This window comes from Mangifera indica, chromosome 8 (genome assembly GCF_011075055.1).
Source record: "Mangifera indica cultivar Alphonso chromosome 8, CATAS_Mindica_2.1, whole genome shotgun sequence".
In the NCBI taxonomy this organism is placed as follows: Eukaryota; Viridiplantae; Streptophyta; class Magnoliopsida; order Sapindales; family Anacardiaceae; genus Mangifera; species Mangifera indica.
The window spans coordinates 17,137,967-17,282,145 of NC_058144.1; the positions used below are offsets into that span (position 1 = coordinate 17,137,967).

Genomic DNA, 144,179 nt, shown 5'->3' on the forward strand with positions numbered 1-144,179 from the left:
CCAATACAGAACAGCTGATGTGGTAGCAGTCAAAGTTCAAAAGTTCATTTCTTTACAGCAGGGAGAGGGTTCAGTAAAGGATTACTCTACCCGTTTTGATGTCTTAGCCAGTTTTGATCCAGGTATGGTGAGTACCCCTAGTCTCCGATTGGACAGATTTCTTCAGGGCCTTAGACCGGAGATAGCCTTGCATGTGCTAGCTGGACCACAACCTCCTCAAACTTATGAAGAGGCATTGGAGAGAGCATTGAGGTTGGAGGTATATGTTAATAAGCTACCCAAGAATGCACCTTCCATGTTAACACCTCCATCAGTGACAGTACCCTAGACAGTGATGCCAAGTCGGTCAGTTTTACCTGCTTCATTGACTATTTCAGCACCTACTACAACATCAAGGGGTAGTTCAATTGGCTCCAGCTTCAGAAAGAATAGGGGAAAAAGAAAATTCCAGTCAAAAGCAAGTAGAAAAGGCTGGAAGAGTGACAAAAAGCCTAGAAAAGAAAATATTCCCCAATGTCAGATCTGTGGGAGATGTCATAGTGGGGAATGTTGGTACCAGTAGAAACAGGTGATTTGTTATAGATGCCGACAGCCAGGGCATATAGCAAAGGATTGCCAAAGTACCGAAGTGCCAGTTCAAATACAGCCACAACAAAGCCTAATTCCGCCAATGCAACCAGGTAGAGGTACTAATGCACGGGTCTATACAGCTATCCATAGTCAGGCGGAGGCTAGTCCATATGTAGTTATTGGTCAGCTCTTTTTCCACTCTATTTCCTTATATACATTGATTGATTCAGGAGCTACACACTCCTTTATTGCACCAAGGGTTATTGAAAGGGTAGGTTTAGTGCCTGTTAGAGCTACCCATTCCATTAGAATTGAGATGCCAGATGGGGGGAGTGTGATTACAGATAAAATGCTAAAAGACCAGAAGGTAGTGATACATGGGAGAGAGTTAAAGGTGGACTTGATTGTCTTTGATATGCCTGATTTTGATGTTATTTTAGGCATGGATTTCTTAGAAAGATATGGAATCGAGATTGACTGTAGAAAGAAAAAGGCTCGATTCCAACTCGATAATGGAGATCACTTTAATTTCGAAGAGGGCCATCAGCCTAGTATGATGATCAGTAGTGTAAAGGTGAAAAAATTATTGAAAAAGGGGTGTACGGGATATTTAGCTCATGTGGTGCATGAGCATGATGTTCAAAGATTGAGTGTTCAGGATGTTCCTATAGTACGAGATTTCCCAGATGTCTTTCCTGATGAGCTACCAGGTTTACCTCCAGAGAGAGAGTTAGAGTTTAGTATCGAGTTAGAACCTGGCTCAGCCCCAATTTCAAAAGCCCCTTACCGAATGGCTCTAGCTGAATTACAAGAATTACAGAAACAGTTGCAAGAACTTTTAGATAAGGGTTTTATTAGACCTAGCCACACTCCTTGGGGAGCACCCATAATATTTGTCAAAAAGAAAGATGGGTCGCTCCGTATGTGCATAGATTACAGAGAGTTGAATAAACTGACGGTGAAGAATAAATACCCGTTGCCTCGAATTGATGGTTTATTTGATCAATTGAAAGGAGCTTTTGTGTTCTCCAAAATTGACTTGAGGTCGGGTTATCACCAGGTGAGGATTGCAGAGCAAGATATTCCAAAGACAGCTTTTCGAACTCGCTACGGGCACTACGAGTTTGTGGTGATGCCCTTTGGATTGACTAATGCTCCAGCAATCTTTATGGATTTAATGAATCGAGTATTTCATGATTGCCTTGACAAATTCTTGGTGGTATTTATTGATGATATCTTGATATATTCTAAATCAGAAGAAGAACATGTCGAACACTTGAGATTTGTGCTACAAAGATTGAGAGAAAAGAAATTGTTTGCCAAATTCTCTAAGTGTGAATTCTGGTTGGATCAAGTAGTATTTTTGGGACATGTGGTTACTAAGGAAGGTATAGCTGTAGACCCCAGTAAAGTGGAAACAATACTTGAATGGGTGAGGCCAAAGACTGTGAAAGAGATCAGAAGCTTTTTAGGGCTAGCCGACTATTACAGAAGATTTGTTCAAGGTTTTGCCCGGTTGGCCAAGCCACTTACAGCTCTTACTAGACAAGGAACTCCTTTTATATGGACTGATGATTGTGAGAAAAGTTTCCAAGAGCTAAAAACACGGTTGACTACAGCTCCTATTTTAGTATTACCAGAGGAAGGTGTAGATTATGATATTTATTGTGATGCCTCGCATAATGGCTTGGGAGCCGTGCTGATGCAAAAGGGTAAGGTGATAGCGTATGCCTCTCGGCAGTTAAAAGATTATGAAACACGCTACCCTACCCATGATTTAGAGTTAACAGCAGTGATTTTTGCTTTAAAAATTTGGAGACATTATTTATATGGAGTTAAATGTAATATCTACACTGACCATAAAAGTCTAAAATATTTTTTCACTCAGAAAGACTTGAATATGAGACAAAGGAGATGGTTGGAGCTAGTCAAAGATTATGAATGTGATATTAAATATCAACCGGGTAAAACAAATGTGGTAGCCGATGCCTTGAGTAGAAAGATTGCCATAGCTCACCTCACCATTCAGATAGAGTTACAAAAAGAGTTTCAGAGGGAACAGATTGAGGTGATAAGAAGTCAAGTGGCCAGATTGGAAATTTAACCTAATCTCTTCAATGAAATAAAAGAGAAGCAAATAGAAGATTTGTGGTGCCAGAAAATAAGTCAACAGATATGTGAAGGGAAAGCAACTGAGTTTCAGATGATAGATGGAGTGCTCAAGTTCAGAAACAAGGTATGTATTCCCCAAGATCTGGAGTTGAGAAAGAAAATCCTAAGTGAAGCACATGATACACTTTACACTGCTCATCCTGGGGGAGTAAAGATGTATCAGGATTTAAAGAAAACTTATTGGTGGATAGGTATGAAGAAAGATATTGGTGACTATGTAGCTAAGTGCTTGGTATGTCAACAGGTCAAGGCCGAGCATTAGAGACCTTCCGGTTTACTTCACCCACTTAGTGTTCCTGAATAGAAGTGGGAAGATATTTCAATGGATTTCATCATTGGCCTACCTCGAGTACAAAAAGGCTATAATGCATTATGGGTGATTGTAGATAGATTGACTAAATCGGCCCATTTTATTCCAGTGAAAGATAGTTTTGCTTCAGATCAACTGGCCCAGATTTATATACAGGAGATTGTGAGATTACATGGCGTACCCAAAACTATTGTGTCGGATAGAGACCCCAGATTTGTTTCAGCTTTTTGGGGTAGCTTACAAAGAGCATTGGATACTAGGCTGGTATTTAGCACAACATATCATCCTCAAACAGATGGCCAAACAGAAAGGGTGAATCAAATACTAGAGGATATGTTGAGGGCCTGTTGTTTAGATTATAAACTGACCTGGCATGAAATAGTTCCATTGATAGAATTTGCATATAATAATAGTTACCAGTCCACCATTAAAATGGCCCCATATGAGGCTCTTTATGGAAGAAAGTGTAGATCCCCATTACATTGGGATGACATAGGAGAGCGAGATGATTTGAGTCAAGTTCTTGGGCCTGAGTTAACCCAGAGGATGGTGGAAGATATAAAGATTATCAAGACTAGATTGAAGCAAGCTCAGGACAGACAAAAGAGCTATGCAGATTTGAAAAGGAAAGAAGTAGAGTTTTAACCGGGTGACAAAGTTTTTGTGAAAGTAGCCCCTTATAAGCACGTGATGAGATTTGGAAGAAAAGGAAAACTTGCTCCAAGATTTATTGGCCCATTTCAAATTTTAGAAAGAGTGGGCAAGGTGGCTTATAGACTTGCACTTCCACCTAGTATGGATCGAGTTCATAATGTATTTCATATTTCTTTATTGAGAAAGTACATTAGCGATCCTTCACATGTCTTGAAATCAGATGATGTGGAATTAAAAGAAGATTTAGCTTATGAGGAGCAACCAGTGCAGATACTAGACAGAAAAATAAAAGAGCTCCGAAATAAAACAATTCCATTAGTGAAAGTATTATGGAGGAATCATAAGGTGGAAGAAGCCACATGGGAGGTTGAGCAACAAATGAGAGAGAGATTTTCCAACTTATTTGTTTAAATTTCGAGGACGAAATTCTTTTAAGGGGGGAAGAAATGTAACATCTGAATTCAGGTGTGTCAGTAAACTCCACTTCCAAAATTACCTCTAAAGTTGATTTTATAACTTGTTGTGTAAAGAAATTGCAAAAGAATTATAGAAAACTACTAAAGGAGCAATATTTTTCAAAGGGGGTAAAATGGTCATTTTATAAAGATTCAAGGGAAAAGTAGAAATTAAAATTGAAGGGCACACTTGAAATTATATGGTGGTGCTAAGGGTTTTTGGTAATTGGCTAAGGATAAAATAGTAATTTGTGGAAAAGGTTAAGGGCAAAATGGTCCAAAAGGCTTATAAACTTATGCTATTCATTTTCTCTTTCATTTTTTTGCCGAGAACTCCATGGTTTTAGCTAAGCTTTTTCCCTTAACCAAAATTCGTCCAAAAACCTAGCTAAACCACCTAATTTTCAGTGCCTCCAGTTATAAAAAGTGTAGATCTGTCGATTCTGATCAGTTCTAAGGCAAGAAATTTAATTTTTAAGATATATGAAATTTGGGAGTTTGATGGATGATTATATTTTTGGTTGATTAAGGTTGCCAAGAAGAAGAAAAGAAGGTGAATAACCTTAAATCACCTATTTGGCAAAGAAAAGGTAAGAATTTCATACTTTACATACTTGAAGTAAATTTGAGTTAGGTTATTTAAATAACCTTTACTTATATAAGTGTGTAAGGTATTAGAATTAAGGTGATTTATGCTTAAAAGGATAAAGAAATTCATTGGGATTCATGATGTAATTTTTGGACATAAGGGTAAAAAGGTAAATTTTTGCCATAAGGGCAAAAATGTCATTTTATGCGATATAGGTTAATGTTGCTTAATTATGTGCATGTTATGTGAAATAACCCTTATAATAAGCCTATATTGTATAATTGAAATTAATTTGAGACATGATATATATTTATATATAAATGCATGAGAAAATAACATGATGTTTGAGAAGGAATGAAAAGAATAAGGGAAAATAACAAATGCGCATATTTTATATTATGGTTATATATGCATACATGAGGAATCATAACATATGCATGATTTAGAAAAAAATAAAGAAAGAGGAAAAATATTTTCTAAGTCATGCATGCTTTTAGAAAATGGAAAACAAGTATTTTTGGTTTTATAATGACTCATATGATACAGAAAAACAGAAAACATACTAAAAATCCTTACACGCCAGCTGTATTGTGTGGACAGCAAATAAAATAATCAGTTGTACTGTGTGGATAGCAAAGAAAAATATCAGTTATACTGTGTGGACAGTAAAAAGAAAAACATCAGCTGTACTGTGTGGACAGCAAAAGAAAAACATCAGCTGTACTGTGTGGACAGCAAAAGAAAAACATCAGCTGTACTGTGTGGACAGCAAAGAAAAAAAAAATATGCGTGTAAGAGAGAATTATACTTTGTATGGTGACTGCAAGTACTGTCATATGTAGTCTAGACCAGTCAATGAGAAAGAGAGAGAAACAAATTAGTAAATATTTTATGGAAGTCATTTGCATTAGAATTATGCATACAAGCCTTTGTGGCTGATAAAGAGTTGAGAAAGATGTACGATCAGAAAATAGAAATGTCATGACACTTATACATGCATAAATCATAATGAGTGAATCATATCTATATAATAAGGAAAGAAATAAATGTGTGAAAGAAAAGAATTATGATATGTGTTAAATGCGTGTTCTGTGTCAATTATTTTGTTGTAAATAGTTCAGACACGCTGAGTATGGAAAAGATTATAAAAGATTAGTACTGGTATAAAATGCTTTAAGTGTTTAGTATGATTTTCTTACTGAGCCATAGTCGCTCACTCCGTTTAATTTAATATTTTACAGGTAAAGAAATGCAGCAAAGGTTCTCGGGGAGCACTAATGAGACATGAGGCTAAGGGAGGAAGGCACCATAATTTTGTTGACTTAAATGTTATGATGTATATATATATATATATATATATATATATATATATATATATATATATATATATATGCCTAGTTTTGAAAATTGGTTATAAAGTTTCTGTGGGTGATAATTTTTATAATTGTTATTATTATATATTTATTTTACTAGTTGTGATTAAGTTGATAAAAAAAAAATCCAGTTGGTTGGTAGGACTGGTTTGTGTGAATTACAAATTGGGAGTGTTACAGGGCATAATGAAAAAGAGAAAAATATTCCCTGGGCCCTCTAAAATAGGGGAACTCATGCTGTTTTTCTGTAACACACCCAATGGTTAGGAGAGGTTACATTTCATTCCTGGTCTAGGCTTCAAGCTAATCCCTCCAAAAGCAACATGTTCTTTTCAGGGGTTAATAGGGAAGAAAAAGGATAACTCCTTGGCATTCTAGGCTTTGATGAGGGCACCCTCTTTTCAAATACTTAATAGTGCCTTTATGCTCAAAGAAACTTTCATGGTGATTACAAGCCTTTCATTGATAAAATAGTGGGAAGAATTACTTCTTAGAAGAGTTGATACCTTTCATATATTGAAAGACTTATGCTAATTAAAGATATCTTATTCAACATCCAAATCTATTAGTCTTCTCTTTTTATGCTCCTCTAAAAAATGCATAAAGAGATTAAAGGAAAAAGGCCAAAGTTGCATAGAAGGATTTTTATGCTTCTAGGGAAGAAAGAGGACACAGTTTGATAAGGAGCAAAGAATGGAATAAAGCGACTATGAGGAAACATGTTTGGAATCTCCTTTCTAATGAAAATTACATATTATGGGCTTAGTGGATCAGATCCAACAGGTGAAGAACAAGTGCTTTTAGGAGTTAAAACTAGGAAATAAGAGCTCTTGGTTTTAGAGAAAGATTTTGAAACTTTAAGAGGAGATAAAACTAAGATGCAAGATAACAATTGGAAACTTTCAAAGGGATGCCGAAATCAAACACCTATTGTACTTTACTAAGTAAGGGATGTCAAAATCAACTATTTTATGGCTGGACAACTGTCATCCTAGTGGCCCTTTAATGGAGAGGTATGGAAGGCATGTAGTGTATGATTTTGACGTCCTTTACTTAGCTAAAGTATATGAGATGATAAATGAAACCAATAGAAATGGCCTATTGCTTCTTCCTTTGACTTATTGGAAATCAAAGCTTCTATTAAGTTTAAGCCATTTTAAGGTAGAGAAAGCTTACTTGGATACCTCATCCAAGTGGTAGCTTCTTCATTAGATCAGCTTGGAACGAAGTTTAAAGGAGAAAAGAGAGAGTTGAGTGGATTATATTAGTTTGGTTCAATAAGCATTTCTGTTAACATTCTCTTCTTATATGGCTAGTTTTTAGAAACAAATTTATGACAAAAGTGTTAGGGTAAGTACCCCAAAGCCAATCAAATTTTGCATTTTTGGATTAATTTTATATTAATCATTAATAAAGAGATTGATTGTTATTCAATTCATATGTTGACTATTTATATGATTGTATAAATAACATGCCTTTAGAATGGTAGACCTATGACAAAGGGATTAGATGATTGATCGTGAGAACTTTATGTACATATTTAGTGGCCATTCTTGAAACATCCATAATCTTGACATTGCAATGAATAAGGGCACGTATAATGATGATAGGATTATCATAGTGTTGAGTGACCCACCAAAAATAGTGTTAGTTCTCATGTGTTGAAGTTTTATAGATAGCTTAGTGCAACATATAGATACAAGTTGTAGACATGTTCATTAGATTGAGTTGAATAGTGGATATCTATATGGATGGTTACTCAAGTGTCTATGGAATAAACCATTTGAACACTATAGGTGTATGTGATCCTTTGACTTGATGTCACCAGATCGTCTCATGTAAAGATCGATATAGTTTGATGCTATCTAATGTGTCGTCATAATTAGGGAAACTATAAAGGTAGTAATAAGCTATATTGTGAGATATATAGAGGTTATAGTTATCAATAAAAGATTCATCACTCTTAAGCACAAGAGAAGATATCTCACACGAGAATACTAAATGACATTTATGATAGCTTAAAGAGATGTCTATTGACACTCTATCATTTGGTTGGCCATATGCTTTATTAGAGGCCAATCTTAGTTTATGTTTGAGTTAGGTTTATCTAGACATTATTGATTTGATTGAGAGCTTATGAGTACTGTGTATATAGAGTTAACTTAAACCTAGAGAAGGGGATTATTTGGTGATAATCTTGGGTGTTTAAGGAGAGAGAAATTATTGAAAAGCTCGTTTGCCCATTCAGGTTGAAAAACCTAATTGACCATACTTTGACCAAGGTATACTTGGTTTGCATGGTGTCAATTGGCACCATGAAAACTATAAAGCATGGCACGGGTGGAAAGAAGATTGTCTAGCCATGCAAGACTTAAAGACATGTCATGCGACACATTTATGATGCCATATGTACATGTGTGTGTTAAGGTGTCAGGCTTGGTTGAAATTCTTGCCATACTCAGACACCTACACATATATAAAACATGCATTAAAATAAACAAAAACACATAAAATTAAAAGGCAAAAAACCCTAGTTGTGAGTTCTTTGTTTTTCTCTCCTCTTCCTATGAACATATAATTCCAATTAGAAAGCTTTACTAGCCTTTTCGTCTAGATTGCCTCTTTCGTGTTTGTGCTCTACATGGATACCAAGGCACTATCTCTTGATGTTTGGATAACGTTCAATCTCAAGTCATGTAAAGATTTGGAAGAGCCATCAACATAGGTATAAATTCTAGAACACTCTATAAGTGTTTTGTATATTCATGAACATATCTCAAAAATAGGTATCTTGGTTAGAGTTTTAGGATTGTTTGATTTGAAAATTTTTTAAATTTCACTGTGTTTTCAATTATTGACACTTTAATAACCCAATAGTGGTTTGGAGCTATTGTTAGCATATTTTTATGAAAATTATACCTGCTATTAGTTTTGGTTAATTTTATGTATTGATTGCATGTAATTGGATTAATCAAGACTGGTTAAAATTGGTAAAGATGATTTGTAGTCGTGTTGTTGCACGATTTGTTAAGTATCATGTATAACATAAACTATGTTAAATTATCGAGTTATGATTTTTGGATTTTTGTTTGAGTTTTGTTGACATATATAGGTTTAACTGTTAGTTAAATGCCACTCATTTTGTGTTATTACATAAAATCGCCTACAAATCCTATTAGTTGCATGATATGAGGGTTGACATCAATGTGAGTACAGTTTACATATCGTATTCCCTCACCCTCATGATTGGCTTACCAAGAATAAGAAGTTTTTTTTGATTTTTCATTGATGGAAAAAATTCAAAAAAATTGGTACTACAAAAACCCCCTACACGGCTTGGTTTCAACTGTGCATCATAGGGATCAAGTAGATAATTCTATGCATAATGAGTGGTGCACGACCGAACCAATTTTGGTCCAACTGTGACTCTTTCTTGGTGTTTGGCACCATGTGTGTACATTAGTCATGGTTAGACAAAATTTGGTCCAACTATGCCTCTTTTTTGGTGGTTGGCACCATATGTATACATTGGTTAAGGCTTGACAAAATTTGGTCCAACCATGCCTTTTTCATGGTGCTTAACACCTTGTGTTATGCATGTTTTAGTCTAGCTAGGACTCTTTCTTTGGTGCCCTACCTTGGTTACAATCCAACTGTGCATAGGTCATGGCTCTAGCCGTGCAATATTTTAGAATTTTGGTGAATTCCAAATGCATGCCCAATAAAGTTGAAAATTCTAGTTTAGTCTTGTTTTGTTGAATTCAGATTGAATTGAGATTTTCTTGAGCTTTGGGGTTAAATTAAAATTTTGCAAAACTTTAGAGACCCAAATGTAATTTGATGCTCGTGATAAAAATAATTAAATTTATTTAATTGGTATGTATATGTATGGATGTATGTATACATGTTGCCCAATACACAACCAAAGAACCTTGTTGATGTTTTATATTTTATTTTATTTTCATTTTTGGGTTGTAATTTTTAAATAGGGCTTGCATGTCTTGCCTTTATCCCTTTTCTTCTTTTAGATTAGATTTTTTTTTCTTAGAAAAATATAACTAGGAAACCAAACCATGTAATAACTAAATATTAAAGACGAAAGGATAAATGTGAAGACTCGAAGATGAAGATTCACCTAAGTTAAACAGCCAAATTCTTCTTAACTCAAAGGGCTTGATATTAGTTATAGTTGTGTGTTGGCACATTTTTATTTTACGTTGTAGATTGTATGTGTAAGTTCTATTTTGCAAATATCACCTAACATGCTACTTAAAATTTGATGAGATTAATTAATAAAACCTTTAATTTAAATATTAAGTCTACGATTCAATTGGTGCCTTCCAATATGACACCTTAATTAAGTCTTCGTTTGTTAGAATCTTGTTCACCAAAGCAAAAGTACACTTCTACCAAGTGGAAAATTAGGAGTTGTTTATATTGCGTTCAACTTAACTAATGTACTTTGCTTGTTTGCCAAAGCAAAAGTGAAGTATGTTAGACTCATGAGTAAGGAATGCATTTGTCGATGCAAAGAGATATGTAGTATCCATCCTATTGAAACGTAGAATGATTGTAACTATGTATTTGAAAGGATGGAAAATGGATGGATTGATTTTATGTGGATTGTTTTCTATCATATGCATGAAGTGTTTGATAAATTGGTGAAATTGGGATTGACAGTGTGTCATTGGTGATATTGAAGCATATTTCATATGGTTAGAATTATGGTTGTATATTTTGGAAATGTTAGTAGGCGATTAGGAGGTTGAGAATGTAAGAGAAGTTGTTCACAAGTTCTGGAAATTCCTTGACACACGCTCATATATCTTTAGGGAAATTCTACCTATGTAGGTTGAAGACTCAGGAGTGTGGAATGGGGCACGGACACATGCCCGTGTGGTATGGGACACACGGTGGTGTGCCCTACACCAAGGATACACTCTCATGTGCTTCGAATTCATGTTGTAGATTCAACTTGTTTTGTTGAATTTGGACCAAAATAAAATTTTCTTGAGCTTTAGGGTAGATTAATAATTTTATAAAATTTAAGGACCAAAATGTAATTTGAGACTTGGCTAAATAATAATTAAAATTTAATTTTTAATTGGATATATATGTATGTATGTATGTATGCATAGTGCTCAATATACAATCAAAGAATTGATGTGAATGTTATATATTTATTTTTATTTTCTTTGTGTTGTAATACTAAAATATAGTCTGTGCACCCTGTCTTTATCCCCATTCTTTTCTAGTTTAGGTTGATTTTATTTTCCTAGAATTATATAACTAGAAAACAAAGTCATGTAATTATTAAAGATTGAAGGCAAAAGGACAAGCGCGAATACCCAAAAAGAAAGATTCACATAGGTTGACTAGTCAAAATCCTCTTAGCTTAAAAGGTTTGACATTAGTTATGGTTGTGTGTTGGCATGTTTATTTTTATGTTCTTGTATGTATGTGGATGGTTTTATTTTTACAAATATCACCTAACATGCAGTTTTAATCTGATGAGACTAATTAATTAAAAATCTTAAAATTAAATATTAAATCTACGATTAAATTGGTACCTTCCAATATGATACCCTATTAAGTCTTTATTCATTGGAACATTGTTCGCCAAGGTGAAAGGTACACTTCTACCAAGTAAAAAATTAGGATATGTTTATATTGGGTGCGACTTAGTTAGTGTACTTTGTTTGTTCACCAAAGTAAAGGTGAAGTATATTAGAGGCACGAGTAGGGAATGCATGTGTCAATGTAAGGCGATATGTAATATCAACCCTATTGACACCAAAAGTCACATTGGAGGTTGCATGATTTGTTGTAGTAAAACCTAGCTTGAGAATATAGGCTTTTTTTGGGTAATTTGAAATTTAACTATTCGATTAATTTGAACTTGTTCGCTAAAACAAATGGGAGAATTAATGGGATGGGATCTTGGTCCACTAGAAAATTCACCTACAATAGTGAGGGCTATTGGCTTGAGGAAAATAATAGAAGCATTTTTAATTAAGTAAATCTATAATTAAAATGAATATTAGTTAAAGATAAAATTACTAATTCTCTTATCTATAAATTATAAATTACATAATCACCATATTAAACCCAATGTATCGATCAATTCTTGAAAAAGAAAATAGGCTCACTGGAGAAAACTTCACTTATTGTTACAAAAATCTTTGGATCATTTTGTGTCAAGAGAAGAGGTTGTACATCCTTGAAGAGTCGTTGCCCAAATAGCCTGGTCCTATTGCCACCTAGATAGAGAAAATTGTTTTAAATAAATATCTTAACAACTTTGTGAAAGTTTGGTGTCTCATATGGACTTCTATAACACCTTAGCTTTAAAAACAACATGAGGAAATGGATATGTCATCCATACTTGCACACCTTTGAGAGTTATATAACATTTGTGTAAAGGTTGAATGAAATGAGGTGTTAAGTGCATTGTTTGATTACAAACTCTCTGAGAAAGGACAAGTTAGCCCTCATGTGGTCAAGATAATTAGCTATATTAAGTGGTTCAAGAGCTTAGGCTTTATCATGGACCTAGTGCTAAAATCCCTTCTTAAATAGTAGGCTAATTTCATCATGAACTTTAACTTGAACGAAAAAGAGAAATCTTTTAAGGAATTGTTGTACATGCATATATGTTTAAACAAGCTGAACAAAAGGTACACAAGGTCGCTTCGACTAATGTGCTTGTGGTTGAAGCCCATGCACCTAAATCCAAGGTTAAAGGCAAAGGCACAACTAAAGCTAAGAAGCAATCAGATGTTGCTACTTAGCTAATAGGTGGTGGGGGAAAAAGAAAGGTTGTCTACTTCTATTATGGCAAAACTAATCACTAAATGAGACATTGCAAAACCTTCATAAAGAACAAGAAGAAAATGGCAGTTTAACGCTCTAGTTTAGGTATGTTTGTCATTGAGATAAACTATTCTCTTTGTTTATCTTGGGTTGTAGACATATGATGTGGTTCTCATATTTGTTTTGATATACAAGGATTACACATAATAGATAGCTTGCCAAATGAGAGGTTGACTTACGTGTTGGAAATGGAGCACGTATTTTTACATTAACCATAGGTGTTTATTATCTTAGGTTGCCCACTAAGCTAGTTTTAAAATTAGTTAATTGTTATTATGTTCTTTCTACTTCTAGAAACTTAGTTTCCGTGTCTATTTTACATTAAAGAGATATTTATTTTTTATTATTGGTGGTATTTTAACCATTAGCTTGAATAATATTCTCTATATATTCTAAAATTGGATAATGAAATTCTTAATGTGCAAAGTAATAAACAATTAAAATCAAATGAATTGAATACCACATATCTATGACATTGTAGGCTAGGTCACATAAAATTGAAATGTATATCAAGACTTCTTGAACAAAAAGTCTTATAATCATTTGATTTCTAGTTTTATGATAAATGCAAATCATGCCTGTTAGGTAAGATGACCAAAACACCTTTCACTAGACATAAAAAAATGTGACTGAACTATTAGAGATCATTCACAACGATGTGTATAGGCTTATGATAGTGTATAATAGATATAGGGAAACCTACTTTGTTACATTTATTGATGTCTTCAGTAGATATGGTTATATGTTTTTGATGAAACACAAGTCTGAATGTTTTGATAAATTCAAAGAATTCAAGAATGAGGTAGAGAAGCAACTTAGGAAACAAATAAAAATCCTTCGTAGTGATCATAAAGGTGAATACCTAAGTGTTGAATTTAAAGGATACCTGAAGGAACATGAGATAGTCTCTCAACTTATTCTTCCTAATACACTACAACATAATGGTGTATTTAAGTAGAAGAATAAAACCTTCATGGAATTGGTCAGGACTATGATGAGTTTTATAAATCTACCTATGTCTTTTTAGGGTCACATTTTAGAGACTATTGCTTATATATTGAATCGTGTCCCATCTAAATCTATGGATAGAACTCATTATAAGTTATAAACTAGATGAAAGTCTAATCTAGATAACTTGAGGATTTGAGGTTATGAAGCTTATATCAAAAAATTGACTACGAACAAGCTAAGAACTAAGTCTGAAAAGTGTATCTTTGTAAGATATTCGAAAGTAACTAAGGGATAATGCTTTTACTACCAGAAGGAGCAAAAAATCTTTATTACTCGTATCAACATGTACCTTAAGAAGGAATTTATTCTCAAGAGAAATAGTGGGAGAAAGGTGAAACTCGATGAAGTTTTTATACCATAAGATGCCACATATATTAAACAGGATGATGTGCCATCATAAATGGTTGATCATGATAAGGCAATTCCTTTATCCTAAGAGGAATAACCTCAGAGCACACAAGAGCTACGTAGGTTTATATGAAAATGTTGTGAGCCGAAAAGATTTGGTTTTCTTATGAAAATGTATGACGACACACCAATCATCTTTAATGACGAGCGAAAGACTTATGATGACATTGTCTTGAGTCTAGATTTTGATAAATGGTTAGATGCTATGAAATTTGAAATAGACTCCATGTACTAGAATCAAGTATAGACTCTGGTGGATGCACCTAAAAGGGTAAAACTTGTATGGTGTAAATGGGTTTTCAAAAAGAAAGCTGACAAGGAAGGTAACACGTATACCTATATAACATGTCGGTTGCCAAAGGTTTCACTTAAAAATATGACATTAACTATGATAAAGCCTTTTCACTAATCGTTATATTTAAGTCTATTAAGATTATGCTTGTTATAGTTGTATACTATAACTATGAAATCTTTTAGATGGATGTTAAAATTGCCAGCACAACTTGATGGTTTCATTCTTATTGGATAGGAAGATAAAGTATGCAAGCTGTAAAAGTCCATTTATGAGCTTAAGTAGGCTTCCAAAAGTTGGAATATTCATTTTGATGAAGTTGTACATGAGTTTGGTTTTGTCAAAAATGAAGATGAGTTATGTGTGTATAAAAAGATTAGTAAGAGTGTGATAGCATTTCTAGTATTGTATGTTGATGGCATTTTGATTATTGGAAATGATATACTAAACTTGGAATCGATAAAGACTTAGCTATCCAAGTGTTTCACCATGAAAGACTTAGGAGAAGCAACATACATTCTTGGGATTAAAATTTATCGAGATAGAGAGCATAAACTGTTGGGCCTAAGTTAAAGCACATAGATAGATAAGGTGTTAACAAGATTCTTTATAAAGGAATCCAAGAAAGGAATTTTGGCAATAACCTATGGTGTATATCTTTGAAAAGATATGTGTTCATCTTTATAATTTGAGAGAGATCAGATGAGTATAATCATATATACCTCGACTATAAGATCGATCATATATGTAAAGGTGAATTCGAGTCAAGTCTGTTCAAGTTCAACATCGAGCTCAGCTTGATCGAGCCTAAAACAAGCCAGGAATTTATGAGCTCAAACTTCATATCCCAAAAAAATCGAGCTCCTACTCGAGCCTAATCTTTAAGTCTAGCAGCTAGACTTAGCTCATGAGTTATGTCTTTCTCACACTCAAATGGTGTTGTTTTTGGTTAAATGAAAAGAAAACAAAATTTTGTGGCTTTCTTCATTTATTTTAGTCTTGTCTCTCCCTAAGTATTTAGTTTCCAGTTCCAGACTATAACCTTCAATCTTCAGTTCTAGCCTCTCTTTTCCACTGACAAGGATTTCTCAAGGTAGAACGATTCATCAGTTCAAGTGTAGTCACGTGCCAATAAAATATTTTAACATTGGAATGGAACACTTGTGTCTTCTATTTCTCTAGTGATAGGGAATTCGATGGTGACAAGTTTGGCGATGACGACAACACAAGGACATTTCAGGTTTGTGTTTTTCCATTTTTTTACTTTGAATTTGTTAATTTTTAGCTTAAATTTATTGAACCCTAACTTTGGAATTAGGGTTTTTGAATTGGGGGTTTTACTATACTTGCTTATTTATGTTGTTGGCTTGCTATTGTGGATTTCATTTTATGCCTTTGTGTTTTGAAATCAGTTTGTTTCTTTTTTTTTTTATTGGAGATGTGCTTAGTCTTTCCAGTTATTCAATCTGTTTTGTCTTGTATCTAGCTGCCAAGTGTGCTAATATTTTCCTTACTTTATTAACTAATTCTAATCTATTCCTTAGTTTTCCTACTGCTTTCCTTCCACTTTTCCTTTGGTAGACTAGTGTAGTACATGGCCTAATAGGCACCTTCAAGTATTTTCATTTTTTTCTTTTTGAGGAAACTTAATCCTGTTTGATGCAATGTCTTTTTGGTAATCAATTTAGCTTTGTGTTTCCAATATAAATTCATTTGATCAAAGAAACATAACTTTAACTATTGAATTTGTAATTGGGGCTTTTCTAGAAGTGGCATGTAAACTTGGTCTTTAGGCCATACAATTGCTTTGCTAGAAAAATTTAGACATTTGAAGTGAATTATAAAAAGAAACCATTTAATTTTGCAAAGGTGGAAATTCACAACCTTCTGAGTTTTCCTTGTGTTTAAAATTTTCCAGCAATGAATTTCACAAATTGCATGTTCATTATTTTGCACCATCAATTATGAATTTGAATTACCAATTTCTTACATGAAAGATAATCATTGTCAAATTCAGAATCAGCTCATAACATGGTTTGGGGAGTTTAATTATGTTTGTGAGTTTCAAAAAGGCGAAAAAAGGAAAAAGAATCTTTAAAAAATTTATAATTTGTTATGTGATTATGAAACAATCATTTTCCTACCTAATATGAAACATACGCCAATTATCAAAGAGTTTCAATGTGCTATTTGATATGCAGCCAGTGGCCTAATCTAAGAAATGATTTTATGGACATTTAAGAGTTATGATAACTTGTATCCCAAGTATTTATAAAGCATATGTTTCCATTGTTAATATGATACCAAAATGACTCACTTCTTGAAACATGTGTGTTTCATCATTGCACTACAACTATCATAAATAATACTGTTAATAAATTTTAGATTGTTGTCGTTTATTACTAGTCGGCTATTTGTAAGTGGTTTGTGAGATGGTGTAATTGTTTTAATACTGTGAATGGAATTTATCAGTCAGCAACTATACTTACTTCACATCATTAAATGTCCTTCTAATCCACTCCTATGGAAAAAATGTGCACATACAAAGAATTATGCTGAGTTTTTTTTTTTTTTAAAGAAGTAACTGTATAGATGTTTTTGAACCTATAATAAAATACTACTAGCATTCTGACCTTCTATGCTCTTTGCTTTCTACTTTCTGATTTAGTTATTGTGTGATTAACTCATAAATTATGTAATAATCATTGTTTATTGTAGATTAATGTTTGAATTACAGATAGTTTTGTTGAATACATGTTTCATGATCAATAATTTAATAGTTGTTAATTATTGTTCCTCGTTCTATGAGTTGCCAATTAGCATTTTGCCATACAAAAAAATAGTGAAAAGATTGTGTCATGTTTGGTTTATATTGTGTGTCTAGGCAATAAGCTATTTTTTCCCTCAGACTGTCTTGAAATAGTTAAGTGCTTTACACTATCTTGTATTTGTTTAACAGAGTTTTGTCCCCTTAGGTACTAGATTGTAAGCTTACATTAATAGCTATGGGACTTGCTATTTTTTTTCAAGTTCTAATATATCTTTCATATACAGGGTCACTGCTAGGTTACCACTAGTGACTAGACTTTAATGCTTAAATTGTTTAGTGATATGTAAGGTGTAATGCACCCTCTAATATGTATAGTGCATGAATGAAACGTTACTACAATCACAAATACAATGTTAGAATTTGAACACAAGATCAGTAGCCATTCTGGTTCTAGTATCATGTTAATTTACTATTTAATCTAAAGCTTAAGTGGAAAGCTTAAGGTTTAACATTTAACAATCTTAAACTTTCCCCTCTAGGTAATTTGTGCAAAATTGTTTGATATTTATATCACTTTTGGTATGAGTGCTAGGTAATGCTTTAAGATTGCAAATAAAGTTTTTTTGGTTAAAAAAGAAAACTTTTTTATTTATCAAAATAATTAAGGAGAATAGTTTTATGATTCTTCGAATTTTTATTGAAATGGTAAAATTTTTGGTACTTTGTATGATATGGGAAAGGCTAAAGGACTATTTCACCCCCAAGTTTAAATGTTATCCTAAAGTCACACTAATGAGGTTTGAAAAACCTAAAATCTCACATATCCATTAAAAATCTCAATTATGGTTAAGGGCAAAATAGTCATTTAATAAAAAATTTTAAAAATCTAAAGTTTTATTATGTTTACCCCCTCAGTTTGAAAACTCATAATTCCCCCTACCTGAAGTTTGAAAAATCAAAATTTTCCTCTTAGGGTTTGCAAACGTCATCAGAGATGTTCGTATCTAGTGGTGTCAGCTCTTCTTCCCAACTTAACTCTCTCTATCGATCACTTCCTAACCACTAACGAAGGCTAATTCCTCCGATGAAGACAAAATCATTTTTGTTGGAGTGTCTTTATCTTAGACGAAGATAATTTTGTCTTTGTCTGAGACGAAAAAGACTATCAGAGGTCTTAGACGAAGATGATGTGGCCATCTGAGACCTAAGATAGTCGTCTTCATCTTGGATGAAGACGAAATCGTCTTTGTCTGAGGTGAAGACAATTTGACAAAGATGATTTCATCTTCGTTAGAGGAATTAACCTTCGTTGGTGGTTGGGAGGTGATCGACAAAGAGAGTTAAGCTGGGAGGAAGAGTCAATGCCATCGGAGATGGCGAAGTTTACCATGTCCGATGATGATTTGCAAACCCTAAGGGGAATTTTGATTTTTTAAACTTTAGGAGGGGCGATTTGTGAGATTTTCATGCTGGGGGGCCAAACATAATAAAACTTTAGTTTTTTTTGGTTAAAAGACGGTTTTAACCTTAATCCTAACTAAGATTTTTAACAGATGAATAGAATTTTGGGTTTTTAAAACCTCATGGGTATGGTTTTGGGATAACACTTAAACTTGGGTGGGAAATAGTCCTTTGGCCTATGGGAAATGGAATCTCAATGACCAAAAATGGTAAAATTTTTGGTACTTTGTATGATATGGTAAAATATATTCTATATATATTTTATTTATTTTAATTACATTTACAACTAACCGTCTAATTTTGATTGTGATGTATAATATGACATCAAGAAGAGTAGAGCCATCCAGAGCAAGTCGAGCTTCATTGCAAGCATCTACATCTAGCATGATAGCTCCTTCTGTATATGTATCCATTAAGAGAAAATTGGTGCAAATTGAAGCACCTATACCAACTGAAACGGTAGGAATTGATGATGTGGATATTGATTTGGCTGCAATAGAAGATTTTGATCTCTCATCTTCAGCTGAAGAAGATAAAACAATTGAACATATTAAAAGACAAACAGAAGCACTACCTTTTGTTATTCCATGTAATAAGAGGAGGAAAACATCAGTTATTTGAGAGTGTTTTCCAAAAAATATATTTGTTACTATTGGAGATGCTACATATGTGGTATGCAAGTATTGTAAGAAAAAGTTGAAATTGCAAAAGACCAAGGCTACTTCCTATTTGACATGACATATGGGTCAATGTGTTGATAAGAAGAAAGCAATAGGGAAGGATTTAGTCGTAGGGGGACAAACTATCTTAGGTTTTAAGCGTTCAACCTTAGGGTTACCTACTCTAATTGTGGTGAAAACAAAGATGAATTATGAGCATCTTAAGGTTAGTTTGAGTTCATTTAATAACATTTATTGTTACTATGAAATTGTTATGAAATTAATTGTATTAACTAATGCAATGATTATGGTGTTGGTGTTTCAGATTCAAGAGGGCTTGGCTCACCTGGTTATAATATCTGAATTGCCATTTAATATAGTTAAGCACCCCGACTTCATTAATTTTTGTAATGTTCTGCAATCTTTTTATGAAAAAGTTAGGAAGAAACAAGTAAAAACTGGTTGCATTAGGGTTTATCAAGTAGAGTATATGAGGTTAAAGAAGACTTTTGAGGAGACTAGAAGGATTAGTATTACTACTGATCTTTGGAAGTTAGATCATCAAAATATTGGGTACATAGTAATCATGACACATTGGATGGACCAGTCGTGGTCCTTAAAAAAACAAATTATAAATTTTGTGCACCTACCTCCACCTAGGAGAGGAATAGACATTGCAGTAATTATTTTTGACTGTTTAAAGGGTTGAGGGATTGAAAATAAAGTAAAATCAACTTTGCAAGTTGTTTTTAAAAATACATGTATAATTTTATTACATCTAATTTCATTAATTTTGTTTGTAGGTGGAAACTGTCACAGTGGACAATGCTATTGCAAATGATAGTTGCAATAAAAGATTGAAAGAAGATTTTCAAATGCAGAGACCTTTGTTGTGTGATGGAAAACTTTTCCATGTTAGGTGCATTACCCATATTGTAAATTTGTTAGTTCAAGATGAGATGGTTGTAATTAAACCCATCATAGACAATATTTAGGATAGTGTGAAGTTTATAAACGCTAGTGAGGCAAGACAAACAAATTTTGCAAAAATTATTGTGTAGTATGGAATAAAAGAAAGGAAGCTAGTTTTGGATTGTGCTACATGATGGAATAGTACATACAAAATGCTAACGACAACACTACAGTTCAGGGAGGTCTTCTTTGTTTTATGTTTATTGAGTCAAGCTATATATATTGCTCGACAAAGGAAGAGTGGAAGAGATTGGAGGTTGTCTGTGACTTTTTAGAAATATTTGATGGTATAACAAAATTAATTTCTGGATCACTATATACAACTGCAAATAGATATTTTCAGGAAGTGTTTAGGATAAAAGAAATCCTTAAAGAGCGAGAATTTAATAAAGATTATTCTATATCAATGATGGTGTGAGCAATGTCAGAAAAATTTAACAAATATTGGGGTTAGGTGAATTTTTTTTTGCCGATTGCTAGCATCATGGATCCTAGGTAATTAAGTTATAATTGATTGTGTTTATTATAATATATATGTATATAAAGAACATGTTTCTAACTGATTAGTTTGGCTTACGATGATTTTAGGATAAAGTTTCCTATGATTACTTTGACATTTCCCATTTTATATGGTGAAGAAAATGCCCCTATGGAGATAGAAAATATCAAAAGAACATTAGAAAAATTATACAAAGAATACATTGACATGTTATTATCAGGAAATTCATTTATTGCATTTGCGCATCCACAACATCAACTAAGAACCCAACAAGCACCATCAAGTACATCAGGTACATTAGATCATTATCATTAATTGAAACTTTATAACATATCATAAGTTCTAATATTTAATTTGTAGGTAAATCATCAAGCTCTCCATATTCTAAGAGTAGATATTATGGTCCTGAATATAGTTAGCTGCGTTTGAAGGATCATAAAGAGAAAACATACTCGAAAGAAACCATGAAGTCTGAGTTAGAAATGTATCTTAAAGAACGTGGTGTTGAGATACCTGATAAAGTCAACGTAAATGACTTTAATGTACTTCACTAGTGGAGGGACAATCAATATAAGTATAAAGTACTTTCACAAATGACAATTGATATCTTAGCGATTCCTATTACAATAATGGTCTCTGAGAGCTCATTTAGTATGGGTAGTGGAGTGATTGACAAGTACAGGTCATCCTTATTGGTAAAAACAGTCAATATACTTATGTGTGAAGCTAATTGGATGAAAACACGTTATAATATTAAGAAACAAAATGAGGTAGTCAATTACTTATCACAACTACATGCTCTTTAAATTGATTTTTCATTTAATTGTTGACAGTATGATTAATAGCTTTTATTCGTTTTTAATTTTATGAATATGGAAGATGAAAATGAGACTACTGAGCTTATCTTATCAGATAAATAAAGACATAAGGTAACATAATGTTTAATAGCATTTAATTCTTAATTATCGTTGTCTTTATAATATTTAACAGTTGAGTAACTTTGAAGGTGTATTTGATGTTGTTTTTTCTTCTTAATAGAATCTAGTTGGATTTTCCTGGAATGCCATCTGGTTGATGTTTTTTGATCAACCTATTAGAGCATTTTGGGTTGCAAAAGTTGTCATTGGAAAGCCATATACAATCATTCAAGAATGTAATTTATTTACACCATCTTGGAACATTTTTGTTTCCTTTTCTTTTTTATGGGAAGCTTTAATAGTTATCAATCATGCAATTTATTTACACCATCTTGGAACATTTTTGTTCTTGCTTTTCTTTTTGGTGGAAATTTGCTTTGATCAATCATTCAAGAATGTAATAGTTCAGGGGCAAAAAATATATTTTTTGACTGAAAAAAATATCTTAAATTGGCTTCATAATCTGTTTGGCTTATTTTTCTATTTTAGGAGCTGTGAATTTCTCTGGCAGGAAGGGCCTACTGCATTTGAAACAAAGGAGGAAGCAGATCAAATTTTATAGGTACATCATTATCTATATGCTTGCTTTTCTATTTATCTGTTGACCGTATCTTTTATGAGCATTAAGTTTATATTGGCTGGGATTAATATATCTGAACTTAAGAATTGTTTGATTATTCTAGTATTGGACCATGGTTGATGTTTAATAAATTAAACTTTTTGCTGTTATCTGTTGGGCCTAAGTAATTGCAAAAATCAATTTATTCATGTATACATAGCCTATTTTAGCATACTGTCAAATTTTAGTTTGGTTGATTGTGTTGATGTGTATGTTTTCTTTTTTTTTGGGGGTTTTTGGGGAAGTTTAAGCTTAGGAGCAATCTTCCTCTAAAAGAATCGAAAGAACTGAATTTTTTAAAAAATTTTTTGGTGGCTGATTCTAATATGCTTTGTTAACTATACATTTTACATTATTTATATCTTGAATTTACTTGGACTGTATGCTCGATTAAGCATCTGTCTTCACAGGATTGTCATAGATGCTTGATGCTTGTTATCTGTTTCTTGGAGTTAAGTCCTTGATGCTTGACATTATAACTATAGCTTAAATTTTTTCAACAATTTGGTCCACCTTTCTAACCCTTGAATTTGAAGTCTTTTTATCTATTGTGATTGCAATATATGTGTAATCTCTATCTTTTTTCTTTTCCCTAAAACCATGAGTAGAAATCAAATTCTAGAATGATATTTCAGGGGGGAAAGAGCACAGTGGAAAACAGTTAGGTTTTACAGGTATGAACTTTTTCTCTGTTTGTTGTCAATAAATATGACATTTAAAGTTGAGGTTCTATAACATTTCTTTAGCCTCTCTAATCTCTTCAGAAGGACTATATTGACCTCAGGACCTCCTATTAGCAAGGATTTAGCATCTAAATTGTTGAATTGGGAACCACTAAATTTAAATTAAAAAATAAAATTTTTTGAGTCAACACTACAGGCGACAATTAATAGATCAAAGGGAAATCAGACTGAATTATCCAGAGCTGAGCTGATTCAGAAAAGTTGTTGTTGCAAGGTTGCAGGTATTTCCAAATCTTTTAAGATATTGCATGACATCTTCATAGAAAATAATCAAACTCAGTTTTTAACTTGTCAATTATTGGTTTGATGGTTCAGGTCGTGACATGGATTTGCTTGAACTGTCAGCATTGGACAATGTTCGTCGTGGACAAGGCTGTGGAGGATGTAGAATTCAATAACAAATTTCAACTCTGGTAACTTCTTTCTAATAAATTTAAGATGGAAAATTAAGAATTCTTGTGTATCCAATTGATTGTAATTGTATATGCATGACTGCATCAAATTGTAGAAAATGTAATTATGTTAGTTTCTGAGGTTTAACGAGTGATCTTCTCTGATCTTCAGTATTATTATTTATTAGTTTTCTTTTCTGAAGACTTCCCAGCAGAGTAAACTTCAATTTGACTGCACCCTTTCTAGAAAAGTTATAACATGATTTAAGCAGATATTCTTTTATTGGCTTACCTTGTTGATTTGGCTTTCGTAATTAAGTTCTACTCTTCCACTGTTTTCATACACGTGCCTGTATAAGTATATCAAGTCTGTTGTATCAATGCAGCAAGATCAAAATTTTCTTGATTCACAAGCTCGCTTTTTTTTAAGTAAGCTTTTGAAGAACCTGTACATTCTTATATTCCCCCAAGAAATGATATAGAAGACGACTGGAAAAACTGAGGATGATATGGAAGATAAGGCGAGCGAAACTTATTTGAAGATGCGAAGCTTATCAAATCAAAATATGGTGAGCAAAGCTACAAAAGGGAAATATATGATCTTGTTGAGAAGTCCACTATGTTGACGATATCAGTGAGTTCAAAATGAGGAAGCTTATGATCAGAAAGAGAGATTTGCAGTGCTTATGAAACGTTGTTGTCGTTATGAACTGCCAATTGCCATCCTTATGTTGTGTCTAGATGGAAATTTCTGTTAAGGAAAGAAGAATAATAAAAGCAAAAAGAATTATCCACGAGATGACGACTCTGATGAAGGGTCAATTTATCAACGGATTTAAATTTCAGCACAAGTTCAGTTGTAATTTATTAATAGTTTTCTAAAAGTTTCTATTAAATTTATTTTTCTCATCTAATTTTATTAATTTTATAATTATAATAAAAAAATTCTGACTTTTGTTATCAGAAAACTAACCAAATGCGAACCCATTTATAGTTAATAATTATTAAAATAATAATTTAAAATTCCAAAAATTATTTTAATTTTACTCTGCAATTGATCCTAATTAATTTTAATTTAGTTTTTTGTTACGATTGAGGGGGTCCTAAAGGCTCAATGTGATACAGGCCTTTAAAATTCATAACAAGTTAGAGAATGGGTCAAGTCCTAGGGCAAAATATGAGTAAGGTTGAATGTTTTGGTAGTATATATATGTGACCTCGTGAACTTTAAGCTCACTAAGCTCGGCTCGTTAAGCATTTCGAGCTGACCTCGTTAACAAGCTCGCTAAGCTCGGATAATTAAGCATATTCGAGCTTAGTTCATGAAAAGCTTGCTAGTAGCTTGGCTCGTTAAGTATTTTGAGCCAGGCTCGTGAACAACTTGCGAGTGGCTTGCGAGCTAATGAGCTCGAGTACGAACTGGCTTTTTGTTCGATTCAGTGATCTCGAGCCGTGGCTTGAGCTCGCATGAACAGTCATCGAGCTATGATCGAGCTTATCTAAGTTCGAGCTCGGCTCGAATCCACCCCTGTATGTATGTTATAATATGTATGAGAGTTTTTGTCTCGCACGCCTTAAGCATTTGTAGTATATATCAATCTGATTTAGGTGAAAAACACTAGACAACTATCAAAAATATCTTAAAGTACCTGAGAAGGATTAAAGATGTGTTCTTGCTTTATGGCCGAGATTTTGAACTCACTGTTAAGGGTTACAATGATGTTAGTTTCCAAACTAATGAGATGATTTTAAATCCCAATCGGGATTTGTCTTTTATTTAAATGGTGGTGCAGTTAAAAAACTCCAAGCAAAGTACAGTGGCTGATTTTACAATAGAGTCTAAGTATATTGCCCTCTCAGAAGTGATAAAAAAGGTTGTATAGATCAAGAAGTTCTTGACAAAACTTGGAGTAGTTCAAGCATTGTTGAGCCAATTGAACAATATTGCAACAACAATAAAGCGATTGCTTAAGCAAAAGAGTCGCAGTCTCATTAGAGGTCCAAACACATACTCAAATGATGTCACTTGATTCAAGAGATTATTTAGCATGGTGAAAAAAGAATAGAGAAGATTGATAAAGATGACAATTTGGCTAACCTGTTGACACAACCTATGTCGTAGTAGAAGCATGATAGGCATGTAGTAGGATTAGGCATTAGATAGATGGCCGATTGGCAGTACAAGTGAGAGATTGTTATGGTAGGTGCCCTAGAGCCAATTGATTTGACATTTATGATGTAATTTTATTTCATTAATTAATAAAAAATGTATTGTTATTCAATTCATATTTGTGCCTTTTTCATATGATTGTGTGAATAACATGACTTTAGAATGGTAAAACTGTGACAAGAAGATCAAATGACTAATCGTGAGAACCCTATACATATAATAAGTAGTCATTCTAAAAAGGTCCATAATCTCAACATTACAATAAATAAAGGCACATGTAATGATGATAAGATTATCATAGTGTTGAGTGACCCTATTGAAAGGTGGCTACAATTCTCACATGTCAAAGCTGTTCATACACAACTCAGTGCAACATATAGGTTCACATTGTAAATGTATTCATCAGATTGACCCTACTAGAGGATAACTATATGGATGGTTGTTCTAGTGTCTATAGGATAAATCCTCTGAACACCACAAGGGCATGTGATCCTATGACTTAAGCTCACTAGACTACCTCCTGTAAAGATCGATATGATTTGACACTATCCAACATACCATCGTAACTGAGCTACCATAAAGGTAGTGAATGGGCATATCATGAGATATATTGAGGCTATGGTTGATCAATAAAAGATTTGCATTATTAAGCATAGGAAAAGATATCTCATATGAGAATACTGAATGACATTCATGAATTCTTGAATTTATGGCCATAATGGAATAAGGTTGTAGCCTAATTTGTGTAACTTATTAATGTGCATCAGTTCATACTGAGAAATTACTGAGATAGATACATTTCTATGTTTTAGCCTTGAGAGATATTGATTGATAAAAGGATTGAATTGCATATAATTGTGATATCGTAAAAGCTTAAAAGATGTTCACTGACACTCTATCATCCAAATGGCCATAACGCTTTGTTAGAAACCAATCTTAGTTTGTGTATGAATGCAACCTAAATTTAAATACTACCATTTTAATAGAGAACTTATAGGTCACACGTATATAGGGGTTGATTCAAACCCAGAGGCAAGGATTACTTGGTGATAGTCTTAGTGTTAAGGAAAAAAAGAAATATGCAAATAGACTAGTTTGCCCTATAGGTTAAGAGGACTCAGTTTGACCATGTTTTGACTGAACTGCAAAGCCACGTGTACTTGGCATTACCGGTGTAAGCCATGCATAATTAGCCCAACTACACCATGCTTTAAAGAGGTATGTCATGACTGGACATGTATTGTCTAAGCTATGCATGCTTGGAGATATGCATGGGTAGCAACAAGTGTGCCCCTGTGCATGTTACTTTTGCAAGTGTAAAGTTAAAATCCTAATTGAGTTAGGATTCTTGTGCATTTATAGATATATAATAGATAGATAACTATTTTATTCGCGTCAACCATCCAATTTTATTCGTGTCAGCCATCCAACACACATAATACACATACGCTTTCACAGAAACCTTAGTAGTTATCTGGATTTTTTTGTTTTTCTCTCTTCCTCCTGAGAACATGTTTTCATCCAACATATCAGAGCCTTAGTAACCTTCTTCTTAGACATCCTCTCGTGTTCGTGCTCTATATGGATACTAGGGCATTGTTTCATGAGGGTTGGATAATGTTCGTTTCTTTGCCATGTGAAGACTTGGATGAGCCACCAACTTAGGGATAAACCCTAAAACACCCTATAGGTATGCTAGTCAAGGTTTTAGGATTGTATGATTTCATAAATTTTTAATTTCACTACATTGTTAGTTATCGACACTTTAAAGCCCTACATGTATATCACTTTTTTTGTACAATCTCTAAGATTAAGTGATATCGTCTAAGCATGTGCTTAGATCTCTAATGAGACCGTAACTCCTTTGCCTGAGCAATCGCTCCATTGTTCTTACAATGGAGCTTAATTGACTCGACGATACTCAGAACCACTTTAAGTTCAATAATGATGTTTTTGTCCATACAATATCTTTTGTAGCTTTTGAAAGGGCAATGTACTTGGACTTTATTATAGAATTAGTCACTGTATTTTGCTTGGAGCTTTTCCAGCTAACTACACCACTATTCAAACAAAACACAAACCCTGATTATGATTTGTAATCATTTCAATCAGTTTGGAAATTGGCATCACTATAGCCTCTTATAATGAGTTTAGATTCCCTTCCATAAACCAAGAACATATCCTTAGTCTTTCTTAGTTCTTCAGGATGTTTTTGATAACCATCTAGTGTTTTTCACCTAGATCAAATTGATATCTACTATAAATGCTCAAGGTGTATGAGATATCAATCCTCGGACATAGCATGACGTATATGATTAATTTTATAGTGAGGTATATGAGATTCTACTCATATTATCTATTTTGGATTATATGTTAGGACATATATCTTTTGAAAGATCTATACTATAGGACATAGACAAAAATTCTTTTTTAGATTCTTCCATATTGAATCTACTCAATACCTTGTCTAGTAGATGTTTTGACTTGGGCCTAATAGTCTACGCTCTTTATCTCAGTAAATTTTAATCCTAAGATTATGGACTATTTTTTCTAAGTCTTTCATAGAGAAACAGTTAGATAAACAAGCCTTTACCAATTGCAAGTTCGGCATGTCTTTTTCAATAATCATGATGTTATCTATATACAATACTAGAAATGTAATTACACTACCACTAACGTTCTTCTACAAACATAATTAATCTTTTAATGAATCTGAACTCAAGAATAGCTTCATCAAAATGAATATTCCAACTTCTTAAAGCTTGCTTAAGTCCATAAATAGACGTTTCCAGCTTGCATACTTTATTTGCCAATCTAGCAAGAACGAAACTATTAGGTTGCATCATATAGACGTCCTCTACAAGGTTACCATTTAGAAAAGCATTCTTGACATCCATCTAAGAGATTTCGTAGTTATAGTGTGCAACTATAACAAGCATTATACTACTAAAAGGTTTTACCATAGTAGATACTATATTTTTGAGTAAAACCTTTGGCAACTAAATATGCTTTAAAGGTATTCATGTTACCTTCCATGTCAGTTTTCTTTTTGAAAACCCATTTGACTTTATGGGTTTTACCCTTTCAAATGCATCTACTAGAATCCATATTGGTTTTGGTACAAAAAGTCTATTTTAGATTTCAAGAAATCTAACTATTTATCAGAATCTGGACTTGAAATATCCTCATCATAAGTCTTAGGTTCATTATCATTTATGACTAACACGTCATCATGCTGAGTTAGGAGAAAACCAAGTCTCTCTAGCTCATAAAGTACTTGTGTAAACTTATATAGCATTTATGTACATTGTGGTTATTCCACCTAAGGTGGAGGAACTTCCTCATCATGCTCAACCGTTTGTGATGACACATCATCCTGTCTAATATCTATGGTATCTTATGGGTTAGAAACTTCATTGAGTTCCACCTTTCTTTTATTGGTTTTCCTAAGAATAAATTCATTCTCAAGGAAAACACTAGTGTGAGTAACAAAGACCTTTTGTGCTTTCAAATGGTAGAAGTAATATCCCTTAATTACTTTCAAGTATCCCACAAAGGCACACCTTTCAGATTAAACATTTAACTTGTTCAAAATCATTTTTTAACATAAGCTTTACAGCCCCAAAATTCTAAGTAATCTAGATTGGGGTTTTGCCGAATCCACAACTCATATGAAGTTTTATTCACAAATTTAGATGGGACACGGTTCAATGTATAGGCAACAGTTTCTTGAGCATGACCCCAGAAAGACATGAGTAGATTAGTAAAACTCATCATAGACTTGACTATTTCTATCAAAATCTTATTCCTCCGTTTGAATACACCATTACGCTATGAAGTTCTAGAAGGAGTGAGTTGAGATACTATCCTATATTCAGGTATTATCTGAATTCAACACTTAGGTATTCACATCCTTAATCACTTTGGAAGACTTTAATTTGTTTCCTAAGTTATTTTTCTATTTTATTCTTGAATTCTTTGAATTTATCAAAGCATTTAGACTTATGTTTCATCAAAAACTTGTAGTTATATCTACTGAAGTCATCAGTAAATGTGACAAAGTAGGTTTCCTTGTATCTGTTATACATTATCATAAGTCCACACACATTGTTGTGAATGATCCCTAACAGTTCAATCATCATTTCACTGTGTCTAGTGAAGGGTGTTTCAGTCATCTTACCTAATAAGCATAATTCGCATTTATCATTTGATTGGAATTCAAATGATTGTAAGATTTTTTGTTCAAGAAGTCTTTATCTATGTTTCGATCTTATGTGGCGTAGCCTGTAATGCCACAGATATGTGTTATTTAGATTATTTGGTTTTAATCATTTATTATTTTGCACATTAGGAATTTCATTATCTAGTTTCATAATATATAAATCATTATATAATTAAGTTGTTTTGTAGAAGATATTATTTAAGTTGATAGTTATAATAACCCCAGTAATGAAAAAAGAACATCCCTCTTTGTCCAAAACAGACATAGAAAATAAGCTTTTAGAAATAGAAAGTACATAATAACAATGTTTTAATTCTAAAACTAGCCTAATGAGAAACCTAAGATAATAAACCCGTACGGTTAATGCAACAACATATACTCTATTTTCATCACGTAGGTCAACCTCTTATTTGGTGAGCAATTACTTTACCACAGTCCTTGCATATCAGAACAAATATAAGAACTACATCCTATGTTTACAACCCAGGATGAATAGAGAGAATAGTTTATCTCAATGACAAAAATACCTAAAGTAGTGGCTTCAGTTGCCCTAGCAAAAAGGATAAAGGCTTGGGTTTAGCCTTTGCCCTTAGCCTTGACTTTTGATGTTTAAGCTTCAACCACAAGTAGAATTGTCGAAGTTACCTTTCCTACTTCTTGTTCAACTTACATGAGCTTATACAACAACTTCTCAAGGGTTTTATCCTTTTTGTTCAGGTTAAATTTCATAATGTAATTAACCAATGATTTAAGGAGAGCTTTCAACATTAGGTTAATGGCAAACTCATTGTTAATGATGAAGCCTAAGTTCTCTAACCGTTCAATATAGCCAATCATCTTGACCACATAAGGGCTAACCTATCATCCCTCAAAGAATTTACAATCAAACAACTGTAAAGTTTTACGACGCCATTAACCAACATTGCAATAAAATTAAAATTTTTTTAAAAATATCAAAAATCCTAAAACCTATCCAGGATACTTGTTTTAATGCATATATTCATTAACATGTTAAACACACATAGGGTGTTTAGAAAGTATACCTGCATGTGGCTATGTAAAGATCACTATCCAACTCTCTTGAGACGACACTTTGGTATCCACGTGAAGAACGACTAAGAGGTGATCTACAAAGAACGTTGTTAGGGCTTTTGTCAACTGAACTTTGAAAATTAGATCATGGCAATAGAATCTTGTGTCAATAAGATTCTAGGCATAGAGATGTGTGCTTAGGATTATTTCGTTCAAAAAATTTGACTCAAACTAAATACCTTTATTTGTAAAGTGTGCATGAATCCTAAGTTAGTCAGGACTCTAACTATTTAGGTGATAAGGTGTTCAAGAGTTCTTATTAAATTAATACTTTTAATTTATTAAAAGTTTTAATGTATAGAAATGCTAATTAAATTAGGATTCCAACTTAACCTAAACTTTTTATCAAACAAGGACTTTAAATTTATTGAAAGCTTTAATGCATAGGAATCCTAATTAAATTAAGACTCCAACTCAACCTAAACTTTATATCAAACAAAGACTTTAAAGAATCTTTGTTTAACTAAAATACCTTACCCACAAGTTAACTCAACCAGTTAACTCGCATCCATCATTTGACTTTGCTCAATTGGACTCCTAAGTGGATCCAATCGAAACCATATGTCCATTTGTACGATGCCATGTGGCACCATGCACACCAATTGATTCTAGTCAAAACACATTCATATGTTTCTCTCTTTCCATGATCACAGGATTGTTGTCAAACAATCCCTACCTCTTGGTTTATATCAACCCCTCAATGCATGTGACCCATAAGCTTTCTATTGAAGCAGTAGTGTCTAAATTTGGGAATTTGGGTTGAATTCAAACATAGACCAAGATTGGCCTCTAGCAAAGCGTCATAGCCACCCAAACGATAGAGTGTTAGTGAACATCTTTATAAGCTTTGCAACATCATAGTTACGTGCAATTCAATCCTTTCATCAACCAATATCTTTTAAGGCTCAAATATAGAACTGTGTCTATCTTAATAGTTTTTCGATATAAGTTGATACACATTAATGACTTACACAGATTAGGCTATAACCTCATCTTACTATGGTTATAGATTTAAGCAGTCATGAATGTCTTTTAGCATTCATATATGAGATATATTTTCCTAAACTCAAAAGTGACGAATCCTTTATTGATCAATCATAGCCTCCATATATCTTATGATATGATGATTCACTACCTTTATGATACCCCTACTACGACGATACATTGGATAGTGTCAAACCATATTGATCCTTACATAAAATAGTCTGGCAACCTCAAGTGAAAGATCACACGCACCTATTGTGTTCAGAGAATTTGTTTTATAGACACTAGATCAACCATAAATATGAATATCCTCTAGTAGGGTCAATCCAATGAACAATCTACAACATTCACTTATGTATTATACCAAGTCATCAATAAATAGCTTCGACATGTGAGAATCGTTGCCACCTTTTGATGGGATCACTCAATACGATGATAATCTCATCACCATTACTTGTACCCTTAGTCATTGAAGTATCAAAATTGTGGACATTTCTAGAATGGCCATCTAATGTGTGTATAAGATTCCCACGATTAGTCATCAGATCCCCTTGTCATAATTATACTATTATAAAGGTATGTTATCACACAATCATATAATAGACAAATATATGAACTGAATAACTATAAATCATTTTATTAAATAATGAGATAAATTACAATTACATATGTCAAATTAATTGACTTTAAGGCATCTACCCCAACAATTTCTTACTTATACTATAGTTAATCAGTCATGTATCTAATGCCCAATCCTACTACACATTTTGTAATACCTCAGGTATGTTCCAGGGGCATTTACGTCTTTTAACCCTGTTTTACGATACTTCCAATGTTTTAAATATATATATATATATATGTTATGTATGGGGGCATTTATATAAATATACATATGTAAATAAATACAAAAAGAAAACAAAAAAAAAAAAAGAGAAAGAGAAAAAGGGAGATAAAGCTTAGATAAAGGGAGAGTAAAGTCAACAAAGGCAACTCATCCCATTTGTTTTCTATCATCTTCTTCTCCCGTAAAGCTCCAGTAGCCACCATTCTTCATGTTTTTCCTTTGCTTTGTTGAAGAAAAAGGAAGGATTTGAGGGAGTTGGAAGATAAGAAAAGAAAAGAAAAGAAAAGGAAGCACTTGGAAGCTTTGGTAACCAAATATCTCCTTCCTTCTCCTTTCATCTATGTTTATATGCATGTTATATGAATATGTTAGTGTGTTTTGGTATTGATTTAAAGTGATCTTGATAATAAAGGAAGCAAAACAAAGAGGAGGAAGCCAACTTGCAAAGATTTGGCTTGAAATAAGGTAAGGGGTTTCCTCCTTGATATGTCACATGTTTTAGGCTTTTGGTTCCTTAGATCTATGTTATAAATGTTGATTTTGATGTTGAGGAATATTGTTTTGCCATTTGGGATGTCTATGTATGTGATTTTGTTCATGGCAGAAAGTTGCATAATATTTACAGTTTTTGCCATTGCGTTCGTCCCATGTTTTGGCTGCCTTATTTGATGAATTATGAGTGCTATTATATCTTGTTGGAAATATCTTTGAATGATCTTTCCAATGATATATAACTTGTATGAATTAAAGATCATTTGGACTGTTAAAGATTGTATAAACCGAAAGGACTGCTTTATCAAATAAACAGGGGAGGCAGTTTTTGCCACTGACTTTATCTGCTATTTTGACTGCCTGATTGAATGAATTATGAGTTCTATTATAGCTTTTTGGAAAGCTCTTTGAATCTATTTTCAACGATATAAATTTTGTATGAATTAGAAACCGTTTGGGCTGTTAAATAGTATGAAAAGAATGCTGCCCCGCTAAATGTCTGTTCTGTGAACAGTATGTCGTAATTTTATCATTGAGTTTAGCTCACGTTTTGACTGCCTTATCTATTGAATTATGAGTGTTATTATAGCTCGTTGGAAAGCTCTTTGAATCCTCTTTTTAATGATATATAGCTTGTATGAATTAGGAACCGTTTGGGATGTTAAATTGTATGAAAAAGAAGGCTGCCCTGTTAAATGACTGTTCTGTGAACAGTGTTTCATAATTCTGGGCAAGAAAGAAAGAAGGAAAGAAAGAAAGAAAGAAAAGGAAGAAGGAAAGAAAGGAAGGGAAAGGAAAGGAAAGGAAAGAAAAGAAGAAAAGAAAAAGAAAGAAAAACAAGAAAAAGAATTTGGGGTTCAAGATTTAGGGGTCGTCCCAAGAGTAATGTCTGGTGCGTTATGAATAAATTTAAATGGAAGCAAAATTAGTAAGATATAAGACCCGCATGCATGCTATAAACTATGAGGGGGCACTTTACACTACACCGCCCGTAGTAGGGCACGTCCGCAGTAGGACACGTTCGTAGTAGGACATAGACCCCTAGTAGGGTCCGCTCGCAGTAGAGCATGCTCGCAGTAGAGCTCAATTCAGATTCAGAAATAGTGTAGTGAAAGAAAAAGAGCTTGAGCTTAGAAAAGTGCCAAATCCCTATAGTTAGCTTCCAGAAAGTATTAAATAGACACCAGATGGGACAAAGTATGACCCAAATAGTAAAGAGTGAAATAAATTATCCCCTCAATCTCTTATAAAGGTTAAGATGTGAGGTTGAGTCCCAAAAGTGAGTTAGAATAGGAAAAAAAGAGGATAGTTTACTTGATTCTTTCCCCTTACTGAGTGTTCTTATCACTCACTCCCTTTTCTTTCCTGATTGCAAGTACAGGTGATCGAGGTAGCTGCGAGGTAGGGTCAGGTTAGCGTAGGTAGATCCGGCTGGAGCAGGTTATCTCTGGTTTATATTACATGCATACAGTGGCATGTTTTTATCGACTTTTGACTTTTTGAGATTATGGTACAGTTACATATGATTACTCCCTGTTTTCAGATACTTTCAGATGAGTCTTCATATGAGTATATACATCTTTTGTTCGTTTTCAGATTTTTAGTTTTCTTGGAATACTTCCTAAACACTTTTAATGATGCGTTTATTGTAAAATATTTTTAAAAAGAAAAAAAAATAGACGCTACGAATATTAATTCGTAATATTTCTCCTTCGGTGGGTAGTACTACTAGGGTGGGATGTTACAGTTGGTATCAGAGCATGATTTTGGAACCCAAAAGATGTTTTCTAAAACAAAATGGAGTAATCAAAGTAACACAGAGATGGAATACCCTCCAGCCACGTTGACCACCCTCGCAGCCGATCACTGTAAGTTAAGTTTTCACTTTTACCTGCTGAGTTTTATGAAACTAATGTGTTCATTTTCAGGACTTATGAGTCAAACACCAATAGATCCCCTTCAGAGGAGCCAGAATGAAGGAGCAGCCCCTCAGGTACCCTAGGGGGCACTCAGTGCACATGATGTGCGAGAGATTTTCAGAGAGATGATGAGAGAGCATAAAGGTGCTCCTACACAGGGAAGTGAGACGGCTCATACGCCGCCAATCCAGGGACATGATATGAGGGAGGTTACTTCAGCATCTACAACAGCCCCAGTGAGGACTCAGTTGCATCCTATTTTCAACCTCTCTAGTATGCACCAACCTCAAAAATTTGATGGTGCAAGAGACCCAATAGCAGCTGAAGAGTGGTTGGAATCAGTAGAGAGTGTCATGGCCTTGTTTGACATGACTGACCAAGAAAAAGCGAGATATGCCACTTATCTTTTCAAGTCAGGGGCAAGAATATGGTGGAATTTAGTCAGGGAGACGGTCAATGTCTCAGAGATGACATGGACAGAGTTTAGGCGTCGATTCGAGGTAGAGTACAGCGGCGCCGATATTACTTGTATCAGGGCCCAAGAATTTATCAGTCTAGTGCAAGGGACAGACTCTGTAAAAGAATATTCCACAAAGTTTAATCAATTGTCCCAGTATGCCCCCGAGATAGCTAACACAGAAATGGGGCGTATGCAGAAGTTTGTGTACGGGCTGGATCCAGAGATAGCTCGAGATGTTATGACCGGGGCACAGCCACCTAAAACTTATGCAGAGGCCCTTGATAGAGCTTTGAAGGCAGAGGTTTTTGTTAGGAGGAGGTTTGGTCAGACCACAGGGTAAAAGGTTACACCTCCTTCTACCATGCCAGCTCCCCCAGTGAGTAGTGGTTCAGCTTCAGTACAGAGAGGCCCTCCTCTAGAGCGAGACAGGAAAGGTAAACGACCTCTCCAGTTTAGAGGCATGAAAAAGAACTGGAAGAGTGGAAAGAAACAAAGAGGACCTGAGATACCAGCTTGCCAGAAATGTGGGAAGCACTATAGAGGAGAGTGTTTGACAGGTCAGGCAGTTTGTTTCAGATGTCGTCAGCCTGGACATATTGCTCGTTTCTGTACAGCTGCCCCAGTGAGAGTAGAGTAGTAGCAGCCTATAGGAGGGGCCACAACCAGAGTTTATAAGATCACCCAGGGCCCAGCAGAGGCTAACCCATCAGCAGTCACGGGTTAGATTCTCTATCTTGATACTCCTATTTATGTTTTAATTGATTGTGGGGCTACTCATTGTTTTATAGCCAAGAGTTTGCTTGAGAGGTTAAAGTTACAACCTGTTAGAATAGCCCAGAGGATTATGATTGAGTTGCCTGATGGGGGGTCAGTCATTAGTGAGATGATGCTACTAGGACAGAGTATTATGATTCAAGGTCGACAATTACTAGTGGACCTGATTGTGTTCGAAATGCCAGATTTTGACATGATTTTAGGGATGGATTTTTTGGGGAGATACGGAGCTGAAATTGATTGTAAAAAGAAGAAAGTGAGATTTAACCTAGACTCTGGAGATCAATTCGAGTTTGGCGAGGGTCATATCCGGAGTTTGATGATCAGTATGTTAAAAGCTAGTAAAATGTTGAAAAAGGGGTGTACAGGGTATTTGGCTCATGTAGTGAGCAAGGTTGAGTCAGGGCCAATTATTGAGGAAACACCAGTGGTACGTGAGTTTTCAGATGTGTTTCCAAGTGAGCTACCGAGATTAGCTCCTGAGAGAGAGATTGAGTTTAGCATAGAGTTGGCACCTGGCACAACACCTATTTCAAGAGCACCCTATCGAATGGCCCCTGCCGAGTAACAAGAATTGAAAAAACAGCTTCAAGAGTTATTAGATCATGGTTTTATCAGACCGAGCCATTCTCCTTGGGGAGCTCCCATCCTATTTGTGAAAAAGAAAGACGAGTCTATGAGAATGTGTATTGATTACAGAGAGTTAAATAAAGCCACAGTTAAGAATAAGTACCCGTTACCCAGGATTGATGATTTATTTGATCAGTTGAAGGGATCCGTGGTCTTCTCCAAGATAGATTTGAGATCTGGTTATCACCAGATGAGAGTGACAGAGAAGGATATACCCAAGACAGCTTTCCAAACGAGGTATGGCCATTTTGAGTTTGTAGTGATGTCATTCGGATTGACAAATGCCCCTGCAATATTTATGGATTTGATGAACAGGGTATTCCATGACTGCCTGGATAAATTTATTGTGGTATTCATTGATGATATCTTAGTATATTCTTGTAGTCGAGAGGAGCATGTGCAGCACTTGAGGTTTACCCTCCAGAGATTGAGAGAGAAACAATTGTATGCCAAATTCTCAAAATGTGAATTTTGGCTAGATAGAGTTACCTTTTTGGGGCATGTGATTTCAGCAGAGGGTATATCAGTGGATCCTAGTAAAATCGAGGCAATAGTTGAATGGCAAAGACCAAAGACAGTCAAAGAGGTTCGTAGTTTCTTAGGTTTGGCAGGGTATTATCGGAGGTTTGTGGAAGGATTTGCCAGATTAGCTAAACCTCTTACAACTCTCACGAAGAAAGCAATGCCATTTCAATGGTCAGATGCCTATGAGACAAGCTTCCAAGAATTGAAAAGAAGATTGACTACTGCTCCTATGTTAGCACTTCCAGAGGAGGGAGTTGAGTATGATTTATACACCGATGCCTCACACGGTGGTTTAGGAGCAGTGTTGATGCAGCGAGGCAAGGTGATAGCATATGCCTTAAGACAATTGAAAGAATTTGAAACGCGATACCCCACTCATGACTTGGAGTTAGCAGCGGTGGTTTTTGCTTTGAAAATTTGGAGACACTATTTGTATGGGGTAAAATGTAATATTTATACTAATCATAAGAGCCTCAAATATTTCTTCACTCAGAAGGAATTAAATATGAGGCAGAGGTGATAGCTCGAGCTAGTAAAAGACTATGACTGTGATATTAAATACCATCAAGGCAAGGCTAATGTGGTTGCAGACACCCTCAGTAGAAACGTGATGATATCACAATTGACGGTCCAGAGAGAAATTCAGAGAGAGATGGACCGAGAGCAGATTGAGCTCGTGATTGGAGCTTTCGCCAAATTAGAGTTCAGCCTACTCTCATAGATGAAATTCGAGAGGCTCAGACACAAGATGAATGGTGTCAACAGAAAATTCAGAAAGTAGAAGAGGGTCTCGAGGTAGATTTTCAAGTATCGAATGGAATTTTTAAATTTAGAGATCGAGTGTATGTTCCCCAGATAACTGAATTGAGACAGAGAATTCTTACAGAAGCTCATAGTTCTCTTTACACTGCCCACCCTTGGGGTGTAAAGATGTATCAGGACTTAAAAAGGCATTTTTGGTGGTCAGGCATAAAAAAGGATATAGGTGAGTTTGTTACTAGATGTCTCACCTGTCAGCAAATTAAGGCCGAACACCAGAGACCTGCAGGGTTACTTCAGCCTCTACCTATTCCAGAATGGAAATGGGAGCATATCTCCATGGACTTCATTAGTGGACTCCCTAGAGCTCAGAATGGATGTAATGCTATCTGGGTGATTGTTGATAGATTGACTAAGTCAGCTCATTTCCTGTCCATCAAAGATACTACTACCACAGATCAGTTGGGGAGATTATATGTTAGGGAGATTATTAGATTACATGGTGTACCTAGGACCATAGTATCTGATCGTGATACGAGATTTGTATCAGCTTTCTGGAAGAGTCTCTAAAGATCTTTGGGTACTAATTTGGCATTTAGTACAACCTATCATCCTCAAACAGATGGTCAGACGAAGAGGGTTAATCAGATTTTGGAAGATATGTTGAGAGCTTGTTGCTTGGATCATAAAGCTACATGGGTAGAAATGTTGCCCTTGGTGGAGTTTGCTTACAATAATAGCTATCAGACGACTATTCAGATGGCACCTTATGAGGCATTATATGGTAGGAGGTGTCGTTCTCCTCTTCACTGGGATGAGATAGGAGAGAGAAATATGTTATACCGATCCCTCGGGCCTAAATTGACCCAAAAAATGATTGATGATGTCTAACTGATCAGGCAGAGAATAAAACAGGCTCAGGATCGACAGAAAAGCTATGCAGATCATCGACGCCGAGACTTGGAATTCAATGTAGGTGAATTTGTATTTGTAAAGGTTGCTCCATTCAAGCATTTGATGAGATTCGGAAAGAAGGGAAAGCTAGCTCCCAGATTTATTGGTCCATATGAGATACTTGAGAGAGTTGGTAAAGTGGCTTACAGATTAGCCTTACCAGCGAGTATGGACCGGATTCATGATGTATTTCATGTCTCATCGTTAAGAAAATGTCTTGGTGATCATTCCCAGGTTGTGAATACAGAAGATATTAAGTTATCAGAAGGCCTTAGTTATGAAGAAAAACCGATTTAGATACTTGATAGAACAATTAAACAACTAAGGAACCGACAGATTCCTCTAGTAAAAGTCTTATGGACAAACCAGAAGACAGAGGAGGCTACCTGGGAAATGGAGCAAACCATGAAGTAGAAGCATCCAGAGTTGTTTTTGTGAATTCCGAGGACGAAATTCTTGTGAGGGGGGAAGAGTTATAATACCCTTAGGTATGTTCCAGGGGCATTTACGTCTTTTAACCCTGTTTTGCGATACTCCCAATGTTTTAAATATATATATATATATGTTCTGTATGGGGGCATTTATATAAATATACATATGTAAATAAATACAAAAAGAAAACAAAAAAAAAAAAAAAAAGAGAAAGAGAAAAAGGGAGATAAAGCTTAGATAAAGGGAGAGTAAAGTCAACAAAGGCAGCTCATCCCATTTGTTTTCTATCATCTTCTTCTCCCGTAAAGCTCCAGCAGCCACCATTCTTCATGTTTTTCCTTTGCTTTGTTGAAGAAAAAGGAAGGATTTGAGGGAGTTGGAAGATAAGAAAAGAAAAGAAAAGAAAAGGAAGCACTTGGAAGCTTTGGTAACCAAAGATCTCCTTCCTTCTCCTTTCATCTATGTTTATATGCATGTTATATGAATATGTTAGTGTGTTTTGGTATTGATTTAAAGTGATCTTGATGATAAAGGAAGCAAAACAAAGAGGAGGAAGCCAACTTGCAAAGATTTGGCTTGAAATAAGGTAAGGGGTTTCCTCCTTGATATGTCACATGTTTTAGGCTTTTGGTTCCTTAGATCTATGTTATAAATGTTGATTTTGATGTTGAGGAATATTGTTTTGTCATTTGGGATGTCTATGTATGTGATTTTGTTCATGGCAGAAAGTTGCATAATATTTACAGTTTTTGCCACTGAGTTCGTCCCATGTTTTAGCTGCCTTATTTGATGAATTATGAGTGCTATTATATCTTGTTGGAAAGCTCTTTGAATGATCTTTCCAATGATATATAGCTTGCATGAATTAGAGATCATTTGGACTGTTAAAGATTGTATAAACCGAAAGGACTGCTTTATCAAATAAACAGGGGAGGCAGTTTTTGCCACTGACTTTATCTGCTGTTTTGACTGCCTGATTGAATGAATTATGAGTGCTATTATAGCTTTTTGGAAAGCTCTTTGAATCCTCTTTTCAACGATATAAATTTTGTATGAATTAGAAACCGTTTGGGCTGTTAAATCGTATGAAAAGAATGCTGCCCCGCTAAATGTCTGTTCTGTGAACAGTATGTCGTAATTTTATCACTGAGTTTAGCTCACGTTTTGACTGCCTTATCTATTGAATTATGAGTGTTATTATAGCTCGTTGGAAAGATCTTTGAATCCTCTTTTTAACGATATATAGCTTGTATGAATTAGGAACCGTTTGGGATGTTAAATTGTATGAAAAAGAAGGCTGCCCTGTTAAATGACTGTTCTGTGAACAGTGTTTCATAATTCTGAGCAAGAAAGAAAGAAGGAAAGAAAGAAAGAAAGAAAGAAAGAAGGAAAGAAAGGAAAGGAAAGGAAAGAAAAGAAGAAAAGAAAAAGAAAGAAAAACAAGAAAAAGAATTTGGGGCTCAAGATTTAGGGGTCGTCCCAAGAGTAATGTCTGGTGCGTTATGAATAAATTTAAATGGAAGCAAAATTAGTAAGATATAAGACCCGCATGCATGCTATAAACTATGAAGGGGCACTTTACACTACACCGCCCGCAGTAGGGCACGTCCGCAGTAGGACACGTCCGTAGTAGGACATAGACCCCTAGTAGGGTCCGCTCGCAGTAGAGCATGCTCGCAGTAGAGCTCAATTCAGATTCAGAAATAGTATAGTGAAAGAAAAAGAGCTTGAGCTTAGAAAAGTGTTAAATCCCTATAGTTAGCTTCCAGAAAGTATTAAATAGACACCAGATGGGACAAAGTATGACCCAAATAGTAAAGAGTGAACTAAATTATCCCCTCAATCTCTTATAAAGGTTAAGATGTGAGGTTGAGTCCCAAAAGTGAGTTAGAACAGGAAAAAAAAGAGGATAGTTTACTTGATTCTTTCCCCTTACTGAGTGTTCTTATCACTCACTCCCTTTTCTTTCCTGATTGCAGGTACAGGTGTCGAGGTAGCTGCGAGGCAGGGTCAGGTCAGCGTAGGTAGATCCGACTGGAGCAAGTTATCTCTGGTTTATATTACATGCATACAGTGGCATGTTTTTATCGACTTTTGACTTTTTGAGATTATGGTACAGTTACATATGATTACTCCATGTTTTCAGATACTTTCAGATGAGTCTTCATATGAGTATATACATCTTTTGTTCGTTTCTAGATTTTTAGTTTTCTTGGAATACTTCCTAAACACTTTTAATGATGCGTTTATTGTAAAGTATTTTTAAAAAGAAAAAAAAATAGACGCTACGAATATTAATTCGTAATATTTCTCCTTCGGTGGGTAGTACTACTAGGGAGGGATGTTACACATTTATTATGCTTCTGCTGCGATAGAGGCTTTATTAATAGGTCAGCCATCTATATCAATCATTTCTATCTGCATGTCACCTCACTAAATAATCTCTTGGATCAGATGATATTATTTGAGTATGTGTTTGGACTTTTAATAAAACCATTGCTCATTTGCTTAAGTAATCACTCTATTGTAGTTATAATAGAGCTCGATCAACTCAACAATGCTTGGAACAACTCCAAGTTTTGTCACAAACTTCTTGATCCATACAACTTCTTTTATTGCTTCTGAAACGGCAATGTACTCAGATTCTATTGTAGAATTAGGCACTGTACTTTGCTTGGAGCTTTTCTAGTTGACTACACTACCATTCAAATAAAATGCAAACCCAGATTGTGATTTAAAGTCATTTCAATCAGTTTGAAAATTGACATTACTGTGGCCTCTAATAGTGAGTTTAGAATCCCCTCCATAAACCAAAAACATATCTTTAGCCCTTCTTAGGTATTTTAGAATGTTTTTGATAGCCATCCAATACTTTTCACCTGGATTATAATGATATCTATTTCAAATGCTCAAGATGTATGATAAATTAAGTTTGTACATAGTGTGACGTATATGATTGATCTTATAGTTAAGGCATATGAGATCCTACTCTTCTTATCTCTCTTAGATTGTGAAGATGAAAATATCTCTTTCGAAAAATATGCATAATAAGATATAGGCATAAATCCTTTTTTGGATTCCTTTATAAAGAATCTCATCAACATCTTATCTATGTATGTGTTTTAACCAAGGCCAAACGATTTACGCTCTTTATTTCGATAAATTTTAATCCTAAGAACATAGGCTACTTCCCCTAATTCTTTTATGAAGAAACAGTTGGATAACCAAACCTTTATTGATTACTAGTTCAGTATGTCATTTCTAATAATCACGATGTCATCGACATACAATACTAGAAATGCAATCATGCTCTTACTAACTTTTTTAAGCATATACGAATCGTCTTCATTTTTTATAAAACTCAACTCTCATACAACTTTATCAAAACAAATATTCCAACTTTTGAAAGCCTACTTAAGCCCATAAATGGACTTTTACATCTTGCATACTTTATTAGCCTGTCCAGTAAGAATGAAACCATTATATTACACCATATAGATGTCTTTTATAGGGTTACCATTCAGAAAGGTATTTTTGACATCCATCTAAAAGATTTCATATGTAGTTATAGCAAGCATAATCCTAGTAGACTTAAGCATAGTGATTGGCAAAAGATTTCATCATAGTCAATTCCATATTTTTGAGTGAAACCTTTGGTAACTAGTCGTGCTTTATAGGTATGCACATTACCTTTTATGTCAATTTTCTTTTTGAAAATCCTTTTGCACCTTTTGGGTTTTACTCCTCCAGGTGCATCCACTAAAGTCCATATTTGGTTCTGGTATATGAAGTCTATTTTGGATTTTATGGCATCTAACCATTTATCAAAATCTAAACTCGAGATAGTGTCATCATAAGTCTTAGGTTCATCATCAGAGATGACTAATATGTTGCCATGTTGTGTCATAAGAAAACCAAATCTTTCTAGCTAGCGACGTACTCGTGTAAATTTGCATAGCTTTTGTGTGCTTTTAGGTTGTTCCTTTTGAGGTTGAAGAACTTCCTCATGAGCAACCATTTTGATGGTACATCATCCTATCCAACATCTATTGTATCTTATGGTATAAAAACTTTATGAAGTTCCACCTTTCTCTTACTAGTCCTCTTGAAAATAAATTCTTTCTCAAGAAACACACCGATATAAGCAACAAATACTTTTCACTTCTCTAGGTGGTAGAAATAGTATCCTTCATTTCCCTTTAGGTACACCAAAAAGATACATTTTTCAAAGTTAGTGTTCAGCTTGTTCGAAGTCAATTTCTTAACATAAGTTTCATAGTCCCAAATCTTCAAGTATTCTTGATTGGGCTTTTGCCTAGTCCATAACTCATATGGAGTTTTATCCACAAATTTAGATGGGGCATGGTTCATTGTATAGGCAATAGTCTCTAGGGTATGTCCTTAGAAAGACGTGGGAAGATAGGTAAAACTCGTTATCAACCTAACCATTTCCATCAAGTTCCTATTCCTCTATTCAGATACATCTTTATTGTGTACCAAGAGGAGTGAGTTGAGAGATTATCCCATGTTCCTTCAGGTATCCTCTGAATTCAACACTTAAGTATTCACCTCCATGGTCATTGTGAAAGATTTTAATTTGTTTCTCAAACTGCTTTCCTACCTCATTCTTGAATTCTTTGAATTTATCAAAGGCCAAAGGACAATTCTTTACCCAAGGTTTAATGAAAGGACAAATTTCCACCCATTAACTTTCAAAAATCCAAATACCCAACCATTTATTGTTATGAATAGGGGTAAAATTGTCATTTAACTAAAAATATTAAAAAATAAAATACTATCATGTTTTTCCCCCACTCAAGGTTTGAAAAATTGCCATTTCCCCTCTAGGGTTTCATTCCTTCTCCGATGACATTCTTCGACTGACCTTTCATTTATCAGTGCTCCCTTTAGCCTCTATAACGAAGACGCAGTCATAAAAAAGCCATGAAAATAATTATTGGAAGCGACATCATTGAAGATTCATCGTGCAATAGATCGTCTGGAAGCAACATTTGAAGCCAACGATCTCCGACCAAGATTTAGGGTTTTAGACCAAAAGGAAGAGAGAAGTTGGAAAAGAGAAAGAATGCGACTGGAGACAGCGAACTCCGCTGTCTCTGGTGATAGTTTCAAAACCCTAGGAGGAAAAGATGATTTTTCAAACCTTCATAGGAGGAAATCAAATTAATAAACTTAGGGGGAAATAAATTATTTTTTATGAAATGACAATTTTACCCTTATTCAAAACAATAAATGTGTGGGTATTTGGGTTTTTAAAAGCTAATAGGTAGGAATTTGTCCTTTCATTAAACCTTAGGTGGGAAATTATCCTTTGGCCTTTATCAAAGCATTCATACTAGTGTTTCAACAAAAGCACATAGCCATATCTACTGAGGTCATCAATAAATATGACAAAGTTAGCTTCGCCATATCTAGTATGCATTATCATAGGCCCACACATATCACTGTGAATCATCTTTAACAATTTAGTCACCCATTTACTGTGTCTAGTAAAGGGTGTTTTGGCTATCTTACCCAATAGACATGATTCGCATTCATCATAAAATTAGGGGTCAAATGATTGCAAGACTCATTGTTCAATAAGTCTTTATATGCATTTTGGTCCTATGTGGCCTAACTTGCAATGTCATAGATATGTGGTATTTAGTTCGTTTGTTTTCAAATGTTTATTATTTTGCACATTAAAAAGTTCATTATCTAGTTTTGGAATGTAAAAACCATTATGCAAATTAGTCGTTCCATAAAGAATATTATTAAAGTTAATGGTTATAATACCACTAATAATAAAAAATGAATATCCTTCCTTGTCTGAAACAGACACAGAAATTAAATCTATAGAAATAGACAAAACATAATAGCATTTATTTAATTCTAAAACAAGTTCAATGGGCAGCCTAAGATAATAAATTCCTATGGCTAATGTAGTAATGCGTGTTTCATTCCCAACTCATAGGTTAACCTCTCTTTTAGCAAGCGATCTATTGTGTCATGGTTCTTGTATATCAAAACAAATATAAGTATCACATCTTATGTCTACAACCCAAGATGAACAAAGAGAATAGTTTATCTCAATGACATACAAACTTGTAGTAGAGGTTTCAACTGTCTTATTCTTCTTGTTTTCTAAGAAGGTCTTACAACGTCTCCTCTAATGACCAACTTTGCCACAATAGAAGCAAACAACCTTTCCCTTCCCCACACCACCTATTAACTTAGTAAAGGTATTTAGTTACTTCTTTGCTTTAGGTTTGGGCTTAGTCTCGGTTTTGCCTTTGTCTTTAGCCTTGGATCTAGGTGCATGGGCTTTAACTATAAGCATATTAGTTAAATCTACCTTTCATACCTCATGTTCAGCTTGCCTGAGCATTACAGTAATTTGTCAAGGGTTTTTCTCTTTTTGTTTAGGTTAAAGTTCATAATGAAATTAACCTATGATTTAGGGAGAGATTTCAGCACCAAGTTAATAGCAAGCTCATTGTCCAGGATGAAGCCCAAGCTCACAAATTGCTCAATACAACCAATCATCTTAACCACATGAACCCTAACTTGTCTTCCCTCAGAGAGTTTGCAATCAAACAATGCGCTTGACACCTTATATCATTTAGCCCTCATATAAGTGGTATATAACTCATGAAAGTATGCAAGTATGGATAGAGCATCTATTTCTTTATGTTGTTTTTTAAGCTTAAGTGGCATAGAAGTTAGCATGAGGCACTAAACTTCCACAAAGTCATTAAGATACTTAATAAAAATATATTTTTTCCTGACACAGGTAACAACCCTTCAAGGATATATAACCTATTTTCTTTTTCGAGAATTGATCGATACATTAGGTTTAACATGGTGATAATTTGATCTTTAATTTACACATAAAGATAATTAGTAATTTTTATTCATAATTAGTATTCATTTTAATTAGGAATTTAGTTAATTAAAATGCTCATATTATTTTCCTCAAGCTGATAGCCCTTACTATTATACTTAGAAAGTTCCGATAAACTTTTTAATAGACTAAGACCCTATCGCATTAATTCTCTTTTTTGCTTTGGCGAACAAGTTCCAATAATTGAATAGGTAAATTCAAATTAATTACCAAAAGCCTATGATCTCAAGTTAGGTTTTGACCCAATAAATCATGCAACCTCAAATTTGACTTTTGGTATCAGTAGGGTAGATTCTACATATCACTTTGCATCGACAAATGCATTCCCTACTCATGCCTATAATATACTTTACCTTCACTTTGATAAACAAGTAAAGTATACTAGCTAAGTTAGACCCAATATAGACATCTCCTAATTTTCCACCTGATAGAAGTGTAGACTTCGTTTTGGCAAACAAGGTTCTACCGTACGGGGCTTAAAGAAGACATCACATTGGAAGACACCAATTTAACCTTATACTTAATAATTAAATTGATGGTTTTTAATTAATTGGTCTCATCAGATTTTATGTCATATGTTAGGTGACATTTGGAAAAATATAATCATTCACATATATCCAACAATGTAAGATTAAAACGTGTCAATACACAGTCATAATTAATGTCAAACCTCATAAGCCAAGAGAGGTCTGACCGGTCAACCTAGGTGAATATTTTGTCTTCAGGTCTTCGTCTTCGTGCTTGTCTTTTTTGCCTCCAATCTTCAATAATTACATGGCTTTATTTCCTAGTTATGTTATTTTAAGAAAATAAAACAACTTAAACTAAAGAAGAAGGGGAATTAAAGTAGGGCACGTAGATCCTATTTGAGAAATACAACCCAAAGAAAATAAATAAAAACATTCGCATTGGTTCATTGGTAGTATACTAGGCACTAAAAATACGTACATCCATACATATACATCTAATTAAAATTAAATTTTAATTATTAATTAGCCAACTGTTAAATTATTTTTATTCCTAGAACTTTGCAAAATAATTGCTCAACCCCAAAACTCAAGGAAATTTTAGTTTTGGTTCCAATTCAATGAAACTCGAAGCAAAATCTAATTCCCAATCTCAAAGGGCATGTAAGCATCTTGAAAGGCATGACAAGGCATGATGGAGGACTATCGTACGTGGTTTGCACAAAAAACAATCACGTCTTAGGTAGAAAAATTGTCTAGCCATGCACAAGTTTAAGGTGCAGTGACAACACCAGTGACAACACACAACTTAGACAAAACTATCCAGGTGAGTGTTGTCTAGTGACGCACCGGCTTGTACCTAAGGAACGAGACAAGGCAAAAATTGCCCTACCACGTCCAAGTTGTGGGCGTTTAAACTACCACCCTCATTGACTTATAGAACAAATGTTTTCCAGTCTCTTAATTTATTAAAAGTTTTAATGCATAGAAATGCTAATTAAATTAGGATTCCAACTCAACCTAAACTTTCTATCAAAAAAGGATTTTGAATTTATTAAAAGTTTTAATGCATAAGAATCCTAATTAAATTAGGATTCCAACTCAACCTAAACTTTCTATCAAACAAAGGCTTTGAAGAATCCTTGTTTAACTAAAACACCTAACCCATGAGTTAACTAACCAGTTGACTTGTATCCATCTTTTGGCCTTGCTCAGTTGGACTTCTAAATGGGTCTAACCAAAACCATGTAGTGAATTTGCATAATGCCATGTGGCACCATACATACCAAAAGATTTTAATCAAAACACATCCATATGTTCATCTCTTTTCATGATCTCAGGATTGTTGTCAAACGATCCTTATCTCTTGGTTCATATCAACCTCTTAATGTATATGATCTATAAGCTCTTTATCAAACTATTAGTGTTTGAATTTGAGTCGAATTCAAAAATAAGCCAAATTGACCTCCAGAAAAACCTCATGGCCACTGGACAACAGAGTATTAGCAAACATCTCTATAAGCTTTTACAACATCACCGTTACATGCAATTCAATCCTTTTGTCAACTGATATCTTTAGAGGCTGAGACATCGAAATGTGTTAATCTTAGTAGTTCTTCGATATGAGCTAATACACATTAATAACTTACATTGATTATATTGTAACCTCATCCTACTGTGGCTATAGATTCAAGCATTCATGAATATCTTTCAGCATTCACATATAAGATATCTTCTCTTGTGCTCAAGAGTGACGAATTCTTTATTAATCAACCATAACCTCCATATATCTTTTGATATGATTGTTTACTACCTTTATGATACTTTATTATGACAATACATTAGATAGTGTTAACCCATACCAATCCTTACACGAGATAGTCTGGCAACCTTAAGTCAAAAGATCACATGCACCCGTAGTGTTCAGAGAAATTATTTCATAGACACTAGAGCAACCATCCATGTCGATATCCTTTAGTAGGGTCATCTGATGAACACATCTACAATATGCATCCATTGTTGTACCAAGTCATCAACAAACAGCTTCGATATGTCAGAATTGTCATCGCCTTTCGACAGGGTCACTCAACACTATAATAATCTTATTATCATTACATATGCCTTTGATCAATGTAATGTCAATATTATAGACATTTCTAAAGTGGCCATATAATATGTGCATAGGGTTCCTCTGATCAGTTGTTTGATCCCCTCATCATAATTCTACCATTCTAAAGACATGTTATTCATACAGTTATTTAATAAACATGCATATGAATTAAATAACTATAATTTCTTCTATTAATTATTGAAATAAATTACAATTACAAATGTCAAATCAATTGGATCTAGGGCATCTACCCTAGTAAAAGTGCTTTTGAAATCTCATATAGTTTTAGCCCTTGAACGATTGCCATATAACTCTCGAAGGTGTGCAAGTATAGATTACGCATCAATTTTCTCATGTTGTTTTTTAAGATTAAGTTACATGGAAGTCAACATAAGGTATTGAACTTTTATAGAGTCATTAAAATACTTATTAAAAGTATGTTTTTCCTTCCTATATAGCATCAGGATTAAGCTCAAGGGGCAATGACCCCTCAAAGATATATACCTTCTTCTCCTAATGTAGAATAATTTGAAGATTCTTATATCAATCAATGAAGTTACTTTTGGTAAGCTATTTTACTTTTCGAGAATTGATTGATACGTTTGGTTTGACATGGTGATTATATGATCTATAATTTATAGATAAAAGAATCAGTAATTTTATTTAATTATTAATATTCATTTTATTTGTGGATTTAATAATTAAAATGCTCCCACTGTTTTCCTTAATTTAGTAGCCCTCACTATTGAACTCAAGAAGTTCCATTGAACTTTTTAGTGAACCAAGACCCTTCTGCATTAATTCTCTTTTCCCTTTAGGGAACAAGTTTAAATTAATCGAACAGGTAAGTTTCAAATTAATCAGCAAAAGCCCATGATCTCAAGCTAAGTATTACCCCAACAAATCATGTGACCTCAAATATAACTCTTGGTATCAGTAAGGTGGATACTACATATCTCTTGACATTAACAAATGCATTCCCTTCTCATACCTTTAATATACTTTACCTTTGCTTTGGCAAACAAGCAAAATACATTAGTTAAGTCCGACCCAACAAAAACAACTCCTAATTGTACACCTAGTAAAAGTGTATCCTTTACTTTGGCGAGCAAGGTTCCAATGAACAGAGGCTTAATTAAGGTGTCATATTGGAAGACACTAATTAAATCTTAGACTTAATATTTAAATTGAGGGTTTTATTAATTAGTCTCATCAGATTCTAAGCAGCATGTTAGGTGATATTTGCAAAATAAAACCTACATATTCATTCTACAACGTAAAATAAAACTTGTTAACACATAACCATAACTAATGGCAAATCCCTTAAACTAACCTAGGTGAAGCTTCATCTTTGAGTCTTTATGCTTGTCCTTTTATCTCTAGTGTTTAATTATTACATGGCTTTGTTTCCTAGTTATAAAATTCAAAGAAAATAAAAAAACCTATTTTAAAAGAAGAAAGGGGATAAAGGTAGGGCGCGTAGACCCTATTTGGGAATTATAACCCAAAAATGAAAAATAAAATAAAATATAAAACATCTACAAGGTTCTTTGGTTGTGTACTGGAATTCACCAAAATTCTAGAATGTTGCATGGCTAGAGTTATAACTTGGACAAAACTAGAAAAGCCAAAGGACAATTTCCCACCCAAGGTATATTTTTTTCCCAAATTCCCCCTTCCCCTCGGTTAACTTAGGAAATCCCATTTAACTAACCATTGACTATTAAAAAAATGGTTTTAGGGGCAAAATTGTTATTTTGTCTATAATATTAAAAATAAACTTAAATCTAATTTTATTTTTCCCCCCAAACCCTAAAAACTAACAATTTTCCCCAACCCAAGTTTTCAAAAACAATATTTTCCCTTTAGGGTTTCCAAACTTTCGGATTAAATTTTTTGGCAACGACCGGCAATCTTCATCGATGTTTCTTCCTCCTCAGTGTCTTTTCTTTCTAATCGTGCAATGTTTTCCCTTTCTAGGCATCGTTGTCGATGAAGATGTCACACAGCGCTAGAAGATGTATGGTCAGAAGGAAGAGCTATCAGAGAGGGAAAGTGGGTGCTTGGAGATCATCGGTTGTCGTCGTTAAAAAAATTGGATCTGAAGGTTTGGAAACCCTAGGGGAAAATGCAGTTTTTAAAAACTTGGGTTAAGGGGAAATTGTTAATTTTTAGGGTTTGGGGGGGAAATGATATGACTAACGAACTCAATTAATTTTAACGATCCATGGGTAGGTAACTATGATTTTTAAAGTTAACGGGGGGAATTTGAAAAAAAATCATACCTTGGGTGGGAAATAGTTCTTTGGCTAACTAGAAAAACCATTGTGGCCAACCTTAAGGATAGATCATGGCTGGACAAAAATTGGTCCAACCATGCAAAGCACCAAGAAAGAGGCATGGCTAGACAAAACATTTGTCCAACCATGCCACACATATGGTGTCAAGGCACCATGAAACAATCACGACTCATCATGCTTTAATCTCTAGTTACAGCTTTTTAGGTTTTCTAGTAATAAAAATCCAAAAAACCTCCCAATTTTTAGCGAGCCAATCACTAAGGTGAGTGAATACGACACATAAATTGTACTCACTTTGGTTGTAACCTTTGGATCATGCAATCAATAGGATTAGAAGGCAATTTTGTGCAATAGCGCAAAACTTGTAATATTCAACCAACAATTAAACCTGTATATGTCAATAAAACTCAAACAAAATCCTAGGAATCATAACTCGATAATTTAACACAATTTATGTTACATGTGATACTCAATAAATCATGTGACAACATGATTGCAAATTATCTTTACCAATTTTAACAGTATTTGATTAATCGATTACATACAATTAACATATAAAATTAATCAAAATAACATATGTTACACGATGGCTTTGATACCACTAAAAGGTTTTTAAGGCATTGATAACTAGCAATGCAACAAAATTTAAAAATTTAAAAATCATATAATCCTGAAAACCTTGACCAGGATACCCATTTCAAATATACCTTCGTGAAGATGCAAAATGCTTATACGATGTTTTAAGTTTATACTTGTGTAGTTGTGCCATGTATTAGCCTTACACAGTTGGACCAAAAAGGTGGTCCAACCATGCCATGCATCTTAATTTTGTATAGTGCCAAATGACAATGTACACAACAAGTCGAACTTGGTAAAAGCATGATCAATTAGATTCTTTCTCCCTAAATGCCAGGATTGTCATCAAACAATACTTATTTCTAGGTTTGTATTAACCTTTATATACATGCGTGACCTATATGCTCTCTATTGAACTAATAGTGTCTGAATTTGAGTTAAATTCATATACAGACCAAGATTAGCCTCTAGCAAAACGTTATGGCCACCAAATGATAGAGTGTTAGTAAACATCTCTTAACCTTTTACAACATCATAATTACGTACAATTCAACCACTTTGTCTCAAGGTGGCAATATAGAAGTGTGTTTATCTCAATAGTTATTCAGTATGAATTGACACACATTAATGACCTACACAAATTAGGCTACAACCTTATTCCATTGTGGCCACAAATTCAAACAGTCATAAATGTCATTCAATATTCTCATATGAGATATCTTTTCTTGTGCTCGAAAATGACAAATCCTTTATTGATTAACCATAGTCTTCATATATCTCACGATATGATTGTTGACTACCTTTATGATACCTTAGTTATGATAGTACGTTGGATAGTGTCAAACCGTACTAATCCTTACATGAGATAGTTTGATGATCTCAAGTCATAGGATCATATGCACCCATGGTTTCAAAGGATTTATTTCATAGTACTGGAGTAATCATCCATACGGATAACTTCTAGTGGGGTCAGTCTAATGAATATGTCTACACCATGTATCCATGTGTTACACCATTCTAGACACATGAGAATTTTTTTATACTTTGATAATCTTATCATCATTAATGTGCCCTTGTTCATTGTAATGTTAAAATTATGGATGTTTCTAGAATGACCACTTAATGTGTGCATAGGATTCTCATGATCAGTTGTCTAATCCCCTCATCATAATTCTATCATTCTAAAGGCATGTTATTCGCACAATCATATAAAAAGATACATATATGAATTGAATAAAAATTAATCCTTTATAAATTAATAAATGTAAAATTATAATTACAAATGCCAAATTAGGTTGGCTTTAGGATACTTACCCTAGTAATCTCTTACTAGCACTATAGCTAATCGATCCTATATGTAATGTCTTAGGGTAGTTTCCCAGAGCCAATTGAGTTAGCATCTGTAATTGTAATTTTATAATCATAATTAATAAAGGATTAATTTTTATTCAATTCTTATGTGTATCCTTTTATATGATTGTGCGAATAACATGCCTTTAGAATGATTGAATTATGACAAGGGGATCAGATGACTGATTATGAGAACCTTATGTACATATTAACTGGTCATTCTAGAAATGTTTACAATCTTGACATTAAAATGAACGAGGGCACATGTAATGATGATAGGATTATCATAGTATTGAAAAGTGGCGATAGTTTTTAGTGTTGAAGTTATTTATAGATAACTTGGTCCAACACATAAGTGTATGTTGTAGACGTATTTATCAGATTGACTCTACTAGAGAATACTCATATGGATGGTTGCTCTAGTATCTATAAGATAAATCCTTTAAACACTACAGGTACATATGATTCTATGACTTAAGGTTGCCAGATCGTCTCATGTCAAGATCAGTATAGTTTAACACTATCAAAAGTATCACCATAACTGGGGTATCATAAAGGTAGTGTATGACCATATCATGAGATACGGAGAATATGGTTTATCAATAAAGGATTCGTTAATTCAGAGCATAGGAGATGATATCTCATATGAGAATACTAAATAACATTCATGATTGCTTAAATCTGTGGCCACAATGGGATAAGTTTTTAACCTAATTTGTGTAAGTCATTAATATGGATCAGTGCATAGCGAGAAACTACTATAATAGACACATTTCTATGTGTTAACCGCAAGAGATATTTGTTGATGAAATGATTGAATTGCACATAACTAAGATGTTGCAAAAGTTTAAAAGATCCATTAACAATTTGTGGTTTTAGTGGCCACAAGACTTTGCTAGACGTTATCTTGGTCTATGTCTAAATTTGATCTGAATTCAAATAATACCCATTTTATGAAAAGTTTATAGGTCACACACATATAGAGGTTGATATGAACCTAGAGGTAAGGATCATTTAATGACAATTCTAGTGTTTAGGGAAAGAAAGAAAGAAATAAGTAGACCAGGTTTGCTCGTTGGGTTGAAAGATTTGGTTTGACCATACTTTTACTGAGGTACACAACAACGTGTACTTGGTGGCATTGATATTGGCCATGCATAACATGGCATAGTTACACCATGCCTCATGGAAGCATGGCATGATTGGACACGTAATGTCCAAGCTATGACTACTTTAAGGAAATACATGGGAGGCACACTTGTGTGCCACCCATGCATGTCACTTTAACATATGTAAAGTTAGAACCCAAATTAAATTAGGATTCATATGTACTCATATTTATATTTTGATTTATTCACGTCAAAATTCAATTTTAATGCATAATACATATATAGATTCATAAAACCCTAGCCACTGGGTTCTCTAAAATTTCTCTCTTCCTGTGAAAGTGTTATTGTCTAGCACATGGGCTTAGCAGCCTTCTTCCTGGACAACCTCTTGTGTTCATGCTCTATGTGGATACCAAGGCATCACCTCATAAGGGTTGGATAACATTCATTTCTTTGCCACATGAATATTTGAAGGAGCCACCAACACAAGTATAAACCCTAAAACACTCTATAGATGTTTTATATGTTCATGCTAAATATGTTTTAAAATGAGTATCCTAGTCAAAGTTTTAGGAATGTATGACTTTATGAAAATTTTAATTCTACTGTGCTATTGGTTATTGGCACCCTAAAACCCTACAGTGGTATCAGAGCCACCGTTTAGGCATATTTTCTTGAAAATTATACTTGCTTGTTTTGATTATTTTACCTGTTATTAGATGTAATCGAATTTATCAAAACCCTAAATTGGTAAAGATGATTTGCAATCATGTTACAACATGATTTATAGAGTTTCATGAATAACGTAAACCTGTGTTAAATTATTGAGTGACATTTTTTTATTGTTTTGTTTGAGTTTGTTATTTTTGCATGCTGTATTTTGGTTCAAAGTTGTTTCTGCTGATGTAAGCACAATTTACGTGTCGTATTTCCTTACCTCGATGGAGGCTTATCGAGAACAAGATTTTTCTAGATTTCTCATCACTGGAAAATCCAAAAAACCTATCTAAAAAACTATTGTGAATGAAGGTGTCATTTGTAGGGACCTTGTATCAAAGGAGGTGTCACAGTTGGACTTTGATCCAGCCATGACATATCACTTGGTGTTTGGCACTTTAAGTGTCACGGCTGGACCATTTTCAAATTGGTCCAATTGTGGCACATGAAGAACACTAAAAAGTGTCATAGTTAAACCATTCTCTAATTTGGTATAGCCATGACATGTCATGGCTGGTAGCCCTTAATGGTGTCACGATTAGAGCAATATTCATGTTAGTCCAATCATGAGACAATGATATGTCACAGCTGGATTGTTTTTCATATTGGTCCAATCGTGCTTAAGTTGTGTGCTAGCCATATATCTTTTTGGAATTTTGTTAAATTCTAGAATCACGATTAGATGTTCGCTTGCACGTTCAACAAAGTTGAAAATTATAGTTTGGTCCTGTTTTGTTGAATTTTGGCCAAATTAAAATTTTCTTAAGCTTTAGCAATGAATAATAACTTTACAAAACTTTAGGGACCAAAATTTAATTTTACATTAGCTAAGTAATAATTAAAATTTAATTTTAATTAGATGTATATGTGTGAATGTATGTATGCATAGTGCCCAGCATGCAGCAAGGAGATATGTAATATCCACCTTACTGACATCGAGGCATGAGTAGGGAATACAAAGTGAAGGTAAAGTATATTAGAGGCATGAGTAGGGAATGCATTTTTCGATGCAAAAAGATATGTAGTATCCATCATACTAACATCAAGAGTCATATTTGAGGTCACATGATTTGTTGGAGTACAACCTATCTTGAGATCATAGGCTTTTGTTAATTAATTTGAAAATTTTCTGTTCAATTAATTTGAACTTGTTCGCCAAAACGAAAGGGAGAATTAATGCAATAAGATCTTGGTCCATTAGAAAGTTCACTGGAACTTTCTAAGTATGATAGTATGGGTTATTGGCTTAAGGAAAATAGTGAGCGCATTTTAATTAATTAAAATAAATATTAATTAAGAATAAAATTACTAATTCATTTATTTGTAAATTATAGATCAAATAGTCACCATGTCAAACCCAATGTATTGATCAATTCTCGAAAAGAAAAATAGGTTTATTAGAAGGAATTTCCTTGATTGGTACAAAAATCTTCAGATTATCCAACGTCAGGAAAAGAGGTTATACATCCTTAAAGGATTGTTGCCTCATGAGCCTAGTTTTCATGAGGTGTCAAGTGCACTATTTAATTACAAACTCTCTAAGAGAGGACAAGTTGGCCCTCATATGGTTAAGATGATTGACTACATTAAACGATTGATAAGTTTGAGCTTTATCATGGATAATAAGTTTGTCATTGACCTGATGTTGAAATCCCTCCTTAAATCATAGGCTAATTTCATCATGAACTTTAACCTATACGAAAAGGAGAAAACCTTGAAGAGTTTTCGTAAACAAGCTGGACAAAAGGTATGAAAGGTAGCTTCGACTAATGTGCTTGTAGTTGAAGCCCACACATTTAGATCTAAGGCTAAAGGCAAAGACAAAGGCAAAGCCAAGGCTAAGCATAAGCTGAAAGTGAAGAAGCAACAAGATATTGTTACTCAGCCAATAAATAGTGTGGGAAAAGGAAAGGTTGTCTACTTCTATTGTGGCAAAACTGGTCACTGGAGGAGACATTGCAAGCGCTTCTTAAATAACAAGAAGAAAAAGGCAACTGAAGCCTTTACTTCATGTATGTTTGTCATTAAGATAAACTATTCACCTTGTTTAACCTCGGTTGTAGACATAGGATGCGGTTCTCATATTTCTTCAAATATATAGGGACTACGACATAGTAGATTTTTCACCAAAAGGGTAGTTAACCTATATGGTTGAAATGAAGCATGTGTTATTGTATTAGCCTTAAAAGTTTATTATGTTAGGTTGCCCATTGGGCTAGTTTTAGAACTAGTTAATTGTTATTATATTTTGTCTATTTCTAGAAACTTAGTTTCTATATCTATTTTAGACAAAGAAAGATATTCATTTTTTATTGCTAGTTGTACTTTAACCATTACTTAAATAATATTCTCTATGGAATAGTTGCATTGCATAACAGTTCATATATTCTAAAACTAGATAATGAAAATTTTAATGTGCAAAGTAATAAATGATTAAAATTGAATGATTTGAATACCACATATCTATGGCATTATAGACTAAGCTACATAGGACCAAAATGTATATCAAGACTTCTTGAACAAAAAGGCTTGTAATTATTTAATGTCTAGTCTTACGATGAATGTGAATTATACCTATTAAGTAAGATAACTAAAGCACCCTTCACAAGACATAGTGTAAGGGCGACTGAACTGTTCGTGATCATTCACAGTGATATGTGTGGGCCTATGACAGTGCAAAAAGATATGAGAAACCTATTTTGTCACATTTACTGATGAGTTTATTAGATATGGCTATATTTTTTCATGAAACACAAGTCTAAATGCTTTAACAAATTCAAAGGATTCAAGAATCAGGTAGAAAAGTAACTTAAGAAACAAATTAAAATCCTTCGTAGTGATCGTGAAGGTGATAATGCTTTTACCACTTAGAGGGGCAAAAGTCTTTATTGCTTGCATTAGAATGTTCTTTGAGAAGGAATTCATTCTTAAAGGTAGAGCTCAAAGAAGTTCCTATTCCATAAGATACCATAGATATTAGATAAGATGATATGTTATCATAGATGGATGATCACGATGAGAAAGTTCCTCCATCCTGAGAGGAACAACCTCAGAGCATACAAGAGCTATGTAGGTCTATACGAATACATCACGAGCCATAAAGATTTGGTTTTCTTATGACTTAGCATGGCAATGTACTAGTCATCTATGATGATGAGCCAAAAACTTACGATAATGTTTTCTTTAGTCTAGATTTTGAGAAATGGTTAGACATTATGAAATCTAAAATAGACTCTATATACTAGAACCAAGTATAGACTCTGGTGGATACACCTAAAAGGATAAAACCAGTAAGGTGCAAATGGTTTTTCAAAAGGAAAACTGACATAGAAAGGAACGTGCATACCTATCAAGCATAATTGGCTGCTAAAGGTTTCACTAAAAAATTATGGCATTGACTATGATGAAACATTTTTTTCAGTTGTTATGCTTAAATCTATTAGGATTATGCTTGTTACAGTTGCATACTATGATTATGAAATCTTTCAAATGGATGTCAAGACTGTCTTCCTAAATGATAACCTTGTAAAAGACATCTGTATAACATAGCCCAATGGTTTCATTCTTGCTAGACAAGTAGATAAATTATATAAGCTGTAAAAGTCCATTTATAAGCTTAAACAAGCTTTAAAAAGTTAGAATATTTATTTTGATAAAACTGTTCATTTGTTTGGTTTCATAAAAAACAAAGATGAGTCATGTATGTATAAGAAAGCCAGTGGGAATGTGATTGCATTTCTAGTATTGTATATTAATGATATCTTGATTATTAGAATTGATGTATCAAACATGCAATTGATAAAGGCTTAGTTATCTAAGTGCTTCTCTATGAAAGACTTAGGAGAAGTAGCCTACATTCCTGGGATTAAAATTTACCTAAATAAAGAGCGTAAACTATTGGGCCTAAGTCAAAGAATTTACATAGATATAAAGTTGACGAGGTTTTTTATGAAGGAATCCAAGAAAGGATTTCTACCCATATCTTATGGTATGTATCTTTTGAAAGAGATGTGTCCATTTTCACAATCTGAAAGAGATATGATGTGTAAGATCTCATATGTTTTGGCTATAAGATCAATTATGTATGTCATGCTACAGAGAGATTTCTTTTTATGAATTATTCACATCTATTGAATTTCAAATAAGTTCTATCTTATTCAGACCAATAAATAGAGTCGAAGTTATAGTTAAGGCTACTATGGGAACTCCGACCAAGTAGGGTAATGAATGTCTTCCCCGATCTGTTATGTATGCCATGCTATGTATAAGAGTTGATGTTTCATATGTCTTGAGTGTCTGTAATAGATATCAATCTAATCCAAGCGAAAAACACTAGATGATTGTCAATAACATCCTAAAGTACCTAAGAAGGACTAAGGATGCATTCTTGGTTTATAGAGAAGAGTCTAAACTCACTATTAGAGGCTACAGTAATGCCAGTTTCCAAATTGATTAAGACGATTTTAAATCCTAATCAGGGTTTTTGTTTTGTTTGAATAATGGTGTAGTCAATTGGAAAAGTTCTAAGAAAAGTATAGTGGTTGATTCTACAATAAAGTCTGAGTATATTGGACTCTCAAAGGTGCCAAAAGAGGTTATATGGATCAATAAGTTTGTGACAGAACTTAGACTGGTTCTAAGAATTGTTGAGTTGATTGAGATCTATTGCAACAATAATGGAGCAATTACTCAAGCAAAAAAGTTATGGTCTCATCAAAGGTCAAAACACATATTTAGATGATATCATTTAATTCGAGAGATTATTCAATGAGGTGACATACAATTAGAAAAGATTGATACATATGACACATTAGATGACTTGTTAACAAAACCTCTATCACAGTAGAAGTATGACAGGCATATAATAGAATTGGGCATTAGATACATGACTGATTGGTTATAGTATAATAGAAGATTATTAGGGCAAGTGCCTTAAAGCAAATAGATTTGACACTCGTAATTGTAATTTATCTCATTAATTAATAAAAGGATTTATTGTTTTTAAGTTCATATGTTTGTCTATTATATGATTTTGTAAATAACATGCCCTTAGAATGATAGAATTATGATGAGAGAATTAGATGATTGATCATGGGAACATTATACACACATTAGATGGACATTCTAGAAATGTCTATAATCTTAACATTACAATGACCAAGGGCACATGTAATGGTGATAAGATTATCATAGTGTTGAGTGACCCTACCAAAAGATAACGATAATTCTCATATGTCGAAGTTGTTTGCTGATGGCTTGGTGTAACATATAGGTGCACGTTGTAGACATATTTATCAAACTAACCCTACTAAGGATATTCATATGGATGTTGCTCCAGTGTCTATGGAACAATCCTCTGAACACAACAACTGCATGTGATCCTTTGACTTGAGGTTGCTAGACCATCTCATTTAAGGATCGTTATGGTTTCACATTATCTAATGTATTTTTGTAATAGGGGTATCATAAAGGTAGTGAAAAGCCATATCTTGAGATACATGGAGGCTATGATTGATCAATAAAGGATTTATCACTCCTAAACACCAGACAAGATATCGCACAAATAAATGTTGAAAGTCATTTATGTTTGTTTGAATGTGGCCATAGTGGGATGAGGTTATAGCCTAATCTATGTAAGTCATTAAAATGTATCAACTTATATCAAAGAACGACTAAGATAGACAGTGTCTCAGCCTTGAAAAATATCGGTCGATGAAAGGATTGAATTACACATAACTGTAATATTGTAAAAGCTTATAGAGATGTTCACAAACACTTTATCGTCTGAGTGGCCATGACAATTTGTTAAAGGCCAATCTTACTTTGCATTTGAATTTAATCCAAATTCAAGCACTACTAGTTCGATAGAAAGTTTATGGGTCATACATATTAAGGGGTTGATACGAACCAAAAGATAGCGATCATTTGAGAATAATCCTAAGATCATAGAAAAAGAGAAATGTATGGATGTGTTTTGACTAGAATTATTTGGTATGCGTTGTGCCCCATGGCATCGTGTAAATGCATTGCATGGTTTTAACTAGACCTACTTAGAAGTCCAACCAAGTAAGGCCAAATGGATATGAGTTAACTCATGGGTAAAGTGTTTTAGTTAAACATGGATTCTTCAAAGTCTTTTTTTGATAGAAAGTTTAGGTTGAGTTGGAATCCTAATTTAATTAGAATTCCTATGCAATAAAACTTTTAATAAATTCAAAGTCCTTGTTTGATAGAAAGTTTAGGTTGAGTTAGAATCTTAATTTAAATAAAATTTCTTTTCATTGAAAATTTCAATAAATTAAAATTCAAAGTTTTAATTTAATAAGAACTTTTGGACAACTTATCACCTAAGTAGTTGGAGTCCTAACTAAAGATTCATGCACACCTTATAAATAAAGGTGTTTAGTCTGAGTCAATTTTTTGGGAAATTAAATTAATTGCCTAAAACAAAAGGGGCTTAAACGAAATTACCCAAAAGCCTAAGGATTAAGCGAAAATGTCCATTTTTTATGAAATTACCAAAATGCCCTTACATATAAAGCAAGAATTTTACATCTTTCTTCCCAAATTTCCCCCGGTGCACTGTTGAAATTTAGAGGAATTCACGGGTTTCCTATAGGTCTTCCACGATGCTTTGTTTTTTGTCAATGTTTCATGTTTTTCGATGACCAAAAATGACAAAGAAGGTTAATACATCATCCCTAATCTTGTTTGAATCAATTCATTGTTAGGATTATTGCGATTTGATGAAGATTTTGAGCATTGAATGTTTAGAGTTTCAATTTTAAACAATGCATAAAATGTATTGATTCTTGATTGTTTTGGTTGAAATTTTTAAGGGTTATTGTGTTATAAAATGTGTATATTTAATTTATGTTGAAATTAGAGGCTAAAATGACAATTTTTAGCCAAAAAATGCATTAAATTGGCCGGCAATCCATCCCGAAGGACCCTTGGATCCCCTGAGTTGAATTAAATCTCACATGGTTTGGACACAATGCCCATGGGATGGGGAGGAAATTCACTTGTTCAAAATATTAGAGCCCAAGAGTAGTGGGAGAAATCCACGGCGGGAAGTGTGAAATTTTACATTATCTCAGGGAGTGGCCCGTGAAACACTAGAATCTGAGGGGTTGGGGAAAATTGACTTTTTTTCAAACTATAACGTCTGTGGGAGATTAGAAAATTGATAAGGGGGCTAAGGAAAACTATTGGACCTGCTTGAGAGTACAAAATTTATAAGGATAAATTGATATTTTCCACACCTAGGGTTTTCTGACGTGTATTTTTCAAATTTCACATCTAGTTTTCCTATTTTATGGGGGTTTCCGATATGTAATTTTCAAATTTGACATCCGTTTCTTAATTTTTATGCTTTTTAGGCTTATTTGACGATGTAATTATCAAATTTTGTATCGATTTTTTGGTTTTTGTCATACTAAGCTAATTCAATGTTTAGTTTTTGAACTTCATGTCTGTTTTTCCTAATTTAAGGTTTTTTGATGTGTCATTTTTGAATTTCATTTCTGTTTCATTATTTTTGTGTTTTCTAGTGTCATTTTCTTATGTAATTTTGCTAATTTCAGTTCGATATTTCAGGGTTTTCGTTTTTAAGCTATTTTAACGTTTAGTTTTCGAAATTCAGATCCTTTTTTAAAAAATTTTGCTCATTTTACCATATTTTGATTCGTACTTTTTAGATTTTCGAGTGATTTTTTTATTTTTGACATTCTAAGGTATTTCAACATATAGAATTCAAATTTCAGTTTTGTTTTTTCGATTTTTGACATTTTAAAGTTTTTGGATGTGTAGTTTTCAAATTTTTGTCCCATTTTCCAATTGTTGTCATTCTAGTGTATTTTCATATGTACTTTTTAAAATTCAGATGAATTTCTTAGTTTTTGTCATTCTTCGGTATTTTAACGTGTAGATTTCGAATTTCAGTTCTATTTTTCAATATTTGACATTTCTAGGTTTTTCAACATGTAATTTTAAAATTCAAGTTCAATTTTTTTATTGTTGTATTCTGGAATATTTCAACTCATATTTTTCAAATTTTCAAACAATTTTTGACATTCAACGTATATATTTTTAGTTTTAGTTTTGTTTTTTCAATATTTGTCATTTTTATGTTTTTGGACATATAATTCTCAAATTTTATTTCAGTTTTTTAATTATTGTTATTCTTAGATATTTCGATATGTGCTTTTCAAATTTCAGTTTGATTTTTTAGTTTTTATCATTTCATAGTATTTCAACAATTAGTTTTAGTAATTCAGGGCTGTTTTTTTTATTTTTATCATTTTAGGATATTTCGACACGTACTGTTTAGAATCTCATGTGATTTTTTGACTTTTGTCATTCTATGGTATTTCAACATGTAAATTTTAAATTTTAGTTCTGTTTTCTCGTTTTTTCATTCTAGGGTATTCTAACATGTAGTTTTCGCATTTTAGGTATGTTTTTTTTTCTATATTTGTGATTTCCATTTTTGTTTGGACAAACAACTATTTCCCACCCAAGGTATGCTGCAATCTCAAGTTTCCACCCTTTAACTATGGAAACACCAAACACCCACTCATGGCCAGTTAAATTTAATAAAACCCTAACGGTGGTAAGGGTAAAATCGTTATTTTCTCTATAATATTAAAAATAAACTAAAAAGAATCTACTTTTGCCCCCCTAAACTTTAAAAACTAAAATTTTCCCCCAGCCTAAGTTTTAAAAAATTGTAGTTTCACCCTAGGGTTTCGTTTTGAAATCTCTAACGATATCTCCGGCTCTATTGCCGATGGCCTCTCCCTCTCAAAGCATCATCTCCTATTGGCGATCTATTTCCTCCTATTTGGACACCCGATCGACGTCAGAGAAGCAGTGGAAAACGAATAACTTCATCGAGGAAGATGAAGTTCTTTGTCTTCCCAGTCGTCATCGTCTGGAAAGACGATTTCTCTTCCCAGACGATGTCTCTCTGCGTCGGATGGATTGGGGTGGAGTTGAGGGGGGTCATCGGTAAAAGAGAAACCGTCGGGAAGGGAAGACAACTAGCGATGGTGTCGGAGAAAGTGAAAGGGTTTGGAAATAAACCATAGAGAGGGAAATACGATCTTTTCAAACTTAGCTTAGGGAAAAAATGTTAGTTTTTAAACTTTTAGGGGGGAAAATGAGATTAAATTTACCACCGTTAGGGTTTTGTTAAATTTAACCGGCCATGGGTGGGTGTTTGGTGTTTCCATAGTTAAAGGGTAGAAACTTGAGATTGTAGCATACCTTGGGTGAGAAATAGTCGTTTGGCCTTTTTGTTTATATATCTGTTTTTCATGAAAATTTTATAAACTTTCAATTTTTTTTTACAAGAGACTTCTAAAAAAAGAAAACGTGACGATGGTGACTTATGAATTCCAGATGAGTCATGACACTTCCAAGTAGAGGTGATATGTCATGTCCAAGGTGCTGACATGTCGAATATTAGGTCGACACTGACATCAGAGCAGTTACAATTGTTCGAGGGGACATACTTTGAGCATCTCCTTTGACTACTAGATATCAAGTTCTCTAGAAAGTTAGTACACTTATTTCTACTTCGAGAGCTATATCGGGGCTTAAGGAGAGATGAGTTCTAGTTTAGGGTTAATGAGGTTGACATGAGATCCAACCCATTTGAGTTTGCATCCATGACCAACCTCTTATTCTGGCAAATCACTGCATTTTTATCATATATTTCACGCGGATCCAAACATAGGATTAGAGATACCTACTTTAGGGATCTCAAAAGGTGTAGTATCACAACATTGAGCATATTTTCTTAGCTAGGCCATAGGGGGATAATGATATCGGAGAAGACGAAGTTCTTCGTCTCCCAAGGCGTCTTCGACGTCGATCTGGCCTCCAAATGAGAGGAAAGAGATCGTCCGAAGAAGAGGATGCTTTGGGAAAGAGAGGTCATCGGCAATGGGGTCAGAGAGGTCATCAAAGATTTCAAAACCAAACCCTAGGGTGAAACTACCATTTTTTAAAACTTAGGCTGGGGAAAAATTTTAGTTTTCAAAGTTTAGGGGGGCAAAAAAAGATTATATTTTAGTTTATTTTTTAATATTATAGAGAAAATGACAATTTTACCCTTATCACTGTTAATTTTAATTGCTCATGGGTGGGTGTTTGGTGTTTCCATAGTTAAAGGGAGGACATTTGAGAAAACATCAAACCTTGGGTGGGAAATAGTCGTTTGGCCTTAATTTTAGCATTAATGTATATATTACAGTAATAGATATATGGAACAATAGACTTTCTGCATAATTGGGTGGATTTGGTTGATGTTCATCCGTCTATATAGATTTTGAGGTGGTATACGTGAGATATACTTGGTTGGACTTATATGGATACTATTTTCACCAGCGATAGGGTATGTAATTGTTAATTAATTAGTTAATTGATACCTTGATTATTGAAAATATGTTGAATTATATATCTAAATGCATAGGATGATGTTACATACCCATTCCAACCGTCACCGATTAAGAAGGCTACACCATAGTATGCAGACATTGTTTTGTACATGGGTATGTCAGATCCATATTTCTCCTCATCCTCTTTGGCACCCCTTTGATAGGAGATCGAGTATCTTTGGTGATGCCACCTATTGATATACCGACCAGTAGTCTTGAGACACTTGAGAAGCCTATTTAACCCCCTGTTATAGAGTATCCTATATGTCCCCCCATTTAGCCCCCTGTTATGGAGCATCCTATATGTCCCCATATTGTTCTGGCCCTAATCACTGAGACCACACACCTTTCAGAGGTTTAGGATCATGATATCAATCCCACCCCATAGTAGTGTCTACTAATTGCATCACCCATTATATCCCCAGTGAAGATTGCTTTGGTTGCTAGGGCACTATGATATTGTGTGAGATTTCCTGTTCACGGGATGAGGTGCGTTCTCAGATGTTGAGATTAGAGGATCGTTTGACTTGTTTAGAAGACATCGTCATGCGTACATGCTCAGCTCTAGTCGATCAGGTTACATAGCCACATATCATTTATTCCTGATAAAAATTGTATTTACCTGTTTCTTTAACATCTATATTAACTTTGTGCAGGGTAGTCACAACGATGTCAGAATGACCTAATCCATTCACCATTCGATTCCATTACGTCACCCACAAGAGGTTTATGAATAATTATTTTTACGATATTTAATATGAAATATTGTTATTATATTTTATATGAAATGTCACTGATGAAGTTGTTATTATTATTCGCACACTGGCTATAAGGGGGTCTCAGTTGGCCCTATGGGTACATCACCCCCTCATCCAAGGTTTGTCATTTATGTTTGTTACTACATTTTTTTGTATTATTATTAATTAATTTGTTTTATATATTCGCATAGAGTCTTGGTAATGAGGGTGTTCTAGTTGGCCCTTTGGTTGCATCACCTTCCCTACCTAAGGTTTGAAAATTATTGTTGTTATTATTTTTCACATGAAATCTCATTTACCAATTTGTTATTAATATTCATATAGGGCACCAAGCATGAGACATTATTGATCAAGAATTCTCCTTGTACACTTTCCCCCACCATAGAGGTAACGTATTTTTTTTGAAATTATCATTGATCAATTTGTTATTAATATCATTATGTATATTGAAAATGTTTTTTCAACTTTTCAGGATGAGTGGTTATGGTTACTTGTTGATATCCCCAGTTCTAGTAAAAAGGCAATTAAAATTAGTTCACAAGGGGACGAGCTACTAAAAGATATTTCACAGGGGGACTAGGATGACGTATATCCATTATAATTTGTATATATCTATATACATTGCTCACTGATAATATAAAATTAATTTTGTAGTCCATCGAGGGGGTATAGATGGTTTACCTGACAACAGTAGAGGATTCCCCCGCCAAACCTCCTCTAACATACATCGATAAGGTAACATTGATCTATTAAATCGTATTTGTTACTTCAGATTAAATATAGAATTAATAGTTTAATATTATTTTTCAAATGGTACGTACAGCGTATGGTCAGGTCATCTAGAAGGGTCCATTCATTCATACCTCGTATACAAATCTAATCAAATCGAGGGCGAAACAACAACTCTAAACCAGTCCATCCTCTGCTGCAGAGCGTGAGGAATTTTTCTTCACATGGTATATTGGGGCTGCAGCATCCAACGACCATGAGGTTTACTTCATTGGAGCTAGGTCTAGAGATAGTTTTTAGAGGATTGTCGTTCGAGGTGTACGAGTGGCTAATCGACGATGTAAGTGGCTATATCTAAGGAATTTGGTTAAATGTTTTATATATTCGTCAAAAACTAATGCAATGCAAGTTTTTTTATATCCTTTTCAACATGTAGATTCTTTTTTGGTGATATTATGTTGGGACCAACATGAGCAGCACGTTGTTGTTCCATAGAGTTAGACGACGGCCCATACCTTTGTCGTAGGGCATATCGGGATGACATTCAATAGTTGGCTTACCATGCCGAAAGAGGAATATGACTTTCTTGAGCTCTTCACGAAGATGGTTGAAGCATATTATACCTTGGTTTGTTTTACAAACGATAAGGGAAGGTTGATAAGGTATAGTATAATATTGTTTCCATTATAATTTACTTTGAATTAAGAAATCTCATCATAGCCTCAAAATTTGCTTTTGTATATGATTTTGTGGTTTTCCAATATGAACACGCAACTTGCAAGGTTATATATAATATGAGAACTTCATTATCAAAATTTATAAAATGTTAAATGAAATAAAATTTTTATAAATGTTTAAATACATTACCTTTGAGTTGCATTTGTACTTTTATCGTATGTTACACAGAAGGTGATAACAACAACACCCATGGTGGACATCTGGAAAAACTTTAGCCATTGCAGCCCTAGCTTGAGGATTTATTTCAAAATTTGCTTCTATATATGATTTTGCGGTTTTCTAATATGAACACGCAACTTGCAAGGTTATAAATAATATGAGAACTTCATTATCAAAATTTATAAAATGTTAAACGGAATAAAAATTTTATAAATGTTTAAATGCATTACCTTTGAGTCGCATTTGTACTTAAAACGCATGTTACACATAAGGTGATAGCAACAACACCCATGGTGGACATCTGGAAAGACTTCAACCATTGCAGAGTATATAGTGTGATCTCAATTCGAGATTATCATCAACTCAGGGATTTCATTGATGTATTCCTTAAACTTCCTCAAAAATCAACACCACGTGTCATGATCTTCTTTTTAACCGATACTAAAAGCAAGTGGGTATATCTGGTTATTACCATGAAGGCCTACCATAAGGAATAAATGATCGAGATATCGACCTTTAAGGAAAGCAGCATCAATGTAAATAACAGGTCAAAGATATTGTCGAAATGCACGAATAAAACATCATAATACCATGAAAAAATACTTAAATCAATGTTCATCATTCATTTTAATAGCGGACACGGTTCATAAATTAGCACGCTCTAAATTATAACAATAATCTGGTAAGAGCATAAATGATTCTTCAACTCATTTAGCATAAATAATTTAACAAATAAAATTAAGTTTTGAGTTAAGATTCGTATAAATACCTTTCTATCATGAATTGACTTTTTTTTCCACTCGAATTCAGAAATACGAATTCTTCCTTTTAAACAAACTTGTAATAATTAATATTAAGTAAAAATAAGAGTGAGAGTGAGTGTTTGAGTGATATGAGAAATGTATATAATGAGAGTGAAAGTGAAAGAGTTTATATAGATGTGTGAAGGGTAATTTTGGTATTTAAAAAATATTTAGGGTATTTTTGCTTAGAAATAGGAAAAGTGAGCATTTTTGCTTAGGAATAGGAAAATAAGACATTTTTGCTTAATAAAGGGCAAAATGGGTAATTAATTTAATTTCCACAAATTTTTTAACACAACAATCTTAAACACACATCTTTACACTTAGAATTTTGTTAACGTAAGCTTCTATTGTTGTGATCTAATTTTCAAGATCCAATTGAACGAAGCCCTAGCAACTTTCTTTTTGGATTGTCTCTCATTCGTGCTTTGCATGGATATCAAAGTGTCACCTCAAAAAGGTTGGATAGTAATCTTTACATTGTCACATGAAGTCTTGGAGGAGCCAACAACATAAGTATAATTTCTAAACACCCTATGTGTGTTTAACATGTTCATGAATCTATGCATTAAAATGGATATCTTGGATGGGTTTAGGATCTTTGATTTTTTTTTTTTAATTTTTAATTTCACTAGACTGCCAAGTAATGACACCTTAACGCTAGAGTCACACAACTAGATAGTCACTAGCTGTGAGCAAAGTAATGGTAATTATGATAGCAATAACATTGGATACCTATAAGATGCATTGTGCACTTAGTGCAAAAGTGCGTAGCCATCTAGTTCATTTCAAGTGTGCAATGTAAGGATATGGCCTTAGATATTCCTCATGTGATCAGTGAGATGCATCATATATATACCCGAGGTATAGATCATCTCCAAATGGTTATTTAACAATTCCAATCAGCTTATATGTTAAGGGAAGAAGTTGTTATCATAGATTTCTCTATTTGATTGAAGTGTCCAATACAAGTTAGATCTATCGACTCACCCTACTAAGGATATTGTTCCTATATTGATCCTAACTGTTGACTCAAATTGAGTTGAATCTAAGTCAAAAATGAACAACCCTAAAGCTAGAGTCACACAACTAGATAGTCACTAGCTATGAGCAAAGCAATGGTAATTATGAAAGCAATAGCGCTGGATACTTATAAGATGCATCGTGAACTTAGTGCTAAGGTGCGTAGCCATTTAGTTCATTTCAAGTGTGCAATGTAAGGATGTGGCTTTAGATTTTCCTCGTGTAATTAGTCAGATACATTATATATGTACCCAAGGTATGGGTCATCTCCAAACGGTTATTTAACAATTCCAATTAACTTATGCAATAAGGAAAGAAGTTGCTATCAGAGATTTCCCCGTGTGATTAGAATGTCCCAGTTAGAGAGCTGAATAGGCCTTTTGTCATGTGTGCAACCAAGACATCAAATATATCAATTTCAGCTTAGGATTTCATAATTTTTGTATACATCCTATGTCAAGGCACCAAAGTGTCATAGTGTGACCATATTTAGCTTACAAATGGAACACAAGATTTACCACTAATTATATATATAATTGTGTTACATGTTAAAAGGTCACCACTTATTGAGTTTTATTCACACGTTTCCTTTCATATGTTTACAAGTAAAGGTAACCAGTGGGATAGACAGAGGATTCAGTTGTCCAGTTAACAATTGCATAAGGAGAAGGCCTTTTGTTCTTTAGTTTTTATCATACATATAATGTTTTTTATTATTATTATTATTATTATTGTTATTATTGTTTTTGTTATCATCATTGTTGTTGGTATTTTTAGACACATAGTACCTTATGATATTGATTAATAAATGTTTCTATTGTATCACCTTTTTGCATGCATTGTAATTATGATAATGCATTAAAGTTTTTAAATAGTCTAATTGTGTCCATCTCTTTTAATATATTCCCACTAGGTGTATGTGTCTGGAGAGAGGTGTTATAGACTTTACTCTTATTTGTTGGATGGTAAACACGAGGCATAATAACTAGACCCATAACCACTATACCAGATAAGTTAAGGTTTTACAAGCGTAGTAGAGGTACTATAGAGATGGATTAGACTAAAGTGAGGTCTAAGAGAGTATGAGTGATAAGGTATTGACAAAGATTCAATTCTCTTAAGAGATATAAGATAAGAAGATACCTACGAGGCATAGACTTTGAGATTATAAGCCAACTTGAAGGAGTATCCATGACTGAGGCACACCCATAGATTGGGTATAATCTATTGATTGGTGTTCTTAGATAAAAAGATAATTATCAAGATTGTGTGTCTATTGATTGGGTAGGACTTGCCAGGAGATAAAAAGTTTAACGATTAGGGTCTATAGATTGATACACTAGGACCACAAGTCTATCGATTAGTAAAAAGATAGGACAACCAAGATTAGAGAGATTTAGAGATTGGTTACTATAGTGGGTACAAAGATTTTTTTTTATTCAGTTAAGATCCAAGCAAACTTAAATTAAAATAAAGATAACTTGGGTTAGAAAATGAAGAGGGATAAATTTGATTAATGGATTGTAGGATAAATTATTCATATTTATTAAGTGTTTTCATTCACTCCATTCCTTTGAATTTTGTAGGTGAGAGGCATAAAAGTGATAGTGGCGAGGTGACTAGTCAATAATAGAGTGGCATGCAGTTGATGGACTCATAGATTGATAGAATGGATAGACGTCTATCTTGTTTGATTATAATTATGATATTATAAGTATGCACATTATGATTTGATTATTGAGATTCTGATATGATGGTTAAAGATTTATTTTAATAACTTGATATGGTTTTTATTATTAATAAAGATAGATGATTATTCAAATATTATTGAGCATGTTGATGTTAGCATATCTCAATGTGTTTTGAGATTGTTAAACATATATGATATTTATTTAGTAACACTTTACCACAAGAGATAAGATTTTTGGGGTAAGGTGTTACAATTACCTGTTGTTATGGTCGTTTGACATTATGATACTCTTATTGTATTATCTATATAGCACCCATAAGTAAGCACAAGGGTATTTTAATTTTTCTTAGTTTTTAAACATGATGATTAATGAATTCAGGGGTACACGCCCATGTGTGGAGGCATACACGATTATGTATGGCCAACAAAAGTCAATAAACAGATCAAATTGTGATCATGACAAAGTAAAAAGTTGCCTTAATTGTGTAACTAGACACACAACCATGTATAGTTCATACACGCCTGTGTATTGCATCTTGGAGATAAAAATAAAATGTGATCAACCCTAATTTTCTCACAGTCATTTTGTTTCCCAATTGCTCAAAAGTGAAAGATTATGAGAGAGGAGTTTATGGTTGCTAGAGGAGCCACTATCAATCACTAGAATCATAATTATCGTACAAGGGAGACTTTGTTATCGGAATCCAAGTAATTAATCATGATTTTTGTGATGTCTTTTTTCTATTAAATACACAATCTAGGATAATTTAAATATGATTATGAATGAGACAAGTTATAAGCATGCTTAGTTTCTGAATTGTATAATGAATATAAGTTTTGACTTGAAAGATCTTTGTTTTTAGATTAGAACCCATGAGATTTCGTGTATGTGTGTTATGGTTAAAAAGATAGTGAAAAGAATATGTCTAGGATGTTTAAAGACTACTATTGTGTATTGTTTGTGTGTGTATCACTGAGATCATAATCAGAAGGGTGAAGAAACCCTAAAGTGCGATTTCTAGATTTTGACACATGATCAAGTATGGCTTCATACACGCCCATGTGTTATTTTAGAAATTTGAAAAATCAAGGATCTTGTGCTCATTCTAAGGGGAGAAATGCACGGTCATGTAGTATGAGATTCATGCCTTTGTATGGCTTTATAAAAGTGGACGACATATGCCAAAGGACATGTTGTTCATACACATAGATCCAAGTACATAAGAGTGTGTCTAGGTTAAATCCTTGTATGTATTTGCTCTAAACATGATCGTGTGCTAATTGTCACACTCTTATGTATATGGTTTAGAAGGCACACGACATAGGTTGAGAAACACACGAACGTGTACCCTTCAAGAAAGTCAAAAGAAGATTATACCTCTAGGCTATATGCATAAACGGGTGAGAGTTACATAAGAAAAGTAATGAGCTATTAGAGAATAAAGAATTCAAAAAGGATATAGATTAAGTGCCCAACTATGTGAACAACAACACAAACTCAAGTCAAGTCAAATCCAAGTTGAGAAGTTAGCAACCTTAAGGCTAGTGTCACACAACTAGATAGTCACCAAATATATGTGTAAGTAATGATATTTGTGAAAGCAGTAAGGTTGGATACCCATGAGATGTGTCATGCACTCAACACCAAGGAGCATAGACACCCAATATAGTTCAAGTATGCATGGTAAGGATGTGGCTTTTAGATATTTCTCATATAATCAGCAGGATGCATTACATATGTATCCGAGGAAGAGGTTATCTTTAGATGGTTAGTCAATAATTTCAATAAGCTTATATAGTAACGGAAAAAGTTGCTATCAAAGAGTTCTTTGTGTTATCAAGGTATCCCAACTAGATAGCCCAATAAGTAGTTTGGCATGTACGCAAGACATTATAGTAGCTTTTACCAAACATCAAATATGTTGATTTCAACTTGAGTCATCGCAATTTTAGTGGATGACCCATGTTAGGACACCAAGGTGTCGTAATATGACAATAATTAGCTTACAAATGGAACACAAGTTTTACTACTAGATAGTTTAATAATCATGGATACCAAAAGGTCTCCATTTACTGAGTTTTACTCATATGTTTACTTTGTATGTTTTGCAAGTAGCTTTTACCAGAGTTATATGTTTCCTTTGTAGGATTTATGTCACCTCAATATTAGCAGTCATACGTTTGTTATTATTATCAGTATTTTCATATACCTTGATGTAGTTATGTTATAATAGAGATTTTTCAGATAACTATTATTTTATGAGTTTGACATATAAAGTGTTTTTATTACATCACCTTTTTGCACACTTTATACTTATGATCATGCATTAAAGTTTTCAAATAGTCTAATTGTGCATGTCTCTTTTGGTATATTCTCATCAAGGGCATGTATCTAGAGAGAAGTTTTACAATTTATACCCTTGGTTAAGATAATATTGAGGCTACGAACACCATATGTCTTCATGGGGTCCTCATAATCAAGTTACACATTGATCCCCTTGTTAGCACTTCACCAACCTATGGTCATTTATCTATGTATACTTGCAAACATATGCACTTACAAACACTTCAAATGTTTGAGTATGACTTTTCATGGATTTATATTATCGAGAAGATTGGGTTTAGAGAACCAACTGTCTATCATTTGCACTATAGCTAATCAATCATGCAAACAACATATAATGACTATAAGTGCCTACCATAATTCTGTTAAGGTAAATTCCTAAGAGCCATATGAATTTAATATTTACAGATGTAATTTTATATTAATAATTAATAAAATGATTGTTTGTTATTTAATTCATATATTGACTATTTTTATGATCATTAAAATAATTTGCCCTTAAAATAGTAGAATTATAATAAGGGGATCAGACGACTGATCATGAGAACCTTATATGCACGTTTAGTGGCCATCATAAAAATGCCTGTAATCATGATATTGCAATGAATAAGGGCATATGCAGTGATGATAAGATTATCATAGTGTTGAGTGACCCTACCCAAAGTGGTGATAATTCCCACGTGTCGAAGTTGCTGTAGAAAGCTTAGTGCAACACATAGGTGTACGTTATAGACGTGTTCATTAAACTAACTCGACTAGAAGATATCTATATGGATGATTACTCTGGTATATATAGAATAAATCCTTTGAACATGACAAGTGTATGTGATTGTTTGACTTAAGGTTGTCAGACCATTTCATGTAAGGATTGGTATAGTTTGACGCTATCTAATGTATCATCATAATCAGGGTAATTATAAAGGTAGTAATTAACCATATCATGAGATACATGGAGACTATAGTTCATTGATAAAAGATTCGTCACTCTTGAGCATAAGAGAAGATATCTCATATAAGAATACTAAAAGATATCTATGACCACAATGGGATGAGGTTATACCTAATCCATGTCAGTTATTCATGTGTGTTAGTTCATACTAAGGAATCACTAAGATAGACATATTTTTATGTCTCAGCCTTGAGAGATATTGGTTGACAAAATGATTGAATTGCATGTAAAAGCTTAAAAGATGTACATTGACATTTTGTCATCCGAGTGGCCATGATGCTTTGCTAGAGACCAATCTTGGTATGTGTCCAAATTCACCCTAAATTTTGGCACTACCAGTTTAATGGGTCACATGTATAAAAGAATTGAATTGAACTTAGAGGAGTGAATTATTTGTTAACAATCCTAGTGTTCAAGTTTGAGAAAGAGATCACGAATGAACCAGGTTTACCCAATGGGTTGGGTTGAATAGACTCAAGTTTGATTATGTCTTAACCAAGTGCCACATGTGCATTTTCTATGATAGTGTCAGCTATACAAATGCATGATGCTGGGTGTAGCATCCCTCCCTAGAAGTACTACCCATCAAAGGAGAAATGTTACGAATTAATATTCGGAGCGTCTATTTTTTTTTTCTTTTTTAAAAATACTTTAAAATAAACGCATCATTAAAAGTGTTTAGGAAGTATTCCAAGAAAACTAAAAATCTGGAAGCGAACAAAAGATGTATATACTCATATGAAGACTCATCTGAAAGTATATGAAAATAGGGAGTAATCATATGTAACTGTACCATAATCTCAAAAGTCAAAAGTCCATAAGAACATGCTACTGTATGCATGTAATATAAACCAGAGATAACCTGCTCCAGCTGGATCTACCTACGCTGACCTGACCCTGCCTCGCAGCTACCTCGATCACCTGTACCTGCAGTCAGGAAAGAAAAGGGAGTGAGTGATAAGAACACTCAGTAAGGGGAAAAATTAAGTAAACTATCCTTTTTTCCTGTTCTAACTCACTTTTGGGACTCAACCCCACATCCTAACCTCTATAAGAGATTGAGGGGGTAATTTAGTTCACTCTTTACTATTTGGGTCATACTTTGTCCCATCTGGTGTCTATTTAATACTTTCTGGAAGCTAACTATAGGGATTTGGCACTTTTTTTTTAAGCTCAAGCTCTTTTTCTTTCACTACACTATTTCTGACTCTGAATTAAGCTCTACTGCGAGCAGACCCTATTGGGGGTCTATGTCCTACTACGGACGTGTCCTACTGCGGACGTGCCCTACTGCGGGCGGTGTAGTGTAAAGTGCCCCCTCATAGTTCATAGCATACATACGGGTCTTATATTTTACTAAATTTGCCTCCATTTAATTTTATTCATAACTCACCAGACATTACTCTTGGGACGACCCCTAAATCTTGAGTCCCAAATTCTTTTTCTTATTTTTCTTTCTTTTTCTTTCCTTCTTTTCTTTCCTTTCCTTTCCTTTCTTTCCTTTCTTCTTCCTTTTCTTTCTTTCTTTCTTTCTTTCCTTCTTTCTTTCCTGCCCAGAATTGCAAAACACTGTTCACAGAACAGTCATTTAACAGGGCAACCGTCTTTTTCATACAATTTAACATCCCAAACGGTTTCTAATTCATACAAGCTATATATCATTGGAAAGAGGATTCAAAGAGCTTTCCAAGGACCTATAATAGCACTCATAATTCAATAGATAAGGCAGTCAAAACGTGAGCTAAACTCAGTGATAAAATTACGAAATACTGTTCACAGAACAGACATTTAGCAGGGCAGCATACTTTTTATACAATTTAACAGCCCAAATGGTTTCTAATTCATACAAACTATATATCGTTGAAAAGAGGATTCCAAGATATTTCCAACAAGCTATAATAGCACTCATAATTCATTCAATCAGGCAGTCAAAACAGCAGATAAATTCAGTGGCAAAAACTGCCTCCCCTGTTTTTCTTTAGTAAAACAGTCCTTTCGGTTTATACGATCTTTAACAGTCCAAATGATCTCTAATTCATACAAGCTATATATCATTAGAAAGAGGATTCAAAGAGCTTTCCAACAAGATATAATAGCACTCATAATTCATTCAATAAGGCAGCCAAAACATGGGACAAACGCAGTGGCAAAAACTGTAAATATTCTGTAACTTTCTGCCATGAACAAAATCACATACATAGACATCCCAAATGGCAAAACAACATTCCTCAACATCAAAATCAACATATATAATATAGATCTAAGGAACCAAAACCCTAAAACATGTCACATATCAAGGAGGAAACCCCTTACCTTGCTTTAAGCCAAATCTTTGAAAGTTGGCTTCCTCCTCTTTGTTTTGCTTCCTTTATCACCAAGATCACTTTAAATCAATACCAAAACACTCTAACATATTCACATAACATGCATATAAACATAGATAAAAGAAGAAGGAAGGAGATCTTTGGTTACCAAAGCTTCCAAGTGCTTCCTTTTCTTTTCTTATCTTCCAACTCCCTCAAATCCTTCCTTTTTCTTCAAGAAAGCAAAGGAAAAAACATGAAAAATGGTGGCTGCTGGAGTTTCTTACGGGAGAAGATGTAAAATGATGGAAAAGTCTTCTCTTTCTCTTTATATCTAAACCTTATCTCTTTCTCTTTTTCTCTTTTCCCTTTTTGCCCTTTTTTTGCATTTATATATATATATATTTATTTATGCATATATATATAAAAGCACACCCCTACATATATATATTTAAAATGAGAAAAATCTCAAAACAGGGTCAAAAGACATAATTACCCCTGAAATATACTTGAGGGTATTACACTGGGTGACACCATGAAATAAAGCTTGCTTGTTGGCACACTTAAGTCTGCCAGTTGTGCACATGTGTTAAGGGTGTCATGCACAATTGAAATTCCAGCCATGCTTGGACACCTACATATATGAAATAAAAGGCATAATTTTTTTGCTAAATACACAATAAACACATAATGAAACCCAACCATTGTTCTTTTGTTTTCTTTTATTCCCATGAACGTCGAGAGTTCAATCAAGAGCCCTAATAGCTTTTTTGCCTGAATTTCTTTTGCTTGTGTTCATGCTTTGCATGGATATCATGGTGCCACCTTTTGAGGGTTGGGTAGCATTCAGTTTCAAGCCACATGAAGATTTAGAGGAGTCATCAACATATGTATAAATCTAAAACACCTTATAATTGTTTTACATATTTATGAATATATATTTTAAAATGGGTATCCTAGTTAGAGTTTTTCAGGTTTGTTTGATTTTAAAATTTTAAAATTTTACTATGCTACCGGTTATCGATGCCTTGAAGACCATATAACTTCTTAGTGACAAAGCACTAATAAACATCAATGATATATTATAACTTGTCAAAAAGAATCGTTTGAGTATGCAATTAGATCATACTATGTGATCATGACTATATAACCAAAACAATGTTTCAATACTGCTAAATTAAATAAACCATTTTTAGAGTTGAACTTCAAGATTTAATATGCCTTCAAAGCCTTGCTTTTCAAATGCTTCATACTAGTCTTCCATCGTAGAATTTATTATGTTGGACAATCACATATGATGTACTAATTACTTATATTCTATTATACGACTTGATTATTAATATCATTGTTTACTTATGTAGTTATTTCATCTTTCTTCATAAATCAAGAAAGTGTCTATATTCCTTCTAAAAAATACAATGGCATACTCATAAGTATTATCCATCAACTTTAACTTGGACGTGATTGATATCTCCCAAGAGTGCTTAAAGTATTTGGGATATCAGTGTATACCATAATGTACCTGATAATTATAATAAATGATATTAATGCAACTTAAATAATATTTTCTCTCACTACTTTTGTCTCATAAACACAATCCCTCATAGTGACATACAATATGTGATGTGAAAAATCCTTGGATTTTTACTGAGTTTTTTGAGCATTTTATCCATGTATACAATTCGACTTAAATTTATAAACGAATTGAGTTTAAACTGATTCAAATATTTGAGTTTGAGTCATTTAGATTGAATCCAAAGAAAATTATTTTCTTGTCAAGTTTGAGTTTTGATTCATAAATCTTGTACTAACTCAATTGAATTTGTTTTTTTTTTCAAACCGAACATTACTCAAACTGTATTTAAAGTAGATCCCACACCTACATGACACATACTAGATTGACTTTTACTAGACTAGCATGTAGGGTTGGATACGAGCCGAACCGAACATGAATAGGGCCTGACTCGTTTTCGATGAGCCTAAGCTCGGGCTCGTCGAACTCGTTAAATATATGTTCATGTTCGACTCGTTTCATAATTTTAGTGTTCGGGCTCGCGCTTGCAGGTCAAGCTCAGCAGCTTAGCTTCAGACTTGTATTTTAGGGAATAAACAATGTCATTTATTTCAAGTTAAAATTTTTTTCATTTGAGTAAGTGACTCGTGAGCTAAGCGCGACTCGCTCAACCTATGCTTGGATTCGGGTTCGTGTTTGTTTTTCGTTTAAAATCTAGGCTCGTGTTCGTATTTGAATTTGTTTAAGGGAACCTCGGCTTAGGTTCGTTCAAGCAAAAGCTCGTTTCGAATCCACTCCGATTCGCATGAAACCTTTTCCAAACTTGAGGAAGAAAGTGTTATTAACCGTTTAAAAAAAAAAAAAAAAGAGGGACGAGCATAGGACGGGGCTGCTGTGACTGTGACTGTGAGTAGCGTGACTCGCCAGTGACAATATAAAATCTCTCTTTGTTGCTCTCAACAAAACTTTCTCTCTCCTAGGGGTCGAGATTGCAGGCAGATTCGTAGCAGCCACACAAAACAAAATGGATTGATACTTTTTATTTCCGCCCAAATTTTTGCAATTTCCACCCCCTTTTCCGACGGTAATTTCATCTCCCTAATGTTTAATTTACTGCCTGTTTTCTTTATTTATTTTTTAATGCTTGTTTTCTTCAGATCGGGTGTGTTTGTTTCCTTGGAAACATCAATTTCTCTTTCCAAGAAATTTGTTTCTTGTCGTCTTACGTGACGTACCGCTTTTTTAGTAGTTTTTGTGAGAATTGTGTTGATTAAGTTTTCTTTTTATTGTATTTTTGTGGGTTTTGTTTCAATTTCGCTTTTATGATGATCTTTTGCTGTTTCGCGGCTTTGTTTTGTTAGTGTTTTTGTGTTTTGTATCTCGAATTTGGCGATCTCTTGGTCATTGGGCTTGTTGAGTTGCCGGTAAGGTGACCAAGTTTTTTGTATTTAATTCTATGAGTGGTTGATTTTAACGAGCTAATTGTTTGCTAAATAAATATTTTGCAATTGTGATATTGTCGTGTTTACTATATTTAGTTGGTGAATAATTTGGGTGTTTGTGGGGTTTGCTTATGTTTTTCGGAGTTTTAAAAATTTTCCATATTTGGTCTTTATTGCAGGTTTAATTTAATTTAATTATTTTTATTTTTTTTACATTTAAACCCCATGGAGCTAGATTGTAAGTGAAGAGACATTATATTTGGATAGAAGTACATTGAGTCTATTCTGGAGCAGTTGACCTTGATTTGTAGTGTTTTTTTCAATGTGAGTGTGTGAGTGGTGTTCTGTTGTAATTGGAGTTGGAGCATGTTGAGAGTTGTTTACATGCATTTATGGAAGATGGGATCACATGGAATTGTTGCTAAAAGATATTGAAAAGTTTGGTAATCAAGCTTACTGTACCCAGGGCAGTGTCTCGTCTTGTGGTTTGATGGTACCGAAATGTGGCCCTTGCAAGAGTTGTAGTGTTGTTTTAACAAATTTTTACTGTTGTATTTATGGGTATTTTTTTGTGGGACATTGAAATATCAGAAACCAAAATTTTCTTGTTTGGTCATTACTGTAAATATTTTATCTAGCTTTGGCCATTATATAGATTTAAATTTTGGTAATTTTCAAGTTTTTATTGTGTGCTATAGTCATTTTAATCTTTTGGCTATAATATATTATCATTTTTGTTATTTATATGATGTTCATTGTTCTACTCACATGTCAATGATGTATTCCTTGTTTCATTATCCGTTCCCCATTTTTCTTCTAGGTTTCATTTTAATCTTTTGTCTATAATATATTATCATTTTTGTTATTTATACAATGGTCATTGTTCTACTTGGATGTCAATGATGTATTCTTTGTTTCATTATGTGTTCTCCATTTTCCTTCTAGGTTTCTGCAATGGAAGACAGCCAATCAGTTGCTATGCTCATGGACTCTACAACCTCTAAGATACAGCAGCTTCAGAAGGCATTTGCTGAACTGGAAAGTCACCGGGCAATAACCCTTAATTTAAAGTGGAAAGAACTTGAAGAACATTTCCATGGGCTTGAGAAGTCCTTAAAGAGACGCTTTCATGAGCTGGAAGACCAAGAAAGGGAGTTTGAAACCAAAACAAGGAAAGCGCAAGAAATGTTGCAGAAGCGGGAAGCTGCTGTTGGGGCCAAGGAGCATGCCTCTTTGGAGAAGCTCCAAAAGAAGCGAGATGCTGCTGTCTTTGCCATTACTACTTCTCTAGAGAAGCAGAGGAAAGTATCATCTGCAGAGCCTACTTTTGTTAGCAATGATGGTGAAATCAGGGCAGCAACTGTGGAAGACAAAACAGTGGATTCTATGTCTGTTGAAAGTAACCTGCAAAGTGTTAAAACCTCTTCTGAGAGAGAAAACATCGAGCTGAAGGTTTATCCACATTTATTCAAACTGTGTGAAGAGATGGACTCAGAGGGCTTGCATAAATTCATATCAGACAATCGTAAGAACCTTGCTGCCTTGAAGGAAGAGATTCCACTTGCATTAAAGGCTGCAGCAGATCCAGCCTGCTTGGTGTTGGACTCTTTGGAAGGGTTTTATCTTGTGGAAGTGCCAAATGTAGATGGAAAGAAAGATTCAATCTTGTTGGGTCTCCGCAGAACCTGCATTATGTTGATGGAATGCCTTAGCATTTTGCTAGCAAATCTGGATATGGTTTCTCTTTCAGCAGTAATCTCTGAAAATGTGAAGAAGCAAGCAAAGGCAATTGCTGAAGATTGGAAACCTAAGTTGGATGCTCTTGATGTTGATGCTAGCAGTGGGAACTCCTTGGAGGCTCATGCATTCCTGCAACTTCTGGCCACTTTTGGTATTGCTTCTGGTTTTAATGAGGAAGAATTATCAAGGCTCATACCAATGGTCTCTCGTCGCCGCCAGACAGCTGATTTATGTCGCTCCCTTGGGTTATCAGAAAAAATGCCAGGTTTGTTCTTTGATCTGTCTGAAAAGTTGGAAAATGTGGTTGAAATCTTTTTTTTTTTTTCAAAAGAAATTCAAATTAAGGTTTCATAAGTGCGGTAGAAGTTCGAATCCAGACTTTTCCCTCAAAATTCTAATGCTCTACTAGTCTTTTTAACCCCTGATTCTGTGGTTGAAATCTGGATGCATGCCATTTCGGTGGAAAACTTACCAACCATCAATGATAACATATTTTTACCAAATCGTTGTGTGGTTGATAATATTCTGAACAAATGAAAATACTATGTCGTTTGTCTTAGGATTTGTATGGATGGTCATTGGTTATCAGATAGTTATCATGATGGTGAGTCTGAATTTGGGCTTTTGGTATTGTCAAATGAAGGTTATCCATACAATGCTGTCATCTCTCTAAAGGCCCCAAATGATTTTGAACACCAGACTTAAAATTCCATTTTTGCTGAAATTATAGATGTGTGTATATGTATTTTATTGTTAAGGTGAATGGCACCTGAGTTACTTTTGTTTTGATTGATGTTATTATCCATGATAGTCACGTGGTACAATCATTTTTTGGTGAGAATCAAAGATCAATTGAACATCTTGTATATCATTGAATTTGGCTTCCGCATCTTATGGAGTAAGTTAATGATGATGAAATATTCATTGTGAAATGTATACTACTGAGATTCATAACCCTGTTGATTGATTCAACATATTGATACATGTTGGTTGATAAGATTGAGTATTTATATTCACATCTGTCAGTTTTTGTTTTCTTCAGTGCTTTTTATTGTTTTCTTTGTGGATCTGATCGCCTATACAGGTGTTATCAAAGCTCTGGTTAATAGTGGAAGGCAAATTGATGCGGTTAACCTGGCTTTTGCATTTCAGCTTACCGAGCAATTCTCACCTGTGCCTCTACTGAAATCCTACTTGAAGGAGGTTAGAAAGGCTTCTTCCCCAGGCAAGGTTGGAAATGTCTCTCCCACTGCAGAGGTTTGTTTCTTCATCAAATAACCTGCTTTTATAATTAAGTACATTTGGGTCTCACACATCCAATATATGTTATGTGGAATGTAACGCTAGAAAAAATGGATCTATGTCAAATTATTAACATCAATCACATATGACACTGCACATCAGTGCTAGCAATTATGCAGAAATGTTCAAGGTGATACTTTGATTTGAGGTATTCTGATAATCAAACTGGTGCATTATAAATGAGCTGTTACTTGTATAACATTGTGCGACATCTGTAGATGCACTTGCATTCATTTGACATTCGTTCTTGTGCTTCAGTCTGAGGTCAGTGAAAGGGAGCTAACTGCTCTTAAAGCTGTGATCAAATGCATTGAAGAGCATAACCTTGAAGAGCAGTATCCCATGGACCCACTCCAGAAACGTGTTGTCCAAATAGAGAAAGCTAAGGCTGATAAGAAAAGGGCTACCGAAGCGACGAAGCCTCAACCAAAGAGACCCCGTGCCAACGGTGCAGGATATGGGCCTCGAGTCACTAATGTTGCTGCTGACAAGACATTCTATCCTACTAGAGTCACAGACAGATATCCACAGTATGTGTATGATAGACCTTACGTTTACACTGGACCTGCTGACAACCGTGGCCTGTCTCTTCTGGGTTCTGCTACTTACAGCTTCTCTCCCAGTCATGGCAGCTACTTTGGAAATGGCTACCAGTACCAGACCCCTTATCTTCACTAATTGGGCAAAGATGGCAGAAAGCAAAAGGTGACTATGATCCTCGTTTGACTATTAGCCTTTAACCACTGAGCTCCCTTTACCCTTGCAGTGTATGAATGAATTTAGTATTTGATTTTAAAAAAACTGAAAAAAAAATGCATGTTAATTTAGTCTACTGTTGTACAAGAAGATATTTTGATCCTCTAATATATGACTTTGTTTCTGTATGTATATTTGTTTTGTCATATTTTAATGGTTTGCTTTGATTCGGTACGGAAAAGACTATTAAGCAAACTAGTTACCGCATATTTTGTTGAATTGGAGTGAAATCAAGCAGCGTATAGGTGATGTGTCGTAATTTGGATCAAAGAAAGGTTTAGAAGGTTCAGGAAAAGATTACACAGGATCAGAGAATGAGAAGGAAAATCATTTGTTATGCGTTGAAAACTTATTTTGCCCAGCACTATTATTTCTTTTTAAACAAGGATTATACAATTACACAAAAAGACAACATTTATGCATATTCAACAAACGACACCACATTATTTATCATTACATTGACCACGTTCCAAAACGACATCGTAGCCTCACTTAATATTCACCTCCAATTGACACCGTATCTTCTAACGACCATTTGTATTTTGCGTGCCACCTTTTTCCTGTAGATCATCTTGTATTGTACCAAAATTCAGCAAGTGATAACCAGTGTATCTAAGTGTGGGGAAGCTTTTTAGCCATACACCGCAAATAAGCCTCTAAACATCAGTTAACAACCTCAGATTAACCATCCATTCGAAGTTGGTAGGCAATGGAATATTGCAACTCAACACCCTACAATGTAAAAAGTTCCTTCCCAAAAGTCGCTAAGGAAAGTAACAGCTTTGTCACTCACAATAGTATGTGGATTCCCATGAAGCTTGTACACGTTATAAAGGAAAAGTTGTGCCACCATTTAAGCAGAGAAAGGATGTTTTAGAGCCATGAAATGGGTGTATTTTGTGAGAAGGTCTACTACAACAAAAATCATAGATTTTTCTCCTGACTTGGGAAGGCCTTCAACAAAGTCCATTGTGAGGTCTGAAAAAACACCAACACGCATGGACAATGGTTGTAAAAGGCCGAGAAAGGCAACATTTTCAAGTTTATACCTTTAGAAGATAGGACACCCCAAATGTAATTCCTAACAGACTTTCACATCCCTTTCCAATATACCATAGATGACAATCTCTTCATTATTGTAATCACATTAGAGTAGGCCCTGAGAGGTATATTATGGAATAAAGAGAGTAACTGCTGTTACAACTAGAGTCAGATTTGAGTCGAGTCGAACTCAAACTCGACTCAATTACTTTTGAAACGAGGCTCAGGCTCGATAAGCCAAAAAATTCAATGCTCGAATTTAACTTGCTCACAAGCTGAGCTATTTGCGAGCCCCTTGCTAGCTTGGCTCAAGTAGGCTTAATGAGTTTGATCACGAGCCGAGCTTGGTATGCTCAAATAAGTCTGTTCAGAGCCTATATGCTTATGCCTTCTTTTCAATAATCTGAAAATAAATTGAACTATAATAACTCATCTAATAAAATCGAACTACATAAATATCATTATTTCAATTAAAATTCATTAAGCGAAAAAAGGAAATAACAAAAAGTATGAAATTCCTCACTATTGAGAACATGGAATATATATTATTAAGCGCAAAGGTATTTAATTCTATTAAGAAAAAAAAACTTAAGAACTAAAAATCCAATATGTAGCAAATTAACAATAACACTATATAAAGAACAAACTTCAATTCTATTAAATACAATAAACAAAGATGAATGATATTCCTTAAAAGTTACACAAATAATACTATAAAGAGGCAATAGACTTAATGTAGAGACTTAAACATGTTAATATATATTTAATTCATCAAAATGAAAATTATTAAGATAATTATTTTTGTACCTTGTAATTGAATATTAGTGCTTGTCCTTTGATTGATGCAACTGTAACTTTGTTCTCCTAGTAAGCAGAGATGAATTTAGAGTTTTGTGGAATGTTAGCTGTCATAATAGATTCAATTATTTAATAAGAGTTTTGATTTGTCTATGTTGTTAACCCACTCATTCAAACCCACTTTTTTCTTAGCTCTTGTTTTGTTTCTTTCTATTTCTTCTTTCTCTCTTTGTTGCATACAAATAAATAATTTTTATCAACTATTTACTCATAGCCACAGCTAGCTTTGAGTTTCTATTTAAAAGTACAATTCATTTCTTTGGTCTAAAAACATTGAAGAGGTTTGTCTGTTGTTTTCTTTTGCTTTTGAATAATAACTCATTTGTCTCTTTACATGCATGGAAAATAGATATGATAATATATGAATGGACAAATGCATAGTTATATGAGATTTTCAATCTTTCAATCAAATTTTTGGATGCCCTTTTTAATTTATAGTCTCAAAACTCCCCTTACCTAGATCTCATCTCTACCTTTTTACTTATTCTTTCAAAAGACTAGAAGAACAACATCCCACCTAACTTGAGAAATGAGATTGGGTGAGCTGCCTTGGCTTGTGTGCTAAGCCGAGCCGCTTGACTCCCAACTCGAGCTCAAGCTCGTTTTTTCAAGCATATAAAGTTTAAGCTCGGACTTGAGCTCATTTATGTTGACTTGTTTGGGCTCGTTCGAGCTGAGCTTGGGCTCATTCGAGCTAAGCTTGAGCTCGAGCAAGCTTGATCTGAATCTAGCCCTAGCTATAGCTCCAAATCAGCTACAATAACTAGCTTACCATTCCCTTTTAATTGTTGATTAACCCATTCAAACTTACGAAAGGTAGAAGCATTCTACTCCTTGGCATGAATCACTGCCTACAGATGAGGATCCTTGTATCAACCATCCTTAATCACGTGTAACATCTTTTCAGGCAACACTGTAGTAGACAATTATTAAACTCGCTACTAGGAACTCTTAAGAGAGCATCCACAACCACATTCTTTTTTCCTTTCTTGCAACAAATTTCATAATCAGACTGCACAAGCTTGGCAATCCAAGCCTACTAACAGGGAGTGGTAATCTTCTGTTCCAGGAGATATTTAAGACTTTGATGGTCAGTCTTGATGATGGCATGCTAATTACAAAGGTAGTGCTCCCATTTTTTAATCGTAAACAATATAGCCAGTATCTTCTGCTCATAAACTGATAATAATTGGTTCTTTGGAAACAAAATCTTACTAATATAGGCAATAAGATGCCCTTGCTGTGAGATAACTTTGCCAATACCTCCCTTAGATGCGTCAGTTTCAATTCTAGAATGGTTGAGATAAATTTGGAAAAGTAAGAACAGGAGCAATGTACAAACATTGTTTAAGTTGTTGGAATGCCTCATGTGTTGTAGGAGTCCACACAAAAGCCTCTCTTTTGAGTAGTTTAGTGAGCTTGGCCATAATTCTTGATGAATCTTTTGTAGTATCCTAAGAGCACCAAGAACCCCCTTGGTTGTTTCAAAGTTTTTAGAGGAGGCTAGTCTTGGATAGCTTGAATTTTCTTGGGGTAAGTGGGAACACCTGCTTTGCTGATTATATACCCCAAGTAGTCAATGTGTGAAGCTCCAAAGGTACATTTGCTCCTTTTGGCATATAGTTGGTGTTGCTCTAGCAACTTCAATACTTTATCTAAATGTAGCAGGTGCTCCTCTTTATCCTTGTTGTACACAAGGATGTCATCAAAGAAGACAAACACCCATTTCCTCAAATAAGGTATGAAAATGTTGTTCATTATATTTTGGAAGGTGGAGGGAGCATTTGTGAGCCCAAAAGGTATCGCAAGGAACTCATAATGTCTTTTATGTGTCTTAAAAGCAGTTTTGTCAATGGATGAAGGATGCATGCAGATTTGCCAATATCTGGATCTCAAGTCCATCTTAGAGAAGATGACTGCCTCTCCTTACTCATCCAAGAGTTCTTCAATCAATGGTATGAGGTATCTATTCTTTATTGTGACTTGATTTAATGCCCTATAGTTTATATACATGCGCCATGTGTCATCTTTTTCTTCACCAAGACTATGGGACTAGCAGAAGGACTAAAGTTGTGCCTAATGACTCTTGAATCCATCATTTCTTTCACCATTTTTTCAATAACATCTTGTTGAAATTCCCCATATCTATATGACCTCAAGTTGATGGTTGATACTCTCTCTTTAAGCACAATCTAATAATCCTTAAACTTCATTAGATTTGTAATTCATACAACTATCCCAAAGACTTCCCTTCGGAGAACCACATGAACAAAATAGAGGCCAACTATTGTTTCTTACCAAACAACTTGCATAATTGCTCCTCTCTAATAATGCCCACACCTTTATCCTTCTCTCCTTGTAACAAATAAGATTTATTTCCTATAAAAAAAAAAAAAAAAGCATTGTAAGCTTATCTAAATTCCAGACTATGTTTCCTAAACTAGCAAGCCATTGAGTCCGCAACATTAAATCATAGCTCAAGAGTAACAGCGTATAAGCATTATGGAAAGCTCTTGCCTCTGCACTTTAATTACTATTCCTTCACACAAATCCCTACACTTCAACTCCTATCCATTTGCCACAGTTACGTGCACCCTTACAACCTCCTTAATAGGCTTTCCTAACCTCATGACAGTTTGATCACTTAAGAAATTATGCATACTCTGGGAGTCTACCAAGATGTACAACATTTTCCTACCATGCATGCCATTAAACCTCATAGTTTTCACTCCCACCAATCCTTGCAAAGCCTAAAGAAGAGTTGCATTAGCCCATGCTCTTCTACAAAAGAACTTTGCTTAATGACTTCACTCACTGTTTCTCCTTCCTTATTACCTTCAATTTCTATATGTAATTGGATTATAAATGTCTGTTTTCTTTTACAGTTATGGCCTGGTATGAAACTTTTCATCACACCAAAAATAGATTCCTTTGGCCCATGTTTCATCAAAAATCTTATTAGTAGCTGCCCTTGATAAAGAAGCTTGAGACAACATAGGCATATTGGGGGTTGGCAATAAACCGGAATGATTAGGTGGCTTATATTTAGGATTATTTCTAGTAGAACTATAACCACTTAGCCGAGGTGTAGAAAGTAATTGTGGAGTTCTAATGCTACGCTTAGGTTGGTCCTTTATTGCCGCAACTGTTATCTCTTGTAACTTGGCCAAACAATAAGCTTAGTTAGAGTTTTAGGCTTAAACATTCTAACAGGCATTCGTAAAGAGTCTAATAGCCTTGATAGAAAGAAACTTAAAGTCTGGTCCTCCCTTATTCTTGCCCTCAGATACAATTCCTTCAAAGCATCTATATAATTCTGCATGGAACTTACTTGCTTCAGATTCCTTAGGTTGACTAAAAGATTGCCATACCCATAGCTGCCAAATTGAGAATGCATAGTAGTAGCGTACTCCTCCTGCTTCATAGCAACTTCATTCTTCGATCGTATAAATCCTTGGTGCCACTGAATAGCGCGACCTTCCAAGTGAAGGGCTGTAATCTTGACGTGATCAACAAGAGGTGTATTGTCTACCTCAAAATAATATTCTACCTTCACTATCCAATTGTCAGAATCGTCTCCATTAAAGTGAGGAAAATCAATCCTCATCTGTTGCTCTAACTGTTGTCTTCGCTCCTACACAAGCCTTGAGCTTGCTTCGTCTCTTCAATCAGCTGATTATGACATCACCCCAACTTGTTGAAGGCTAATGCCACTGATTAAATTCTTCAAATTTTCCATCATTTGTTGCATCTTATCTTATGACTCTTGAAGCCAATCTTGCTAGCAATGCTCCAACCCTAAAATCAATTGAGTCATTATCTGTGCCAACTCCTGTTTCAACTACTGATTACGTGGTTCGTTCACCATAGCCAGGTCGAGCTTTGATACCACTGATGCGTGTTGTTGTAATTTAGATCAATGACAGGTTTAGAAGGTTCAGGAAAAGATTACGTAGAATCAGAGAATGAGAAAGTAACACATTTTTTTTATGCGCCAAAAACTTATTCTTCTTGCCACTATTATTTCTTTTAAACAAGGATTATACGATTACACAAAACGACAACATTTATGCATATTCGTCAAACGACATCGCATTATTTATCATTACATTCATTTATTAACCATGTTCCAAAATGATGTCCTAGCCTCACTTAATATTCACCTTTAGATGACATTGCATCTTCCAACGACCATTTGTATTTCGTGTGCCACCTTGTTCTTGCAGATCATCTTCAAGAATTCACCCTGCAGTAAGTTCAGTTTGCAATAATAGGCTTTCACTGGACTCTGAGTTCAAATTCAGAGATAAGTTTGGGAGGACAAGGAGATTAATAATTTAGCTAATTGAAAAGAAACCCATGGCAGGTAGAGCTTATAAGAAAGAAGATAGTTTCACAAAAGAGTAATCATCATTTTCCCGTCCAAATTGTTACGGAATTCTCTTTGGGTTGATTTTTTTTGTTATTATATGTTTTTATATATGTAAAACTACTTAAATATCCTTAATTTACAGTCAATTCACTTAATTTATCTTTATTTATTTTGATTTTGTTTAGTTAATATAATGACTAAAATGTCTTCTATTAGTTCTCTTAAACTAGGAAACTGATATAGAAATAATAGGATTCCCATCTGAAGTTTTGTGTTTAAATTTCTTGTGAACTAATATACAAAAATACCAAATAAAATTGATAACTTCACAAGGCTTATCTCAATTGTCAATTGCATTAAAATTCCATTAAAAAAACGAAGGCAAAATGGTGGACTTTCAATAATCACAACAAAACAACAAAATGAGGGAAAAGAGAATGCAAACTTGTATTGATTCATGATGTTATAATGTTTAAAAAAAGATATGTGAACTATGTCAAGTAATAGTTTTTGTTAGGAATATCAGCATGGTCAACAAGTCAAACTTGGGAGACGTTGGTGAACATGTCAAATCTGGGTCAAGTTTATATTTTTTTTTAATAAAACACTGCAATAAAGTTAAAGCAAATGCAAATAGTTCATTCATTATAAGTGACTGTGCCGTTTTGGTTTTTAATAATGACCTTTCAAACTATCTTTAACAGTCTTCTCCATTTGAATAGAAAGTTCCAGATGCTCTTCTTCCTTTCCTCTTTTCAACTATTTTAGGATGAATCAAAACTGAAGGGTTCTAGATGAATCAAACTGAAGGGTTTTTTTTAATTTTTTTAAATATTCATGCTAATTGTATGTTTGATAATCAATAGTTGAGACGTAACTTTTATCTGGCTTGATTTTTCATTTGTTTGTTTTCTTAATTTTTCCATAGTCTCTTGTGCAAAAAGAGCATGCTGCTTCACCTGTGAGGAATGGAAATCAAATGCATTATTCACAAAAATTTCTCCTTTTCTTATGTTCTTTGTTCTTTCCTTTTTGTTTTTTTTTTCGTCAAAAGAATCTTAGTTTATCTTACAAGTTTAGTTTATATATCAATGGCCAAAGGATTGTTTCCTAACCAAATTATGTTGATTTCTCAAGTTTTTCTCCGTTAACTTTGAAAATCTTATTTACCCACCCATAGAAGGTTAAACTTAACAGTTTAAAGGGCAAAATCATCATTTTATCTGTAATATTAAAAATAAACATAAATTTGATTTTATTTTCCCCCCTAAACTCTAAAAACTAACAATTTTCCCTAACCTAAGTTTTCAAAAACAACATTTTTTTCCCTAGGTTTCCAAACTTTCAGATTAATTTTTTTGACAATGATTAGTGATCTTCAGGTGATGTCTCTTCCTTTATGGCATCTTCTTCTTCTGGTCGTGCGACGTCTCCTCCTCCTTGGCGTGGTCATTGATGAAGATAAACCGTCTTTGTCTCTGACAAAGACAAAGTCAGTGATGAAAACGGTTCATCTTCGTCTCGATGACGACACCAAGGAGAAAGAGATGTCACATGACCGGAAGGAGGAGATGCTAGAGAGGAAGAGATGCCACCTAGAGATCTTTGGTCGTCGTCGAAAAATTCAATTTAAAAGTATGGAAACCCTAGGGGGAAAATACTGTTTTTGAAAACTTGGGTTGAGGGGAAATTGTTAGTTTTTAGGGTTTGGAGGGGAAAATAATATAACTAACAAACTAAGTTAATTTTAACCACTTATGGGTTGGGGGTGAATAAAATTTTCAAAGTTAATGGGGAGAAACTTAAGAAATTAGCATACTTTGGGGGGGGGGGGGGGGGGGGGGGGGGAATAGGTCCTTTGGCCTATATCAATTTAGAAAAGCCTTCATTGTATCCCTTCTTTTTCATTTAATAACTGTACCATCAACCCAATATCTTATTTGAACTTCTCTTGCAATACAATCACACTATGAAAAGAAGATCCACAAATAACATATACCCTAACTCTGTTATTAACATGTACAAAAGTGCCAATAGCAATACAAACACACTCCACCAATAACATGAACCAAAGTTGCAACAATAACTCCAAAAAAGGCATTCAACAACACAAACATTCCAAAATTACTTCATCTTAAACAATTCAGACAAAAGACACTTACTCCACTGTCTAACTCGAAGTTTGTTTACCTAATGGAAATGGGAATGATGTCTAGCTGAAAAAAATAATCCTTGTCAGCCTACAAAACACTCTTATTGTTAGTTAACCTATCTCATAGTCACAAGATCCAAAACAGGATCTTTACCCTTTCCTAGGCACTTACTCTTAATTAATCTCAAACCCAAATACAAAGAGCCTTTCACAGTTACTAAGGCCTTAATAGATTCTAGTTGGTTTTCAACTATGAAAAAAAAGTACAATACCTTAGTGAAAAATCAGACTTGGACCCTAGTTGGTCCTCAACCTGACATGCACATTATGGATCATAAATGGGTTTATAAAATAAATCTAAATGTGGATCAGTCCTTACAAAAATTAAAGGCTAGGTTGATTGCTAAGGTTTTCCAACAAATCCTTGGTATTGATTACTTGGAGACATTCAGCTTATAATCATAGTAGCAATTGTTGGAGTTGTGATTGCCCTTGTCAGCACCTTCAACTGGAAAATTAGACAAGTGGATGTAAATAATGTCGTCTTGAATGGGGAATTAAAAAAAGATGTTTATATGATACAACCACAAGGTTTTGTTGACCTTGCCATGCTTAATCATGTATGTAAATTGTCTAAAGGCTCGTGTTAGTGTGTGAAATTCCATATTTTTTGGCATTTAATTTCCTTGATTTGTGATATTTAATTCGTTAATTATTCGATTAATTGCTTGTTTTAGGAAATTGGGCATTAATTGCATTATTCTGAGAAAATATGCGAAATAAAAGGAATTTAAAGTTGTCACGTATCAAGACAGAAAGACAGCAAGATACATAGGAGATGACTGATTGCAGAAAGAGGAGAATCTCGCTATTTGTTGAGAAATTCACAGTTGGAGACTTAACTGACAATTGGAGAAAGTTCAGGTCCTTCGGAGGATATTTGGCGCAAAAAAATTCTCAATGACTGAAGCAGACTTGGCACTATAAAAAGGAAAATTGCTCTCTGTTTTAGGGATCTGGTTTTTTTTAGCATCATTTTCTTTCAGAAATAAACACAGCTGCAACTCTTTGCTAGTTCTTCTTCAATTAGGATAGGATTTTTATTTTATTTTTCTGTGAAGCCATGAACATGAACATGAGTGGCTAACTCTTTTCTTTAGTCAAGTAATCGGGATCATGGTTCTACGATGATTGTGAAATCTTCTTTACCCATTTTTTTCTTTTAAATATTTAATCTATTCCTGATTTTATTTATTGTTGTCTTGTTCAATTAAATAGGAGATGTCTTATTTACTTTGGATTAAAAACAATTTTGCTAGATTAAATTATTGAATCTGTAATTGTTTGATGGTTTAATCATAAGTGGCTAACTAGCATGCTTGGTGAAGTAGAATAACTACTGTATGTTTGTGGAATAGGTTAATCTAATTTAAACAAAAACAGCGTCTGTGTTTTGTTGATTAGAATCGGTGGCTTTTCTAATTCTTAATTATGTTTTCAATTTAAATTCTAAAATCGTATCTAGAACTGGTTGAAAAACAAGAGAAGTAATTAAAGAACGTTTCTTAATTACCAACACCCAAAGAAAAGTAGAACAATGAGCGTCTCGATGTTTCATAACCGATTTATTTAAAAGGAAAGATTAATCTTTTTATCTATGATTAATTGAATTGAACCATACCTAAATTACTTGGCTAGAACTCGTCTTAATATTGTTTCAATCTAGTTTTCTGATTGCTTTGATTATTTAATTCTGAATTAATTTATTTTTGTTTATTGGTAGGATTCGAAACAACAAAATCCCTCTTGCTTTATCTTGTTAGATTTCAGATAAATAGTCCAATCTTTGTGGATACGACTCTACTTGCCCTATCTACAAGTTTTCATTGAAAGAGTAGAAAATTTTATTTTTGGTGGATTCAACACCTATCAAAGTTTGGCGCCATTGCTGGGGATTGGTGTTGATAATTTGTCTGAAATTTTTTTTAATTTTTGTTTAATTTTTTTTATGACCCGTTTGAGCCCTACAGGAGAACTTCAATTTGGTCCCGAAATCGAGAAGACTGCGAGACAACTCCGCAAGGAAACTAAATTAAGTAAAGCTTCTTCTTCTTCATCTTCTGGAATTAATTTAGGAAAAGATTTAACAAATACGAGAGTAGCAGCTATGGCCGAACGAGAGCTTACTTTGAAGGAGATGGTTATACTTGTTATCCATCAACAACCTCTATGCATTGCCTATCCAAACATTGATGCCAATTTTGAACTCAAATCAGGTTTGATCCATTTATTGCCTACTTTTCGAGTATTATCAGGCGAGGACCCTCATAAACACTTGAAAGAATTTCATGTTGTTTGTTCCACTATGAAACCACAAGAGGTAAGTGAAGAGCAAATTCAACTGCGTGCTTTCCCTTTCTCTTTATTGATAAGGCTAAGGATTGACTATATTATTTACCATCAGGTTCTATCAATAGCTGGGATGAGCTTAAAAGACAATTCTTAGAAAAATTCTTTCTTGCTTCTAGGGCCACCTCAATTAGAAAGGAAATATGTGGGATTAGGCAATATAGTAGGGAGACACTTTATGAGTATCGGGAGAGGTTTAATCAGCTTTGTACCAGTTGTCCCCATCATCAAATTTCTGATCAACTATTAATTCAATATTTTTATGAAGGTTTATTATTGTCTGATAGGAATTTGATCGATGTAGCAAGTGGTGGAGCTTTGGTTAATAAAACTTTAACAGAAGCAAAAAGATTGATCTCAACAATTGCCGCCAATACTCAACAATTTAGTATTAGACAGGATGCAACTATGAGAAAGGTTAACGAGGCAAGCAATAATAATCCTCTTAAGCAAAGACTTCATAAACTCACCTCCTTGTTAGAAAAATTTGTAGTGAATCACCAACAAGTGAAGGCTTGCGAGATCTGTTCGAACACGGAGCACTCTACAGACGCATGCCCCATACTTCAGAAGGACACACATGAGGATGTTAATGTCGTAGGGGGTTATCAGAACCAAAAAAGGTATGATCCATACTCGAATACCTATAACTTCGGATAGAGAGATCACCCAAACTTTAGTTATGGCCAAAAGAACAACTTCCAATAGTTCGAATACCAAAATAGGCCACCACCTCCTCAAGCGTTTAATCCAACACCCTTACCTCAACCGAAAGGTATGTCTCTTGAACAAATTGTTACTGCACTTACTAATAATACACAACAATTTCAACAGGAGACAAGGGCTAGCATTTAGAATCTAGAAAATCAAGTAAGACAATTGGCTACTGTTGTGGGAAGATTGGAAACTCAGAATTCTGGTAGATTGCCATATCAGATTGTGGTGAATCCATAACAAGATGCAAATTTTACTGAGAATATCAATGCAATCACCATGCGGAGTGGTAAAGAGTTGAAGGATCCTGAAAAGAAGATCTCAAAATATGCAAAAGAAAAGGAGATCGAATGCAAAATTAAGCCAAAAGAAGCCCAAAAATTGTCCCATCCTGTAGGGAAGTGCACGCCACCTTCTATGGTCATTCCACCTCCTTTCCCAAGTCGACTTGCAAAGAACAAAAAGGAACAACAAGAACAAGAGATCCTTGAGGTCTTCTGCAAGGTTGAGGTAAATATTCCCCTTTTAGATGTCATTAAACAAGTTCCTAGATATGTTAAATTCCTTAAGGAATTATGCACGTCAAAAAGAAAACTAAAAGGAGATGAAAAATTGCATGTCAGTGAGAATGTCTCGGCCATTCTCCAAAGAAAATTGCCTCAAAAGTGTAAGGATCTAGATATGTTCACAATCCCTTGCAAGATTGGTAATGTTAAAGTTGAGAAAGCTATGATAGATCTAGGAACATCCATTAATGTCATGCCTAGCTCAATTTATCATTCTTTAAATGTAGGACCTTTAAAACCCACTGGTGTAATAATCCAATTAGCTGATAGGTCCAATGCTTATCCCAAAAAGGTGTTAGAAGATGTTCTTGTTCAAGTTAATGAATTGTTTTTTCTTACTGACTTTTATGTGCTTGACATGGAAGATGATAACTCATCTAAATCAGTCCCAATTTTGCTAGGAATGCCTTTTCTTAAGATATCTAGAACAAAAATTGATGTTTCAGAAGACACCTTAACTATGAAATTTGATGGTGAAGTAATTAGATTCAATATTTATGAAGCCATGAGATTCTCTAGTGATGTCAATTCAGTTTTTATTGTTGATGTAATCGATTCCCTAGCTCAACAAATTTTTGAGTTACAGGATTCTGATAATTTGAAGGTAGTCCTTAATAAAGGACTTAACACAAGAACATTACAGAGAATTGAGCAGAAGCTTATGGTAGATGACGGATTGAGTCATACTATTTATGAGCTGGAACCATTCGAAACAACCAAGAATGATGTTTCTTATATTTCATTACCCGTATCTAACTCAAAATTACTTCCATCAATTATGGAGGCACCCGAATTAGATTTAAGCCTTTGCCAAGCCATCTCAAATATGTATATTTGGGAGATAATGAGACCCTTCCTGTGATAATTTCTAACAAACTCACTTTTCTTGAGGAAGAAAAACTCATTAGAGTCCTTAGAGATTACAAGGAAGCCATCGGATGGACCATCGCAGACATCAAAGGTTTGAGCCCATCACTTTGTATGCATAGAATCTTGTTGAAGGAGAACACTAAGCCTTCGAGGGAAGCTCAAAGAAGGTTGAATCCTCCAATGATGGAAGTTGTAAAGAAAGAAATAATAAAGCTCTTGAACGTTGGTATGATCTATCCTATTTCAAATAATGATTTGGTAAGTCCAGTACAGGCAGTACCTAAGAAAACCGGTTTCATTGTTCAAAAGAATGATAATGGTGAGTATGTTCTTGTTAGAGTTCAAAATGGATGGAAGGTTTGTATTGACTATAGAAAATTGAATGCTTTTACTAGAAAAGATCACTTCCCTATACCTTTTATTGATCAAATGTTAGAGAGATTAGTTGGTCAATCTCACTATTGTTGTCTTGATGGATATTCAGGTTTTAACCAAATTTCGGTTATTCCCGAGGATCAAGAGAAGACAACATTCACATGTCCCTTTGGTACTTTTGCATATAGACGCATGCCTTTTAGACTTTGCAATGCCCTGACCACTTTTTAGAGATGTATGGTTAGTATATTTTTAGATTATGTGGAGAATATCATAGAGGTATTTATGGATGACTTTACTGTTTATGGTAATTCATTCGAATCTTGTCTAAATAATCTGATTAAAATTCTAAAAAGGTGTATTGAAACAAATCTTGTGCTAAACTATGAAAAATGTCACTTTATGGTTGATCAAGGTTTGATATTAGGGCATATAGTGTCTTCTAAAGGGATAGAGGTAGATAAGTCAAAAATTGATTTGATTAAATCCTTACCTCACCCAACTTGTATTCGGGAAGTACGTTCTTTTCTTGGACATGCAGGTTTTTACAGGAGATTTATCAAGGATTTTTCGAAAATTGCCCAACCACTTTCAAGACTACTACAAAGGGATGTCCAATTCGAGTTTGATGGAGCATGCAAGAAAGTTTTTGCTCAACTGAAGGAACACCTAATTTCTGCACCGATTGTTCAGCCATCCAATTGGGAATTACCTTTCGAGATTATGTGTGATGCCAGCAATTATGCTATAGGGGCTGTTTTAGGCCAGAAAAGTGGAAAGTTTTCTTATGTGATTTATTATGCTTCAAGAACTCTTGATAATACTCAAAGAAATTATTCCACAACTGAAAAAGAATTATTGGCAATAGTTTTTGCTTTATAAAAGTTTTGCTCTTATTTATTGGGCACTAAGATAATTGTTTATTCTGATCATGCAACTCTAAAGTATTTGCTTTCTAAGAGGGAATCAAAGCCGAGGCTAATTAGATGGATACTATTGCTGCAAGAATTTGATTTGGAGATTCGAGATAGAAAGGGAGTCGAAAATTCTGTGGCTGATCATCTAAGTCGATTGGTGACAGACGAAGATCTTATGCCTCTCCAAGATGTTTTTCCAGATGAGAATCTCTTTCACTTAAATAGTATTACACCTTGGTATGCTGATATTGTTAATTATGTGGTCACTAAGTCATTGCCGAATGATCTCACTAGAGCGCAAAAGGGAAAAATTAAAAGTGATTCTAAGTACTATATATGGGATGGTCCGTATTTATGGAAGCATTGTTCTGACCAATTAATTAGCAGGTGTGTACATGATAGTGAAATCCAATCTATCTTGGAGTTTTGTCACTCTTATGCATGTGAGGGTCATTTTGGCCTGAAAAGAACAGCACGAAAGGTTATAGAATATAGGCTATATTGGCCTACTCTGTTTCGAGATGCATACATGTTCTGTAAGTCTTGTGCTAATTGTCAAAGGAGTGGGAATTTAGGACATAGGGATCAAATGCCACTAACCCCAATTTTGGTTTGTGAAATTTTTGATATTTGGAGAATTGATTTTATGGGTCATTTTCCATTATCTTTTGGTAACTCCTATATTCTTTTAGCTATTGATTATGTTTCTAAATGGATTGAAGCTAAGGCAACAAAAACTAATGATGCTAAAACTGTTGTAGGATTTGTCAAGACTTACATTTTTTCCAGGTATGGAACACCAAGAGCTATTATAAGTGACCGTGGAACCCATTTTTGCAATCGGGTCATAGAGGCATTACTTAAGAAGTACAATGTCACTCATCGAGTCTTCACCGCATACCATCCACAAACAAGTGGACAAGCCGAAGTTTCAAATAGGGAGATTAAGTCTATACTTGAGAAAACGGTAAATCCAAATAGAAAGGATTGGAGTCTCTGTTTAGATGATGCCTTATGGGCTTATAGAACTGCATACAAGACTCTAATAGGTATGTCTCCTTATCGCTTAATATTTGGTAAATCTTGTCATCTCCCAGTTGAATTGGAACACAGGGCCTATTGAACAATCAAGTAATGCAATATGGACTTGAACGAGGCAGGTAATCATAGGAAGTTACAACTTCAAAACTGAGTATCTTTTCATCTTCTTCTTTAAAAAGAAATGAGTCCCTTTTCAAATCGAGGGACTAAACAACCATCGAGGTTCTCAAAGAATAAGCCTTATCCATATTAAAGTGTTTTAATAATTTTTCAATATATACTAATTGATAGATAAATATTTCATTTGAATTGTGCTCGATCTGCTGACTGAGATAATATTTTTTTTTCCTTAAATCCTTCATTACAAATTCCTTTTTCAAATATTCAGTAGTTTCTGAGAGCTCTTCAGGAATCTTAATTAAATTCATGTCATTAACATAAACTGTTATAATGACAAATCTCAATTTTGACTGTTTTATAAAGACACATAGGCATATAAGGTCATTCACATAGCCCTTTTTTTTTTCAAATATTTATTGAAGCGATCATACCACATTCACCCAGATTGTTTTAATCCGTACAATGATCTTTGTATTTAATTGAGTACATGCCTCTTAAATTGACCTTTTCTACTTTAAGTAATTTACATCCTTCAAGGAGTTTCATATAAAGTTTAATATCTAAGTTTTCATACAAATAAGCAGTAACTACATCCAATAGATACATATCTAGTCTTTCAGAGACTGTTAAATTGATTAAATATCTAAATGTGATTATATCTATCACAAGTGCATGTTTCTTTAAAGTTTATAGCTGGCCTTTAGGAAAAGCCTTCGGCTATAAGCCTGACATTATATTTAGTAATTTTATTTTTCCCATTTATTTTTCTCACAAATGCCCATTGATGTCCAATAGGTTGTACGTCCTTAGGTGTTGAAACTATAGACCCAAACACTTGACATTTTGCTAGAAAAGCTAATTCTACTCAAATCGTTCTTCCCATTTAAGCCAATCATGTCTTTGTCTGCACTCAGCCACATTACATAGTTCAAAATCATCATCATTCATACTTTTAGTAGCTACTACAAATGAGAATATATCATTAATATTAATCATTTCATGGTTCCACATTTCTCGTGTATAAACATAATTTAAAGATATTTCAATATTTTTATTTTCTTGCTCTTAAGGATTTTGTACCACTTCAGGGGTTTGAGTCTTTTTAGGGACCATAACTGCTTCTGAAGAAATATTAGAGAGTGTGAATTTTTCTTTCATTTTGGGATCATCATGATTGATATCTGTTTGATTATTTGTCTTTTTTTTCAATAGACAGTATCTTTTGATCCAATAGGTCTACCATGCTTCTGGCTTACAGTAGATTGATCAGTCACTATTTAAATAGACTATTCAGTAGTTACATTAATTTCTGTTGGTGCATTGGCAACTGGTATAATGTGATCTTGTCACTTTTTTTGTATTTACAAATGCATCAGCCATTTGGTTGGCAAAAATTTATAAACGCACTATCTTTTGTACTTCAGTTTCACTTTGGGATATGTGAGGATCTAGATGAGATATGATAGGTTTGTACCAAGTAAGTTCATGCCTAACTTTAGGAGGTGTTTTCTTTTCCCTAAAGGTGGGACTGTTGTCTCATTAAAGTGACAATCTACAAATTGTATAGTAAAAAGATTACTTGTTAATGGTTCCAGAAACCTAATAATAGATGGTGAATTATATTTAATATATATTACCAAACGATATTGGGGTCTCATTTTTGTGTGTTGAAGAGACAAAATAGAGACATATACAACATAACCAAATACTCTCAAAAGAAATATATCAGATTAGTGACCAAGAATCAATTGTAAGGGAGAATATTGATAATAAGAAGAAGGTTGCAAGCGAATTAATATTGCAGTATGTAATATAGCATGTCCTCATATAGAAGTTAGTAATTGAGTTCTTAGTAATAAAATACATACATTTACTTGGAGTCATTTCATAAGAGACTCAGCGAATTTATTATGAGTGTGGACATGTGAGACTAGATGTTCAGTATTAATCTTAATGGACATGTAATAATCATCAAATGTTTTAGATATAAATTCACCAGCATTATCTAGTCGTATTGACTTGATCGAATAATTTACGAAATATGCTTTTAATTTGATCATTTGTGTTAATAATTTAGCAAATGCAATATTTTAAGTTGGCAATAAACAAATATGAGTCCATCATATAGATGCATCAATTAAAACCATAAAATAATGAAAAAACCCACTTGGTGGATGAATGCGTCCACATATGTTCTTTTGAATCCTTTGTAGGAATGATAAGGATTCAACTCCAATTTTAGAGGGAATAGTCTTATTACTAATTTGTCTTAAGAATAGACGATGCATAATTTTTCACCAGACAATAAAATCTTGTGATTATTTAAGGCTTGTTCATGTGAATTTTCAACAATCCTATGTATCATTGTAGATCCTGACTAGCATAAATGGTCATGTCAAAGCATAAATACTTTTAGATAAAAGAACTTTTGGTTCGATACTGTGTAGGTTTTAATTGTCTTTATGATTGTATAATACAATTCAGATGATAAAGAGGAGAATTTTTCTAATATAAGCCTTCTTTTGAAGGCATTACCAATTATACAGATGAATTCTGCACTATTTTCACTCATGATTTTAATGTGATAACAATTATTTTTTATATTTTTAAAACTAAGTAGATTTCTTTTAGATCTACTTGAATATAATGCATCATTGATACTTAATTTAGTCCCATTTTTCAACAAAATTGTGGCTCTTTTGAAGCCTTCAATCAAATTTATTGATCCTGATATAATATTTACTTTAACTTCAATTGGTGCTAAAATTAAGAAAAATTTCTTTTTCTTGAGAATTGTGTGTGTTATTGCACTATCCATCAAACACATGTCTCTATCATTAGATTTTGAAGTCAACATTTTAATTTTGGAGTCTATATCTTTTCATTTAAAAATTATGTTAGTCATAATATACATAAAATATTAAAAGGAAGGAGAACATGATAATAAAATATAAAATAATATTCATGACTCCAAAATAATTATATATGAAGGATTTTAATTAAAAAAATCTTGGGCATTCATGTTACTATTCAAGTGACTCATATTTTATTCTTAAATGAAGTTTTGAAACATCAAGATTCATTATATCAATAGGAACTAAATCATCAAAAATTTAATTTTTATGGATGTTTAATATATATCCACCCAATGTTTATGTGTACTACAGGTACACAATCAACGATATTTATGACCACGTCTATTGTTTTGTGGTTTACTCTATGTTATTTTTTATTTTGTTTTAGTCTTAATCCAGTTTTTGTGGTATGACTGAGATTTTCTATTATAACTATCTTTGAATTAAAAATTATTTCATCCATGATCTTACTCACACCTATGATAACTACTTCTAATAATTGTGTTTACTTTAGGAAATGATGTAACACTTATGAGACGAGTTTGATAGTTTTTCATTAATGAGGAAAATTAACTCAGAATTTCTTTTTCTAATATTAATACTATACAAGCATATTATTATATAAAAAAAATAAAATGTGGAGAATATTTTCTTTTTGACATTAACTTAATTAAGAAAAAATTTGTAAATATCGTAAAGTTATACTAAATTACAAAGCCATGAGGAGTATTATTGAATTTGATGTTCAAATTTATCTTTTAAATTTCTCAACGAATCTAGTGGATTTATCATTATAACTACATATTCGGCTTGCAATTCTTCGGCGATGTGACGCCAAAAAATAGTGGCCCTGGATTTGTCCTTCTGAGACATTTTATTTAATTACTTTCGCAAGACTCATAAATTCTAACTGGAGAATCATGTAAAAAGCCGATTTAATATTATTCATCTAATTTTAGAAACTTCAGGTTCAACTATTGTCGTATTCACAAAACTTGTGGTTTTGTAGATAATATATATGAGTTAATATTTGAAACTTCAAGTTCAAATATTATTTCATATTTACAAAACAACTAATTTTGTAGGGAAAATATTAAGATTAATTTTTAGAAACTTCAGGTTCATAGATTATCTCATATTTACAAAACTTCTGGTTTTGTAATTAGTATCCAGAATATTATAATAGCTAAACTTTAATTCTAATTCTATTTTGGACTTCAAGTCCATATATTTTACCATTTATACAAACTTCAGGTTGCAGATGTAATATAGTTATTATAAAATAAATACTTTGATGAAACTTTGGACTTTAAGCCCATATATATATTTTCACAATTTCACAAACTCTAGGTTGCAAATCGGATATAATTATTATAATAAAAATAAATATTTAAATAATATTTAAAATTTCTAACCCAAATTCATGTTTTTGTAAACTTTATGTTAGAAATGAGATTTATGACTTTAGGTCCAAATTCATGATTTTGTAAACTTTGGATTACAAATGATACTCAGGACTTCAATTCCAGATTCATGATTTTACAAACTTCGAGTTGCAAATAGGATATAATGAAAAATTAAATACCAGATAGCAATAATTAAAACAACAATATTTTATATTTTGCAAATAGGAGAGTATTATAACTAAGATATCTGTATTTGTAATATACAAACAAAATAATAAGATAATTAAAAAATAACTAATATTAAAAGATACCTGAGCTGATCGTATTGATAACATGTTGTAAATTTAATTAAATAAATATGAAAGGATAAAGAACTTAAGAAAGAATTGAGAAGATAAAGAAATTAAGGAATAATTGAGAAGAGAGTAAAAGTGTTTATATGGGATCTAGATGAAGAAATGTGTGTGTAACAAATGGAGATAGGGGATCTTTATATAGAAGAACTCACTAACCCCACACTATACACATTTCATGCTTATCTTCTTTATATATAACCTTAACCACTTAACATTATTTCACTTTAGTCCTAAAATATCATAAATTATACTTTTGGATAAAAGAACTTTTCCAAGATTCAAAACCCTCAATCTAGAATCCAAATTAGATCTGATTTGGATATAAAATTAATTAATTAAATTATTTCTTTCATGTTTTTAAATTATCATCCATATATTTTTTTTTTATAGTTTTTTACTTTATTTTTATTTTAATTGAAAATAAAAATATTTTTATCTTAAAAATTAATAAAGATATAATCGTAAGAAAATTACTATTATTGATTAAATTATTTTTATATTATTTATCATATTGACTTTTCTAATAGAAAATTAATCAAAATATTTAATATATGATAAATTACAAAAATTAATATAAATAATAAAAAATAAATTTTAGTTTAAACCAAAAGCTCTTGTTCCATCCATTAGTGGTTAAAAGGAAATTAATTAAAATAAGCAAAAATCTTTCTGTTTATACGGTTTTAGGCCAACCATCATATGTTTTACCTTTATAGGCAAACTAATATTTTTCATTCCAATAATACCCCTTTCTCACTTCACTTAACTAATCTACTTTCGTAGTTTTCATTTTATTTTTCACTATCATCTCTTTTTTCAACGCTCTTCTTCTATCAACACTCCAACAACAATACATTTTAGCTATTTTCTCTTTCATCCATCATCATCATATAGCAAGTCAGTTTCTTTTACATTTCCTTTATATAAATAACAATTTGTACTAAGAAAACTGTGAAGCTAATAACTTTTTTAGAGATAAAATGTTAAAAACTTTAATGATGATCTTTGAGTGCTTGAATTCTTTTATAAATATTTACATTTGTACATTCAATAGTTTTGTTACCTAGATCTAAGTAAAAATGAAAGTCACAGTAATTTTCTAGTAAATTGCATGGTTTGTGTTTGCAGGGTTTTTGTTTGCGTGGTTTGCGTTTGACTGGTTTGCATTTGCACAGTTTGCGTTTGCGTGGTTTGCATTTGCGTAGTTACTTATTTATTTTAAATTTTGTGTATGCAGAAAAAATGGATACGCTAATATATTTGCTTGGATATGGTGGTTATTGGGTTAACAGAAGTGATAACAGTTTAAAATATGTTGGTGGAGTTCAAACATTTGTATCAATTAGTAAAAAAATAAATTATGATGGATTTGTAAAAGCAGTTTGTTCTTGTTTGGGCATTAATCGAAGTTGCAATATTGTAAAAATTTATATGCAAAATCTAACCACCTATAGTGATGTATCATATTTGTTAAAGGATGATTTTGATATTCGGATTATGATGAGGTTATCAAAGATACATGAAAGAGATTTGTTATTTCTTACAGTGTTTACAAGACCTACAGAAGTCAGAACCAATATGCAATAACAATGAACTGAACCACAACCAAGAGTTCAATCATTTGAAGCCATGGATGATGAGATTAACTCTTTAGATAACATATATGGTGAGACACAACCAGAAAGTATGCCTGAAGGTGATGGTGTTGAGGTTAAGGTACATGATAAAATAGGAAGACAGCAAGACCCTTTGTAAGGTACACTGGAGAGATGTTATGAGATGGGTACTCCTCCAATAGAAAATTTTCAATCGAATGAGAGAATATGGTGGTTATAATGATTAGGATGATGATGTTGGTGATGACGAGAGTGATGATATTAGATATGATGGAAGTGGTAGTGATAATGATGGTGATGACGAATATGATAATGTTGGTGATGATGATGGTAAAAACAGAGGTGATAACAGGGGTGGTCATAAAGCAGGAGTTGGTCCAAGTAGATTAGCTAGGGGAAATTCATTTCATAACACTTCAACAATGCATGACGACCCCATTCCTATTAACGTACAAGTTACAAATCTTTTTTTTGGTGGCCTAGATCCTTACAGGGATGTAGAAAATGAGGGTATTTCATTACATTCAGTTCCACCACGAGATGGGAGAATCAAAGTGAATGATCAATTTACATGTAAACAAGTGTTGATAGATACAATGTATAAGGATGCTTTGGAAAAAGGTTATCAGTTCAAGGTGACTAGTTCAAACAAAAAAAATGGGATATCAAATATGCACACTCTCAATGTAAATGGAAGGCAAGAGGAGTAAAATTACAAAACATAGACATTTTTGTATTACGAAAGTTGGAAACTCACACTTGCCCTCAAGATGTCATAATGCCTCACTATAGACAAATAGGTAAACGGATACTTGGAAAAATATTGCAGTCTATGTTTACTACTTCTGATCATATTACAAGCCGAAAGATATCATAACGGACGTTGTAGATAGATACAAAATAGATATCTGCTATACTCAAGCTTGGCGTGCAAAGAATTGACCTTGAATGAGATTAGAGGTTCTCCCGAGGAGTTGTTCAGACAATTACCAGTATATTGTTACAATTTAGAAAGGAAAAACCCTGGCACTGTTACACACATTCTCCCCTAATTATTTCCATTATCTATATCTTCTTCTCCTTCTTGTTTACATTTTATCCATAAATACACTCCAATATATATATTCTCAATCCACCCAAACTTCATTCCAAAGCATGAAAAATATGAAACAATAAAATAGTAACATAATAATCAACATAATAAATATACATTGACCATTCACCATACAGCAAAAAAAATAAAAAATAATAAATATACATCAACCATAAAACAATATCAACTAATGCGTCCGTGAGCAAAAATCTTAGATGCGATCATTTTGCGTAAATGAACAGTGTCAGAGGCTACATAGTCAAATAGGCATCGGGTGGCTAAGTACTCTATCATCATAAGTATGAAGACTCCATAATCACCCGAGGCTTTGCCCTGCTACAAAACATCGATACATTACACAAGTATGAACGGCTCCATGTTAGGTGTCATAACCTATTTATTCACGTCAGCCCAATGGAGGTTCATTCAACCCAATTCCCACACTTGGGTCAGCTTCATTCAAGCAACCAAGAGCCCAACCAAACTCATGTTCCAGCACAACCCACCTGGTCAAGCCATCTTATAGTAGAAAGTGACATGAGCCTGCCACATGCCAGTAGGGCAGTGATGCAACCCTGTGGGTAGTAGGCTTTCCAGCCAACCCAACATACAACTAGTGTGTAGAAGGATCAGCAGGCATACAGGCACTAGGCAGCAGGCTTTGCAGCTGAGCACTTAGGCAAGCAGGGTGTAGAGAGCCATGCATGCAGTAGACAGAGCACCATGCATGCAACATACAGGAACCTGCCATCCTAGGAAGAAGAAACATATGTTGTCACATTTTGTATATACCAATGTACTTTGGCATTTTGTGTAACCCTTTGCCTATAAAAGGCCATACTTGTACAACACAAAACACTCAAGCAATACAAAACACTTTTCCAACAGATTGTGTTCTCTCTTCCTCTACCTTTTTGAGTTCTTTTCTTTGTACATTTGAACTAATTTTGTGCTTCTGTACACTTTATAATATTTTCGCAATGTTTGGGACATTAGGCTAACTTAGCGCACATTGTCGCTAAGTGTCGTACAGGACTTTCACGCAAACATAAGCCTGTGACAAGTGGTATCAGAGCCCACAACTAGAGATGATGAGTTCGAGAGAGTTCATTCATGAAGGCCACGAGAAGGAAAGGAAAGCACCTGACACCGGAAAGCAGTGCAAGGATAAGTCATAGGATACCGTTGCAGACATGAACACTAGGCTCGCAAGGTTGGAGTTGGCTTTTAGAGATAAATTCAACCAAGTGGGGGAACTTGGTAAGCGCACTGAGAAACTCAAAGGCAACTAGGAGGAGTTGTGTGAGGAAACGCAAAGTGCACTCAACGTTATTGTTGAATCATGTCTGAGCCAAGGTAACCAACTAAAAGACTCTCTTCTTGCTACTATTGATGCTTTGCATGGTGAAGTTACAGCTTTAAGGGAGAAAGTTGCAATGCTAGAAACCAGATTGGTGGAGGTGTAAGGCAACTAGGCCGTTTGCAAGATGGTTGTAGCATGTGGACAAGCCACTACTATACAAATCATGCCAAAAATTTCCAAGGCCATACAAAGGGACCAGAAATGCTAAGGAAATAAATAATTTCCTATAGAGCATGAAGTAGTTTTTTTGGCGTTATCGGTATTGAGAAGGACACCAATAAAGTTGACCACACTGTACTTTACCTTGATAACACCACTATGGTCTGGTGGCATCGAAGACACGTAGAAATGGCATGGGGCAGCAGCAACATTGCAACATAGGACAAGTTCAATGGTGAACTCAAGCGACAATTCTACCCCAAAAATGCTAAATACGAGGCCAAAGCTAAACTCCGTCTACTCACACACAGAGGTAACGTGAAAGACTACATTAAGGAGTTTTCTGAATTGTTATTAGAAATTAATAACTTTCCCGATAGCAAAGCATTGTTTTGCTTCATGGATGGGCTACAACCGTGGGCCAAAGTCGAGATCCAATGGAAAGGAGCTCAAGATCTTAATGCCGCCATAGCCATTACTGAGTCACTCGTAGACTACAGCAAACCAAAAAAGAGCAAAGACCTGAAACATGGCAAGGGTAAGAGCGAAAACTGCCACCATTCCAAGGACGGAGCCTAGGACCACAACAAACACAAAAGCAAGGCTATTCAAAAAGATTAGAGGGACCAACGGGATAAGGGCCATTGGAGAGGACCGCTAAAAGGCTTCTTGTGTGACGGGGCACACATAGTCAAGGAGTGCCCAAAGAGGGGAAGATTGGTAGCCTTTATGGAGGACCGTGTAGACCCACAACCACAGCAAGAAACCCATATAGGTTCACTACAGATTTTGAACGCCATCAAAGCCAAGGTAGATGTGCCAAAATCTGAGAAGTTGGGGTGACTCTATGCAGTAGCCTAAATCGGGGACCAGGAGGTACGTGCCCTTGTTGACACGAGAGCATCCCACAACTTCATAGAACAAAAGAAAACTGACCAATTAGGCCTTTGGTATGAGTAGAGACAAGGATAGCTTAAAATAGTCAACTCCGCGCCAAAGGCAACATATGGCATTGTGTAGGGAATACACGTGCGTTTGGGTGAATGGTCAGGTATACTTGATTTTTCTGTCATTCCCATGGATGATCACCCTATTGTGCTTGGTATGAAGTTTATGGATTAGGACAAAGAGTGCCTGTTCCCTTTGCCAATACCATGATGATTATAGACGAGGGAAAAACCAGTATGGTACTACTTTCACGCGAAGGAACGCTCGTGGCCAGGACCTTTTCAGCCTTGCAGTTCATGAAAGGCCTCAAGAGAGCCGAGCCTACCTTCTTTGCAACCGTCAAGGAGGAATCATACCCGGAGTCAATCGACTTGCCTGCGAACATCTAAGACACTCTAGAAGAGTTCAAAGACGTCATGCCGTCAGAATTGCCCAAGCACTTACTATCGAAACAGGAAGTTGATCACAAGAGCTCTGTAGTCAATACATAACCTAAGGGATTCGTCGTGTTTCTTTTGAAATAACACTAGTGCTCCATAAGGTGCTTTTGATGGTTGAATGAATCTGACATCAAGCACCTTTTTGAGTTGCTTCCTTAATTCCTCCAGCTCGAAAGGTGCCATTCGGTAAGGTGTGGTAGCGGGCGATTTGGTCCCCGGCTCTAGCTCACTGTTAAGAACAAGTATCCAATCCCTCTCATTATTGACCTTTTCGACTAGCTTGGGGATGCTCGCTGGTTCACGAAGCTAGACTTACTGTCTGGATACTACCAAGTCAGAATAGCTCAAGAAGATATGCCCAAAACAACGTGTGTTACCAGGTATGAGTCATTCAAATTTCTCGTAATACCCTTCGGCCTCACTAATGCCCCCGTAACCTTTTACACTCTTATGAACAAGGTCTTCCAACCCTTTCTTGACCGTTTTGTTGTAGTGTATTTGGATGACATTGTTGTATACAACAAGATGCTGCCCGAACACATTTAACATCTTAGACAATTTTTTCAAGTGTTATAGGACAATCAACTCTAAGTCAAGGAGAAATGCATCTTTGCACAGAATGAGGTGAGCTTTTTAGGTCATTATTAGTGTTGGGATGTTACATATGGACAAAGCCAAAATACAGGCCATTTATGACTAGGCAGCACCGAAAACCATACCTGAGTTGAGATCATTTTTGAGGTTCGTAAGTTACTACCGTAGGTTTATCAAGAGTTATTCAGCCAAGGCAGCACCCCTGACCGACCTATTGAAGAAAGGGCGTATATAAGACTTGAGTGACAAATGTCAAAGAGTGTTTCATGCCTTGAAGCAAGTCATGACTGAGGAACCAGTGCTTGCACTTCCAGACCATTCGAAAGCTTTCAAAATACATACTGATGTTTTTTGATTTTGTTATAGATAGTGTTTTGATGCAGGAAGGACATCTTATTGCATTTGAAAGTAGAAAATTGAATGAAACTGAGCGCCGCTACGCTGTCTAGGAAAAGGAAATGACAGTCGTGGTGTATCATTTACGCATATGGCGACACTACCTGTTAGGTACAAAGTTCATGGTCAAGACCGACAACTTAGCCATGAGTTATTTCCTCAAGCAGAAAAAGCTCAAGCCCAAACAGATTCGGTGGCAAGAATTATTAGTTGAGTTCGATTTTATGGTGGAGTACAAACCGGGCAAGGCCAACTTGGTAGCAGATGTATTAAGTAGGAGAGTTAAGCTTGCTGCCCTCACAATACCGTAATCACCCATGGTGGACAGGATCAAGGAAGGTATCCAACATGACCCCCAAGCCAAGAGTTTGTGTGAATTGGCAAGCCAAGGGAAGACCCAAAGATTTTGGCTACAAGATAGACTATTGCACAACAAGGGAAAACGGTTGTACATGCCAAGATGGGGGGGACTGAGGAAAGAAATCATCAAAGAGTGTCATGATTCTATATGGGCAGGATACCCAGGATCGCAGTGCACCCGAGCACTCATTGAAAATTCTTATTATTGGCCACAGATGCAGGATGAAGTGGAGCTCTACGTGAAGACCTGCCTCATGTGCTAGTAGGATAAAAATGAGCAAAACTATCCAGTTAGGTTAATACAACCCTTAGCCATCCCAAAGAGACCATGGGAGAGTGTCTCAATGGACTTCATCGTAGGTTTCCCGAAAGTGGAAGGATGCAGTAAGGTTCTAGTCATGGTGGACAGGTTCAGAAAGTATATCGTCTTCATTCCCGCACCGTATAATATTGATGGGCACAACACTGCCCAACTTTTCTTCTGACACGTAGTGAAGTATTAGGGACTATTAAAAACTATCGTGAGCGATAGAGATGCCCGATTTACAAGTCATTTCTAGACTAAATTATTTAAAATTTTGGGGTCCACTCTCAACTTCTCTACTACTTTTCACCCTCAAAGTGACAGGCAAATTGAGCGTGTGAACGCTTTACTGGAAATGTACTTATGCCACTATGTGAGCGCTAACCAGAAAGACTAAGTTAAGTTACTGGACATTGCCCAATTTTCATATAATCTGTAGAAGAGTGAATCCACAGGGACCAGCCCCTTTGAGCTTACAATTGGGCGACCACTAGTGACACCACAAACGTGGGCTACCTCATATGAAGGCAAAGCTCCAAAAGCCTTCCAATTCACCAAAGTATAGCTAGAAAAAGGCAGAATTGGCAAGATCGTGCTTGACTCAAGCAGCCAAGAAAATGAAGAAGTGGGCAGACAAGAAAAGGAAGTCGTGGGAGTTTGAAAAGGGAGACTTAGTGTTAGTAAAGCTTCTTCCTCACTTGTCTAAATGCACTCAACATTTACACAAGGGACTGCTTCGAAGGTATTGAGGCCCGTTTCCCATTAAATCTAGAATTGCACCAAATGCTTACTAGGTGAAGCTCTCTCCCTACTTAGAGTTTTACCCAACTTTTCATGTTAGCTTCTTGAAGCCTTTCTACCTGGACAAACAAGACCCCAATCGAAGTGAGTCAAGTCGAGCATCTATAACCATCACTGCTTCCCATGAACGGGAAGTTGAGGAAATTTTAGCTCACATGTTCAAGTCAAGAAAAGGGACATACTCAGGACACCAAGAGTACTTAATCAAATAGAAAGGACTTTCAGATGTTGCAACAAGTTAGGAATCGAAACTTGACCTATGGCAATTTCGGGACACAATTGAAGAATTCCATTGAGGGCTAAACCAACACAATGAGGGCATTACGGGATTGATGGGAAAGGGTGTCATAACCCATTTATTCACGTCAGCCCAATGGAGGTTTATTCAGCCCAATTCCTACTCTTGGGTCAGCTTCATTCAAGTAGCCAAGAGCCCAACCAAACTTTTATTCTAGCACAGCCCATTTGGTCAAGCCATCTTATAGTAGAAAGCAACATGAGCCTGCCACAAGCCAGTAGGGTAATGATATAGCCTTGTGTGCAGTAGGCTTTCCAACCAGCCCAACATACAGCCAATGTGCAGAAGGATCAACAGGCATATAGGCACCAGACAGTAGGCTTTGCAGTTGGGCACTCAAGCATGCAGGGTGTAAAGAGCTATGCATGCAGTGGATAGAGCACTATGCATGCAACATGCAAGAACCTGCCATCCTAGGAAGAAGAAGCATGTATTGTCATATTTTGTATATACCAATGTACTTTGGCATTTTGTGTAACCCTTTGCCTATAAAAGGCCACACTTGTACAACATAAAACACTCAAGCAATACAAAACATTTTTCCAACAAATTGTGTTCTCTCTTCCTCTACTTTTCTGAGTTCTTTTCTTTGTATGTTTGAACTAATTTAGCGTACATTACCGCTAAGTGCCATATAGGACTTTCACGCAAACATAAGCCTGTGACATAGGGTCATCACCCCTAACCTCCCAATAGCTAGTGATACTAATGATAGACAAAAAGTGTTGATATTGCATCATCATGTCAATGAACCTAGCATTATATTCAAGTAGATCCAGAAAAAATCTACTGAGTTTTAAAGATATAAGAAAAAATGGTTATCATCTTGAAACCATGAGTGAAAATGGTGTAGGAAGTTATAAAGTTAACTGATGAGTCACGCTTTGAGATCAATTTCACCACACACCCAATGTTGACAATCGTAATTGATAAGAATGTACACCTGTAAAAACAATAACCAAAAGTTAGTATAACATAATCTTAATTAAAAATGTGTTATTAATTATATAATTTTGAACATATTTATTACTTTGTCAACTTTCGTCCATGCAATGTATCTCATATCTCTTGCTTGATCTGACAACTATGGACTTATCCCTTTAGTAGGATCTAGTAACAGTCGAGGCCATTGAAAGTTTTCATAGGCAGCCATATCTCGTTCCTGTAAAATACGTGGTAGCCAACCATCCCAAAACGTATCAACACATGTCTAATTAGCAATGGGGTACGAATGACGTAACACAACTAAGTAATTATCCATATGTTGAAAAAACAAAAAAAACAAAAATTATAATTACGTTGTTTATAATAACAACACTGCATAAATATAAAATATGTTGATAACTTAGTCACCTCATCCGTAAACCACTTGTTTTCTGTGCAAATCTTATCCCACCAGTAAAGCTTCTTGCGTGGGCCATGCAAGAAGGTTAACGTTGTATCATTACTGTCAGCATTATCATACCATTGGTCAAAATCAAGATTTGTTTGTTGGTTTCCTTCCCGTGACCAACATTGTCTCATAGGATCAATAAATGGGCTGAGTAGTGTCTTCCCCTTCTCGATAATTTTGCTCTATAATATCCTTCGAGTACTTGATCGAGGTTGTATTGATGTCTCCACGGGTCTACACTTAGTGACCACCTCATAATCATCAAGTGGACATACATCATCATCCTGGGCCACCTCAATAATTACCTCAGTTGACTCATCCGATGTTATCATGAAAGATTATTATCATTATTATCGTTACATTTTCAGTATTAAATATATGTTTTTTTTCTTTTTTTTTACACTAATGTCATCTCCAGGGGTGGCATAAAACATACATTGCATCTCTGAAACCTTTGTTTCAATTGATGTTTGACGCTTTTCAAATTGTCTAAAATGTTGTTCCACTTTTCCATGAACCCACGTAACATTTTCTCAAAACGAACATGTTTAGTAGTATATGTGGGTCTAGTATGTAGGCCCTTAGAGGATCTTCTAGTAGTCTGGCACGAGGACATTGATGATCGATGTGTGGATCGACGCTTTGACATGGTAACCGATGGTAGAGTCGATTCAGACATGACTGGACTGTGTACATGTGTGCTTTAATGTGCATGGTAAGGAGATTGGATTGCACCGTTAGATGGAATAGAGCTACGATCATCATCAGATTCTTCTGTGTACCCCATGTAATCCATAACCTCTTCATACCACACTAATTGCTTCTCCTCGGCAAATGGAATCAACACAGGAGTGACAATATCCTAATAAATGTTTCAAAAAATGTATTAATTTTTTAGATATAACAAATTTACTTGTTTTTTTATGTCAAAAATAAATTAACATACTTGAGAAGCCCAAAATATGTTGTTAACAAGATCCTACCCCGATCGCTCAAGTGACTTCCATTTTAACATGCGAGGGATCCTATCTTTGGACTTGCAACCTGTGAAACCCCCTTAAATTACTGAGAGTTTCATCTATCCATAACTACATCCCATAAAAAGATAAAATTTATGAAATGAATTACATAAGCAACCCAAAAAAAGTAAAAATAATATAAATCTAATTTAATCTCATATTTGTTTCTAAGGTTACCTGAAATGCAACTGTAAATCCCATTAATGCATAACTTTGAACTGGAATATCTGGATCGTATGGTCGATGCTCATTCATAACTTTTTCATACCGTTTCTCTACTGCTCGGCTCATTGATTCCGCTGTCAACTTACAAACCATAGTCCCCCATGGAAGTCTATTGAAACTATCCCAATCATCTACTAACTACATTATATGTTCTGATACCACTTTTCGGTTATCTGCTCCCAATAATACATAATGTATCAGATACAATACAACTATTTTGATAATATCTTCGCCATTGTTTCCCCATGCCTTAGACATTAAACTTTTACTGAAATCACCATGAGTCACAGATTTACCACTTCGAAAGTACTTGTTTCTAAAATTCAATGAATTTGTTGTTATGTATTCAGTTATATCCGCTTCTCTACTAAACCTCAATCTAGTAATTATAGCAAGCTCAATCAGACTAAATCTACAATCGACCCCATTTAATCGAAACCAAAACACCTCTCCCAACTCGCCCTTATTCACTTGCCGAACTAATACACTGTGTAATAGGGTCGAACTATATCCATGCACTTCAAGATTTAAAAAATGTCTGAAACATGCTTGTCTAAACAATATTCTCTGCTCTAAACTTAATTTTGCTCTTATATGTTTTATTATATCTTTATGACTACGAATATTAATCGTAACTCTAAAATCATGAGCATCATGAAATCGTCTCTCCCCTACTTGATCATTAATTGGAAATTTCTACAAAAACACATTTAAAATAAAATATCATCTGTGAACAGTATCATTGCGTAATACGTGATTACGCAATTGCCATTTTGTGTGATTGCGTGACATTGCACAATTGGCTATGTTGCATATGGCGCAGTTTGCGTAGTTGGTGTGGTTGGTGCACTATGCAAAACGTTTGTGCGGTTAGCGCACAGTTGGCGCGATTGGCGCAGTATGCGTAACGTTTGCACAGTTTGCGCAGTTTGTTTGATACTGTAAATTTATGCGATTTCATCTCTTTGATGGCTACACTTTCAGGCATCCATTAACATTGAAACTACATATTTATAGACCATTCAAAACATCCATATGCATAAATTGGCAAATTTAGGGTTCCACTCTAAAACTCTAGCCACCACCATAACCACCACAACTGACCACAACCAATGTACATTCTAAACAAAATAGTTTTTCATTCAATCAATAACACCCAAGATTCAATACCCAGATACAATAGATTATTTACACCCGATAGATAAAAATGACATAAACCAAATAAATAAATGCAAATGGTAACTAACTTGTGAAACCATTGTCGATATATTGCCGCTTCTGTATATTTTGCTGATTGTAGGATATTCATTGGTGATTTTTGCTCTGTATTTCCTGATTTTTTATTTTGGCCTTTTCTTTTTCGTTTTCAGTAAAATTAACTTTTAAAGTTTTTTTACTCTGGATTTTACTTATTTTTTCAACATAAGAGTAAAATAGATAAAAATTTTGTTGTTTGCTTAAATACTTTCAACTTTTTTACGTTAGCCTAAAAATTGATAAACAAAAGAAAATTTTACTTATTTTAATTAATTTTCTGTGGTTTAAAACTATGAGTACTATTATTATGGGAAATTATAAAAAATAGCTAAAATTTAGGGGGTCTAAGCGAAATTGCCCAAAATATTCAGGTTTAAGCAAAAATGCCCAGGTTTTGTGAAATAACGAAACTGCCCCCATATATAAACACAGCAAATTTCCTTACTTCCACGGTCATTTCACTGTGCAAATTCAAAGAAAATTCAAAATTTCCCACTATCCCACGGTCATCCCACGGTCGACCAGATTTTCACCGATTTTTTTATTTTTCGACAACCGCAAATGGCAAAAAAGGTTAGTATATCTCCCGTAATCTTGTTTGAATCAAGTTATTACTCATATTATTGAGATTTGATTGAGATTTTACGGTTTGAAATTTTAGGGTTTCGATTTGAACAATGCTTAAAATGTTTTGATTCTTGGTTGTTTTCGTTGAATTCATTGAGGGGTTTTGTGTTATATAATGTGTAGATTTGATTTATGTGGAAATCAGAGGCTGAAACAACCAAATATTGGCCGAAAAAGGCTGCCGAAGGATCGACAGTCCGACCGTGGGAACAGTGTTTCCCATGATCAAATGATTTCTCCCACGGTCAACAGACATTGATCGTGGGTTAGGGGGGTAAAATAGCTTTTTTAAAATATTGGGGTGTCGGGGAGAGTCCTTAGCCCACGACAGGTTTATCTAAAATTTGCCACGTGACCGTGGGTTTGGTGAAATTATGAAACTACCCCTATATATAAACATAGCAAAATTTACTTACTTCCCATGGTAATCTTTGTGATTTTACTATGCAAATTGAAAGAAAATAAAAAACTTCCCACTCTCCCACGGTCATCCCACAGTTTGAAACTTCCCAATCAGATTTCTGCCGATTTTCTTGCTTTCAAGCAAAGGCAAATGGCCAATAAGGTTAGTATATCTCCCATAATCTTATTTGAATCAAGTTATTGCTCATATTATTGAGATTTGATTGAGATTTTGCGGTTTGAAATTTTAGGTTTTCGATTTGAACAATGCTTAAAATGTTTTGATTCTTGGTTGTTTTCGTTGAATTGATTGAGGGGTTTTGTGTTATACAACGTGTAGATTTGATTTATGTGAAAATCGGAGGTCGAAACAACCAAATTTTGGCCGAAAATGGTTGCCGAAGGATCGGCAGTCCGACCGTGGGAACAGTGTTTCCCACGGTCAAACGATTTCTCCCACGGTCAGCAGACATTGATCGTGGGTTAGGGGGGTAAAATAGCTTTTTTAAAATATTGGGGAGCCGATGGAGATTTCTTAGAACACAGCGAGTTTTTCTGAAATTTGCCATATAACAGTTGACCTGTTTTAAAAAAGAATTTTCATGAGGGGGTAAATGGAGAATTTTCTTATCTAGGGTTTCTAATCGTGTAATTTTCGAATTTTATATCCGTTTTTTCTATTTTAGGGTTTTTCCATAAGTAATTTTGAAATTTGAGATTCGATTTTTTGAATTTTGGTGCTTTTGACACATTTTACGATATAATGATGTAATTTCAACTCAATATTTTGATTTTTTTCATTTATAGGATATATTGATTCGTGTTTTTGAATTTCAGTTTTGTTTTTCTGTATTTTGTCTTTTTATGATATATCGATTCGTATTTTTCAAATTTTCAAATGATTTTTCGGTTAGTGACATTCATAGATATTTCAACTGATAAAGTTCGAATTTAAATTCCGTTTTTTCGATTTTCGCTGTGTTAGGATAAATCGAGTCTTCTTTTCAAATTATCTAACAATTTTTCGATTGTTCACATCCTATGGTATTTTATCGTATAAATTTCGAATTTCATTTTCGTTTTTTCAAATTTCGCCATTTCAACTTCTAGAATTCGAATTTCAATTCCGTTTTTTCTAATTTTACCGTTTCAGAATATATCGATTCATATTTATTCATTTCTGAACAATTTTTCGATTATTAACATTAAAAGGTATTTCAACTTATAGAATTCGAATTTCAGTTTCGTTTTTTCGAATTTTACCACTTCAGGATATATCAACTCGCATTTTTAAGATTTTCGAACGATTTTTCGATTATCGTCATTTTAAGGTATTTCAAAGTATAGAATTCGAATTTCAGTTCCGTTTTTTCGAATTTCACCATTTCAGGATATATCAACTCATATTTTCTTATTTTCGGTCGATTTTTCGATTGTTAACATTCTATGGTATTTCAACTTATAGAAATCACATTTCATTGCAATTTTTTCGAATTTCACCTTTTTTGGCTATATTGACTCGTATTTTATAGATTTTCGAACGATTTTTCGTTTGTTAACATTTTAGGGTATTTGAACGTATAGAATTTGAATTTGAATTTCGTTTTTTCGAATTTCACCATTTCAGGATATATTGACTCGTATTTTCAAGATTTCCGAACGATTTTTCGATTATCATCATTTTAAGGTATTTCAAAGTATAGAATTCGAATTTCAGTTTTGTTTTTTTTCGATTTTTGTCCTTTCAGGATATGTCGATTCATATTTTGTTATTTTCGATCGGTTTTTCGATTGTTAACATTCTATGGTATAAAAACTTATAGAATTCAAATTTCATTGTAGTTTTTTCGAATTTCACCTTTTTAAGCTATATCGACTCATACTTTCTAGATTTTCGAATGATTTTTCGTTAGTTAACATTTTAGGGCATTTGAACGTATAGAATTCGAATTTCACCGTTTTTAGCCACTTAAATCTTATTTTTTAAATTTTGTCATTTCCTTTTTGATTATTTGGTATTTTTCATCTTTTTATGTTTTTCCACGAATACATTTTTTTACATATTTGTTTTCATAAATGTCTAACGAATTTTTAAAATTATTACAAGATATTTCTCGCAAAAGAAGACAGGTTGACGGCGAGCTGCGAATCCCTAAGGAATCCAAACACTTCCGGGCAGATGCGATATGTCGTGCACAACGTATCGCATTATCTCGGATTACTTCTACATTGACCCGAGATCAGTTACGACTATTTGAAAGGACATGTTTCGGGTCTCTCCTTCGCTTACTTGAAACCAAATTCTCTGGGATATTGGTTAATGCATTTCTACTCCGACAGCTACATCCACCCTTTGCCAGAGACGAGTTTTGGTTTAGGGTTAGTGGGGTTGATGTGAGATTTAGCCCGTTTGAGTTTGCCCTGGTGACAGGTCTTTTGTTTAGCCGACGGACTGATGTTTCTTCATATATTTCTCGCTCCTCCGGACATAGGATCAGGGATACGTACTTTCACGATTGTTTGAAGGTGCAGTATCACGACATAGAGCGTGTTTTCTTGTCGAGGCCATGGGGGGATGACGATATAGATGCTGTCAAGATGGCCTTGTTGTATATTCTTCATATGGTTTTATTGGGGAATGATCGACGAAAGAAGGTGTCCACGGATTACTTACAGTTAGTTGATCATTTGGACGGGTTTAATTCCTACCCTTGGGACGTTGCTGTGTGGCAGATGACATACGAGTCTATGTCACAAGCGAGTGAGAGAGTTTGTTCTGGACAGATGCCTGAAATCGTAAATACGACCTTTACGGATTTTCTTTCGTATTTCAGGTAAGTTTTATATTATTATTTATATATATTAATTGACAAAAATATAAATTGATTTATTTAAATCGTAAATGATTATATTGCAGTATTGAATATATGAGACTCTAGACACGTTACACGATTGGATTGACCTTGTTGATCCCTATTCGTCCCCACGGATGTTTAGGTGGTGTACGCGAGATGTCCCTAGTTGGACTCATATAAGTCATATTTTCACTGGTGATCCGGCATGTACTAGTTAATTAATAAGTCGATTAATTCATTATATGTTACAATTATTTTGACTTATATATCTTCATCATTAGGAGGATGTCACATTCCCTCTTCATCCATCATCGATCAAGGAGGGTTTACCATGGTACACCGAGATTCGTGAGTACACTGGTTTACTCGATGCTGATTCCTCCTCATCTTCTTCGATTCTGACCGTGACTAGAGACGGGGCTTCTCTATCCTCAGGACCTTCAACTGTACCCGTCGAGCTTTCTGAGACACATAAGGAGCCTATTCAGCCTCTTGTTATAGAGTAGCCTATATGTTCCCCTATTGTTCAGAGCCCATGGACGACAGACCATCCTGGAGTGGAGGACCTTCCTAGAGTGGAGGGCCGCACTACCCATCATGCCACCCAGCAGTGTCCCCCATTCGTATCACCTAGTATTTCTATATTAGATGTTACATTAGCACACTAGGGTGCTACGATTTTACATGAGATATCGAGTTTTCGTGATGATATCTCTTCCCAGATGACTCGATTACGCGACGATATCTCTTCCCATATGACTTGATTAGAGGATCCTATGACTCATTTGGAAGACATCGTCACGCATACATATCCAGCCCCTATCGCTCAGGTTGTAAAACCATTTCTAATTTATTACTTATATAAAATGTCTACAGTGTTATTATTCTGACAACTATTATTACATTCGTACAGGAGAGGGACGACGAAATCCGATCGACATCCCCCATTGATACCGCAATACCATCCTATTACCCACACGAGGTCCGTATGACATTTCAAATTTATATTTATTGTTAAATGTCATTATTATATTATAGTATTGTTATATATGAAATGTCACTAATTAAGTTATTATTACTATTATTTTAGGATAGTCGCCAGGAGGATGCACCAGTTAGCCCTTCTGTTGCATCACCTGTTCGAGCTGAGGTATGTCACTTATCAATGGAACTTTATTTTTATGATTGTTCGGTTATCGATTAACATAGGGTATATATATTCATATAGGGTCTTCCTCATGAAGGTCATCCGGTCGGATCTCATATAAGTTCTTAGATCCTCCACTTGAGGTATGATAATTATTATACATTATATCGACTTTTAGATGTGATATTATATTTTATATGAAATATCATTTATCATTTTGTCCTTTTCATGCATATAGGGAACCGGTATTGATATATTATCGATCGAGGGTTTTCCCCGAACACCTTCCCCGGAAGTTGAGGTTAACTTTTTTTTTAAATTGTCATTGATTGATCTGTCTTTTCAATTATATTGTTTATTTAATGATGTTTTGACTCTTTTTCAAGACGAGCGATTATGGTTACTTGCTGATATCCCGAGCTCGACCAAAAAGATAGTGGATATTGGTTCACATGAGGAGGACTTCCAAGAGGACAATTTTGAGGCCATCTATATTGAGGTATATCAATTATACTTAGTATATAAATATTCGTATATATTGGTCACTGAGATATTCAAAATTACAATTTTCTAGTCTGCCGAGGGAGCACGCGTGGTGGACTTGACCGTGATTCAGGATTTTCCAGCTAAACCTCCTCCCGCATACATGAAGAAGGAAAAATAAATTGATTAATGCTAATTGTTATGTAGGATGAATGATGAATTAATTATTTTTTGGGATCATGCAGATGATTCGTACAGCATGTGGCCGGATCGTCCGAAAAGGTCTGCTGGTTTGCACCCCGTATACGAATCCACTTAAAGGGAGGGCGAAAAGGCAACTTAGGACCATTCCATCCTCTACCTCAGAGCGTGAGGAATCTTTCCTCACGTGGTACACCACAGCTGCGTCTTCCAACACACATGATGTCTACTTCATAGGGTCGAAGTCAAATGACAGTTTTTAGCGGCTTTTGGTAGAGTTGCGCCAGTGGCTGACCGACGATGTAAGTTGTCTATACTATATAATTCGGGAAAAAGTTTGATATATTTACCAATAACTAACACATGTGAACTTGTTTATACCATTTTAGAATGTGGATTCTTTTTTGGCTTTATTACGTTGACAATAGGACAAGCACCGTGCCATTGTTTCCCAGTGTTGGGTAACTGCCCACACATTCTTCGGAGGTCATATTGAGATGGCTTGGAAGAGTTGGTAGACCATATCGATTGATGAGTTTGAGTTTTCGAGGCTCTTCACGAGGATGGTTGATGCAGCGTACACCCCGAGATTGTTGTACAAACCATGGGGGATGGTCGATTAGGTATAGTATATATATATTTCTATTACATTGAATTGGTTGACAACAACGATAATTAACTAAAATTTGTCATTGTTTATAGGTTTACATCCCTATAAACTTCGACAACGCACATTGCGTCGTCGAAGTTATAGATTTCCATGAGTGGTCGATTATGATATACGATTCGGAGGTATCATATTCGGGGAATATAGGGACTCTTGAGCAGCGCATGCGACCGTATTTGACATTCATTCTCGCGTTATTAGAGGCGACAAATTTTTGGATAGCTTCTGGGAGGACTCCACGACGTGATTCCCTCACTTTGCATCGAGCAACGGATGTCCCCCAGTAGGGATTGGGCTCCGGTGACTGTGGCGTGTTTATGTTACAATGTTTTGAGTGTTTGGTGTTGTCACGGAGCTACGATTTTCCCCGAGTCATCTACCTCTATGCGTCAACGTTTAGCGGTGCAGTTGTATTTTCACTGTATCGAGTAGTTCACGATGTATATTTAGTTGACTCATTGTTTATTTATCGTTCTTCCTATGTTTAGATGTATATATTTATTGTATGTGCATATGTGTATGATATACTTTATCTATGGTTATATATGAATATGTATCGTATTTGATTTCATTTTTTAAATAATCTTGTCACGGAAATACAATGAAAACGTAGGATTACTCAAACAATTACACATTTGAAATAATTAGATGAAATAAAGAAATACTGAAACAACTTATTGTTTACACTAAAGTTATTACATCACATGACAATACAATTACACATTTGAAACAATAATTAAAATACATCGGTTACATAAAACTGAAGTACAACAATGAAGAATCATATAAGAAACAAAACTAAGAATAAGCATGTCAAGATCTCGTTTCTTTGCCCTTTTTAGATGAACGCTGCGGGGCAGAGCTCGGGACCGGTGCTGGGGATTTACATTGGGTTCATGTGTGCACCGGTTCATGGCACCAACTGCAAATCCTCAATGTAACATTTTCTCCTTGCAATGGACGTCGATTTCTATTGGATGGACGACAACTATCGAGGATAGGGGGCAATATAACTCTTTCTTCTAGCGAGTGCAACCGATCAGAATGATTTCCAAAAGGATTGATCGGTTCCTGATATATTGCACGGTAGACGTCGGTGCGAAAGAATGGATGAACCCATGCATTAACATTCGTGAGCCTCATATATCGTGCAACAACAATGGCATGTTTGCATAGAATACGTGAAAGCTGAAACTTTCTACACGTGCATGACATTTCACCAAAGTCCACAATACCCATGAATCCACCGAATCCAACAACCTGATACCGAGTAGGTGTAATCGGTCAAACCTCCAGACTTACAGACTTTGATAGATGATTGCTGATCTTCTCCTCCGCCCAAGGGGTGACAAAGTTAGGACATTCGTCTGTAATTTGAAAAAATATTAACAACACATTTGGTAATATCCAAAACTAAGGGAAAAAAGAACACGAGAAAAAAACATTTAATTAATAACGATTAGATATTTACTTGCATGGTTTCTTCTCTCGTAAAACCATCGCTGCATGGTACCACGAATGAACTCCAAGAGCATTGTGATGGGTAGGCCTCGTGCATGTCTGACAAGGGCATTAAATGACTCAACAATGTTAGTGGTCATGATGTTGTAACGATACCCCGGAAAGTACGCTTTACTCCAACGCTCAAATCCGATATCATGTAGATAGGCTCCAATTTGAGGGTTCATTGAGTCAAGAGATTGCATCATCGCCCCAAATTCTGATTCTGTGTATGATTTTACGGTTTTCCAATATGCCCCCGCAACCTGTTAGATGTCAAAAATTATGATAACTGATTATAATTAAAATGTATGAAAAAGATAAACTGTTACAATTTTAATTACTTTTTTAAAACACTATACCTTTGAGTCTCGTTTATACTTTGCTCGCATGTTACACAGAAGATGATGACAACAACATCCATGGTGGACATCTGGAAAGACTTCAGCCATTGTTGAGTATATAGCATGATGTCGATCTGAGATTATTACCAAATCAGATAGGTCATGCATACATTCTTTAATCCTCCGGAGAAACCAAGACGACGTGTCATGATTTTCTTTTTTACCGATACCGAAACCAATGGGATATATCTGGTTATTACCATCAAGAGCCACCGCAATGAATAAATGCCCCAGATATCGACCTTTAAGGAATGCAGCATCAATGCAAATAACCAGATGGAGATAATCTCTGAATGCACTAATGGAACATCCTAATGCCATGAAAAAATGCTTAAATTGATGGTCATCATCTGTTTCAATAGCAGTAACGGTGCCCAGATTAGTACGCTATAGATTGTAGCAATAATCTGATAAAAGCATAAATGATTCCTCCGGTGAACCCCTCAATGAATTTATAGCCCAATTTCTTGCCCGCCAAGCCTGAGTATGAAATATCAATTTTATATCGGTCGGCGATATCTACAATTATTTCCTTAGGCCGATAAATTCGATCAACCATCACAAACTTTGATCTCATTAATTGACCTAAAGCTCGGGCCCCAGCTTGTCTGTGATGTGGCATGATTTGATCAACTGAACATGTGTGGGTAGGATTCATAGAGTTGATCCCCCACACTTCACCAACTGTGGACTTGGTTGCATGTATATACCACTCACAATTTTCAGCCTTGCACTTTATTTCCCACCGTTTCTTGTCAGACTTTTTTACACCAAATTGAAATCCTTTAAGTAAGGAGAATTACTTCACGACGTCTTTCAATTGGACTTTATTATGGAAAATATCACTAGCCTTTACACCATTCTCCTCTCAGATCGATCTGGAACCACCTGATGATGCAGATGGCTGTGGAGGAAAATCAGGAAGCCACCTAAATGGATCAGTGGGGACATTGTCAAAAAATGGCCTAGAATAATTTCCACCACCTGAAATAGGATCTTCAAGCTGCAAACTATCCATACCCTCGGTAACTGATGCCATATACTTAGGCTCTACATCTTCTGAAGGAATATCGGACATATCATTTCTATCAAAGTCACCCAAATTGGGAACTATATCTTTTTCTCCATGAGCCCATGAGTTTGCAATGTACAACGGGTCATTACTGAAATCAATCAACTTTTTCAAATCGTATTATTTTTTTACCCCACTACTTTCTTCTTCATCTTCATCTTCATTTTCATCTTCTTCCTTCTGCCCTTCAATTGGGGTACATATAACAAAAACGGGAATACATTCCTGTAAGTACTGGGACATATCAATAAGACCCTGGACATCTTCATCATTTTGGATCTCTATGGGGCAGTCGAGCTCAATTTTTCTTGGCTTCATTGATAGTTGAAGGTAGTTTGTCATTGGATCAATACTGCAAGACTCCTTCAAAAGCTCAATAAATCCCTCGAATGTTGTTCCATAAGGGATTTTAATCAATTGTTTGGCTCCTCCAACATATTTCATTGTGTTGTTGCCACCTTGAATCCATTCTCCTTAATAACGAACCGATGCATAACCATCCATTTTAATTATCAATCCTGCAATGACAAGTTTTTGAAGATAATTATTCATTTATAATAAAAAAATTTATAATAACTATGTAAAATAGTCGTAAAATTATTAATATAAAAAAAAACTCCTCAAATTTTTCTAATATTTTATTTATCCCCCTATAATTATTTAACAATTTATATAACACTTTCGTATATTATCTTATATCAAAATGCATCTATCTATTTTTAATGTTCCATTTAAAACGTATTTATAATATCTATACTTTGAAATAGATATTCAAATTCTATACTTTGAAATACTTTAAAATGTCAATAATCGAAAATTTCTTTAGAAATCTGGAAAATACAAGTCGATATATCCTAAAACGGTGAAATTAGAAAAAATGAAACTGAAATTCGAATTCTAAAAGTTGAAATACCCTAGAATGACAACAATCGAAAAATTCTTCGAAAATCTGAAAAATACGAGTCGATATATCCTAAAACGGTAAAATTCGAAAAAACGTAGCTACAATTCGAATTCTCAGAGTTGAAATACCCTAGAATGACAAGAATCAAAAATTTATTCAGAAATCTGAAAAATACAAGTCGATATATCCTAAAACGGTGAAATTCAAAAAAACGGAACTGAAATTCGAATTCTAAAAGTTGAAAACCCTAGAATGGTAAGAATCGAAAAATTCTTCGAAAATGTAAAAAATACGAGTCGATATATCCTAAAACGGAACTTAAATTCGAATTCTAAAAGTTGAAATACCCTAGAATGACAACAATCGAAAAATTCTTAAGAAATCTGGATAATACGAGTCAATATATCCTAAAGCGGTGAAACTCGAAAAAACCTAACATTTCAATTATAATGCGCCTACAATGTTTAATATCAAAACGCCCCCCTAATTTTAATAACATTTTATTTAACCCCTCAATTATCTCTTTATTTATTTAACACCCTTGTATGTTGTCTTGTATCAAAGCAATATCTATCTATTCTTAACATGTTATATAAATCCTTTATATATTGTAAAATATCAAAAAAAACCCATGTTTATCTAAAATTACATTTAACCCCCTATATTTGTCAAAATATAACATTTAACCCCTATATTACGACATAAAAACTAGACTTAACAAATACAATTAAGTTTTAGGCTAAGATTGGTATAAATACATTTTTTTGATGAATAGTCTTTTTTCAAATCGAATTCAGAAATACGAACTTCTTCTATCCGAACGAATCCCTACTAATTGATCTTGAATAAAAATGAAAGTAAGAGTGAATGTTTGAGTGATATGAGAAGTGTGTGTAATAAAAGTGAGTGAGGAGGGTTTATATAGATGAGGGGAAGGGTAATTTTGATATTTTAGAAAAAGTTATGAAATAAATAAAGAAATATCAAAATGCCCTTATAATGTAAAATATCAAAAAACCCCCATATTTATCTAAAATTATTTTAACCCCCCATATTTATCAAATATTATATTTAACTCCTATATTACGACATAAAAACTAGACTATACAAATACAATTAAGTTTTAGGCTAAGATTGGTATAAATACCTTTTTTTGATGAATAATTTTTTTTCGAGTCGAATTCAAAAATATGAATGTCTTCTGTCCGAATGAATCCCTACTAATTGATCTTGAATAAAAATGAAAGTGAGAGTGAGTGTTTGAGTGATATGAGAAGTGTATGTAATAAAAATGAGTGAGGAGGGTATATATAGATGAAGGGAAGAGTAATTTTGACATTTTAGAAAAAGTTATGAAATAAATAAAGAAATATCAAAATGTCTTTATAATGTAAAATATCAAAAAACCGCCATATTTATCTAAAATTATTTTAACCCCCCATATTTGTCAAACATTGTATTTAACCCTTATATTATGACATAAAAATTAGACTTAACAAATACAATTAAACATTTTAAAAAAAGTTATGAGATAAATAAAGAAATGTCAAAATGCCTTTATAATATAAAATATCAAAAAACCCTCCATATTTATCTAAAATTACTTTAACCCCTCATAGTGAGTGAGGAGGGTTTATATAAATGAGGAAAAGGGTAATTTTGGTATTTTAAAAAAATTCATGGGCATTTTTGTTAGGAATAATAAATTTGGGTATTTTTGTTTGAAAATAGTGATTTTAAGCATTTTTGCCATTTTTAATAATTTCCCTATTATTATTATTATTACTATTAGGTGCAGTCATCAAACTAAAATCTAACTTCACTTTCCACCTGCCATGTTGACCGGCCCTATCGGGCTACTGTTGGCTCATCCAACTCTTTTACTATATTTACATATTTTATGCACACAAAACAAAACAGTCTTCACTCTTTATTTCTTTTCGCTTTGGTGGTCGTTTCTTCTTCCTCTCGCTCTCCCCCTCCCTCTCCCTAACTAGCTTTCATTTCTTTCTCAATAATTTCTTTATTTTTTAATTTACATTAAATTATTAATCTCTTTGTAATGATGAATCCATGACTTCCTCTGGTTTCTTCAATCTGTTATTCGCCGTCGGCGTTTGGTGCAGCGCCTACATTACAGTTGCCATTCTTGCTTCGTTTCGTATTTTTCATCCTCTCTGTTTTTGAATATTACAAACCGTTTGCTTCAGTACTTCCACAGAAAAAGGTTAGTTTTTCGCTGATTTGTTTTTTCAACAGAAAGTAGAATTTAGGGGTTTCTTGTAGTTAGATTAAACCTGAGAGGATGTGAACGAAATTTGCTAAGTTCTTAATATTTGTTTTGTCTGGTGTCGCAAAATATTAAAAGATAGTTGGGAATTGGTTGTTTTTTTTTAAAAATTGATTGGCATCTCCGACCATTGTGTAGATATTGTTCCCTCAATTATTTATAGATCATTTTTGTTTTGAAACTGATGATTTTATAATCTTATTGGGTTGATCTGATAGTTGGCTTATATATCTACTGAACCACTACTGAAGCAACAATATCCTGAGGACAAGGTTAACTTTGTTTAGTTCATTGTTTAGAGTCAATATCGTTTTGTCTTCTTCTAGTGGTATTAGTGATTTGAAGGGTTTGTTGTGTTACAAATTTTTCATGATTTATATAAAATTTTGGGATGTCTTTTATCATGGATTTGACCCTTTAAGAAAACTCCTAGGTACCATTTTTTTTTTTCGTAAATCTTTTCATGTTTCTGCATTGTCATATACCTTCAAGGATTGCTGGTAAGTATCATATAGCTGTTGTGTTAGATGGATTGTATAGCAGGGTAAAATTTTGTACCATCCTTTTCCTCTGACCATCACGTGTGTTAATGCGGAGTTCACACGCTTCTTTTTGAACTTTTGAGATGATTGGAACTAATTCTGTATCTGGAGGTTAACTTGTTGGCTGTGCAAAATTTTAGAATAAGAGAGAGAGAGAGGGGATTGAGATGGCAGTGACAGGCTTTGTTTTATGTCATTGTATATTTTAAAGTTAGTAACAATTTATTAGAGACATCATTCCTTGATTATTGATGTGTATTCATTCTTGACACTTCAAGATTGAATCAGAGTTTTTCTTTTAAATTACTCATCAAGTTCTTGTTGGTAAAAAATGGTAATAGTTTTGTTAAACCTTTCCAGAATAAGAAAGCATAGGTGTAATGTAAGTAAGTTGTGGAGTTTCATGGTTGATAATTCTATTACAGTGGATGGCTGGAATAGAAAAAGTAGTGGACGTGATATCTTTTGATTCTTCCTATTCATGTAATGTTTTCTAGTCAGAAAACCATTCATCTCATTTATTTGGTTAAGTATATATAAACAAAACAAACCGAGACCTCCAGAGAGGAAACAGGAAACAACCTGAGCTCTGTAGGTTTTTGAGTGGGAAGATTATATGCAAAACTTATATTGGCTTTGTTTCGAAGCACCCGAACACATCTTCAATATATCAAAAAAATCTAGCGGCTGCATACTTCACTCAGCTTCATTAAGCTCCCCTTGGACGATAGATCCAAGATTGCATCAACAAGGCTCTCAAGCTGAACATATCAAAAAACAAATGACAGCATTCATCTCATTGAGGGAACAATAATTAACAGGAATTGCATTTATTTTTTGTGACCACATTTCATATAATCAATGGTATTATTGATTGGCTTGCTCCTTTTTGCAGTATACAATTTGTACTGGCTTAAATTGATGATTGCAACAAATATGGAAGATGAAGAATTTAGTGACTTTGATCCTGACTGCACCAATCCATGTAGATTTTTGAACAAACATATGGCCTACATATATACAGAAGATGGATTTTTTTTTTTATGAGAAAGGTGAACTTTTGGTGCGTAGTACAATCTGATGACATGAATTTCAAGAATGTCGAAACATGTTTTCTTAGGCTTTACAATGTTTGATTGAGTTTGATTTCTATGTGCTACTATCCCCTAAATCTTCTGACCAGCAAGATTAAACCATAATGTTCTTAGCTACCATGAGATCTTGAAAGCAGCTTTAATGGCTATAAATCTGGTTTCACCTTATAATTTGATGAAAGGGGTACTTATTAACTTATATTTCTGCAAATAGAATCAAACTGAGAGCCCTTTTTTTTGTCCTTCCAGTTTGCAATATTTCCTTCCTCTCAGTAGGGTTTCCTATAATATAATTAAACATGAAAATAATTAATGTCACTTGATTTATATGTTTAATTTTATGACATTCAGAACAAATCTTCCTTCTACAGTTGAAAGTAGAAAAGAGTTTTAGAACTAAATAATAATGAAATTTTAAATTTGTTAATGCATGATAATTAGATCTCGTTAGTGAATTTTCTTTGGTTTTCCACTACTTGAAAAAATAATCTTCATTTCTCTTATTTGTATTCTAATCAAAATCCAAGCTTTTGCAATTTCTGACCATTGACTTTGAAGATTTCAAATGTGTTCAGAAATTTTTCTAGTAATGCTACCTAGAATATTTGTATATTGTTTTTGTATAAATTAGACTAAGAGTGATTGTGGATTGTTTTTATTATTAATGTTACATTGTTTTAACATTTGGAGTGTTTAAATAGTGTTATTTTAAGTTGGTGTTATACATTGTTTTAATAAATATTCATAAATCGGTAAAGCAATATTAAAACGACAAAGAAATCCCACAATTCGTATAGAGAAAGAATAATGAAAAGATAGGGTTCTCGAAATGGGAACCCCTTGTTCGCATGAAATATAAAACAAACCCCTCCTGTAAAAAGCTACACTAACCAAATTAGGTGAATGAAGCTCCATTCGTATAATTTTTTACATCAACCTTGCCTTTTTTTTTCACACTAAGTCATTCATTTCAATGATTAATCAATGTTTAAATTTTCTTTTGGATATATGTTTCAATTTTTTCATATTTTGAATCTTTTGTTTTGTAATATTTCTCTCGAGACGATTAGCTTTCGACACATCCAAAAAGACACTTAAAATATAAACCATTTCAACTTTAATGCAAAAGAGATAACTTACAACAGTAAATGGTGCATGAAAAAATTTTTTATTACAACAAATGCAATGGGTGTCTACATTCGCAAATCTGCATAAATACAAGGTCTCAAAGTAAATAAAATACAAACATAACATGATAAAACTCAACCCCTTATGCATTTAGCTTAGCTCACTCTTTCTCATCCCGCCACCAGCAGCACATATTCTACTTGCAAAATAATCAGAAGGAATGCATGAGTGTTTTCATTCGGTAATTAAATTAAGTAACTTATAAATTACTTGTTAGTATACATTTTAGGAACTAATCGTATTGTCGATTTTAGAGTGTTTCATTTTATATAAATAATTTATATTAATAAAAAAAGTGTTTTGTTTCTCATATATATATATTTTGTTTCACTTTATTTTTTTATTTGTTAAATATAATGTATACGTGTAAATTGTTCAGATGATACAAATCTTTGAAAGATTAGATCATCGAAGAATTCCCCTGCGTATGCGATAACAATTAGACAATGACATTAAACAGTAAGCATGTTTAATAACTCTGTTAGTGCGATTGACTGTAAAAGTCATAACATTAGGACATTAGTTTTGATTAATAGTTAGTGAACTATTTTTTAAACATGACCGATTATATGAATAACATAAACATTTAAAATATAGTTAATAATTCGTCTTAGGATCATACTAGACCTAAGATGTCATGGTTGAATCTTATATAGATATGTATGTTTCATATGACATATAAAAACAAGGTTATTCATGTAACGTAAAATAAGTCGGATTAGTCATATGATGTTCGTATATAGAAATAAGTAATAGTCAAGAAGGAATTCCTTGGCTTAATATATTTGATTTTGAGTTCTTAGACAAATGCCAAATCTTTAGTCAAAGTATACAGAAAATTACACAAGAGGTTTTTCGTAGTGACACATTACATGCTTTGAATATATTGATGACCGATTCGATAAATGATTAAGACTAGGATTTTGACATGCCATAACCTATCCTTGATAGGGTTTCGACAATAAAAGAATTTTACTACACGATGTGTATGATCATAAAAAAGGTTCTATGAAATTTGTCTTAATTGTGGTTTAGACATTATAACTCATTACTATATGTTTATCATAATCAATGAGTTTTTGGACACTTTTTTTTAGGAGTAAATTTTGAGCTCACAACTAGGCCATAGTGCACTAAATGGTCATGCGCAAAAACCCAAGTAATTTAAAAAAAAAAAAAACATAGAGAGAAAATTGATTATCTGAGGATGAATAACATTCTATAAGGGTAATAAAGTTATTTCACATAAAATTGTTTCATATAACACTCCCTTTCAGAAGTACTACCCTCTAGAGGAAAATATTACTAAATTGACTATTCAAGTATTGTTTTTATTAAAACATATATAAAAGAATTGGAAAAAACCTCATTTATTAAACTCTACAAAATTACTAAAATACCCTTGTCAAAGACCAAAGTCGGAAGCGTTCAAAAGATTTCATAACCTAAAACATAACTAAAAGATAATATTGTGTAGTCAAATACATAAATAAACTTTGTAACACCCACAGATATGCCTAAAGGTATTTCAATATATTGGCTTTGTATATGTGTATTTATTATTGAGCAATTAATATGTGTGAAACAACCAACACACAGTCACGTAGAAAGGTCACACGCCCATGTATGTGGTGGAAAAAGGGCAAAATCATCTTTTTCGCTTGATACGTTATATTTGGTTAAGTTTTTGATTGATCCACACGCTCGTGCATAATGGTTTGCACGCCCCTGTGTGCCTAACATATTTGAATATTGGATAAGGATACATTTCATGGGGATTTCACAATGAGACTTTATTACATAATGTCATACACGCCCGTATGCCTCAAGTATACTCCCGTGTATGCCATTATTTCTGGAAAAAAAAAAAATAACACATTCATGTTGGCTCATCACTTTTCACACTTTTTCTTCAATAAAGCAAAGAGAGTTTGAGAGGATTTGGTGAGTCTTGGAGCCTTGGATGCAAAGGGAGGAAAAGAGAAAGCAATCAAAGCCACGTGAAGGTTATCAAAGCATCATCGAATGAGATGTAAGTAGGCTAATCTCCTTTTCATTGAACTGAGATTTTCTACACTTATTATGAATGAATGTGTTGTATATAATTGAGAATATGTTTGTGGTAATACGGGTTGATATTGATGAATTAAAGATTACTATTTATATGAATTGAAAGTATTTTTGTTTAGTTGATTTTCATGTTTGTATGTTAATGTTTATAATCAGTTTGAAAGGTTGATTAATAACATCGCTTTGTTGAAATAATCTATGATAATATTGATAATAGTGTGAGGAAATGTTAATCTGTTTTGCTTGATAATTTGCTTGAGTTAGAGGAGAATTTAAAGAAATTGAATTATAGATCTTGTGATATGATTTTGATGAAGGGATTGATTAGGTTGGTTATGTTGTTGCGATAAGGGACTATCACTATAGAAATATGGTAATAGGAATGTTTGTTGAGGAATCACATGTACCCGTGATGTTTAGAAGATTTGTTCCATAGACATTGGAACAACCATCCATATGGATATCCTCTAGTAGGGTAAGTCTAATGAACACATCTATAATGTGCACCCATATATGTTACACCAAGGCATTAGCAAACAACTTCAATACGTGAAAACTATTATCACCTTTTAGTGGGGTTGCTCAACACTATGATAATCCCATCACCATTACATGTGCTTTTGATTGTTGTAATATCAGGATTATTGACATTTCTAGAATGGTCATCTAATGTGTGCGTAGGGTTCTTACGATCAATCGTTTGATCCCCTCATCATAATTTTACCATTATAAGGGCATGTTATTCGAACAATCATATAATAAACAAGCATATGAACTGAATAACTATAAATTCTATTATTAATTAATAAGATAAATTACAATTACAAATGTTAAATCAATTGGCTCTAAGGCATCTACCTTAACAATCTCCCATTTGCACTATAGCTAATTAGTCATGTATCTAATGCCCAATCCTACTATGTGTCTGTCATGCTTTTACTGTGATAGAGGTTTTACTAATGGGTCAACCAAATTGTCATTTGTATCAATCCTCTTTATCTATATGTCACTTTATTGAATAATCTCTTGGATTAGATGATATCATTTGAGTATATGTTTTAACCTCTGATGCGACTATGGCTCATTTGCTTGAGCAATCACTCAATTGTTTTCGTAATAGAGCCCAATTAGCTCAATAATGCTCGAAAGCATTCCAAGTTCTATCATGAATTTCTTGATCCATATAACCTCTTTTATGCCTTTTGAAAGGTTAATATACTTAAAGTCTATTATAGAATCAACTACTATACTTTGTTTAGAGCTTTTTCAACTTATTGAACCATCATTCAAATAGAACATATGTAACCTCTCCTAACTATTGGGTGTGTTACAGAAAAACGACATGAGTTCCCCTATTTTGAGGGCTCGGGGAATTTTTTTTTCTCTTTTTCATTATGCCTTGTAACACTCCCAATTAACAATTCACACAAACCAGTCCTACCAACCGACTGGATTTTCATCAACTTAATCACAATTAACCAAATAAGTACATAATAATAATCATTATAAAAATTATCACCCACAGAACTTTATAATCAATTTTCATAACTAGCCATATATATATATACATATATAGATATAGCTATACAAAATCATATATATATATATATATATATATATATATATATATATATAGATATAGGAAACAAATATATACATATCCACCAATATCTACATCAGGTATATATATATATATATATATGCATATATTCACATATACATCAAAACATATAAATCAACAACAATATGGTGTCTTCATCCCTCAGCCTCATGTCTCATTAGTGCTCCCTGGGAACCTTTGCTGCATTTCTTTACCTGTAAAATATTAAATTAAACGGAGTGAGCGATATGGCTCAGTAAGAAAATCATACTCAATACTCAAAGTATTTTATACCAGTACTAATCTTTTTCATACTCAGCGTGTCTGAGCTATTTACAACAAAATAATTGACACAGAACACGCATTTAACACGTATCATCATTCTTTTCTTTCACACATTTATTCCTTTCCTTATTATACAGATATGATTCACTCATTATGATTTATGCATGTATGAGTGCCATGACATTTCTATTTTCTGATCGTACATCTTTCTCAACTCTTTATTAGCCACACAGGCTTGTATGCATAATTCTAATGCAAATGACTTTCATAAAATATTTACTAATTTGTTTCTCTCTCTCTTTCTCATTGACCGGTTTAGACTACATATGACAGTACTTGCAGTCACCATACAAAGTATAATTCTCTCTTACACGCATATTTTTTTTTCTTTGCTGTCCACACAGTACAACTGATATTTTTTTTTGGCTGTCCACACAGTACAGTTGATATTGTTTTCTTTGCTGTTCACACAGTACAACTAATATTTTTATTTGCTGTCCACACAGTACAGCTGGTTGTCCACACAGTACAACCGATATTTTCTTTGCTGTCCACATAGTACAGCTCGCGTGTAAGGATTTTAAGTATGTTTTCTGCTTTACTGTATCATATGAGTCATTATAAAACCAAAAATACTTATTTTCCATTTTCTAAAAGCATGCATGACTTAGAAAATATTTTTCCTCTTTCTTTATTTTTTCTAAATCATGCATATGTTATGATTTCTCATGTATGCATATATAACCATAATATGAAATATGCGTATTTGTTATTTTTCCTTATTCTTTTCATTTCTTCTCAAACATCATATTATTTTCTCATGCATTTATATATATATATATATATATATATATATATATATATATATATATATCATGTCTCAAATTAATTTCAATTATACAATATAGGCTTAATATAAGGGTTATTTCACATAACATGCACATAATTAAGCAACATTAACCTATATCGCATAAAATGACATTTTTGCCCTTATGGCCAAAATTTACCTTTTTACCCTTATGTCCAAAAATTACATCATGAATCCTAATGAATTTCTTTATCCTTTTAAGCATAAATCATCTTAATTCTAATACCTTACACACTTATATAAGTAAAGGCATTTAAATAACCTAACTCAAATTTACTTCAAGTATGTAAAGTATGAAATTCTTACCTTTTCTTTGTTGATTTGGTGATTTAAGCTTATTCACCTTCTTTTCTTCTTTCTGGCAACCTTAATCAACCAAAAATATGATCATCCATCAAAACCCTAAACTTGACATATCTTAAAAATTAAATTTCTTACCTTAGAACTGATCAGAATCGACAGATCTACACTTTTTATAACTGGAGGCACTGAAAATTAGGTGGTTTAGCTAGGTTTTTTGGCGAATTTTGGTTAAGGGAAGCTTTAGCTAAAAAAATAATGGAGTTCTCGGCAATGAGGAAGAAGATGAATAGATTATATGTTTTATAAACCTCTTGGACCATTTTGCCCTTAATCTTTTCCATAAATTACTATTTTATCCTTAGCCAATTACCAAAAACCTTTAGCACCACCATATAATTTCAAGTGTACCCTTCAATTTTAATTCGCACTTTGTCCCTTGAATCTTTATAAAATGACCATTTTACCCCCTTTGAAAAATATTGCTCATTTAGTAGTTTTCTATAATTCTTTTATAATTTCTTTACACAACAAGTTATAAAATCAACTCTAAGGGTAATTTTGGAAGTGGAGTTTACTGACACACCTGAATTCGGATGTTACAACATAAACCTAGATTGTGATTTAAAGTCATCTCGATTAGTTTAGAAACTAGCATCACTGTAGCCTCTAATAGTGAGTTTAAAATCCTCTTTATAAATTGAGAACGCATCTTTAGTCCTTCTCAGGTACTTTAGGATGTTCTTGATAGCCATCCAATGTTTTTAACCTTGATTAGATTGATATCTATGGCAAATGCTCATGACATATAAGACATCATGTCTCATACATAACATGATATATGTGATTGATCCTATAACCGAGGTATATGGGATCTTATTCAACTTATCTCTTTCAGCTTATGAAAATGGACACATCTCTTTTGAAAGATATACACCATGGGATATAGGTAGAAATCCTTTCTTAGATTCCCCTATAAAGAATCTTGTCAACATTTTATCTATGTACGTGCTTTGACTTAGGCCCACTAGTCTACGCTTTCAATCTTAATAAATTTTAATCCTGAGAATGTAAGCTACTTCTCCTAAGTCTTTCTTGGAGAAACACTTGGATAACAAAGCCTTTACTGATTGTGAGTTTGATGTGTCATTTCCAATAATCAAGATATTATTGACATACAATACTAGAAATATAGTCACGCTCCTACTAACCTTCTTATACACACAAAGCTTGTTTTTGTTTTTGATAAAATTAAATTCTCGTATAACTTTATCAAAATGAAAATTCCAGCTTCTAGAAGCCTACTTAAGTCTATAAATGGACTTTTATAGCTTGTATGCTTTATTAGCCTATCCAGCAAGAACAAAACTATTAGGTTGTGCCATATAGACATCCTCTACAAGGTTACCATTTAGGAAGGTAGTTTTAATGTACATCTAAAAGATTTCATAATCATGGTATGCAACAATAACAAGTATAATCCTAAAAGATTTAAGTATAGTGATTGGTGAAAAGGTTTCATTATAGTCAATGTCATATTTTTATGTGAAACCTTTGGAAACCAGTTGTGTTTTATAGGTATGCACGTGACCTTCCATGTCACTTTTCTTTTTGAATATCCATTTGCACCCTACAAGTTTTACTCTTTCATGTGCATCCACCAGAGTTAATACTTTGTTCTAATACATAGAGCCTATTTCGAATTTCATGGCTTTCACCTAGTTTATAGCTTATATGGAGTTTTATTCATAGATTTAGATGAGACACAGTTTAGTGTAAAGGTAGTAGTCTCTGAGGCATGTTCTCAAAAGACATGCATAGATTAACAAAACTCATCATGTACCTGATTATTTCCATCAAGGTCCTATTCTTTTATTCAGATACACCATTATGTTATGGTGTAATAGAAAATATGAGTTGAAAGACCATCCTATGTTCTTTAGGTATCCTTTGAATTTAACACTTAGGTATTCACCTCTACACTATGAAAAGTTTTAATTTGTTTCCCAAGCTACTTCTCTGCCACGTTCTTGAATTCTTTGAATTTATCAAAACATTCAAACTTGTGTTTTAACAAAAATACATAACCATAACTAATAAGGTTATTAGTAAATGTGACAAAGTAGGTTTCCTCATATCTAGTATGCACCATCATAGGCCCACATACATCTCTATGAATAATCCCTAACAATTTAGTCGCCTTTTCACTGTGTCTAGTGGAGGGTGCTTTGGCTATTTTACCCAATAGATATGATTTTTATTCATCATAAGATTAAAGGTCAAATAATTGCAAGACCTTTTGTTCAAGATGTATTGATATACGTTTTGGTCCAATGTGGCCTAACTTACAATGCCATAGATATATGGTATTCAGTTAGTTTGTTTTCAAATGTTTATTATTTTGCATATTGAGACTTTAGTTGTCTTCTTATTCTTGTTTTATAGGAAGGCTTTGCAATGTCTCCTCTAGTGATCAGTTTTGTCATAATAGAAGCAGACAACCTTTCCTTTCCCCACACCATTTATTGGTTGAGTAACATTATCTAGTTGCTTCTTTGCTTTGGGCATAAGCTTAACTTTAGCCTTGGCTATAGGTGTATATGCTTTAACCACAAGCACATTAGTTGAATCTATTTTTCATACCTTCTATTTAACTTGCCTGAGCATATACAACAATTCCTCAAGAGTTTTCTCTTTTTTGTTTAGGTTAAAGTTCATGATGAAATTAACCCATGATTAAGGGAAGAATTTTAGCAACAGGTCAATGGCAAGCTCATTGTCCATGATGAAGCCCAAGCTCGTCAATTGCTTAATATAGCCAATTATCTTGACCACATAAGGGCTAACTTGTTTTTCCTTAAAGAGTTTGCAATCAAACAATGCGCTTAACACCTCATATCGTTCAACCCTTACACAAGTGGTACATAATTTTCAAAGGTGTGCAAGTATAGATGGAACATCTATTTTCTCATGTTGTTTTTGAAGCACAGGTGACATGGAAGCTAGCATAAGGAACTAAACTTCCACGAAGTCATTAAAATACTTATTAAAAGTATCTTTTTCCTCCTAGGTGGTATCGAGACTAGACTCACGGGGCAACGACACCTCAAGGACATAGAACCTCTTTTCCTAATGCAGAATAATCTAAAGATTATTATACCAATCAATGAAGTTGCTTTCAATGAGCCTATTTTCTCTTTCAAGAATTGATCAATACGTTAGGTTTGACATGGTGATAATTTGATCTACAATTTATAAATAAAGATAATTAGTAACTTTATTCATAATTAATATTCATTTTAATAATGATTTAATTAATTAAAATGCTCTCACTATTTTCCTTAAGCCAATAACTTTCATTATTGTACTTGAAAAGTTTTAATAAACTTTCTAGTAGATCGAGACCTCATGCATTAATTCACCCCTTCACTTTAGCGAACAAGTTTGAATAATCAAATAGGTAAATTTCAAATTAATCCCCAAAAGCCCATAATCTCAAGTTAGGTTTTGGTCCAACAAATCATGCAACCTCAGACGTGACTCTCGGTATCAGTGGGGTGAATACTACATATCACCTTGCATCAACAAATGCATTCCCTTCTCATGCCTTTAATATACTTCACCTTCACATTGGTGAATAAGCAAAGTATACTAGTTAAGTCAGACCTAATATGAACATTTCCTAATTTTCACTTGGTATAAATGTGTCTTTTGCTTTAGTGAACAAGGTTCTAATGAACAGGGGTTTAATTAGGGCATTATATTAAAAGACATAAATTTAATTTTAGACTTAATATTTAAATTGAGGGTTTTTAATTAATCAGTCTCATCAAATTTTATGCTGCATGCTAGGTGATATTTGGAAAAATATAACCATTCAAATCCATCCAACAATGTAAAATTAAAATGTGTTAATACACAACCTTAATTAATATCAAACCTCTCGAGCCAAAAGAGGTTTGACTGGTTAACCTAGGTGCATGGCTTCAGGTCTTCACCTTCGTGCTTGTCCTTTTTGCCTTTAGTCTTCAATAATTACATGGTTTTATTTCCTAGTTACATTATTCTAATAAAATAAAATAACAACCTAAACTAAAGAAGAATGGGAATTAAGGCAGGGCATACAGATCTTATTTTAGAATTACAACCCAAAGAAAATAAATAAAATAAAAACATTCACATCGATTCATTGGCTATATACTGGGCACCATGCATACATACATCCATACATACACATCTAATTAAAATTAAAATTTAATTATTAATTAGCTAAGTGTTAAATTACATTTTTATTCTTAAAACTTTGCAAAATAATTGTTCAACCCACAGACTTCAGGGAATTTCAGTTTTGCTTCCAATTCAATGAAACTACACACACACACACACAAATATATATATATATATATATGTGTGTGTGTGTGTATGTTTGGGTTATGGATTTCTTACTGCTGAGTGTGTATCACTCACGTGTTCTGTTTGTGTTGTTTTACAGGTAGAGTTATGCAGCAGTAAGGGAGCTAGCAAGTCAACTCGTAGTAGTGCATGAGGGAGGGGTGATTTTGTCATTTTTATTTTATTAAATACTTTATGTAATTTTGAACTATTCATTCTTTATGTATGCATTTCAGTTGGAGACATGACCTTTTTAGATTCATATACTTGACTTTCACTTATTCAATAATATTTTTTTGGGATTGTGGAATTTTTTATTAATAGGGCATATTGGTACTGGTTCTATGCATGTGAAGTTTTAATTTGGCACATCTCTTTGGATGTATATTCATTATAGAGATATGTGTCTAAAGAGGGGTGTTGCAATTTTTGTAATCAAAGCATGGTTTTAGGAAACCAAAAGTGTTTAATTACTTTAAGAAACCCCATTTAATATTGATCGCTCCTACGTGCCGATGGTTTTAAGTATTGTTTATCCTATATTTAAGAAATGGTATATCCTATTGAGATTATGTGCTTGGTTTCAAGATAAAGAGATCAAGCAGATTATTGGGCATTATGCATAAGGATTTTGAGGAGAAAGTCTTAACTTGGGAGAGAAGCCAGAGGCTGGCTTAGGGATAGACTTCAAGTGCAGTTACAACACCCCAAGTTAACGATGCTACTATCAAGAGGATTATACAAGAGGTCCTCTGAGCTAACCATAAGGCCTTAGAGAGTATTGGCCAACTAGTTTAGGTTCCTCTTATTATTAAGTTACTGCCATCAATTGTTAACCTACAACCCTAACATGAGAAATTAGACGAGACCATGTAGAGACCAATGATGATGGGTGGGAGTCGAGGACAAATCCACCCTTGTTACAATTTGGTAGATAGACACCAACCCCCAGAGTTTCATGGTACCAATGCAGACTCATTGACAGTTGAGGATTGGTTGGAGGTCATGAAGGAGGCTATAAAGTTGTTTAAGATGATAGATCATGAAAGATATGATATGCTACCAATTTGATAAGAGTTAATGCCAAGATTTGGTGATGAGCGCTAAAAGATGTATAATGGACAAATACAAAGACTTGGGCTGAGTTTAAAGAGGCATTTGAGAAAGAATTTATGTCACCAAATATTTTATATATTTAGGCTTAGGAGTATCTCAATCTAAGACAAAAACACATAACTGTGAGAAAGTTCTCCATTAGATTTAATGCATTGGCCTAATACGCCTAAGGAATAGCCAAAACAAATAAATGAAAGATTGAGATCTTCCTCAACGGGCTGAGATTAGATATTGTCTAAGATGCTTTGACTAGTGACAACCCTCTTAGATCTTATGTAGAGGCACTAGGGATAGCCTAGAGATCAGAGGCTATGAGATTGAGGATGGTTCGAGGGAGGGAAAAATGGTATAAATCATGTTGAGTTAGTGCCCTATAGCCAATCCTTGTGAAGATACAAGTTCATTAACAAAGGTCATATTTGTAACCTACTGTGGCATTCTTTGTCTATAAAATATATTAATATATATTCAAACAAGTGTCTTAAGAATGGTTGAACTATAACAAAGAGATCAGAGATCGGCATCTAATTATGAGAACCATATATGCATATTAGATGGTTATTTTTAAAACGTCTATAATTCTGATATTACCATGACCAAGGGCATAAGTAATAGTGATATAGTTATCATAGTGTTAAACGACCTTATCAAAAGATAATGACAATTCTCAAGTGTCAAAGTTGTTTACTAACAACTTGATGCAATACTTGGGTGCACATTGCAGATGTATTCACCAAATTGACCCACCAAAATAATTCCATATGGATGGTTACTCTAGTTTTTATATAATATATCCTCTTAGTGAATGGAGGTATATGTGATCCTTAGACTTAAGGTTACTAGACCGTCTTATGCAAGAATTAGTATGGTTTGACATCAGCCTAAAGTAGTCTAGTAAAAGGATTACTAGAAAGGTTGTGATTGACCATATTGAGATCTATATAAAGGTTGTATGGATCAACAAAGAATTTGTTACTCCCAAGCACGAGAGTTGATATCTTAGTTAAGGTCTTCTAACTAATGACAATGATCAATTAAATATATGACCATAGTGGGATTGAGTTTATGCTTAATCTATTTATTTTTTTTTATCATTGATAGAAGTTGGTCCATGTAACTTAAGGATCCTTGAAGGAGACACTTCATTTATACCTTTGTCTTGAAGAGATATCGTATGACAAAAGGATCTAATTGTATGAGCAAATGTATCACTAACAGGTTAAAAAGTCATATGTTGACATTCCACTAATCAGGTGCCTATGATGTCTTGCTGAAGTCGCTTTTGGTCTGTGTCTAGATGGATGCTAGGTTGGAAGCTCGACATGAATCCAATCACTACCGACTTAGTGGAGAGCCTATGAGTCATACACAAAAAGGAGGTGAATGAATTATGGAGGCATAAGATTTTTTGAGTTGAATTTAAGTTAAATTTGATATGAATTCTAGATTGAGGCTTTTGAGTCTTGAAAAGGCTTTTAGACCTGAAAGTATATTTTTATGATACTTATGGACTAAAGTGAAATAATTTTGAGTGGTTAGGGTTGTATGTGAAAAGTACTGGGTTAGATTGGATTTATCTAATTGGATAAATCCAAGCTCAGTTTATAATTATATATGGGCCATAAGTTTAA

The 144,179-nt window shown here is 34.0% G+C and overlaps 1 protein-coding gene, 1 long non-coding RNA gene and 1 pseudogene across 2 annotated transcripts; all 3 read left to right on the forward strand.

Moving 5' to 3' along the window:
* The first annotated feature begins 21,697 nt into the window (after positions 1-21,697).
* LOC123224026 lies at positions 21,698-67,312 on the forward strand (annotated as a pseudogene).
* A 12,601-nt stretch (positions 67,313-79,913) lies between these two features.
* Positions 79,914-84,351, forward strand: LOC123223814 (FRIGIDA-like protein 3). Its single transcript, XM_044647200.1, has 4 exons — positions 79,914-80,067; positions 81,371-82,430; positions 83,250-83,422; positions 83,726-84,351. The coding sequence occupies exons 2-4, from the start codon at positions 81,380-81,382 to the stop codon at positions 84,143-84,145; spliced, it is 1,644 nt and encodes a 547-aa protein (XP_044503135.1). The 5' UTR covers positions 79,914-80,067; positions 81,371-81,379; the 3' UTR covers positions 84,146-84,351.
* Positions 84,352-128,723: 44,372 nt separating this feature from the next.
* Positions 128,724-130,926, forward strand: LOC123222925. Its single transcript, XR_006503729.1, has 2 exons — positions 128,724-129,030; positions 130,531-130,926. It is a non-coding gene; the product is annotated as an uncharacterized LOC123222925 (long non-coding RNA).
* Positions 130,927-144,179: the final 13,253 nt, after the last annotated feature.

Bases quoted from the DNA above. Each gene is read 5' to 3' on its own strand.
- LOC123223814 (XM_044647200.1), top strand. From the start codon at position 81,380: ATGGAAGACAGCCAATCAGTTGCTATGCTCATGGACTCTACAACCTCT. The intron at 82,431-83,249 runs GTTTGTTCTTTG...TCGCCTATACAG, and splicing joins GTTATCAGAAAAAATGCCAG to GTGTTATCAAAGCTCTGGTT. The intron at 83,423-83,725 runs GTTTGTTTCTTC...CTTGTGCTTCAG, and splicing joins ATGTCTCTCCCACTGCAGAG to TCTGAGGTCAGTGAAAGGGA.